Source organism: Ranitomeya imitator, chromosome 10 (assembly GCF_032444005.1).
Source record: "Ranitomeya imitator isolate aRanImi1 chromosome 10, aRanImi1.pri, whole genome shotgun sequence".
NCBI lineage: Eukaryota > Metazoa > Chordata > Amphibia > Anura > Dendrobatidae > Ranitomeya > Ranitomeya imitator.
The window spans coordinates 10,576,925-10,721,103 of record NC_091291.1 but is presented as its reverse complement, the minus strand read 5'-3'; the positions used below and the strand labels follow the sequence as shown (position 1 = coordinate 10,721,103).

The window sequence follows — 144,179 nt, the reverse complement described above, 5'->3', positions numbered from 1 at the left end:
TGACAAACATACATAAGTTGTAACTGTACAGTTCATGTTAACACACTGCTTTTATGCCTTGTGCCACATACAGATGCCAGTGAGCGCCTACGCTTCCCATAGTGGTGGTGGCTGATGAAATTTTATACATTGAAGACATTTTCCGGTGACAAAAACTGTTAGCTGTTGACATCTTAAAAGGATTGTCCACGACTCGGAGAACTCTATCTCAATTACTTTGTTACCCCTTATAAAATAACAACAGTCTATAATCACTTCTGGTTTCTGCAATATACCGGTATATCTATATTTTATATTTGTACCAAAATGTTTCAAGTTCTCCTCTGGTGCAGATCTTACTACTACTACAAAAAAATGTAAAAACGTAAATATGACAATCAGATGGTCTTAACGATAGTGAAAATCACCAAGAATATCAGCCTCGAGTCCATATTCAGAAGCTTCCAATCATTAGGACTTGCAATCGGCATAACGATCTACCTATGAAAAACCAAAGACAACAATAGGGAACATGGAGACACTTCTCTTCACCGACGGAGGACACATAACTAAGAGGACACAAAGCGATTGTTTATTCTTTTCATTGAGAGGAAGCCAAAGTTGAAAAATGTATCTTGAGATTTATTCTGATTTTTAAAATCAGGAAGGATAATTGATAAGGAAAATTTGCTTCTTCCTAGTGTGTTTTCGACATTTCAAGAGAATGAGCTGAATAAATGAAGCCTTTGTTCAGCTTTTCAAACTATGTCACTGTGAAACTTATGCGTGTTAAGCCATTGATCTCAGTTGTCAGTAGACAAACTGCTTTGTGTCATAAATAACATTTTTTCGCATTTCACATTTCAGATATGTATGAGAAACAAAAAATCTGATGTCCCTTACGAAGAATCTAGAAAAATCGGTTGTTTTTTCTTGGATCAACTAGGGTGTCTCACGCAATTTACTGACCTATGGGTTCGATACGTTGACGATGTGTTTGTCTTGTGGAGAAGGTCTCGTGAAGGCTTTCGTGAATTTGTGAATTCATTAAATATAAACACATAAATTCATGAAGAGAAATGAGCCTTTCTTGACCTGATGGTCATAAAATCTGGGGACAGGTCTCTACAAACCACAACATTTCGTAAACCTGTCTCGACAAACGTGCTCCTTAAATGGGAAAATCAACATCCCCCTCACTTAGACAAGGTATCCCAAAGGGGCAATACCTAAGGCTGAGACAAAATTGCTCCTGTAAGAGTGAATACATTGAACAACCTGCGAGACAGGTTCAGTAAGAAGGAGTATCCAGGATATCTTCTGAGAAAGGCTTTTCAGTACTCTCTCGATCAGAAGAGAGAAAACCTTCTAATAACTGGGAGAATTGAAAAGGAAGATGATGAAAACTGTGTGTGGGTAATTAGAATCTTTAACCCCTTCAAGACCCAGCCTATTTTGACCTTAAAGACCTTGCCGTTTTTTGCAATTCTGACCAGTGTCCCTTTATGAGGTAATAACTCAGGAACGCTTCAACGGATCCTAGCGGTTCTGAGATTGTTTTTTCGTGACATATTGGGCTTCATGTTAGTGGTAAATTTAGGTCAATAAATTCTGCATTTATTTGTGATAAACACAGAAATTTGGCGAAAATTTTGAAAATTTCGCAATTTTCACATTTTGAATTTTTATTCTGTTAAACCAGAGAGATATGTGACACAAAATAGTTAATAAATAACATTTCCCACATGTTTACTTTACATCAGCACAATTTTGGAAACAAAATTTTTTTTTGTTAGGAAGTTATAAGGGTTAAAATTCGACCAGCGATTTGTCATTTTTACAACGAAATTTACAAAACCATTTTTTTTAGGGACCACCTCACATTTGAAGTCAGTTTGAGGGGTCTATATGGCTGAAAATACCCAAAAGTGACACCATTCTAAAAACTGCACCCCTCAAGGTACTCAAAACCACATTCAAGAAGTTTATTAACCCTTCAGGTGCTTCACAGCAGCAGAAGCAACATGGAAGGAAAAAATGAACAATTAACTTTTTAGTCACAAAAATTATCTTTTAGCAACAATTTTTTTATTTTCCCAATGGTAAAAGGAGAAACTGAACCACGAAAGTTGTTGTCCAATTTGTCCTGAGTACGCTGATACCTCATATGTGGGGGTAAACCACTGTTTTGGCGCACGGCAGGGCTTGGAAGGGAAGGAGCGCCATTTGACTTTTTGAATCAAAAATTGGCTCCACTCTTTAGCGGACACCATGTCACGTTTGGAGAGCCCCCGTGTGCCTAAAAATTGGAGCTCCCCCACAAGTGACCCCATTTTGGAAACTAGACGCCCCAAGGAACTTATCTAGATGCATAGTGAGCACTTTGAACCCCCAAGTGCTTCACAAATTGATCCGTAAAAATGAAAAAGTACTTTTTTTTCACAAAAAAATTATTTTAGCCTCAATTTTTTCATTTTCACATGGGCAACAGGATAAAATGGATCCTAAAATGTGTTGGGCAATTTCTCCTGAGTACACCAATACCTCACATGTGGAGGTAAACCACTGTTTGGGCACATGGTAAGGCTCGGAAGGGAAGGAGCGCCATTTGACTTTTTGAATGAAAAATTATTTCCATCGTTAGCGGACACCATGTCGCGTTTGGATAGCTCCTGTGTGCCTAAACATTGGCGCTCCCCCACAAGTGACCCCATTTTGGAAACTAGACCCCCCAAGGAACTAATTTAGATGCCTAGTGAGCACTTTAAACCCTCAGGTGCTTCACAAATTGATCTGTAAAAATGAAAAAGTAATTTTTTTTCACAAAAAAATTCTTTTCGCCTCAATTTTTTCATTTTCACATGGGCAGTAGGATAAAATGGATCATAAAATTTGTTGGGCAATTTCTCCCGAGTACGCCGATACCTCATATGTGGGGGTAAACCACTGTTTGGGCACTCGGCAGGGCTCGGAAGAGAAGGCGCGCCATTTGACTTTTTGAATGGAAAATTAGCTCCAATTGTTAGCGGACACCATGTCGCGTTTGGAGAGCCCCTGTGTGCCTAAACATTGGAGCTCCCGCACAAGTGACCCCATTTTGGAAACTAGACCCCCCAAGGAACTTATCTAGATGCATATTGAGCACTTTAAACCCCCAGGTGCTTCACAGAAGTTTATAACGCAGAGCCATGAAAATAAAAAATAATTTTTCTTTCCTCAAAAATGATTTTTTAGCCTGGAATTTCCTATTTTGCCAAGGATAATAGGAGAAATTGGACCCCAAATATTGTTGTCCAGTTTGTCCTGAGTACGCTGATACCCCATATGTGTGGGTAAACCACTGTTTGGGCGCACGGCAGGGCTCGGAAGGGATGGCACGCCATTTGGCTTTTTAAATGGAAAATTAGCTCCAATCATTAGCGGACACCATGTCACGTTTGGAGAGCCCCTGTGTGCCTAAACATTGGAGATCCCCCAGAAATGACCCCATTTTAGAAACTAGACCCCCAAAGGAACTAATCTAGATGTGTGGTGAGGACTTTGAACCCCCAAGTGCTTCACAGAAGTTTATAACGCAGAGCCATGAAAATAAAAAAAAAATTATTTTCTCAAAAATGATCTTTTAGCCTGCAATTTTTTATTTTCCCAAGGGTAACAGGAGAAATTTGACCCCAAAAGTTGTTGTCCAGTTTCTCCTGAGTACGCTGATACCCCATATGTGGGGGTAAATCACTGTTTGGGCACATGCCGGGGCTCGGAAGTGAAGTAGTGACGTTTTGAAATGCAGACTTTGATGGAATGCTCTGTGGGCGTCACGTTGCGTTTGCAGAGCCCCTGATGTGGCTTAACAGTAGAAACCCCCCACAAGTGACCCCATTTTGGAAACTAGACCCCCAAAGGAACTTATCTAGATGTGTGGTGAGCACTTTGAACCCCCAAGTGCTTCATAGAAGTTTATAATGCAGAGCCGTGAAAATAATAAATACGTTTTCTTTCCTCAAAAATAATTATTTAGCCCAGAATTTTTTAATTTTCCCAAGGGTAACAGGAGAAATTTGACCCCAATATTTGTTGTCCAGTTTCTCCTGAGTACGGTGATACCCCATATGTGGGGGTAAACTACTGTTTGGGCACATGCCGGGGCTTGGAATTGAAGTAGTGACGTTTTGAAATGCAGACTTTGATGGAATGCTCTGCGGGCGTCACGTTGCGTTTGCAGAGCCCCTGATGTGCCTAAACAGTAGAAACCCCCCACAAGTGACCCCATTTTGGAAACTAGACCCTGAAAGGAACTTATCTAGATGTGTGGTGAGCACTTTGAACCCCCAAGTGCTTCATAGAAGTTTATAATGCAGAGCCGTGAAAATAATAAATACGTTTTCTTTCCTCAAATATAATTATTTAGCCCAGAATTTTTTATTTTCCCAAGGGTTACAGGAGAAATTGGACCCCAAAAGTTGTTGTCCAGTTTCTCCTGAGTACGCTGATACCCCATATGTGGGGGTAAACCACTGTTTGGGCACACGTCGGGGCTCAGAAGGGAAGTAGTGACTTTTGAAATGCAGACTTTGATGGAATGGTCTGCGGGTGTCACGTTGCGTTTGCAGAGCCCCTGGTGTGCCTAAACAGTAGAAACCCCCCACAAGTGACCCCATTTTAGAAACTAGACCCCCCAAGGAACTTATCTAGATATGTGGTGAGCACTTTGAACCCCCAAGTGCTTCACAGACGTTTACAACGCAGAGCCGTGAAAATAAAAAATCACTTTTCTTTCCTCAAAAATTATGTTTTAGCAAGCATTTTTTTAGATTCACAAGGGTAACAGGAGAAATTGGACCCCAGTAATTGTTGCGCAGTTTGTCCTGAGTATGCTGGTACCCCATATGTGGGGGTAAACCACTGTTTGGGCACACGTCAGGGCTCGGAAGTGAGGGAGCACCATTTGACTTTTTGAATACGAGATTGGCTGGAATCAATGGTGGCGCCATGTTGCGTTTGGAGACCCCTGATGTGCCTAAACAGTGGTAACCCCTCAATTCTAACTCCAACACTAACCCCCCACACCCCTAACCCAAATCCCAACTGTAGCCATAATCCTAATCACAACCCTAACCCCAACACACCCCTAACCACAACACTAACCCCAACACACCCCTAACCCTAACCACAACCCTAATTCCAACCCTAACCCTAAGGCTATGTGCCCACGTTGCGGATTCGTGTGAGATATTTCCGCACCATTTTTGAAAAATCTGCGGGTAAAAGGCACTGTGTTTTACCTGCGGATTTTCCGCGGATTTCCAGTGTTTTTTGTGCGGATTTCACCTGCGGATTCCTATTGAGGAACAGGTGTAAAACGCTGCGGAATCCGCACAAAGAATTGACATGCTGCGGAAAATACAACGCAGCATTCCCGCGCGGTATTTTCCGCACCATGGGCACAGTGGATTTGGTTTTTCATATGTTTACATGGTACTGTAAACCTGATGGAACACTGCTGCGAATCCGCAGCCAAATCCGCACCGTGTGCACATAGCCTAATTCTAAAGGTATGTGCACACGCTGCGGAAAACGCTGCGGATTCGCAGCAGTTTCCCATGAGTGTACAGTTCAATGTAAACCTATGGGAAACAAAAATCGCTGTACACATGCTGCGGAAAAACTGCACGGAAACGCAGCGGTTTACATTCCGCAGCATGTCACTTCTTTGTGCGGATTCCGCAGCGGTTTTACAACTGCTCCAATAGAAAATCGCAATTGTAAAACCGCAGTGAAATGCGCAGAAAAAAACGCGGTAAATCCGCCATAAATCCGCAGCGGTTTAGCACTGCGGATTTATCAAATCCGCAGCGGAAAAATCCGCAGAGGACCAGAATACGTGTGCACATTCCTAACCCTAACCCTAGCCCTAACCCTAGCCCTAACCCTAGCCCTAACCCTAGCCCTAACCCTAACCCTACCCCTAACCCTACCCCTAACCCTAACCCTAACCCTACCCCTAACCCTAACCCTAACCCTATTCTAACATTAGTGGAAAAAAAAAAATTTCTTTATTTTTTTATTGTCCCTACCTATGGGGGTGACAAAGGAGGGGGGGGGGGGGTCATTTATTATTTTTTTTATTTTGATCACTGAGATAGATTATATCTCAGTGATCAAAATGCACTTTGGAACGAATCTGCCGGCCGGCAGATTCGGCGGGCGCACTGCGCATGCGCCCGCCATTTTGGAAGATGGCGGCGCCCGGGAGAAGACGGACGGGACCACGGCTGGATCGGTAAGTATGATAGGGGGAGGGACCACGGGGGGGGGGTACGGAGCACGGGGGGGGAATCGGAGCGCGGGAGGGGTGGAACGGAGCGCGGGGGGCGTGGAACGGAGCACGGGGGGGCTGGAATGGAGCACGGGGGGGTGGAACGGAGCACGGGGGGGTGGATCGGAGTGCAGGGGGGGTGATTGGAGCACGGGGGGGTGATTGGAGCACGGGGGGAGCGGACACGAGCACGGGGGGGAGCGGAGCACAGGGCGGAGGGGAGCCGGAGCAGTGTACCGGCCAGATCGGGGGGGTGGGGGGGCGATCGGAGGGGTGGGGGCACACTAGTATTTCCAGCCATGGCCGATGATATTTCAGCATCGGCCATGGCTGGATTGTAATATTTCACCCGTTATAATGGGTGAAATATTACAAATCGCTCTGATTGGCAGTTTCACTTTCAACAGCCAATCAGAGCGATCGTAGCCACGAGGGGGTGAAGCCACCCCCCCTGGGCTAAACTACCACTCCCCCTGTCCCTGCAGATCGGGTGAAATGGGAGTTAACCCTTTCACCCGATCTGCAGGGACGCGATCTTTCCATGACGCCGCATAGGCATCATGGGTCGGAATGGCACCGACTTTCATGACGCCTACGTGGCGTCATGGGTCGGGAAGGGGTTAATAATGGATTACCCGGGGTTAGGAAAATCCTGGCCAAACACTGGGATATTCTAATAAAGGACAGGGACATTGGGGGCTTGGTGGGACCCACTCCAAAAATCACGTTTTGAAAAACTCAATCGATTAAGGATCAGATCATGCTTAACCACTTTGTAGCACCACCACCAACAGAAGCATGGCTGCCAAATAGGCTGAAAGGTTGCCATAAATGTCGAGGCTGTGTGGCCTGCCTCTTTATAAAAACCAGGAAAATATTCACGTATACAAGGAATACGCCATCAATGATTTAATATATTGCAAAAGTGACGGGGTGATTTATAAGGCCACATGTAGATGTGGTAAAGAATACAAGAATTTAGAAGAAGGGTGGGGGAGAACCTCGGTGATATATCGAATCGTAGAAATACCTCCCTTGCTAGGCATATTAATAATATATACCAAGGAGAAACATCAAACTTTTGGTTTATGGCAATTAATCTGGTACGGCCACCCAAGAGGAGAGGCAACTTCGACAGAATATTACTACAGAGGGAGTCAAAATGGATTTTTTCATCTGCAGACATCAGTCCCTTATGGACTAAACAAGCAACTTAATAATAGTTGTTTTGAATGATACTTTTGAGAGATGACTCAATTGTCAAAGTCTAACAAATACCTACGGACACATAACAGATGGCTATGCAAATAATAAATAGTAATATGAAGCCCCTCCCCCTCATAAGTTGTGATTGATAAGTCTGATAAAACCATAGGTCTGACAACATAATAAAATATACATTTACCCGTGAGAAAAGGACTGTGGATCAATTTGGTTAAAAACCATAGGCGCCAAGTAGTGTTGATAGTTTATGCCAATCAGGATACTATCTGGTTGTGCCCCACTCCTATTTGATCCCATTTTAACATTTGGCAAACAGAGGATGTTTTGTTGAATTGTTTTTCAGCTATAGGCCACCCACTTGGGTGATTGTCCATACTAACCATATACTACGGGTGACTGTCCATAATAACCATATATCTCTGGTGATTGTCCATAGTAATTATAAACTAAAATCAAGTAATTTCAGGAGACATACCTGTGCCGCCTCTCTTCAGTAGTTGTGTTACTACTAAGGAAAGGAAGGAGTTTACGTTACTAAGTACATGTCCACCCCCTGTCCTACCAATTCTCACCTATCACTCACCTGTCAGGGAAACAATGTGCTAGAACAGGCTGATCTGCTGCATTCTTAAATGAACCTTTCACAACACAAAAAAATAGAAATCATGATAAGAATGAACATAGCAACTATTATTGTTAGAGAAAAAAACTATTATAATACTGCCCCTATGTAGAAGTATATAACTACTATAATACTGCCCCTATGTACAAGAATATAACTACTATAATACTGCCCCTATGTACAAGAATATAACTACTATAATACTGCCCCTATATACAAGAATATAACTACTATAATACTGCCCCTATGTGCAAGAATATAACTACTATAATACTGCCCCTATATACAAGAATATAACTACTATAATACTGCCCCTATGTACAAGAATATAACTACTATAATACTGCTCCTATATACAAGAATATAACTACTATAACACTGCTCCTATGTGCAAGAATATAACTACTATAATACTGCTCCTATGTACAAGAATATAACTACTATAATACTGCCCCTATGTGCAAGAATATAACTACTATAATACTGCTCCTATGTACAAGAATATAACTACTATAATACTGCTCCTATGTACAAAAATATAACTACTATAATACTGCTCCTATGTACAAGAATATATCTACTATAATACTGCTCCTATGTACAAGAATATAACTACTATAATACTGCTCCTATGTACAAGAATATAGCTACTATAATACTGCTGCTATGTACAAGAATATAACTACTATAATACTGCTCCTATGTACAAGAATATAACTACTATAATACTGCTCCTATGTACAAGAATATAACTACTATAATACTGCTCCTATGTACAAGAATATAACTACTATAATACTGCTCTTATGTACAAGAATATAACTACTATAATACTGCTCCTATGTACAAGAATATAACTACTATAATACTGCCCCTATGTACAAGAATATAACTACTATAATACTGCTCCTATGTACAAGAATATAACTACTATAATACTGCTTCTATGTACAAGAATATAACTACTATAATACTGCTCCTATGTACAAGAATATAACTACTATAATACTGCCCCTATGTACAAGAATATAACTACTATAATACTGCTCCTATGTACAGGAATATAACTACTATAATACTGCCCCTATGTACAAGAATATAACTGCTATAATACTGCTCCTATGTACAAGAATATAACTACTATAATACTGCTCCTATATACAGGAATATAACTACTATAATACTGCTCCTATGTGCAAGAATATATCTACTATAATACTGCTCCTATGTACAAGAATATAACTACTATAATACTGCTCCTATGTACAAGAATATAACTACTGTAATACTGCTCCTATGTACAAGAATATAACTACTATAATACTGCTCCTATGTACAAGAATATATCTACTATAATACTGCTCCTATGTGCAAGAATATAACTACTATAATATTGCTCCTATGTACAAGAATATAACTACTATAATACTGCTCCTATGTACAAGAATATAACTACTATAATACTGCTCCTATGTACAAGAATATAACTACTATAATACTGCTCCTATGTACAAGAATATAACTACTGTAATACTGCTCCTATGTACAAGAATATAACTACTATAATACTGCTCCTATGTACAAGAATATATCTACTATAATACTGCTCCTATGTACAAGAATATAACTACTATAATACTGCTCCTATGTACAAGAATATAACTACTATAATACCGCTCCTATGTACAAGAATATAACTACTATAATACTGCTCCTATGTACAAGAATATAACTACTATAATACTGCTCCTATGTACAAGAATATAACTACTATAATACCACTCCTATGTACAAGAATATAACTACTATAATACTGCCACCTATGTCCAAGAATATAACTACTATAATACTGCCCCTTTGTACAAGAATATAACTACTATAATACTACCCCTTTATACAAGAATATAGCCAGTTTATATCATCTATGCTAGTAATATCACTCCTACTCCTGTTAATTTGATCATGCCTCTGAGCAATGCAGAGTAGAACACTGGTTCATTGTCTTGACAAGCACAATACTGTTGAGTTTCACCCAAGATTGCACTAGATATCTCTAGTTAGTTCGGTGACATTTTCTGACACCCATCATGTTTATGTTATTTCTTGATCTTAGCCCTTTTACACCATTATTTTCATAATCATTTGCTTGTAGGAGTTTACTTTCAAGTCCTTATTACAAATATATAGTTTCATTTCCTTTTTGATTACTGTGGCCACCTGAAATCTAGCCACATACAAATACTTGAAAAACTAGAAGCCAAAGGCACCATAAATGTTCTGTTAGTCTGTTTGACTATTAGTTACAAATATGCATAACAGAAAAAAAAGTAAAATGACTTACAGGATATAATAATCTGTTAATCAGTCATCTTCACAATTTAGGGTCTTGAGACATCATGGAAACTCCAAACAGATACTGTGCTGAATATAAAAGTGGCAAAAGAAGCCCCTCAAAAGACCACAAAACAATGCAAAAAAAAAGACAAGACACACTGTATAATACAAAGTTGGAAACATAAAAGTCTGAGAATCAGGATTAGTATGACATAATAATAATAATAATAATAATAATATTTCTACAATTGTGAATGCAATATTTATAAATTAAATTAATGAGAATAATATAATACTTACAAAATAAAATGTACACAATTTGTTTATTCTGCAATTTTTTATATAAAACAAAAATAAATTGTTCTTTAAATTGAATCAAGTGAGGAAGAATTATTATATCATGAAATTGTGTCAGCAATACTGATAATAACTAGAACTGTTGAAACCTGAATGGTCAATTTCGGGGTCCATACCAGACACCTAGTGTCCATGCATGGACTCCGAACACAGACTTCCCCTGGAGGTCCATTTTACTGTTTATGTTCAGTAGCCTGAACAAAGCCTGTTGAAAGCTGCAGCACAGTCAATCATCAAGCTTTTCCTATGTGGGAACTTCTGGCCCCATCACAGCAATGTCAAGTATTGTGTAAAAAATAAAAATTAAAAAAAAGACATTGGTTCTCCTTTATTCTTGATAACCAGCGCAGGTAAAGCTGACAGCTGCATACTGCAGCCCTAAGCTGCCTGCTTTATCTTGGCTGGTCATCAAAAATAGAGAGGTATCCACACCATTTTTTCTTAAATTATTTAAACAAATCATTAAAAAACACCATGGGGTCCCCCATTTTTGATTAACAGCCAAGCTCAAGCAGACAACTGAGGGCCTGTATTCTCAGGCTGGTAAGGGGCCATGGATGTTTGGTCTTCACCAGCCTAAAGATAGCTGCCCCAGAATAGGCAAATCCATTAGATGCACCCATTCTGTTGTTTTACCCGACTTCTCCTGCTTGCCTTGCTGAGTTGTCAAATGGGGTAATATTACGGGGTTGATGTCAGCTTTGTAATGCCAGCTGATATCAAGCTCAGGGGTTAGTAATGGAGAGGTGTCTATCAGACGCCCCTAATATTAACACCATGATCAAAATAAATAAAGACACAGATGGTAAAAAGTTATATAATTGAATAAAACACTCACCACCAGAACTTTATTTTGTGTGCGTCTTTATTAATTTATACTTATTGAGTTCCAACAACTGGGCTTGATGTCAGCTGACATCACAAAGCTGACATCAACCCCGAAATGTTACCCCGCTTGCCAACACTCCAAGACAAGTGGGAAGAGCCAGAATTGACGCATCTAATGGATGCACCATTTCTGGGGTGGCAGAGGGCTGATGATATTAGTCTAGGAGGGGGCCAATATCTATGGCCCCTCCCTAGCCTATTAACACCAGCCCCCTAATTCTAATGAAATAATGCTAAGATAATAATAATAATAATATCTACCTGAAAGAAAAAACTTTCAAATGAATGCAGTTTTATAAATGTTATTTTCAAATGTAAAGGAAATAAAATAAAATAAAGGAAAGCAGAAATATAAATTTATTATGCCAAAAACTAAAACACTTATAAATTAGTCTAATTTTAATATGTAATGCTAATATAATAATAATATTAATAATAATAACAGCAATAATAATAAGTATACCTGAAAAAAAAACGTAAAATGAATGCAGTTTTTTTTAAATGTTCGGATTTAAAGGAAATAAAATAAAGGAAAGCAGAAATATAAATGTATTATACCAAAAACTAAAACACTTATAAATTAGTCTAATTTTAATAAATAATGCTAACAATAATAATAATAATAATAACTATACCTGAAAAAAAAACTTTAAAATGAATGCAAATTTAAAATGTTATTTTCGGATTTAAAGGAAATAAAATAAAGGATGGAAAGCAGAAATATAAATTTATTATGCCCAAAACAAAAACACTTATAAATTAGTTTAGCAATAATAAATAATGTGAATATAATATTAATTTTATAATATGAACATATATAAATTGAGAAGTTAATTACCAGTAGCATTTTGATAACAGATCTTTTAAAATTTTAGCAACATTTTTAATGCACAGGTTTTTTTTTTAACTCTTTATTTCTTCCATAAAATATGTTATTGTAGGAGTGACAACTGAAATGACTGAATTATTTTTTAAACAAAACTATGTATGCAAAATATGATAGACATATTATTATTTCATGCTTTTATATTCATGGGTCACAATTTTATTTGGTCATTACTGAACACCAGCCAAAAGAGTGATAACGATGCAACTGATTTATTTTTTTTGAAAAATGATGATCATAATTAAGTTTTACAAATGTGAAAAAAAAGTAATATGATATGTGTATCAAGCAACGAAGGCACAGAAAAAGTACAATAATAATTGTAATATAAAATAAATATAATGCAATAATGAAATGATTGAATATTACTTAATTGCAAAAAAAAAGACGAAGTAAGCAGTAGATTTCTTACCTGTATTGGGTTGTTCAATGTATAGTTGGTCAACTTTAAAAACCCACCGCCCAGGGACTCCAACATTACTTGTAGATGATATATTGACTATAGATGGGGAAAAGGAGTCGGGGATCACGTAGTAAGAAGTGTTATAACCACTGTTTAGTCCGGCCTGTGCAATAGAAAACCAGTTTCCGCTAATTTGATTTTCAATAATTAGGATCAAAGAGCAAAATGTTGTTTTATGAATATGTCATGTGAGTGATACATAATAATATATATTGAAATCCCAACAAGACACTCCATAAGGTCCATATCTTTACGGGAGCACTATACTAGGTTCGGCATGCCATGATACTGACCATCGATAGAGGATATCCACTGATTAGAGGCCATTGCATGTCCTCATAGTTGAAGAGAACGTAGGTGGCCGTTCCATCGGTAACAAGAACGCATTGAAAAGTATTCACCTGAAAAAAAAAGTAAAGAACAATTTTGTATTATTATTATATTCTCATAACAGAATTCATATTTTATTTTATAATATTGGCTTTTCAATGTTTTTTTTTTACTTTATTTAAAACCTCGAAAAATTGAGAAAAATAAATGAGTAAAAAAAATTAAATTCAGATTTACTACCCTGGGACCCCACGGGGCAAATACAAGGTCTAATTTCAGGTGTTCTACATAGATTTACAACACTGGATGTCTTAGACATAAAAACTTGTGAATTTCTTACCAAAGAATACCATATTTTATATGTTATTTAAAATACCCAAGAATCTAGAACATCCCCCGGGCAGACCTGTAGTAGCATCCACTGGATCGATTCTTTCACCTCTCTCAATTTACTTGGAGAAAATCTTAACTGCACTCATCCAAAAAACTCCCTCTTTCCTATTAGATACAGGGGCCTTTCTGAACACTATCGGAAACCTTGGTGTTAGGGGTCGAGTTCCCGCTTCTGCACTGGGGGAATCTCGAGCCACTTCCGCTGCGGTCTCCCATTCTTGTCCAGCCGCAGTGGAGCCTGCTCAGCAAGGACGTCGGTCCCAGCGTCTTGCTCATTCTCACTCTGTTCAGAGAGTTAGTGCTGCTTCTCCAGTCTCTGCCATTAAAGTCAGTACTGGTCAGCAGCGAGCGGACTTCTCTGGGACTAAGTCCTTGTCTGCATGTACTGAGCATGCCCAGCGTAAGGTCTCCCGTTGGAGATCGAGGGTCATGTGCTCAGGCTCTGCAGCACATTCCATTGGTCCTCTTGGCAGGTCCTAGAAGGGCAAAAGTGCTGTGGCCGCTTCCTGTGCTGCTCCTATATAAACTGCGCATGACCGCACGGCCATGCGCTAGTATTGTCTAACAATTGTTGATGTGTGTATGTTGTGAGTGCAAGTCGTCCTTTGAAATCCCTTCCCTATTGAATGTCTGTTCGCGGAAGGTGTATGGCTGCTACCTAGCGCCCGACTTAGCCTACAGCACTAGACACACATCTCAGCGTCCTGTAGCTGTGCCTGCCAGTACGGCGCCGTGCGCCTGCCTTGCGCTTTCCATACCCGAGTCTGGGTGGTTAGTGGCGTCCGTTAGTGCGGCATCGCTCGCACTCTTGTGCACTTATACTTCTTAAAGTTCTCTACACACCCAGTTGCGGTGTTACGCCAGCAAGGGTCTAATCGGGCTCCAATCCCTTCTGGGGTTAAGTCCGCTGACCACTTGCTCGCGCACTAGTGCGGTACTGCGGTCCTGTGGATTAACAGGATCGCTTTCTTCACGCTGGGTGAGGTTTAACCCACGCGTGTATCCTTTAGTGTACCGCCATATTGTCCGTCTTGCTAGCTGCAGGGTCTTTTACCTGCACGGTGGACCTCGGACTGCGAACGCACCTAGTTTCGTACCATCTATACATGGTGCGTTCCGCCAGTCCTTAACATAATACTAGCGCCAAGGTCTGGCTAGTATGGCGGACATTCAGCAATCTTTGCGGTATATCCAGCAGTTGGAGGGTAGGTTGAAGGTTCTCGAGAACTCAACCTCAGCTGTGGATGTTACCGCAGTTGCTGTAAAGGCTGCTGGCGTGGCGGCAGCAACCTTGTCCACTGCCACCCCTGTTCCGACATTATCCCGCCTCCCGTTGCCAGAAAAATTTTCTGGAGATTGCAAAACTTGTAGGGGATTCGTGAGTCAGTGCTCTATCCACCTCGAGCTCCTGGCTGCACGTTTTCCTACAGAGCGGGCTAAGGTGGGATTTATTGTCTCGCTGTTGTCGGACAGGGCGTTGGAGTGGGCTACGCCGCTGTGGGAGCGTGATGATCATGTGGTGCAGAGTGCTCCGTTGTTTCTGGGCACGCTGAAAAAGGTCTTTCTAGGACCTCAACTCACCCATGATACAGCGCTCCAACTACTGGCATTAACTCAGGGTGAGTCCTTGGTCAGCCATTTTTCCGTCCGATTCCGTACGTTAGCTTCCGAGCTGGAGTGGTCGGATAAAGCCCTTATCCCCATATTCTGGAGGGGCCTGGCTGACCATGTTAAGGACGCTCTGGCCACTAGGGAGATTCCTGCCACACTGGAGGAGTTAATATCTATTTCTACTCGTATAGACCTCCGTTTTAACGAGCGGAGGTTGGAACGAACCCAGTGTAGGCAGAGGTTTCGGCTGGCTCCTACCTTCGCCAAACCTTTGAAATCTCCAGTCCAGACATCTGAGTCACATGAGACCTTGGAGGTGACACGAGCGGGATCCAAGTCTCAGTCCGCTCGTGCACATAAGGTTCGTCATGTTCGCCAGCAGTCAGGACGTCTTGCCTCCAAGAGTCCTCAGCGGTCGGGGAAACGTCAGCGTCTAGTGGCAGTTGGAGGAGGTACACTAGACACGGCGACGTTTGCCTCAAAGTTGTCCTTCAAGGGGACAATTACCATAGGCCCATCCACTCTCACGGTCGAGCTATGCTTGGACTCTGGGGCAGAGGGTAACTTTATGTCCTCCGCCTTTGCCCAGCGTCACGCAATACCCTTGGTGATGCTCGCCCAGCCAGTGACCGTTCGAGTGGTAAATGGGTCAACACTACCTTCACAGATTACTCACCAAACCATTCCTTTCACCCTATCTGTGTCTCCATCACATCAGGAGATAATCTCCCTATTAGTCATTCCTGAGGGAATTGATGAGGTCCTGTTGGGGATGCCATGGCTTCGCTACCATTCTCCTCATATTGAGTGGTCCTCTGGGAGAATTTTGGGATGGAGTAAATCCTGTGAGGGTAGATGTCAGAGGGAGTGCGTTCAGGTTGCTTCTACACAGGTACCCGCAGATCTTTCCTCTCTCCCCAAGCACTATTGGTCCCATGCAGACGTGTTCTCCAAAAGAGCTGCGGAGACCCTTCCGCCTCACCGCCCCTATGACTGTCCTATTGACCTCTTGCCTGGTGCTGAGCCTCCCCGGGGTCGAGTCTACCCGTTATCTCTCCCGGAGACGGAGGCAATGTCCCAGTATATTCAGGAGAATCTGGCAAGAGGATTCATTAGGAAGTCAGTGTCACCGGCAGGGGCTGGGTTCTTCTTCGTACAGAAGAAGACTGGAGACTTACGTCCATGCATAGACTACAGGGGTCTTAACGCAATTACCGTTAAGAACAAGTACCCATTACCCCTGATATCTGAGCTCTTTGATAGGCTACGGGGAGCAAAGGTATTTACAAAGTTAGATCTGCGGGGTGCTTACAACCTGATTCGCATCCGTGAGGGGGATGAATGGAAGACGGCTTTTAACACCAGGGATGGGCACTATGAATATCTAGTGATGCCCTTTGGGCTCTGTAATGCCCCAGCCGTTTTCCAAGACTTTGTGAACGACATCTTTCGGGATATGCTCACCACCTCGGTCGTAGTCTATCTGGATGACATTCTCATCTACTCTCCAGATATAGACTCCCATCGGAGAGATGTTCGCAAAGTCTTCGACCTCTTACGGGCAAACTCCCTCTACGCTAAGTTGGAGAAGTGTGTGTTTGAGCAGGAGTCCTTGCCTTTCCTTGGATATATCATTTCTGCCCAGGGTTTGGCTATGGATCCTGCCAAGCTACAGGCTGTAATGGACTGGCAGGAACCCCATTCTCTTAAAGCGGTGCAGCGCTTTATGGGGTTCATTAATTATTATCGCCAGTTCATTCCACACTTCTCAACTTTGGTAGCTCCCTTGGTCGCCCTCACCAAGAAGGGAGCAAATCCCAAGTTGTGGTCAGAGGAGGTCTCCAAGGCCTTTCTCTCGATTAAGTCACACTTCGCTAGCGCTCCCATCCTACATCGCCCCGATGTAGATAAACCATTCATCTTGGAGGTGGATGCCTCATCCGTTGGTGCTGGAGCAGTCCTTTTCCAAAAGGATGCTCAAGGTCGGAAGCATCCTTGCTTCTTCTTCTCCAAGACCTTCACACCAGCGGAGAGGAATTATTCCATCGGGGACAGGGAGTTGCTAGCTATGAAGTTGGCTTTTTCAGAGTGGAGACACCTCTTGGAGGGAGCTCGCTTTCCCTTCCAAGTCTTCACTGACCACAAGAACTTGGTGTATATACAGACGGCCCAGCGGCTGAATTCTCGCCAGGCTAGATGGTCCCTGTTCTTCTCCCGGTTCCATTTTACTCTCCATTTTCTCTCCGGGGAGAAGAACGTTCGTGCCGACGCTCTCTCCCGCTCCGTAGTGTCATCTGAGGAGGAGGAGGAGGAGCCTCGGCTTATTGTCCCTTCTGAGAGCCTGAGAACTGTAGCTCCGGTTTCGCTAGAGTCTGTGCCCCCGGGCAAGACTTTCGTGCCAGCTAACTTGCGACCGGAGGTTCTCTCTTGGGCTCACTCCTCCAGAGTGGGGGGGCATTTTGGGACAAAGAGGACATCAGAGCTTTTGGCGAGAACATACTGGTGGCCGCATATGGCCCGAGATGTCAGGGACTACATTCAGGCGTGCGTTTCTTGCGCCCAGAATCGGTCTCCTCGGCAACGGCCTGCTGGGTTGCTTTACCCTCTACCGGTGGCAGACAGGCCCTGGGAGATGGTCGGAATGGACTTTGTGGTGGGTCTACCCAAGTCGCGTGGCTGCTCCATTATTTGGGTTGTCACTGACCATTTCTCTAAGATGGTGCATTTGGTGCCGCTTCCTCGGTTACCCTCAGCACGGGCCTTGGCGGTGTTGTTCGTTAAACACGTTTTCCGTTTGCATGGTATGCCTGATAAGATTGTCAGCGATCGGGGTCCCCAGTTCGCATCTCGGTTTTGGAGAGAGCTCTGCCGTTTACTCAGCATAGAGTTAAACCTCTCCTCTGCTTACCATCCCGAGACGAATGGGTTGGTGGAGAGAACCAACCAGACTCTGGTGACATATTTGCGACATTTCGTCTCTGCTAGGCAGGATGACTGGGCATCTTTGCTACCTTGGGCGGAATTTGCCCTGAACAACGCCGTAGCCGATTCCACTGGTCAAACTCCTTTTCTCCTTAATTACGGCCAGCATCCGCGTGTCCCTGTGCCCATGCCCGTGTCCTCCACCGATTCTAGGGTGGCAGACTGGGCGGTGGAGGCACGTGACATCTGGGACCGCACACAGGATGCTATCCGGGCCTCCAAGGAGAGAATGAGGGTTTCGGCTGATACACACCGGCGCCCCGCTCCGGTCTTTGCTCCCGGCGACTTAGTGTGGCTCTCCGCCCGTAACATCAGGCTGCGAGTTGAGTCCACTAAGTTTGCTCCTCGCTACATTGGCCCGTTTAAAGTTCTGGAACAGGTCAACCCTGTGGTTTACCGTTTGGCCATTCCTCCACGCCTTGGTATCACCGATACCTTTCACGTTTCCCTCTTAAAGCCCGTTCGCTTGTCTCGGTTTTCTGAGTCTTCTGCTGGGACATCGGGTTCATCCACGGATGAATTTGAGGTGAATGCTATTGTGGGAAGCAAGGTGGTACGTGGCAAAAAATTTTATTTGGTGGATTGGAAGGGTCATGGTCCAGAGGATAGAACCTGGGAGCCTGTGGAGCACATTCGGGCTCCGCAGCTCATTGCTGCCTTTGAACGTAGCGAGGCCCAAGGAGGGGGGGGCCCTAGGAGGGGGGGTAATGTTAGGGGTCGAGTTCCCGCTTCTGCACTGGGGGAATCTCGAGCCACTTCCGCTGCGGTCTCCCATTCTTGTCCAGCCGCAGTGGAGCCTGCTCAGCAAGGACGTCGGTCCCAGCGTCTTGCTCATTCTCACTCTGTTCAGAGAGTTAGTGCTGCTTCTCCAGTCTCTGCCATTAAAGTCAGTACTGGTCAGCAGCGAGCGGACTTCTCTGGGACTAAGTCCTTGTCTGCATGTACTGAGCATGCCCAGCGTAAGGTCTCCCGTTGGAGATCGAGGGTCATGTGCTCAGGCTCTGCAGCACATTCCATTGGTCCTCTTGGCAGGTCCTAGAAGGGCAAAAGTGCTGTGGCCGCTTCCTGTGCTGCTCCTATATAAACTGCGCATGACCGCACGGCCATGCGCTAGTATTGTCTAACAATTGTTGATGTGTGTATGTTGTGAGTGCAAGTCGTCCTTTGAAATCCCTTCCCTATTGAATGTCTGTTCGCGGAAGGTGTATGGCTGCTACCTAGCGCCCGACTTAGCCTACAGCACTAGACACACATCTCAGCGTCCTGTAGCTGTGCCTGCCAGTACGGCGCCGTGCGCCTGCCTTGCGCTTTCCATACCCGAGTCTGGGTGGTTAGTGGTGTCCGTTAGTGCGGCATCGCTCGCACTCTTGTGCACTTATACTTCTTAAAGTTCTCTACACACCCAGTTGCGGTGTTACGCCAGCAAGGGTCTAATCGGGCTCCAATCCCTTCTGGGGTTAAGTCCGCTGACCACTTGCTCGCGCACTAGTGCGGTACTGCGGTCCTGTGGATTAACAGGATCGCTTTCTTCACGCTGGGTGAGGTTTAACCCACGCGTGTATCCTTTAGTGTACCGCCATATTGTCCGTCTTGCTAGCTGCAGGGTCTTTTACCTGCACGGTGGACCTCGGACTGCGAACGCACCTAGTTTCGTACCATCTATACATGGTGCGTTCCGCCAGTCCTTAACACTTGGTGCCAGGGCTGAAAAGCTATTTTGGTATCCTTTGAAGTAAAGGATTTGTATACATCAATTCCACATTTACAAAGTATACAATCGGTACATCGGCTACTCACCACATCAGGGATGGACACAGATAAAGTGAATCTATGCCTGGAAACTTCTCACGTTGGTTCTCACAAAGAACTTCTTCATGTTAAGGATTCATTTTTTTACAGATCCGAGGTACAGCCATGGGCTCCAACTTGACCCCCATATGCTAATTGCTACATGGCAGAATTTGAGGAACTTATCATCTACATCAATCATCTCTTCCAGACCAATACCATAGTTTGGAAGAGATACATTGATGATATCTTTGGCATCTGGTATGACTCGTTGGAATCCCTGGATTTATTCTTTGACTTTTTTTGACTGCTCTTGTCCCGGTCTCAGTTTTACCATGACATGTGACAATCATACAATAAATTTCCTAGATACGCTGGTCATCAAAGATGCACATGGGGCTCTAACTAGCGACTTCTCCATCAAAACCACAGAACACTGGCACCTTCTACAAGTGGCACATCCAGAGATTGCGGAGTTCCAACTACATTTTCTACCTTGCTTTAAAAGAGCACCCAATCTCAGAGATTCATTAGTGAAGTCAGACATAGGCACCTCCCCCGGCATCCACTGAAATAATAGTTTTTACACAACCAGAACACTGGTACCTTCCCATGCTTACAATGCGATCAGTGTAACAATGTTTTAAGGAGGAATATCATTCATCATCCCTATTCAGGAAAATAAAACTACTGCAAAGCCCTTCATGGGGAAAGCAACATAGCTAATCAGAAGAACTATACAAAATTTCTAATTGGAGGTATTTGCTAATATGATTAATATTATGCATACTACATATTGGGATAGGATATTGGAGACAGGAATACACCTTTAATTTAATATGAGTCATTAACTTAATATGGCTGCTGCTCTTGTTTTTATTTTTACAAAAATGGCCACTGCTAACTAATAGAAAAATTTCCGCATATCTGTAACCTCTTAACTCAGTGCCATCTATGAATGGAAACGTACAACATGTAAGGCCAGAAAAACATACAATTGAAGAAGTTAAAAAATATCGAAAAGTCAGTGCAACATACCAACGATCTAATTAAGAAATTGAACTTTTACCTTTTTGTCAATCGCGGCGTAATATGGAACTCTGTCCCATGTGGCCACAAATGCCCAGTTTGCTGTGAAGTTCTTATGGCGGAAGTACATTCTGATATCAGACGTTGCACGGGCCAACAGTTCAGGGTCTGTGCTCATGCGATAATATATATCACCTGCAAATCTGTTGTCCACATCGGCCCAAAATACTGCCAGGAAAGGGTTATTGTAAGTCACCACCGGGAGTTGTTCTGGCACATATTGCCAGATTGGCCAATAGAAGGACAATAAACCATTGTTATTCATCTGTGGGAAAACAGAATCATCATCAATAGCAAAAGTATCATCAACACTGAAAGGGTTCTTTACAGTAAAAGGATTTGAAAAAACATTAATGCTACGTAACCTATAGACATGCGTGGTGCTGTTTTGGAATAAGGCAGCCATGTTTTTTTTAATCTTGCAACATATCATAAAACTATTAAGAGTTGGCTTAACATCCTAGATCCCAGTGCCCCTCATCAATCCAAAGGTCAACGGGTCCAATCAGACTCGAGGGTTTGGTTGTAACCCCTCCTATGGCTATACCCCTGCTTAATTTTTATTTCCTCGAGGGCATAATTCCAAATGTTTCCTTTTCTAACATTTGTAAGAATATAAAGAGAGATATGTCTCAAATACTCACATAGAGGTAATCATACACTTTCCCAAAAAGACAAAGTTTAATAGAAAGGTAAATTTCACCAGTGCCTCCATCATCGACTTTCGGGCTTAGTTGATCGAAGATTGGTCCAAAAGGATAGAGGAGATCTGTGGTGCAAAAAGAAGAGATTTTTGGCATGGTGGAAGGAGGTACGTGCCACTCGTTAGATTGACGAAGAGGTGGGTACCTCTTCATGAATCAGGAGTATCTGACTCTGGCAAGCCCGATCATCAAGACCGGCGTGAACAACTCTGATCTTAATGAATTGGGCTCATTGAGTGTAAAAAAAAATGTATAGGCTCCATGTCTCAGGGTCAACCATATGGATCTGAACTATAGCGGTTCTACTTTGTTCATCAGTCATAAGCAATCAGAGACGTAAGTCGAATCGTTGGCTCAAATTCAACATCTATGAAAAGACTCCTGTCACTATGATGTATGATTTATACTGGTTCTCCTCAAATGGAGTCATGTTGGACTTCTCAAGGTTCTAGAATCTAGGAGAGATTACAAACTTCACAACCTTTTTAGCTATGGCCCAGTGTGCAGCAGTACAGTAAGTTATTACAATTGTTGTATACATTTTGACATCAGTGACACTAAATGTCTTATTAAAATTGGTGAATATTGTCCAGATTGATAGGAAGGGTCATGGTCAAGCACATACCTTATAGTATGACATTTCACATTCAAGAGTTACACAGTATCATTAGTAGTCTGAGTTTTATAGTAAAAAGTAGGGAAATAATTTACTTACTGGTTCCATTGAATAAATGGGGAACGGTGGTGCCAAAAGTGGTTGTAGTAGGTGTTGTAGTAGTGGTCGTCGTAGGCGTTGTTGTAAAAGTTGTAATAGGGATTGTAGTAAAGATTGTATTAAATGGATCCGTGTTGATAGATACTTGATCTGTGAATTCTGGTGAAGGTGTGGTAGATGAATCTGGCGTGATTTCACTAAGTAATAGTTCAGCAGTAGATGATGTAAATGTTTCAGTAGATGTTTGAAGTTGTAAACTATTGGAGGAACTTGGTATAAAGCTTTTAGTTACAGGCCAAGTGCTTTCAAAAGGTGAAGGTCCAATGGAAATAGCACTTGAGATTTCTCTTGGATAAGTTTTAAGATAAGTGGTATCAGATACAGAAGTATCTAAAACAGGAGTGCTTTCTGAAGGTGTAGTGTCAACTGAAAAAGTGTTAGGGAAGTCTGAAGGGGAGCTCATATGTGGTGGAGTAGTGTCTGGATTAATATTCGTGGCCTGCATCACTGAGACATTGTCAACCATGGTGGAAGATGTATCGGCAGTGGTGGCTTCTCCTGAAGGAGTGCTCCCTAATGACAAAGTGCTAAATGTAACAATGCTTGTAGAAGTACCTGGAAAGTCTGTAGATGTAAAGTCCACTTGAGAAGTAAGGTCAGAAGTCTGTGATTCTACTGGAGATGAAACGTCAACAGTTAGAGTACTTGGAAAGTATGTAGACGTAAAGTCTTCTGTAGAAGTAAGGTCGGAAGTCTGTGATTCCACTGCAGATGAAGTGTCAGTTGTGAGACTACCTGGAAAGTCTGTAGATGTAAAGTCTACTGTAGAAATAAGGTTGGAAGTCTGTGATTCTACTGTAGATGAAATATCAATGGGGAGAGTGTTTGAAAAGTCTACTGGAGAAGTAACTTCGGAAGTCTGTAAATCTACTGGAGAGGAAATGTCAACTGTATGAATACCTGAAAAGTCTGTGGTTGTAAATTCAGAAGTCTGTGTTTCCACTGTAGATGAAGTGTCAGCTTTGAGAGTACCTGGAAAGTCTGTGGATGTAAAGACTATTAGAGAAGTAAAGTTAGAAGTCTGTGATTGTATTGGAGAGGAAATGTCAACTGAGAGAGTACTTGGAAGGTCTGCAGATGTAGAGTCAACTGGAGAAGTAAGCTCAGAAGAATGTGATTCAACTGGGGAGGAAATGTCAACTGTGTGAGTAACTGGAAAGTATGAAGATGTAATGTCTACTGTAGAAGTAAGGTCAGAAGTATGTGATTCTATAGGAGAGGAAATGACAACTGTGAGAGTATCTGGAGAGTCTGTAGATTTAAAGTCCAATGGAGAAGTAAGAATAGTAGTCTGTGATTCTGCAGAAGAGGAAATGTCAACTGAGAGAGTACTTGGAATGTCTGTAGATGTAAAGTCTGCTCGAGAAGTAAGGTCACTAGTCTGTGATTCTACTGAAGAGGAAATGTCAACTGAGAGAGTACTTGGAATGTCTGTAGCTGTAAAGTCTGCTGGAGAAGTGAAGTCAGTAGTCTGTGATTCTACTGGAGAGGAAATGTCAACTGAGGGAGTACTTGGAATGTCTGTAGATGTAAAGTCTGCTGGAGAGGTAAGGTCACTAGTCTGTGATTCTACTGAAGAGGAAATGTCAACTGAGAGAGTACTTGGAATGTCTGTAGCTGTAAAGTCTGCTGGAGAAGTGAGGTCAGTAGTCTGTGATTCTACTGGAGAGGAAATGTCAACTGAGGGAGTACTTGGAAGATCTGTAGATGTAAAGTCTGCTGGAGAAGTAAGGTACAATGTCTGTGATTCTACAGAAGAGGAAATGTCAACTGAGAGAGTACTTGGAATGTCTGAAGATGTAAAGTCTGCTGGAGAAGTAAAATCAGTAGTCTGTGATTCTATTGGAGAGGAAATGTCAACTGAGAGAGTACTTCGAATGTCTGAAGATGTAAAGTCTACTAGAGAAGTAAGGTAAGAAGTCTGTGATTCTACTGTAGAGGAAATATCTAGTGTAAGAGTACCTGGGAAGCCTGTAGATGTAAAGTCTACTGTAGAAGTAAGTTCGGAAGTCTGTAATTCTATTGGAGAGGAAATGTCAACCGTAAGAGTACTTGGAAGGTCTGTAGGTGTAAAGTCTTTTGCATAGGTCGTGTGAGAAGACAGTGATTCCATTGTGGTGGTGCCTGAAGTTGAAGAATATTGTGAAGGAGAAATGTGAACTGGCATAGAGCTGAAGTTATCCTGAGGAGAAGTATTTAATGTCAAAAAGCTTGTTGTTTTTGTTTCGGATGGGTGAACTGATGAAGTACTATGTGAAAGCAAATGAAAATCTGTGGTTGTGGTGCCTGTGTCTGGAAAGGTAATTTCTACTGTAGATTCACGACTTGAGGATGTTGAACTATTTTCTGAAACCGATTGATCAACTAGTGGAGTGGTAGAGACATCTGAAGGTGTTATGTTGACTGTTGGGTTACTTTGACTTGGGGAAGAGAAGGCAGAGAGTGGAAACGTATTTTCTGATGAGATAGTAATGCCAGTATTAGTATTATGTTGAGAGCTTTCGGTAATACTTTTTGGGACAGCTGGTGCTGAACTTCGTAGATATTGAGTTTGGCTAACACCAGTGTTGTCAATTTGCGTTGAAACCATATGCGTTGTTGTTTCAGTAAGAGAAGTAGATGGTATAGTCCAGTTAGTAGATGAAGTCCTAGAGGTCAGAGGAGAAGGTGCATTTTGAGATGTTCCACTGGAATCAGGTCTCATAGTTGGACCAAAAGCAACTGTGGCTGAGTTTATTGTCGTAGTTACATATTGGGATGTTCCATCTAGAAAACAAAATCAAACTGTCTTTAATTAATGATTACTATGAACCTAAATCATAAAATGTAACCCTTTCCTAGTCTTTACATTAGTCCATTTGTTGAAGCAATACGTTGGACTGACCTTGTGTGTAGCTTAGTGGTACAATAACATCTTCATCCAGTTTAAAGGCCCAGCGACCGGGAAAGTTGACATTACTGGTGGAGGATATATTAAGAATGGCTGGTGACAAGGAACCGGGGATTGTATAATAACTTGTGCCATTAACGTTGTTTAGTCCAGCCTGAGAAAACATAACTGGGTTTTATTAAATAGGACAGAAGTCAAGAGAAAGAGAGATCCTACTAATAATGTGTGAAAAGAGAGTTTCAATACTTCCTTAGGCAGCTGTATATATATATATATATATATATATATATGTGCTATATATCAAGCTGTCGAAATTGTAATGTGTAACCTATGGATTTTAAGCCTTTTCTCTTCTAGGGAGGTGATGACTAAGGATAAGGAAGGTTTTAGTGTAGGATAGATAAAAATCCAGTATATTGGTACCAGTGCTGGAGTTCCTCCAAGTCCCGTTGCATTATTTCCACCACTCGCTGTCCCGGTTGTCCACTGGATTTCGGCATAGTTAAAAAGACAATAAGTGGACCTTCCATCGGTGATTATCACGGCCTGGAATGTATTCACCTATAATAGAGCAACAGTTAGACATTGAGAACATTGTACGAATTTCCTATACACTAGTTTCATTACTTTCCAAGGAGGGCGAAGCAGCAATGATTAGGGGAATGGGTTTGCTCTTTCATAGCAAAGTTGTTAGCCGATACGCACCACACCGGCATCGTTCCGGCCATGGCGTAAAAATACGATTTGAACCTCGACGATGAAATCGGAGACGATGCAGGAGGTCCATATCTTTTTTTTTTTAACTTTTACAAAGTGGCTTTCCAAGTGGATGACATCCCCTTTAAGGGCGCAGTTATACCAATTATTGGTCATATTTCATCTAGTTTTCAATTTATTTTGTACTTGCTAAACATTTTCAATAAAAGAGTACTGATAGGGGAGGTTTGTATATGCAATTTTTATTTTATATGGGGCGTTACGTAATACAAAAAGGGGTCTTCCAGGTAGCGGATAACTTTTCTGAATGCCGCTATTAATCTCTGACAGCAGCATTTAAATGGTTTGATGTTTTAAGCCCCCATCCACCTCCCATGATACAGAACGTCATATCGATCGTTAACTACGTACTGCAATACTGAAGTATTTAAGTACAAATGATGACAGATTCAAATCTTCCTTGGAGAAAATAAATTTAAAAAAAATAACTCATCCTCCTTGTCTCAATACATACAAACAAAAAATTAAAAAAACAAAAACAAAACAAGCTACCGTAAAACAATACATTAATAGATTTGGTATTACCACATTTACATAAGTCAAATATAACATTATCATGTATGGTAAATGAAAAGAATCAAAACACCAGAATTGCCACTTTGTGGTCACTGCACCTTTAATAAAATGCAAAAAAAAAATCAATCAAAACAACATATGCACTCCAAAATTATATCAATAAAAACTTCAGCTTGCCAAGTGAGAAATATTTATAGCAACAGGAGTAATTAAAGCAACAAGTGAGAAATATTTATACAAACAGCAGTAATAACAGCAACAAGTGAGAAATATTTATAGCAACAGGAGTAATGATAGCAACAAGTGAGAAATATTTATAGCAACAGGAGTAATGATAGCAACAAGTGAGAAATATTTTACTATCTGTCCTTACCAGCACCTTAAAGGGAATCTGTCAGTGAGATCAACCCCCTACAAGCGGTGATCCCTCCCTAAGGTGCCTTGGTCTATATAAATCTGTGCTGTCTTGGGAGAAGGGGAAAAAAATCTTAGTTACTTACTGGTAATGGGATTTTTCAGAGCCCATGACAGCACCCTTGTAGTCCCTTCCCATTTTCATCACTAGTGGTGTGCACATTAAGGGTGTTTAAGAAAGAATGTTTATTGGTGATGGTTATACTAGTAACTGTCTGGAGGTCCTCTCATGTTCTGAAACCCAAACAGATGCAGAGGAGAGGTACTGCCCTTTTATTCAGTAGGTTTCCTGTCCTTGATGAGCAGATATCCTGTCTCAGGTGGTGCTGTCAAAGGTTCTGTAAAATCCCGTTACCGGTAAGTAACTAAGATTTTTCTGACTTGTTGCTATCATTGCTCTTGTTGCTATTATTATTTCTTACTTGTTGCTATCATATTTCTTCTTTTTACTGCAGTATGTGGAGTTGCGGGGGATTCCATAGACAGTCAAAGAAAAGGGAAAAGGGAATGCTTGTCACATAATAGAACGTATCAGTTTTGTCTCAAAAGTTCCATTCAGATTGTAATAACTATTACGACGTTGTCTCTGCTTTACATGACTTGCATGGGTGTTACACATATGTGATACCTTGTTACTTGTTGATCCATAATATGGAACATGATCCCATGTAGCAACAAAGACCCACTGAGCTTGAAAATTCTTATCATGGGTATAATTTCTGACATTCGATGTTGCACAAGCCAGAAGTCCTGTGTCCTCACTGCTCTGCCGATAAAAAATGTTCCCGGTGTACACATTAAACACATCAGCCCAGAATGGAGCTAAAATTGGATTATTTATAGGCAATGGGAGCGCCTGGGGTGTATATGTTGAGATTGAAGTGTTGAATGAAAGTAATCCATTGTTGTTCACCTGTTGACGTAGAAGAAGTAAATGTTACATTATTTCAGCTACAAAATTTGGAGTCTGTGGTTAAAATGACACGCTCCAAAACTCTGACCCCAAGGTGGCAATCCAAAAATTATTATGTACCAATCATACATCAGCCATAAACAGAGGAGAGCACCATTCTCCAAGATAAAGTCGGACTGCACTCAGATGATTCACACACATAGGCTTGTATGGATGCACGTGATCCAAATTCTGGAGCCACTTGTATTTTTCTCATGTCGAATCAGCATTAGAAAAAAAACAATCGCAGGTCTATAACATTGGTGCGAGCGCTATTCGATAAAATATCGGAATGTACTTGGCCGTTTTATATGCTCATGTGAGCGAGACCTTAGAGGAGGATCACATGACCTCAGGTGAGGCCGCTTGAACTTCCCCATAATGCCTTGCAGCCATCATATCACATGGTATAGCATAGCCAATCAGGAGGAGCAGATATTTTTTTATAGTGAATCTGGATAGTGAGAGGACGTCACAGCTCAGAAAACAGAAAATAATCGTTGCTAGAGATGAGTGGATCAGACAAAATTCAAATTTACCGGTTCGTGAGGATTTTTTTGGGAAATTTGATTCGCAGAGAAGTTATTCCCCATGAATTTAATGTTTATTATGCTCTGGGCTATCTCCAGACCCAAAAGCATAATAAACTAGTGTCTCGACTGCTCACTGCCACGCGTCCTGACCTCACGGCATCTTCAGGTCCCCACCGATCACACTGAAATTCCTCTCTCCCTGGGCAGAGACTTCTAGCCTTGATGTGGTCGGGCTTGTTCTGCACAAGTTCACGCAAGGTCATGGCGCATACCGTGGTGCCGTGAAGCCATGGCCATTCACGTGCTTGTGCAAAATCCTCCTGGGGGATTTCAGCGTAATGGAGGCGAGCTGAAGATGTGGCCAGGAACAGATGGATGATGTGGAAGGCCTGGAGAGATAATCGTTTAAGGTTTTTTTTTTTGAACATTTTGTTTTTGGTAAAGAGCCTAAAAGGAGTTCAGTGCAGTCCTAGGAGACCACAGAGTGTCACATACATCTTTTCAGGACCATGGGAGACATTTCAGAATTAAGATTCCTTGTGAATCACATTTTCTTAAAAAATCTGACAGTTTCAAAATATTCGCTCCTTTCTAAGAAATACTATAATACAGTAATATAGTCAGTCTATTTTGGCGGTGAACTTGGCAATTCCTTCATTTCTGTTAGAGGACCTGTTATTGCTCCCTTAATTTTCTTCTGGATCTTGCTCTTGTGCGTTTATTAATTCAGGTATATTCCCATTAGTCTACAAAATAATTATCATTGAGTTTGTTTTTTGATGCAGATACCTTACTCAACGATCATACTGTCTAAAAAAAAAACCTCACCCCTACTTCATCTCGTCTAGAAAACCATTAAAATGAATAAATATAATAAATGTTATTAATAATGATTGATTAATGATGTAGTATATGTACTCACATAAAGAGATGAGTAATTTCTTCCGAACAGTGGAATGGCCATAGTGAGATTTATTAGCGGTGATGACCCATCATCGGATGTAGGACTTAGACCATCTATCGCGAACCCATATGGATAAAGAAGATCTGTAAGAATACATCATAACACGTAACTAGGGATCCTGATGTCGAAAACATCTTCTCTGTTCTTCATGATTGCCTGACCCCAATGAAGGGAACAAGAGGGTGCACAGAACTACTAGATGTGGAATATCAGTCTCAACTATGTTGAGTGCAAAAACCTGTTTAAAAGTAAAAATAAAACAGTGATAATTACATACCGCTGGCCAAAATAGTTGAGCTGGACAATGTTGTTGTACTTGATGATTGTTGAATGTTCATGGTGGTGGTAGACAATGTCCCAGAAGTCAATATCTTACAAAGCAGAAGGATAAGTGCAACAAAAAAGGCCATTATTGTTCAACAAGATTAGGATTACTCTTCAGATGATCATATTCTATCGTCTTCATCTTTGAAAGAAAACAAACAATTACCTTCAAAGTTTCTGAAACCTTCAGAATTTTCCATATTTTTGCATAAATTTGACCTAAAGCTGCATTGAATCTAACATATGTTCTAAAAGTAGATAAAGAACCAAATCACACAAACAAGACAAAAATATTATACTTTGTCCGTTTTAGAAATGAGGAAAGAGGTCCAATATCACTGGCCAAAATATATGAATTTTTATAATTGCCAGATAACTTGAACGTGAAGTTGCAGTCTTTTTTAGTCAACAATTAGGTGTTAAAGGGTGACCTGTTTTATTTATAGAAAAGAGATCTATCAAAGTCTGATTTACACAACACGTTTTTGCGTAAGTTTATCATGGCAGGAAAAAAAGAGACTTCCGAGGATGTTGATGCTCCTGGTTAAAAAGAAAGGTCACTCAGCCTCAAACTAAAGAGTTTGGACTCCACTAATCTACAGTCAAACAGATTATGTGTAAATGGAGGAAATTAACCCCTTCATGACCCAGCCTATTTTGACCTTAAAGACCTTGCCATTTTTTGCAATTCTGACCAGTGTCCCTTTATGAGGTAATAACTCGGGAACGCTTCAACGGATCCTAGCGATTCTGAGATTGTTTTCTCGTGACATATTGGGCTTCATGTTAGTGGTAAATTTAGGTCGATAATTTTTGCGTTTATGTGTGAAAAAATTGGAAATTTGGTGAAAATTTTGAAAATTTCGCAATTTTCAAATTTTGAATTTTTATTCTGTTAAACCAGAGAGATATGTGACACAAAATAGTTAATAAATAACATTTCCCACATGTCTACTTTACATCAGCACAATTTTGGAAACAATTTTTTTTTTTGCTAGGAAGTTATAAGGGTTAAAATTTGACCAGCGATTTCTCATTTTTACAACGAAATTTACAAAACCATTTTTTTTAGGGACCACCTCACATTTGAACTCAGTTTGAGGGGTCTATATGGCTGAAAATACCCAAAAGTGACACCATTCTAAAAACTGCACCCCTCAAGGTACTCAAAACCACATGCAAGAAGTTTATTAACCCTTCAGGTGCTTCACAGCAGCAGAAGCAACATGGAAGGAAAAAATGAACATTTAACTTTTTAGTCACAAAAATGATCTTTCAGCAACAATTTTTTTATTTTCCCAATGGTAAAAGGAGAAACTGAACCACGAAAGTTGTTGTCCAATTTGTCCTGAGTACGCTGATACCTCATATGTGGGGGTAAACCACTGTTTGGGCGCACGGCAGGGCTTGAAAGGGAAGGAGCGCCATTTGACTTTTTGAATGAAAAATTGGCTGCACTCTTTAGCGGACACCATGTCACATTTGGAGAGCCCCCGTGTGCCTAAAAATTTGAGCTCCCCCACAAGTGACCCCATTTTGGAAACTAGACGCCCCAGGGAACTTATCTAGATGCATAGTGAGCCCTTTAAACCCCCAGGTGCTTCACAAATTGATCCATAAAAATGAAAAAGTACTTTTTTTTCACAAAAAAATTATTTTAGCCTCAATTTTTTCATTTTCACATGGGCAACAGGATAAAATGGATCCTAAAATTTGTTGGGCAATTTCTCCTGAGTACACCGATACCTCATATGTGGGGGTAAACCACTGTTTGGGCACATGCTAAGGCTCGGAAGGGAAGGAGCGCCATTTGACTTTTTGAATGAAAAATTATCTCCATCGTTAGCGGACACCATGTCACGTTTGGAGAGCCGCCGTGTGCCTAAACATTGGAGCTCCCCCACAAGTGACCCCATTTTGGAAACTAGACCACCCAAGGAACTTATCTAGATGCATATTGAGCACTTTGAACCCCCAGGTGCTTCACAAATTGATCCATAAAAATGAAAAAGTACTTTTTTTTCACAAAAATTTTATTTTAGCCTCAATTTTTTTCATTTTCACATGGGCATCAGGGTAAAATGGATGCTAAAATTTGTTGGGCAATATCTCCTGAGTACACCGATACCTCACATGTAGGCGTAAACCACTGTTTAGGCGCACGGCAAGGCTCGGAAGGGAAGGAGCGCCATTTGACTTTTTGAATGAAAAAATAGCTCCAATCGTTAGCGGACACCATGTCACGTTTGGAGAGCCGCCGTGTGCCTAAACATTGGAGCTCCCCCACAAGTGACCCCATTTTGGAAACTAGACCACCCAAGGAACTTATCTAGATGCATATTGAGCACTTTGAACCCCCAGGTGCTTCACAAATTGATCCATAAAAATGAAAAAGTACTTTTTTTTCACAAAAATTTTATTTTAGCCTCAATTTTTTTCATTTTCACATGGGCATCAGGGTAAAATGGATGCTAAAATTTGTTGGGCAATATCTCCTGAGTACACCGATACCTCACATGTAGGCGTAAACCACTGTTTAGGCGCACGGCAAGGCTCGGAAGGGAAGGAGCGCCATTTCACTTTTTGAATGAAAAATTAGCTCCAATCGTTAGCGGACACTATGTTGTGTATGGAAGGTATGTAGTGTATGTCAGGTTGGTGTGTGTGTGGTGTAGTATTCACCACACACACACACACACACCTGACGTACACTATACCACACCACACCAAACTGACGTACACTACGCCATACACACCCTGACACTACGTCAGGTTGGGTTGTGTAGTGTTAGGTTGGGGTGTGGTGTAGTGTACGTCAGGTAGGTGTGTGTGGTGTAGTGTACACCACACACACACACACACCAACCTGACGTACACTATACCACACCACACACCAACCTGATGTACACTACGCCACACACACCAATCTGACACACTACGTCAGGTTGGTGTGTGTGGTGTAGTGTATGTCAGGTTGGGGTGTGGTGTAGTGTACGTCAGGTAGGTGTGTGTGGTGTACTGTACACCACACACACACACCAACCTGACGTACACTATACCACACCACACACCAACCTGATGTACACTACGCTACACACACCAATCTGACACACTACGTCAGGTTGGTGTGTGTGGTGTAGTGTATGTCAGGTTGGGGTGTGGTGTAGTGTACGTCAGGTAGGTGTGTGTGGTGTACTGTACACCACACACACACACCAACCTGACGTACACTATACCACACCACACACCAACCTGATGTACACTACGCCACACACACCAATCTGACACACTACGTCAGGTTGGTGTGTGTGGTGTAGTGTATGTCAGGTTGGGGTGTGGTGTAGTGTACGTCAGGTTAGTGTGTGTGTGTGGTGTTGTGTATATCAGCCTGGTGTGGGTGAGTTCTGTAGTGGAATATCAGGATGTGGCTAGTCCACGGACGTGTGATGAATTCTGAAGCATTCATTCAAACACAGTGCAGGTTTGTCGGGACACGTTTCACATTGGAAACGAGTTTCCCTTCTTATCCCCCTTTTATAGCACACCCGGCACCTTTTTTTTGCTCTCCCCTCACAGGGAAAATGTTGCACCGGTACCATACGGGAGACTTGAGTTCCAGCAGTGCTGGGGCCCGCTCCTTCCTCGTCTCCAAACATCAGGGCCTTTATCACCGCCTCCTGGAACTGAAGGAAGGTGTTGTTGGTCTGGCCTGCACATCGTGATAGCACGTATGCGTTATACAGTGCCATTTGTACGATGTGCACAGCCAGTTTTTTATACCACACCTTCGTTTTCCGCATGGCACTATAGGGCTGGAGGACTTGATCAGAAAGATCAACTCCCCCCATGTGTTTGTTGTACCCCAGGGCACAGTCCGGTTTGTGGACCTGTGCTGGGGTACCTCGAACAGTGCTGGCCGTGGTGCCGGGACCATGGATTGTTGTCAAGAAAAAGACGTCCCTTTTGTCTTTGAACTTGACCGCAAGCATGTTGCCACTACATTGGGCCCGGCTCTCACCCTTTGGGAGAACCTGCTCAATTAGTGACAAAGGGAGACCCCTCTTGTTTCTGCGCACAGTACCGCAAGCAACGGTAGCTCTGGCAGAGAGGGACTGAAAGAGTGGGATGCTTGTATAAAAGTTATCAACGTACAGATGGTAACCTTTATCAAGCAGTGGGTGAACCAAATCCCACACTATTTTCCCACTCACCCCCAGAGCAGGTGGACAATCTGGGGGCTGGATACTGCTGTCCTTTCCTTGATAAACTCTAAAGCTGAGAGTGTACCCTGAGGTACTCTCACAGATCTTGTAGAGTTTTATCCCGTACCTCGCCCTTTTGCTTGGCAGGTACTGACGGAACTGAAGCCTCCCTTTGAAGTGGATGAGGGATTCATCCACACAAATTTCCCTTTGGGGAATGTACACTTCAGTAAACTTGTTGCTGAAGTGTTCGATGACCGGCCGAATTTTGAACAATCTATCAAAATTCGGGTCATCGCGAGGAAGGATGTCCGTATTGTCCCTAAAGTGGAGAAATGTATGAATCGCCTCAAAACGTTTGCGATTCATAACCATGCCAAATACTGGAGTTTGATATAAAATATCAGTACTCCAGTATTGGCGAAGTTCTGGTTTCTTCACAATTCCCATGTGAAGGACCAGTCCCCAATATTTCATCATTTCTACGGAGTCAACGGGCTTCCAAGCAGTAAATGATGAAACTGGGTTTTGGGCAAAAAATTGCAGGGCGTACAAATTTGTTTGCTCCACCATGAGACTGACGATTGACTCCGAGAAAAAGACTTTGAAAAAGTCTATCTCCCGGAGGTTGGCAGTCTCAAATTGGATTCCTGATTGGGGAATGAAATCAGGAATCCGTGGAGCAAAGTTTTCAGGGACGGGGGTCCAGACGGGGGCACTAGTGCTAGGTTGGGCGTCACTAGCACTAGGTTGGGGGTCACTTACACTTGGCTCCGACTCTCCTCCCCTGGGCTCCGGCTCCCCTCCCCTGGGCTCCGGACGATTTCTCGGCCTGCGACATCTTGGGGGTGGCGAGTCGGTGTCACTAGGGGAGGAAGAGTGGGAGGAATACAGAAAAGTGGGGTCCTCTCCCTCACTATCAGCTTCGGAGGCAAGAAAGGAATATGCCTCCTCAACTGAGTACAGCCTTTGTGACTGGGATGACTGGGATGAGCGGGACATTGTGTGTGTGGTGCGTGTGCGTGTGTAAAAAAAAATCTAAACTTTATTATAGTGTTGCGTGTGCGTGTGTATGTGCGAGTGTTTGGTGCAACTCTTCTGCAGGAGGAGGCTATCAGGTGCGGGGAGCTGTCAGACGCGTGTGGGGGCTGTCAGGCGCGTGGGGGCTGTCAGGCGCGGGGGGCTGTCAGGCGCGGGGGGCTGTCAGGCGCGGGGGGACAGGAGGGGGCTGAGGAGATGCAGCGTCAGATGGAGATGAAGCTGGCAGCAGCAGGTGATCAGGGGGGCAGGGGGTGATCAGGGGGGCAGGGGGTGATCAGTGGGTGATCAGGGGGGCCAGGGGGTGATTAGCGGTGATCACTGAAGAGGGTGATCACCAGGGCAGGAGGGGCTGACAGACACAGGGGCGGTAGCAGAGAAGAAAACGCAGCAGCAGCAGCAGGTGATAAAGGGGGGCAGAGGGGTGATCAGGTGGACGGGGGGGGCAGGGGGTGATCAGGGGGGGCAGGGGGTGATTAGCGGTGATCACTGAAGAGGGTGATCACCAGGGGAGGGGCTGACAGACGCAAACGCGGTAGGAGAGAAGAAAACACAGCAGCAGCAGCGGGTGATGAAGGGGGGCAGAGGGGTGATCAGGTGGACAGTGGGGGGGCAGGGGGTGATCAGGGGGGGTAGGGGGTGATCAGGGGGGGCAGGGGGTGATTAGCTGAAGATCACTGAAGAGGGTGATCACCAGGGGAGGAGGGGCTGACAGACGCAGGGGGCAGTAGGAGAGAAAACACAGCAGCAGCAGCAGGTGATAAAGGGGGGCAGGGGGTGATAAGGTGGACAGGGGGGGCAGGGGGTGATCGGGGGGTAGGGGGTGATCGGGGGGGGCAGGGGGTGATTAGTGGTGATCACTGAGGAGGGTGATCACCAGGGGAGGAGGGGCTAACAGATGCAGGGGGCGATAGGAGAAAAGAAAGTAGAGCAGCACCAGGTGATAAAGGGGGGCAGGGGGTGATCAGGTGGACGGGGGGGCAGGGGGTGATCGGGGGGTAGGGGGTGATCAGGGGGGGGGGGCAGGGGGTGATTAGTGGTGATCACTGAGGAGGATGATCACCAGGGGAGGAGGGGCTAACAGATGCAGGGGGCGATAGGAGAAAAGAAAATAGAGCAGGAGCTGGTGATAAAGGGGGGCTGGGGGATGATCGGGGGGGGCAGGGGGGAGGGAGTGGAGGTTGGGGGGAGTGGAGGACAGGAGAGGGGAGGTACCTGTCCTCAGCAGCAGCGGTGGTACTGGCGGTAGCAGTGGGGGAGGCGGCGGTGGCAGTGGGGGATACGGCGGCGGCGCTCTGAAGATGTGTGCGGCGGCTGCGGCGGCGATCGCGGAGTCTGGGGGGGCAGGTGAGCAGTCGGGCACCTCGCTCCTCAGCTTCCACGGATGGGATGAAGCTGAGGAGCGAGGCAGACGCTGTTTTTCTCCGCCCCTCCAGCTCTGATTGGAGTGCTAACGTCACATGGACGCTAGCTCCAATCAGAGCTGGAGGGGGTTAAAAAAAGGTCAGCAGCGGTGATCGTAGACCCGGGGGGGCAAAGCCACCCCCCCTGGGGTGAAGTACAGGTCCCCCTGCACCTGCGGGTACGGTGACATTTGAATGACCCCGGTCACCGGACCCGCAGGGAAGCATTCCCGCCATGACGCCACATAGGCGTCATGGGTCGGAATGGCACCGACTTTCATGACGCCTACGTGGCGTCATGGGTCGGGAAGGGGTTAAAGACCATTATTACCTTCCCCAGGAGTGGTTGATTAACACAAATCACTGCGCTACCAAATGCATACTAAAGTCTGCAAAGTCACAAAGGAACCCAAGATAACATCTAAGCAACTAAAGTCCTCTGAGTCCAGTGAGCAATTGTCAAGCACCAGTTATGCTTCTGTGCAATCTCGCGTGTGATCCCCACAAGGATCAAAGAAGTAAAGATTCCAAAAATTCCTAAAATATGGGGATAAAACGTAGCTTTAAAATCATCATTGAAATCACATGGCAAAAATACAAAATCGAGTTTGATGATGCATCGTCTGGTGCGTGAGAATCATTCACTGGACTCACAGGACTTCAGTTGCTTAGACGTTATCTTGGGATCCTTCGGGACCTTGTATTGTATTCATTGGTAGTGGAGTGATTTTTGTTATTTTTTTTTTGTTAAAAAGTGATTTTAAGAGTGGAATAAAAACTACATTTTAACATTTTATCCCTATATAAATTGGTGCCTCGGAACTTTTTTTAAATCTCATCCAAATCCCTCTCTCGAATTAGCTAATGTTCATGTTAGTGAGTCCATCATCAGAAGATCACTGAACAACAATAGCAGGATTGCAAAGAGAAAGAGACTTCTCTCCAAAAGGAACATTTTTGCAAATCCGCAGATTGTTAAAGATCACCTGGACAAACCGGAAGACTACTGGAACTAAGTTTTGTTGATGGATGAGACCAAAATTGAGCTTTTGGGTTGTGATGAGAATTATGTCTGGAGAAATAAAAAGATTCCATTAGGGCATGAAAATCTCGAAGCATCTATGAAACATGGTGGTGGTAGTATCACGGTTTGGGCACGTTTTGCTGTATCTGAATCAGGAAGGCAACCATCATTCATGGAACATTGAATTCTGAATTATACCAGCAAATTCTAACAGAATATATCAAGACGTCTGTCCATGAGCTCATTCGCAAGAGAACAAGGGTCATGCAGCAAGACAAACAACCCAACAAAAACAAGTTCTTCTACCAAAGAATGAGTTTAGTTTTGGAAACACCAAGTCACAGTCTTGACCTTAGTCCTATAAAAATATTGTGAAAAGACCCGAATTGAGAAGTTCATGGGAAAAATCCACCAGCATTACAAAGGTGAAGCTGTTTTGTATGGGAGGAATGAGCTAAAATTTCATTAAGGACGAGTCAACAGTTACGAGTCAACGAGTCACCAAATACTGAACGCAAAGGTTCACATACTCCCAGACATGTGACATTGGATCAGTTTCCACATTTATAAATGACAAAAAAAGTATATTTTTAACTAATTTGTTTGATGTGGTTCTTTCTATAAAAATTAGTATCTTAAGAGAAGACACATTACAAATTGTGCCGAGTGCAGAATGTCTAAAAAGTCCCTAACCCCTCTGTACCCCCATAAATGACTCTACAAACTATACGAATGTAAATCATTATGGGTCAAAGTTGGTTATACGAATATTTTAAGATTTCTAAGAATTTATATAAGAATGTCGCTGCTTAAGAGTAACATACTTTTTTTTTCCTCTGAGGGCAAGAATTGAGGAAATGATATTGCACAATGTAGTCTAATGGTATATCTTGATTTTTGGAATGCAGATATGTATGAAAGGGTTAAAGATAATACTTACTGTATGTGTGTATAATTGCGCTAGGGATGAACCGATAGCAATATCTAGATGATAAGCAGACCTTATCTACGGAACTACAGTTTTTTTGGCCTCTGCAACATTGCAATAAAGTGTAATAACAGGCGATCAAAATAATGTATCTACCCAAAATGGTATCAATAAAAATATCTGCACACTGCATAAACAATAAGCCGTCATCCAGCCCCAGATCTCAAAAAAATATAAACGCTACGTGTCTCAGAAAATATCGACAAACGCAAAAACTTTTTTTCATGCAAATTTCGGACATTTGTTTCACCACTTAAATAAAAGTTAAACTATAGACGTTTGATATCCGCAAACTCGTCCTGACCTGAGTAATCATATTACTAGGACAGTTTTACCATCTAGTGAACATGGTAAATAAAAAAAAATGTGAAATTGCACATTTTTTGCCATTTCAACACACCATATGGTAAAACAATGGTGTCATTCAAAAGTACATCTCATTCCACAAAAATGAGCCCTCATAAAAATAAAAAAGATTTAAGAAAAAATAAAAAAAAAAGTTATGGCTCCTGGTAGAAGGGGAGGATATATACATATAAAAAAGAAAATGACCAATAATTAAAATTATAAGTATTAAATTAATTTACCCCATTCAAGATTCACAGAAAATTAGATTTGGGGAAATATATATTTATTAATTTCTACAGAAATGGTAAAAGCGGAGAGAAAGAATTTTTAATATTTGTAAGAATCATCATCATCAATTTTTTCAGACCTAAAGCAGAAGATTGTATTTGGGTTTTAGTGATAGAAAGTAGCAATATGATAATAGATCATTTCCACTGAATAATTGCTGTCCCCATTGGGGCATATAATCTAATTTCCTTATCAGTCTTTGGAAGAAAGTAGAAGTACTCGGAGGAAGCCAAACTAATAATACTAATAGTAACTAAATCTTACATTTTAAAATAAAGCAAATTAATTATTAAAAAAAATAAAAATAAGAAGAGACAAATTCAGATTCTCAGATAAATCCATAAATTTAAAATAGAACAGACTTAATCCTTACATAATCAGGCGAGTATCGCACTCTCGTCCTCTCACCAATCCTTCCGAAGTGACAGTGCTGGACATAAGTGCAATCTTCTGTCTTAAATTCTCGTTGTCTCCTGCAGGTTTTGAAGGTGTGCACTTACATTGTTTTCTTTACAACTAGAATTTCAAGTATTTTTTAGTCTCATTTTTTTTTTAAACTTTTCAAAGTATTTCATGCTTATTTCATTTGCTCAAGAATAACATTTAAAAAATGTGAAAAAATATGCGAATCCAAAATGTGTCCTTTAGGGTTGAGCGAAACGGGTCGTTCATTTTCAAAAGTCGCCGACTTTTGGCAAAGTCGGGTTTCAAGAAACCCGATCCGACCCCTGTGCGGGGTCGGCCATGCGGTACGCGACTTTCGCGCCAAAGTCGCGTTTCAATGACGCGAAAAGCGCCATTTCTCAGCCAATGAAGGTAAACGCAGAGTGTGGGCAGCGTGATGACATAGGTCCTGGTCCCCACCATCTTAGAGAAGGGCATTGCAGTGATTGGCTTGCTGTCTGCGGCGTCACAGGGGCTATAAAGGGGCGTTCCCGCCGACCGCCATCTTACTGCTGCTGATCTGAGCTTAGGGAGAGGTTGCTGCCGCTTCGTCAGAAGCAGGGATAGCGTTAGGCAGGGTCCATTAACCCCCAAACCGCTTGTGCTGTAGCGATTTCCACTGCCCAACACCACCTTCGGTGTGCAGGGACAGTGGAAGCTACATTTTTTTTTCCCCTCAGCGCTGTAGCTCATTGGGCTGCCCTAGAAGGCTCCCTGATAGCTGCATTGCTGTGTGTACGCCGCTGTGCAAACCAACTGCTTTTTTCAAAGCACAAATCCTCTTGTTCCTTCCTTTCTGCACAGCTATCTTTTTTGTTTGTACACACTTTTTATTTAATTTGTGCATCAGTCCACTCCTTATTGCTGCCTGCCATACCTGGCTGAGATTACTGCAGGGAGATAGTAATTGTAGGACAGTCCCTGTTTTTTTTTTTTTTTTTGTGGGAGATTAAGATTGACATTTCTGCTAGAGTGCCATCCCTGTGTGTGCCATCTCTCACTCAGTGGGCCATAGAAAGCCTATTTATTTTTTTGCTTGATTTGGGTTCTAAAATCTACCAGAAAAAATCACTACATCAATCAGTGGGAGAAAAATATTGGCCTCAGGGCTTGTGTGCCACTCCTGACTCCTGTGTGCATCATCACTCACTCAGTGGGCCATAGAAAGCCCATTTTTTTTTTTTTTTGCTTTATTTGGGTTCTAAATTCTACCTGAAAAAATCAATAAATTAATCAGTGGGAAATTAATATTGGCCTTTGGGCTTGTGTGCCAGTCCTAAGCGTGCCATCTCTCTCTGTCTCTCAGATAGTGGGCCATAGAAAGCCTATTTATTATTTTTTTTATTGGGTTTATAAATTTTCCCTGGAACAAAAAAAAAAAGTGGGAGATAAATATTGGCCTCTGGGCTTGTGTGCCACTCCTGACTCCTGTGTGCGTCATCTCTCACTCAATGGGCCATAGAAAGCCTTTTTTTGTTTTATTTGTTTTCTAAATTCTCCCTGAAAAAATCATTTTATTTTATTTGGTTTCTAAATTCTTCCTGAAAAAATCATTTTATTCTATTTTTTTTTTCCTAAAGTCTCCCTGAAAAAAAAATAAAAAATCAGTGGGAGATTAATATTGCCCTTTCTGCTTGTGTGCCAGTCTTGACTCCTGGGTGTGCCATCTCTCTCTCTCTCTCCAATTGTGGGCCATAGAAAGCCTATTATTTTTCTTAGCTTGATTTGGGTTCCAAAATCTACCTGAAAAAATCACTACATCAATCAGTGGGAGATAAATATTGGCCTCTGGGCTTGTGTGCCACTCCTGACTCCTGTGTGCGTCATCTCTCACTCAGTGGGCCATAGAAAGGCTTTTTTTGTTTTATTTGTTTTCTAAATTCTCCCTGAAAAAATCATTTTATTTTATTTGGTTTCTAAATTCTTCCTGAAAAAATCATTTTATTCTATTTTTTTTTTTCCTAAAGTCTCCCTTAAAAAAAAAAAAAATCAAATCAGTGGGAGATTAATATTTACATTTGTGCTTCAGTGACAGTCCTGCGTGTGTGGCATCTCTCTCATTTGTTGCCACCAACAACAGAGTGTGTAACATTGTGCCTGATTTTCGTTGTGGTCTCACTCACCTGTAAAGGGGTAGCTAAATCATACTGAAGTTATAGCTCACCGTGCAATTTGTGTGACAGCAACAAATACCGTTAGTTTGTTTACGTTTTTAAAACAATGAGGAAGTATGGTGGAAGAGGTCGTGGCCGGGGGCGTTCATTGTCAGCTGGTAATGAGGGTAGTGGTAGTGGTGGAGCATCAGCTGGTCGTGGGAAAAAAAATATTGCACCTAAGTCTGGAGCTGTGGAGCCAGGTTCGTCGTCAGGCTACACAAGGCCTCGAACGCTCCCTTTTCTGGGAGTAGGAAAACCGCTTTTAAAGCCGGAGCAGCAAGAGCAAGTTTTGGCTTATCTTGCTGACTCAGCCTCTAGCTCTTTTGCCTCCTCTCGTGAAACTGGTAAATGTCAAAGCAGCGCGTCGTTAGTGGATGTTCACGGTCAGGGACAAGTCGCTTCCTTGTCCTCTTCAGCAAAAACAACAACAGAGAAGAATGCAGCAGGCGACACAACGGGTTACTCCATGGAGCTCTTTACACATACCGTCCCTGGCTTAGAAAGTGAAGCAGTTAACAGTCCATGCCCATTACAAGTTGAATCTGACATGGAGTGCACTGATGCACAGCCACAGCCAGACTACTATGCTGGTCCTTTGACTCAGACCACAACATTGCCCTCGCAGGGTGCTGATCAAGAATCAGACCCTGATGAGACTATGTTGCCCCATCACGAACGCTATACCACCGACCGACACGGTGACACAGACGAAGTTGCACACGAGCTACAAGAAGAGGTAATAGATGACCCAGTTCTTGACCCCGATTGGCAGCCATTGGGGGAACAGGGTGCAGGCGGCAGCAGTTCTGAAGCGGAGGAGGAGGGGCCGCAGCAGGCATCAACATCGCAACAGGTTCCATCTGCCGGGCCCGTATCTTGCCCAAAACGCGTGGCAAAGCCAAAACCTGTTGGAGGACAGCGTGGCCATCCGGTTAAAGCTCAGTCTGCAATGCCTGAAAAGGTATCCGATGCTAGAAAGAGTGCAGTCTGGCATTTTTTTAAACAACATCCAATTGATCAGCGCAAAGTCATCTGTCAAAAATGTTCAACTACCTTAAGCAGAGGACAGAATCTGAAAAGTCTCAATACAAGTTGCATGCATAGACATTTAACCACCATGCATTTGCAAGCCTGGACTAACTACCAAACGTCCCTTAAGGTTGTAGCACCCTCGGCCAATGAAGCTAGTCATCATCTTCAGCATCTACCCTTCCGGCAGTGTAGGGCCACCATTTTCCGCACCACCTGCAGTATCTGTGCAGGTTTCTTTGCCAGGCCAAAGCAGTCAGGGTCAGGGAATCACCAGTTTCGTAGTAGGAAACACTGCATCTAGGGCACCGGCGGCAACAATACCATCTCCCACCGTCTCTCAGTCTGCCATGTCCACCGGCACCCCCGCTAGTTCCACGATCTCCAGCTCTCCAGTCCAGCTCACCCTACATGAGACTATGGTTAGAAAAAGGAAGTACTTAGCCTCGCATCCGCGTACACAGGGTTTGAACGCACACATAGCTAGACTAATCTCGTTAGAGATGATGCCCTACCGGTTAGTTGAAAGCAAAGCTTTCAAAGCCCTGATGGACTACGCTGTACCACGCTACGAGCTACCCAGTCGACACTTTTTTTCCAGAAAAGCCATCCCAGCCCTCCACCAGCATGTTAAAGAGCGCATCGTCCATGCACTCAGGCAATCTGTGAGCACAAAGGTGCACCTGACAACAGATGCATGGACCAGTAGGCATGGCCAGGGACGTTACGTGTCCATCACGGCACACTGGGTAAATGTGGTGGATGCAGGGTCCACAGGGGACAGCAAGTTTGGGACAGTTCTGCCTAGCCCACGGTCTAGGAAACAATTGGCTGTAGCCGTTCGCACCCCCTCCTCCTCCTCTTCGTCCTCCTGCAGAAGCGAGAGCTCGTCCACAGACCGCAGTCGCACAACCACTCCATCCGCAGCTGCCACTGTTGCACACCAGGTCTCCCATTATGGGGCAGCTACTGGCAGCTACTGGCAAACGTCAGCAGGCTGTATTGGCTATGAAGTGTTTGGGCGACAACAGACACACCGCGGAAGTTCTGTCCGAGTTCTTGCAGAAAGAAACGCAGTCGTGGCTGGGCACTGTAGATCTTGAGGCAGGCAAGGTAGTGAGTGATAACGGAAGGAATTTCATGGCTGCCATCTCCCTTTCCCAACTGAAACACATTCCTTGCCTGGCTCACACCTTAAACCTGGTGGTGCAGTGCTTCCTGAAAAGTTATCCGGGGTTATCCGACCTGCTCCTCAAAGTGCGTGGACTTTGCTCACATATCTGCCGTTCACCCGTACACTCCAGCCGTATGCAGACCTATCAGCGTTCTTTGAACCTTCCCCAGCATCGCCTAATCATAGACGTTGCAACAAGGTGGAACTCAACACTGCACATGCTTCAGAGACTGTGTGAACAGAGGCGGGCTGTTATGTTTTTGTGGGAGGATACACATACACGGGCAGGCAGTAGGATGGCAGACATGGAGTTGTCAGGTGTGCAGTGGTCGAAGATTCAAGACATGTGTCAAGTCCTTCAGTGTTTTGAGGAATGCACACGGCTGGTTAGTGCAGACAACGCCATAATAAGCATGAGCATCCCCCTAATGCGTCTGCTGATGCAAAGTTTGACGCACATAAAGGATCAGGCGTCTGCAGCTGAGGAAGAGGAAAGCCTTGATGACAGTCAGCCATTGTCTGGCCAGGGCAGTGTACAGGACGAGGTAGCGGGCGAAGAGGAGGAGGAGGACGAGGAGGATGATGGGGATGATTATATTTTTAATGAGGAAGCTTTTCCGGGGCCACTGGAAATTGGTGGCGCGGCAAGGCCGGGTTCTGGTTTTTTGAGGGACACAAGTGACGTGGATTTGCCTGAAACTGCCCCTCAACCAAGCACAACCGCAGATTTGAGAACTGGAACTTTGGCCCACATGGCGGATTATGCCTTACGTATCCTCAAAAGGGACACACGCATAACTAAAATGATGAATGATGACTGGTTGGCCTGCCTCCTTGATCCTCGCTATAAAGGCAAATTGCAAAATATAATGCCACATGAGAACTTGGAACTAATATTAGCAACCAAACAATCAACTCTTGTTGACCGTTTGCTTCTGGCATTCCCTGCACACAGCGCCCGTGATCGTTCTCACACGAGCTGCAGGGGCCAGCAGACCAGAGGAGTTAGAGGGGCAGAAATCAGAAGTGGCGTTGGCCAGAGGGGTTTTCTGACCAGGTTGTGGAGTGATTTTGCTATGACCGCAGACAGGACAGGTACTGCAGCATCAATTCAAAGTGACAGGAGACAACATTTGTCCAGTATGGTTACAAACTATTTTTCATCCCTTATCGATGTTCTCCCTCAACCGTCATTCCCATTTGATTACTGGGCATCAAAATTAGACACCTGGCCAGAATTGGCAGAATATGCATTGCAGGAGCTTGCTTGCCTGGCAGCTAGTGTCCTATCAGAAAGAGTATTCAGTGCTGCAGGTTCAATACTAACAGAAAAAAGGACTCGTCTGGCTACCCAAAATGTAGATGATCTAACCTTCATTAAAATGAACCACAACTGGATTTCGAAATCTTTTGCCCCACCTTGCCCGGCTGACACCTAGCTTTCCTATGAAAAGGTCTTGCCTGTGGACTATTCTGAATGCCTTTTCCAATCTCGTAATTTTCTGCACCTGATTGTCCAGCATACGACATGTTTACACCTCACTAAATGGCCAAACTCCCCACACGGGGCCGTGGTATCGACACTTGGCGACAGCACCCGTGAGAGTGCAGTTTGTCTGAAGAGGTGGGTGAGCCCGCTTTTGGTCGACGGCACTGCCACTCGGTCCCTCCTAGTACAATAAAGTGTCTCTGGCGGTGGTGGTGCGCACCCAACGTCAGACACACCGTTGTAATATGAGGGGCCCAGGGCCTGTACCGCCGGCCACAAGACAGTTCCCCCCCCCAGCTCAAACAGTGCTCTACCACTTGCAAAATTATCTCACAGCTCCACCAATGTTTAGTCTATGCGCTGACATCCTTCAATGCCTGCCACTGACAATACCATTGTATTGACATTTTTGTTATGTTAGGCCTTCGATGCCTGTCTGTGGTCACTCCTTCCACTAGGCCTCCACTGACCACACCACTGCTGCCCGTGTACCCCTGGAACCAATTTAAAATTGCCTACAGCCATGTGTTATTATTTTAGGCCTTCGATGCCTGTCTGCGGTCACTCCTTCCACTAGGCCTCCACTGACCACACCACTGCTGCCCGTGTACCCCTGGAACCAATTTAAAATTGCCTACAGCCATGTGTTATTATTTTAGGCCTTCGATGCCTGTCTGCGGTCACTCCTTCCACTAGGCCTCCACTGACCACACCACTGCTGCCCGTGTACCCCTGGAACCAATTTAAAATTGCCTACAGCCATGTGTTATTATTTTAGGCCTTCGATGCCTGTCTGCGGTCACTCCTTCCACTAGGCCTCCACTGACCACACCACTGCTGCCCGTGTACCCCTGGAACCAATTTAAAATTGCCTACAGCCATGTGTTATTATTTTAGGCCTTCGATGCCTGTCTGCGGTCACTCCTTCCACTAGGCCTCCACTGACCACACCACTGCTGCCCGTGTACCCCTGGAACCAATTTAAAATTGCCTACAGCCATGTGTTATTATTTTAGGCCTTCGATGCCTGTCTGCGGTCACTCCTTCCACTAGGCCTCCACTGACCACACCACTGCTGCCCGTGTACCCCTGGAACCAATTTAAAATTGCCTACAGCCATGTGTTATTATTTTAGGCCTTCGATGCCTGTCTGCGGTCACTCCTTCCACTAGGCCTCCACTGACCACACCACTGCTGCCCGTGTACCCCTGGAACCAATTTAAAATTGCCTACAGCCATGTGTTATTATTTTAGGCCTTCGATGCCTGTCTGCGGTCACTCCTTCCACTAGGCCTCCACTGACCACACCACTGCTGCCCGTGTACCCCTGGAACCAATTTAAAATTGCCTACAGCCATGTGTTATTATTTTAGGCCTTCGATGCCTGTCTGCGGTCACTCCTTCCACTAGGCCTCCACTGACCACACCACTGCTGCCCGTGTACCCCTGGAACCAATTTAAAATTGCCTACAGCCATGTGTTATTATTTTAGGCCTTCGATGCCTGTCTGCGGTCACTCCTTCCACTAGGCCTCCACTGACCACACCACTGCTGCCCGTGTACCCCTGGAACCAATTTAAAATTGCCTACAGCCATGTGTTATTATTTTAGGCCTTCGATGCCTGTCTACGGTCACTCCTTCCACTAGGCCTCCACTGACCACACCACTGCTGCCCGTGTACCCCTGGAACCAATTTAAAATTGCCTACAGCCATGTGTTATTATTTTAGTCCTTCGATGCCTGTCTGCGGTCACTCCTTCCACTAGGCCTCCACTGACCACACCACTGCTGCCCGTGTACCCCTGGAACCAATTTAAAATTACCTACAGCCATGTGTTATTATTTTAGGCCTTTGATGCCTGTCTGCGGTCACTCCTTCCACTAGGCCTCCACTGACCACACCACTGCTGCCCGTGTACCCCTGGAACCAATTTAAAATTGCCTACAGCCATGTGTTATTATTTTAGGCCTTCGATGCCTGTCTGCGGTCACTCCTTCCACTAGGCCTCCACTGACCACACCACTGCTGCCCGTGTACCCCTGGAACCAATTTAAAATTGCCTACAGCCATGTGTTATTATTTTAGGCCTTCGATGCCTGTCTGCGGTCACTCCTTCCACTAGGCCTCCACTGACCACACCACTGCTGCCCGTGTACCCCTGGAACCAATTTAAAATTGCCTACAGCCATGTGTTATTATTTTAGGCCTTCGATGCCTGTCTGCGGTCACTCCTTCCACTAGGCCTCCACTGACCACACCACTGCTGCCCGTGTACCCCTGGAACCAATTTAAAATTGCCTACAGCCATGTGTTATTATTTTAGGCCTTCGATGCCTGTCTGTGGTCACTCCTTCCACTAGGCCTCCACTGACCACACCACTGCTGCCCGTGTACCCCTGGAACCAATTTAAAATTGCCTACAGCCATGTGTTATTATTTTAGGCCTTCGATGCCTGTCTGCGGTCACTCCTTCCACTAGTCCTCCACTGACCACACCACTGCTGCCCGTGTACCCCTGGAACCAACATCAGAAAATATAAAAATAAGTATTTTGCTTATAAAAAAGAAAATACTGGAGAGATATCAAATGCAGACATTTTAACATTAAAAACAAACACATACAACAAAAATCTGGTACAGTACTAAAAATGGCCACCAGCTACAATAACTTTCTCCTGCAAGTAGTTAACTGAAAGGTTTTTTCAATTTTAAACACAGATATGGCATCCACCGAGTGTTGTCCTGTCGCGTCTTCTTTATATTATTGCCAAGAAGATGCAAAACAATGAAAATAATAAAATCATTATTTACCAAAAAAATAGAGTAAGTCAAAACCACATTGCAAATAAACATTCATTACAAATAAAGAAGCAGGGCGCGTCCGAGGGTGAGTATATACCTAATAAGAATATAATCATCCTCGGACGCGCCCTGCTTCTTTCCGACAGCCTTCCTTCCTAAGAATCAGCCCTTCCGTGGTGTAGAGAGAGGGTTTGTTACACTCCAAGGTGTTCCCCAGGTTGCCTTTCCTGAGCTTCGATCTTCCGGCTCTCGTTTAGTAGTTATTGGAAACTACGCTGCATTAGGCCTACAAATTGGGTATGGGGTGTAGAGAGATGGTGTGTTCCACTGTAGAGAGATGGTGTGTTCCACTCCAAGGTGTTCCCCAGGTTTCCTCGCCAATGCTTCGATCATCATGCTCTCGTTTAGTAGTTGTTGGAAACTACGCTGCATTAGGCCTACAAATTGGGTATGGGGTGTAGAGAGATGGTGTGTTCCACTCCAAGGTGTTCCCCAGGTTTCCTCTCCATTGCTTCGATCTTCATGCTCTCGTTTAGTAGTTGTTGGAAACTACGCTGCATTAGGCCTACAAATTGGGTATGGGGTGTAGAGAGATGGTGTGTTACACTCCAAGGTGTTCCCCAGGTTTCCTCTCCATTGCTTCGATCTTCCGGCTCTCTTTTAGTAGTTGTTGGAAACTACGCTGCATTAGGCCTACAAATTGGGTATGGGGTGTAGAGAGATGGTGTGTTACACTCCAAGGTGTTCCCCAGGTTTCCTCTCCATTGCTTCGATCTTCCGGCTCTCGTTTAGTAGTTGTTGGAAACTACGCTGCATTAGGCCTACAAATTGGGTATGAGGTGTAGAGAGATGGTGTGTTCCACTGTAGAGAGATGGTGTGTTCCACTCCAAGGTGTTCCCCAGGTTTCCTCGCCAATGCTTCGATCATCATGCTCTCGTTTAGTAGTTGTTGGAAACTACGCTGCATTAGGCCTACAAATTGGGTATGGGGTGTAGAGAGATGGTGTGTTCCACTCCAAGGTGTTCCCCAGGTTTCCTCGCCAATGCTTCGATCATCATGCTCTCGTTTAGTAGTTGTTGGAAACTACGCTGCATTAGACCTACAAATTGGGTATGGGGTGTAGAGAGATGGTGTGTTCCACTCCAAGGTGTTCTCCAGGTTGCCTTTCCTGAACTTCTATCTTCAGGCTCTCATTAAATTGTGGTTAAACGGAACAACTGCATTTGGCGTACTAGTTGGTTTGGGGCCTACTATCGGTGTCTGCCGCTCCTTGCTGTTCTCCTGGTTTCCTGTCCTGAAATTCCGTTTTCAGGCGCTCGTTAAGTAGTTGTTAATGTTAGACTGCATTTGGCCTACTAGTTGGGTTGGGGCCTACTATCGGTGTCTGCCACTCCTTGCTGTTCTCCTCCACTGAACAAAGCTGTGCCGCCTGTTTACTACTGTTGCCAATTTTGAACTGCATTTCGACTACTTACTGATTTGGGCCTACTCTCTGTGTCAGCCTCTCATTCCAGTTGTCCTCCACTGCAATGCCCCCTGATTAGTCCTGTGTTACCAATTTTGAACTGCATTTAGCCCACTTTATTCTTTGGGCCTATATCTGTGTTTCCTCCTCATCCTGCCCATTGCCCAGCCAGTGATAGATGAGTCTGCTGGTACATTGACCCATAACGCAACATTTCCCGTGCACGCTACACTGCAAGATTGTGACCCTGCTGAAAGTCAGGTCCCCCTTCCCGCATACCATACCACCTTACACGGGGACAAACAGGAAGGTGCAGATGAAAGTGCAGGTTCCTTCATCAGGTGGGGGGAGGAATACTAGTTGGCGACGTCACTGGCACAGGGCCTCTCATGGTACGCAAAAGTGTTGCTGCCGGTGGGAGGCGCCCCCGCCGTGCAAACACACCGCTGTACTTTGAGGGGCCCTGTGCCAGTGCCAATGCCAACGAGTGGGCCCCCCCTGCTTGCTCAGGTTCACAGCACTTGCAAAGTTGAAATACTTACCTCTCCCTGCTCCACTGCCGTGACGTGGTCCAGATTTCCTGGGCCCACTAATTACTTGAACCAGCCCTACCCACCACAACTTTAGCCAAATGAACCCCAATTTCAAATGCCTTCCAATTATTATAAGGTAAATTACGCTTGACAAGCTTCATTAAGAAGAATGGATGGTTTTGACATTAAAATGGGCACTCTAGGTGTTTTCCTGGCCCCCACTCACTGCCGACTATGCTGCCCCATTGACTTGCATTGGGTTTCGTGTTTCGGTCGATCCCGACTTTACGTCATAATCGGCCGATTTCACTCGACCCGACTTTTGAGATAGTCGGGTTTCGCGAAACCCGGCTCGACTCTAAAAAGGTCAAGGTCGCTCAACTCTAGTGTCCTTCAAAATGAAAAGCAAAACTTTCTCGATGTGTTTTTTTTCTTATTCGAATATGATGAATCTGCTAGAAAATGAAGAATTAAAATCAAAATTAAACTTTCAAAATTTTCACAGAATGATGTCCCCAGCCAACTTCCCACACTGTATGATGTGCCCACAAAGCCTGCCCCACAGTATGATGACTAGAGATGAGCGAAACCTTTCAAGGTTCGGTTTGATTCGCTGAACGATTAGGCATTTGCCGAACATGTTAGTTTAACAGTTAGACGAAATGTTAGATTCGGAAATGTGGACTCCTGGCTGGAGAAAAACTAGTAGCACTAAATATTTATATCCTTAAATGTGGCCTTGTTTCAAGAACATGCTGTTAGCGCAAACAATCTGTATTTTCAAATGTGGACTCATGCCTGTCCAAAAATATTACCAGCATAAAGTATTTTTTCTGGAGAAATGTGGCCGTGGCCTTACTTCTGAACCACAGTACTACCACAAATAATATATATTTTGAAATGTGGACTCCTGCCTTGGCCAAAATATTCCCAGCCCAACGTACTGCTTTCCCAAAATGTGGCATTGTTTCAGGACAACAGTATTAGCACAAAGAATTTGTATTTTCAAATGTGGCCTTCTGATTTGTCCATGAAACAAAGTTTTATCACAAACGATTTTAGGTAGCAAACGGGGCCTCCGGAGATTGTCAGCTTTTGCACAGTCTACTTCAATGCTGGAAGATCGATTTCTCCCAGGAGAGGATCCTATCTATTTCACTGACAAGTTCACTTAAAGTACCAGCTTTAGCACAGGAGTGACCTCTCTGCCCTGAGGCACTGAGGCAATGGCGCCAGGAAAACAAGATGTCCGCTTTTTATATGGCAAGGGACATGTGACTTTGGCAGCCAATCGCAGAAGACCTTGTGTCATGACGTTGTGGATGGTTTCGGCACCCTGATTGGCTGCCAGAATCAACACACATAAAGTTAAGGGGAAAAAATAGAATGCGCCGCTCCTCTAACCTCTCCACATGCTCCTCTAACCTCTCCCCATGCTCCTCTAACCTCTCCACACCCCCTCAGAAAACACACCGCACCGTTCGTCATGCAGGACCATTATCCTAGCCATGTATTGCAAACTTTCATAAATTTTTCTCTGACGTTCACATCCAGGGAGATTATCTACAGTGCCATGGGTTGTAAACTTCTTGATAATGTTGTGCACCCTGCACAAAGGAACATCAAGATCTCTGGAGATGGACTTCTAGCCTTGAGATTGTTGATATTGTTCAATAATTTAGGTTCTCAAGTCCTCAGACAGTTCTCTTCTTTCTGTTCTCCATGCTTAGTGTGGCACACACAGACACACAATGCGAAGATTGAGATTCTCCTCTTTTGTCTTGTTTCAGGTGTATTTTTCATATTGTTCACACCTGTTACTTGCCACAGGTGATTTTGAAAGAGCATCACATGCTGGACACAAAGTTGTTTACCCACATTTTTGGAAAGGTGCCCACAATTTTGGCCAGCCCATTTTTGGTGTCTTGTGTGAAATTATGCCCAATTTGCCTTTTTTTCTCTATTTTTTTCTGTGGTTCCAATGCAGACATAGGCAATAAATATGTGCATAAGTAATTGCAGTAATGTTCTGGGAGAAATACTTCATTTTCTGGAACAATTTAAAGGTCACCAACACTTTTGGCTATGACTGTATGCTCCCTAATGATTGTTTACTTGCCTTGTAGTCCTTGTTATTATCACTGCACATTACTTTACTGCACCGAAGAAGTCGTGTTACTTGATAACAAATATCCCATAAAGCTTCCTTGTGCAGAATGATTCCGCGAAGTCAATAATGTCCTTTGTACACTTGTATATTGGGTTCGTGGATACCTTGGTAAATTACTTGGGATGTTAGCTCGATAGTTCTACAACAAACTTATGGATGAGTGTTTATTGGAACTGCTCTTCAGACTAAAGTGTCAATATGGTTCACCGGTGACGTCGTTTCGAGGTCATGTCAGTCGCAAATCTTTTTTTTCACCAGTTTTTAACTTCCTTTGCCCCCATTTTTGTGTAGCATCTACCTCTACAAAGGCTTTTACCATGATTCACAAATCTTAGATGTGATGTAATAAGACTTTGCAAATATTAACATTGGTTTGCCGAGTTTGGTGGTTTTCCATTCATTTTTTTTTGTCATTCAATACCCAATGTGCAAGTTATTACTTTCCAATAAAAAAAAGTAAATCTAGGAGTCCTTGTCCTGTGATTAATACACAAGGGTCCTTTGCTGTTGATTGCATTATCCAGACACTGCCTCAGGATGGCAACCGATGATTGACACAATTGAGGAGTCCACAACTTCGGTTGAACATATGGCCGTAATCTCTCTATGGCTCGAAGATTAGTTTCTAAATAAAAAAGAGAAGTGTCATTAGATTACAATATATGAGTAAATGTTAGATGTGTAGTTGGCAGAAGAGTCAGATTCGGGGTTGGATTGGTCTGAAAAAATTACTCTTAAGGCTGGTCACTTCCGCAAGGGACTAGCAGTAGAGCTGATGACATCATGTCTACAAGCCAAGATGTCTGCAGATTCGGCATGTATCAAGCACTTATGCATTAGAATAAGAAAGAGGCGACAGAGCTGTTAGTCCACGGAATGTATGTAATTGGCGTCCCAGTAGGTGGCAATTTCCTCAGATGTAGTCCTTTAAAAAATCCAGCTGTAGGTTCATGTGTGACGTAACGACTACAGTATGTAGCATGCACCAAATAATCCAACGCATGTCATCAGGGAGCAGGAGAACGTTGCGGGCTTCTCAGAAACGCGTTGGTTTATTTGATGCATGTTATGTACGATAATTGTTGTGATATCACACTTACAAATACATTACTTTAGGTGTAGTGTCTATTTATACTTATGTCACATATTCACTATATTTATATAGCTCTACTGGTTATCATGGTGGTCATATGGGTTGTATCCCAGTGCCAGATTTTTTCCTAGAAAACAGGTTCCGGAGCCATGTGCGCACTTTTAAATGTTTTTTTTTTTATTTAGTAAGTGCAATCCACCTTTCTTCCTTATAGAATACGTGACATCTAATATTACAGTTTTACGGGAAGCGTTTGCACAATCACTAGGAAACCACAGCAACGGAACAAAACATATCCCTAGTAGTCCAACAGTCTCATATGTGTGTTAGTGCTATACATGTGTACATTGCATGCCAAATTTTTAATTCAAAATGCAGTTATGGCAGGGAACTCTTTAAGATTGCAGAAATTAAGATATGGTATAGGGTAGATACTTTCGTTTAGCACTACAGTCCCCAAAATAGATTCCAAGGATTATAGAGACTACATTGTCCTCCCATTACACAGTAATATGTAGATAGCCTTCTATTATATGAAGCTCTCTACTTTATCATGAAGTCATTTAGTAAATCTTGTTGCAGTGAAACCCATTGATTGTGAGCAACAGAACCACGGCAAGGTCCTTCCCATGTCTGTTGAAAAATATTGATGGAGCTCCGCTCCATGTCCTTATATAGGACTTCGGTATGGGTTAATAACACAAAACATACCTGGTATCAATGGCTGAGATATTTACTGCATCCTTCCATGCATCTCCAGTAGTGTAAGGTACTGTCGTGGGTACATAGATGACATTTTTTTTCCTCTATATTTTGAATGAATGAGCTCCAAGTATAATAACATGATACATTTCATAAAGTTTTTATCCAACTAAAACAATAAGCCAATAAAGGTAAAAATATATAGAGAATGCAGTAAAAAAACATGTCACAAACCATCTCGACTTATCAGTAAGGTGTAAATTGCAAAAATAATGAAAGCACAGAAGTTTACCAAATGCAAGTGTAAATAACTTTGACATAATCAAAGGTGACATCATCAATACTGAAAACAGTATGAAACGTGAAAGAGAAATATAATCTAAAAAGTTTTTTTGTTTTCCACAAAGTTTACTTCATTGTTTGAACTTCTTCATCTTTTTTCCAATTTATGTTGCTTTAGTCAAAGTGGGATTTTATGTTTGTTTTTTATATTTTAAGGCATTTTTCGTTCCAATCTTGCTGAAGAATGCACTGGAGTACGATGCACCAACTTCATTAAGAAACGTGGGTCTCTTAAAAAATTGCGTGCATCTTTCAGCTTATGTGCCCTACTGTAAAAATATATAATACTCTCTTGTAGCGTAAAAAGTGATTACTTTTGTGGTCGTGTTAGACCATATCCCTCCTAATTAAGATCCACCCACTTTAAACTTAGGCTGAGCTGAACAGGACTGACATAAAATTGTGAAAAAGGGGCAACATTTTTGAGCAACTTGTAGAAACGCAAACATCTTGCAACAATTCACACAGTTTTAAGGCAAATTTCTGGTAAAAACTGTTTGAAATAGGGACATAAATGTTTAGAATTCCCAAGGATTTTTTTTTAAGTTAGGAGAGGCTATTTGAATTGAAAACATCAAAAGTTTATAACTTTATTATTTAGATATTGTTATTTTTGTATTCGCTTTTTAAAGCAATAATATTTAACGTATTAATATAATAATTATAATGATGGAAATAATTTTTAAGATAATTTTTTTGGTTAAGATTTTATACTTAACATTATTTTTTTTAACTTTCTTTTTAATTTTTTGAGTCATCATCATCAATTGAAGCCTGATCTGGTAAGTCTAAAAGAGTTAGCAACACAATTATACCAGGATATAGTTCGAAGAATATTTTATGACTAAGTAAGAAAGTTACACGGGAACTTTTTAAAGTCACTTTCCCTTGCATCTACTTTGTTGTTATTTGCAGCAAATTTAATAAAGCATCAATCTTTGATAACTTTTTTACATCTTTGAAATAACTTCTGTCTAAAACTATCCACGCCTGGAGTAGAATAGTGACCTTATTTTCCGCAACTTTTCCCAAAGTCACAAATCTTAATTTTGGCTTGGCCAATAATAAAAATAGGTAAGCGTGCCGACTTTGAAATTCAGTTTTCCAAAGTAGCGAGAATAGGAAAAAAGGAAAAATTTGAATGTTTTTGGGCAAGAAGTGTGTCCGGTAAAATGAGTGAATCTTTGATGGGAAAAAAACTGAAGAGAAAGCCTTTTAACACATTTCCTCCTATCTGTTTAATATCTGTTTAATATGTTTTTTTTATTATTAGTTTGTTCCTTATTTGTTGTAAAGATCAAAATCTACAACCATGGTTACAGTTAATGCAAAACTTCGGAAATCAAAAGCTATTCATATTCTCTGTAAGTAAAGGAGCTTTATGATTGAGGGGCCCGTGAAGAATGACACTTGAGGACCCGTGTACACCTCTTAATAAATTACTATGACAAAGAAGTTGCCTTCTTACCTTTGTACTCTTACCTATATGTTTCTTTGCAAAATACAGAAATGGAAATCAATGATGAGATGTAAATGGGATTATAAAAGAAATACAAAATCTAAACAAAAATCATTTCTTTTAATACAAGATATCTAGTACATGGATAAAACACCAGCCAACAGTATTGTGTAGAGGATTCCCTTGGACATCAAGATACATAAGAAAGTGGTAAAATGGGAACTTCTCCGATTTTTATACTTACCTATAAATGTATCCGAAAACTGAATGACGCTTGTGTCTATATTGAACGCCCATCGCCCGGTAAGATTTACATTACTAGTTGCATTGACTTGAGTGATGTTGACTGTCAAGGATTTTGGAAGTTGGTAGCCACCAACATCATTGTTTAGACCTGCCTGGGGGGTAAAAGAGGAGAAGCAGAACTTAGAAGGCGTTAAGAGATGGCAAAAATCGAAAAAAAGAAAAAAATTCTATATATATTTTACTAAAGGACCATGCAAAGGAAAAGGAGAAGTGTCCAAAGAATCTACGTCTTGAAGAAGGTGGTGGGAGCCTCAAGATGTTGGCGGTCCAGGACACTTGAACACTAGAATTCATCCCTGATCATGAAAGAATGTTGCTAATTTATGCTTTTATCCAGACATCTCGGGTGAAGCTTCTCTTTCTCCATCAGATGAGAATCTAATACGTGCAGTTTCGGGATGAGCCTTGAACGTGAAGTCTACTTGGTCTACAAGGCTCCACTCAAAAATTGTATAATGTGGGTGATTTAAAGGGAACCTGTCACCTGAATTTGGCGGGCTCTGTTTACGGTCCGATGGGCGGTGTTTTCTCTCCTTTCATGCACCCCTTCCTTTCTTGGCTTGCTGCAATATGGTCTTGAATTTGATTCGGTTTCCTCCGTAGTACACGCGTGCGCAATGCAATCTTACCTTGCGCATGCACAGTATGCTTTGCCCAAATGTCCAAATGCGGGCAAAGCCGAAAACTATGTCCCGGAACACAGCAAAATACTTCTGGGACAAAGTGTGCCGGCGCATGCGCACTAATGCTTTTCGGCTTTGCCCGCAGTTGAGCACAGCATGCTGCGCGTGCGCAAGGCAAGATTGCATTGTGCACGCGTGTACTACGGAGGAAACCGAATCAAATTCAAAACCATATTGTAGCCAGTGGGAAATTAAGGGGTGCATGAAAGGAGAGAAAACACCGCCCATCGGACCATAAACAGAGCCCGCAAAATTCAGGTGACAGAGTCCCTTTAAGGATTTTTGGCTTTTAGTAGCACACAGGGTATAAGCGGGAATTATTTCAACAACTCACTCTCTCATTTACAAGATATCCTAAATTAAAGAGGTCTGTCTTAGTGACATCATGTAGGCTGCCAGGAGTTAACGTTAAACAACCTTTCTTGGTTCCTTTGATCCATACATGTGGACAGGACAAAAGGCTACTAGACCCGGCAAATTCCAAAAATTTACAATTTGTTTTTGCCTAAAACAACTGCACCAGTTTATACATGATACATTTATCATCCAGAGAGGAATCCCATGACCTTGGGCTTGCACATAATTCCTTGCAGCTATCACATCACATGATATAGCACAGCCAATCAGAAGATACTATCATAGCCTGTGTAAAAGCCGAGGCAGGGAATGCAGCTGCCCTTCTATAGTGAATCTGGATAGTGAAAGAACGTCACGGCACTGAAGTGCAAATGTGAAGTTGAAAAGATTTGCTCATCTAAAGTTGACAGGTTACCGTTTTTCATTTCCAGCCACACTCTTTCCCACACCATTATTTATTTATTATGCTTTTCTTATCTACCGCCATCATATTCCACAGCGCTTTACAGACATTTTCATAACAGTCCCGATTAAGGATCACAATCTAGATTCCCTCTCAGTAAGTCTGTGGAGTTTGGGAGAAAATCTGAGAACCTGTAGGAAACTCACGCAAACACAAGGTGTGGAAATATAGCAAATGAGGCATTGAGTAACTTGACTGCTTACAAGAGCTTCTGGTCCTTCCTGTACACCGTTCTTCAAGAATGGCCACTCCATGCTTCCATAATTGTACATCAGAAATGTGAGCTTCTCATCTGAGATCAGCACAGCCTGAAAGGTGTTCGACTGTAAAAAAATAAATATTACACATGGAACAACTATGCAAAAATGAGCAATACTGTATATTCTGCATCATGACAAAGATAAAGAAGCGTGAAATATGTTTCTCTTTTTTAGCAGCCATCATCAAGGGGAGCATAATGCAAACTTTCTTACTTTTAAAGGGAACCTGTCACCCCCCAAATCGAAGATGAGCTAAGCCCACCAGCATCAGGGCTGAGAAGGGTGGGGGTCACAGGTTCCCTTTAAATGTGTTGAATGAACAGTAGAGGGAGCTCCCCCTAGTGGTGACTACAGACAACATCCTATCATGTATCTCTGTATACAGGGAGCTCCCCCTAGTGGTGACTACAGACAACATCCTATCATGTATCTCTGTATACAGGGAGCTCCCCCTAGTGGTGGCTGCAGACAGGATCTTATCATGTATCTCTGTATACAGGGAGCTCCCCCTAGTGGTGACTACAGACAGGATCTTATCATGTATCTCTGTATACAGGGAGCTCCCCCTAGTGGTGGTTGCAGTCAGAATCTTATATTGTATCTCTGTATACAGGGAGCTCCCCCTAGTGGTGGCTGCAGACACAGTATCTTATCATGTATCTCTGTATACAGGGAGCTCCTCCTAGTGGTGGCTGCAGTCAGAATCTTATATTGTATCTCTGTATACAGGGAGCTCCTCCTAGTGGTGGCTGCAGACAGGATCTTATCATGTACCTCTGTATACAGGGAGCTCCCCCTAGTGGTGAGTGCAGACAGAATCTTATCATGTATCTCTGTATACAGGGAGCTCCCCCTAGTGGTGACTGCAGACAGAATCTTATATTGTATCTCTGTATACAGGGAGCTCCTCCTAGTGGTGGCTGCAGTCAGAATCTTATATTGTATCTCTGTATACAGGGAGCTCCTCCTAGTGGTGGCTGCAGACAGGATCTTATCATGTATCTCTGTATACAGGGAGCTCCCCCTAGTGGTGGCTGCAGACAGGATCTTATCATGTACCTCTGTATACAGGGAGCTCCCCCTAGTGGTGAGTGCAGACAGAATCTTATCATGTATCTCTGTATACAGGGAGCTCCCCCTAGTGGTGGCTGCAGTCAGAATCTTATATTGTATCTCTGTATACAGGGAGCTCCTCCTAGTGGTGGCTGCAGACAGGATCTTATCATGTACCTCTGTATACAGGGAGCTCCCCCTAGTGGTGACTGCAGACAGAATCTTATCATGTATCTCTGTATACAGGGAGCTCCCCCTAGTGGTGACTGCAGACAGAATCTTATCATGTATCTCTGTATGCAGGGAGCTCCCCCTAGTGGTGACTGCAGACAGGATCTTATGTATCTGTATACAGGGAGCTCCCCCTAGTGGTGACTGCAGACAGGATCTTATCATGTATCTCTGTATACATGGAGCTCCCCCTAGTGGTGGCTGCAGACAGGATCGTATGTATCTCTGTATACAGGGAGCTTCCCCTAGTGGTGGTTGCAGAGAGGATCTTATCATTTATCTCTGTATACAGGGAGCTCCCCCTAGTGGTGGCTGCAGACAGGACCTTATCATGTATCTCTGTATACAGGGAGCTCCCCTAGTGGTGGCTGCAGACAGGATCTTATCATGTATCTCTATATACAGGGAGCTCCCCCTAGTGGTGGCTGCAGACAGGATCTTATCATGTATCTCTGTATACAGGGAGCTCCCCCTAGTGGTGACTGCAGACAGGATCTTATCATGTATCTCTGTATACAGGGAGCTCCCCCTAGTGGTGGCTGCAGACAGGATCTTATCATGTATCTCTGTATACAGGGAGCTCCCCCTAGTGGTGGCTGCAGACAGGATCTTATCATGTATCTCTGTATACAGGGAGCTCCCCCTAGTGGTGGCTGCAGACAGGATCTTATCATGTATCTCTGTATACAGGGAGCTCCCCCTAGTGGTGGCTGCAGACAGGATCTTATCATGTATCTCTGTATACACGGAGCTCCCCCTAGTGGTGGCTGCAGACAGGATCTTATCATGTATCTCTGTATACAGGGAGCTCCCCCTAGTGGTGACTGCAGACAGGATCTTATCATGTACCTCTGTATACAGGGAGCTCCCCCTAGTGGTGATTGCAGACAGGATCTTATCATGTATCTCTGTATACAGGGAGCTCCCCCTAGTGGTGACTGCAGACAGGATCTTATCATGTATCTCTGTATACAGGGAGCTCCCCCTAGTGGTGATTGCAGACAGGATTTTATCATGTATCTCTGTATACAGGGAGCTCCCCCTAGTGGTGGCTGCAGACAGGATCTTATCATGTATCTCTGTATACAGGGAGCTCCCCCTAGTGGTGGCTGCAGACAGGATCTTATCATGTATCTCTGTATACAGGGAGCTCCCCCTAGTGGTGGCTGCAGACAGGATCTTATCATGTATCTCTGTATACACGGAGCTCCCCCTAATGGTGGCTGCAGACAGGATCTTATCATGTATCTCTGTATACAGGGAGCTCCCCCTAGTGGTGACTGCAGACAAGATCTTATCATGTATCTCTGTATACAGGGAGCTCCCCCTAGTGGTGGCTGCAGACATATTATGATGTTTTTCTCTACATAGGGAGCTCTCTGGAAAAAAAAATGGGCAAAATTTGTTTTAATGAAAATTACTCATACTATAAGATACTTGCAGTTAGAAAAGCTATTGCAAATCAATAATTATTACTTATGTTCTTTCCATCTTAGTTATTTTTTTTAAATGGTTCAAGACAACGTAAATTGTTATACAGCTGAGCCTAACACACCAGAAAATGCTAATTACAGGCCTAATGTTTGAGAACACAGTGTAATAATAATGTGTTTTTTTTTCATTGCAGCCAGAATTTGCGTCGTATTCATCAATCAGGTAAACCCATATTGTGCAAAATCCAGTTTCCAAGCCAAAAACAAACAGCAATTCTACCACTAATTTATATGCTTTTATTTTTATTACTTTCACTTTGCAGCAAACATTGTTATTTTATTTCTGTGTGTCATAAAGTTTATGATACAGGAAAGAAATATATCTTGGTACCGTGTTAGCCAGTGGATAGAAAAATATTTAGAATTGAGAGTCCTCAGTGGTTGATACCTTTTAATGGCTAACTGAAAAGATGGTAACAAATTGCAAGCTTTCGAGACTACACAGGTCTCTCAGTCTTTGCCTCATGAAGAGACCTGTGTAGTCTCGAAAGCTTAAAGTTAATGGAAATTTATTCAATTTTTTTAGGTTTTATCTACTTTTATAAAATAATTAAAAAAAACCTTTTTCTTAAGAAAATAATAAAATTGTGGTTAGGAGCCGAGCATGGTGCTACTTCTTCCGCCTAAAGAAACGCTGGATGATATGTTCTACTCATCTCATAAGACGCTGTTTCGCCACCTAGTGGCAGGAACCATAACTACAATATAGGGTACTTTAATGTTAATTTCAGCATGTTTGGATTACATTGTGGCCTATTATTATACTTTACAATGTCACTATTTACTCTCTTACCTTTACAGATTTGTTTCCATGAAACGGCACGCGGTCCCACGTGGCAACGAGCATCCACTTAGCAGAGAACTTGTAAAGCTTGAAGTGCGTCTTAAGTTCTGCTGTTGCTTGCTGAAGCAGTGATGGATCGGACTCATAAATCTGACGGTAATATATATACCCGGTTTTAGTAATATCCACGTCTGACCAGTAAGGAGCTAAAAATGGCTCCCAAATTGGTATGGGGAGAATCTGAGGCTGGTATTCCATTACCGAGTTACCAAAAGACAGGATTCCATTGTTCTCAAGCTGAGAAGAAGAAAGCAAATGAAAGCAGATAATAATCTAAGACACCCAGATGATAAATATACTTTTATTAAATAATAAGTGCAGCTCTGGAGTATAATACAGGATGTAACTCAGGATCAGTAATGTAATGTATGTACACAGTGACTGCACCAGCAGAATAGTGAGTGCAGCTCTGGAGTATAATACAGGAGGTAACTCAGGATCAGTAATGTAATGTATATACACAGTGACTGCACCAGCAGAATAGTGAGTGCAGCTCTGTGGTATAATACAGGATGTAACTCAGGATCAGTAATGTAATGTATGTATACAGTGACTGCACCAGCAGAATAGTGAGTGCAGCTCTGGGGTATAATACAGGATGTAACTCCGGATCAGTAATGTAATGTATGTACACAGTGACTGCACCAGCAGAATAGTGAGTGCAGCTCTGGGGTATAATACAGGATGTAACTCAGGATCAGTAATGTAATGTATGTATACAGTGACTGCACCAGCAGAATAGTGAGTGCAGCTCTGGGGTATAATACAGGATGTAACTCCGGATCAGTAATGTAATGTATGTACACAGTGACTGCACCAGCAGAATAGTGAGTGCAGCTCTGGGGAATAATACAGGATGTAACTCAGGATCAGTAATGTAATGTATGTACACAGTGACTGCACCAGCAGAATAGTGAGTGCAGCTCTGGAGTATAATACAGGAGGTAACTCAGGATCAGTAATGTAATGTATGTACACAGTGACTGCACCAGCAGAATAGTGAGTGCAGCTCTGGAGTATAATACAGGATGTAACTCAGGATCAGTAATGTAATGTATGTACACAGTGACTGCACCAGCAGAATAGTGAGTGCAGCTCTGGAGTATAATACAGGAGGTAACTCAGGATCAGTAATGTAATGTATGTACACAGTGATTGCACCAGCAGAATAGTGAGTGCAGCTCTGGGGTATAATACAGGATGTAACTCAGGATCAGTAATGTAATGTATGTACACAGTGACTGCACCAGCAGAATAGTGAGTGCAGCTCTGGGGTGAAATACAGGATGTAACTCAGGATCAGTAATGTAATGTATGTACACAGTGACTGCACCAGCAGAATAGTGAGTGCAGCTCTGGAGTATAATACAGGAGGTAACTCAGGATCAGTAATGTAATGTATGTACACAGTGACTGCACCAGCAGAATAGTGAGTGCAGCTTGTTGTGAATTCTGTGGCACAGCTCCCTCCTGTGGTCACAAGTGGTACTTCGGCTGATTCTCTCTGTAAGCTTCCGTTGGTGGAGGGAAGTGGTACTGTGGCTTCTGAGTTTCCTCCCTCAGGTGATGTGGTGAGGTCGTGAGGTGCTGCTCTACTTAACTCCACCTAGTGCTTTGATCCTGGCCTCCAGTCAATGTTCTAGTATTGGACTTGTTTTCCTCCTGGATCGTTCCTGTGGCCTGCTGCTCTGCATAGCTAAGTTTTCCTTTGCTATTTTGTTTGCTTTTCTTCTGTCCAGCTTATCTATTTGTTTGCTGGAAGCTCTGGGACGCAGAGGGTGTACCTCCGTGCCGTTAGTTCGGTACGGAGGGTCTTTTTGCCCCCTTTGCGTGATTTTTAGGGTTTTGTGTTGACCGCAAAGTTACCTTTCCTATCCTCGCTCTGTTCAGAAAGTCGGGCCTCACTTTGCTAAATCTATTTCATCTCTACGTTTGTCTTTTCATCTTACTCACAGTCATTATATGTGGGGGGCTGCCTTTTCCTTTGGGGTATTTCTCTGAGGCAAGGTAGGCTTGTTTTCTATCTTCAGGCTAGCTAGTTTCTCAGGCTGTGCCGAGTTGCATGGGTAGCGTTAGGCGCAATCCACGGCTGCCTCTAGTGTTGTTGGAGAGGATTAGGGATTGCGGTCAACAGAGTTCCCACGTCTCAGAGCTCGTTCTATGTTTTTGGGTTATTGTCAGATCACTGTATGTGCTCTGACTTCTATGTCCATTGTGGTACTGAATTACCAGATCACAACAGTACAGGAAGCCCAAGTACTAATGATTCTCAATAGAGGGAAAAAAGAAGTTCTGAGACCATTTTTTTTTTCTCTGCACTGTGTTTTGCCTTTTTTTTCCCCTAGACATTTGGGTGGTTCAGGACACAGGTGTAGCAATGGACATTAGAAGTCTGTCTTCATGTGTGGATCAGCTCTCGGCAAGAGTACAAAAGATTCAAGACACTATTGATCAGAAATCTATGTTAGAACCAAGAATTCCTATTCCTGATTTGTTTTTTGGTGATAGAACTAAGTTTCTGAGTTTCAAAAATAATTGTAAACTATTTCTGGCCTTGAAACCTCGCTCCTCTGGTGATCCAGTTCAACAGGTTTTGATCATTATTTCTTTTTTACGTGGCGACCCTCAGGACTGGGCATTTTCTCTTACGTCAGGAGATCCTGCATTAAGTAATATGGATGCGTTTTTCCTGGCGCTCGGATTGCTGTACGATGAACCTAATTCAGTGGATCAGGCAGAGAAAAACTTGCTGGCTCTGTGTCAGGGTCAGGATGAGATAGAGGTATATTGTCAGAAATTTAGAAAGTGGTCCGTGCTCACTCAGTGGAATGAAGGTGCGCTCGCAGCTATGTTCAGAAAGGGTCTCTCTGAAGCCCTTATGGATGTCATGGTGGGATTTCCTATGCCTGCTGGTTTGAATGAGTCTATGTCTTTGGCCATTCAGATTGGTCGACGCTTGCGTGAGCGTAAATCTGTGCACCATTTGGCGGTATTACCTGAGCTTAAACCTGAGCCTATGCAGTGCGATAGGACTTTGACCAGAGTTGAACGGCAAGAACACAGACGTCTGAATGGGCTGTGTTTCTACTGTGGTGATTCCACTCATGCTATCTCTGATTGTCCTAAGCGCACTAAGCGGTTCGCTAGGTCTGCCACCATTGGTACAGTACAGTCAAAATTTCTTCTGTCCGTTACCTTGATCTGCTCTTTGTCATCGTATTCTGTCATGGCATTTGTGGATTCAGGCGCTGCCCTGAATTTGATGGACTTGGAATATGCTAAGCGTTGTGGGTTTTTCTTGGAGCCCTTGCAGTGTCCTATTCCATTGAGAGGTATTGATGCTACGCCTTTGGCCAAGAATAAGCCTCAGTACTGGACCCAGCTGACCATGTGCATGGCTCCTGCACATCAGGAGGTTATTCGCTTTCTGGTGTTGCATAATCTGCATGATGTGGTCGTGTTGGGGTTGCCATGGCTACAAGTCCATAATCCAGTATTAGATTGGAAATCCATGTCGGTGTCCAGCTGGGGTTGTCAGGGGGTACATGGTGATGTTCCATTTCTGTCAATTTCGTCATCCACCCCTTCTGAGGTTCCAGAGTTCTTGTCTGATTACCGGGATGTATTTGATGAGCCCAAGTCCGATGCCCTACCTCCGCATAGGGATTGTGATTGTGCTATCAATTTGATTCCTGGTAGTAAGTTCCCAAAAGGCCGATTGTTTAATTTATCTGTGCCTGAGCACGCCGCTATGCGCAGTTATGTGAAGGAGTCCCTGGAGAAGGGGCATATTCGCCCGTCATCATCACCATTAGGAGCAGGGTTCTTTTTTGTAGCCAAGAAGGATGGTTCGCTGAGACCTTGTATAGATTACCGCCTTCTAAATAAGATCACGGTTAAATTTCAGTACCCCTTGCCGTTGTTATCTGATTTGTTTGCTCGGATAAAGGGGGCTAGTTGGTTCACCAAGATAGATCTTCCTGGTGCGTATAATCTTGTGCGAATTAAGTGAGGCGATGAATGGAAAACGGCATTTAATACGCCCGAGGGCCATTTTGAGTATCTAGTTATGCCATTCGGACTTGCCAATGCTCCATCAGTGTTTCAGTCCTTTATGCATGACATTTTCCGTGAGTATCTGGATAAATTCCTGATTGCTTACTTGGATGACATTTTGATCTTCTCAGATGATTGGGAGTCTCATGTGAAGCAGGTCAGAACGGTTTTTCAGGTCCTGCGTGCTAATTCTTTGTTTGTGAAGGGATCAAAGTGTCTCTTTGGTGTGCAGAAGGTTTTATTTTTGGGGTTCATCTTTTCCCCTTCTACTATCGAGATGGATCCTGTTAAGGTCCAAGCCATCCATGATTGGACTCAGCCGACATCTCTGAAAAGTCTGCAAAAGTTCCTGGGCTTTGCTAATTTTTATCGTCGCTTCATCTGCAATTTTTCTAGTATTGCTAAACCATTGACCGATTTGACCAAGAAGGGTGCTGATGTGGTCAATTGGTCTTCTGCTGCGGTGGAAGCTTTTCAAGAGTTGAAGCGTCGTTTTTCTTCTGCCCCTGTGTTGTGTCAACCAGATGTTTCGCTTCCGTTCCAGGTCGAGGTTGATGCTTCTGAGATTGGAGCAGGGGCTGTTTTGTCGCAGAGAGGTTCTGATTGCTCAGTGATGAAACCGTGCGCCTTCTTTTCCAGGAAGTTTTCGCCTGCTGAGCGAAATTATGATGTGGGCAACCGAGAGTTGCTGGCCATGAAGTGGGCATTCGAGGAGTGGCGTCATTGGCTTGAAGGAGCTAAGCATCGCGTGGTGGTCTTGACTGATCATAAGAACTTGACTTATCTCGAGTCCGCCAAGCGGTTGAATCCTAGACAAGCTCGTTGGTCGTTGTTTTTTGCCCGTTTTGACTTTGTGATTTCATACCTTCCGGGCTCTAAAAATGTGAAGGCGGATGCTCTGTCTAGGAGTTTTGTGCCCGACTCTCCGGGTTTATCTGAGCCGGCGGGTATCCTCAAAGAGGGAGTAATTGTGTCTGCCATCTCCCCTGATTTGCGGCGAGTGCTGCAAAAATTTCAGGCTAATAAACCTGATCGTTGTCCAGCGGAGAAACTGTTTGTCCCTGATAGGTGGACGAATAAAGTTATCTCTGAGGTTCATTGTTTGGTCTTGGCTGGTCATCCTGGAATCTTTGGTACCAGAGAGTTAGTGGCTAGATCCTTTTGGTGGCCATCTCTGTCGCGGAATGTGCGTACTTTTGTGCAGTCCTGTGGGATTTGTGCTCGGGCTAAGCCCTGCTGTTCTCGTGCCAGTGGGTTGCTTTTGCCCTTGCCAGTCCCGAAGAGGCCTTGGACACATATCTCTATGGATTTTATTTCAGATCTTCCCGTTTCTCAAAAGATGTCAGTCATTTGGGTGGTCTGTGATCGCTTTTCTAAGGTGGTCCATTTGGTACCCTTGTCTAAATTACCTTCCTCCTCTGATTTGGTGCCATTGTTCTTCCAGCATGTGGTTCATTTACATGGCATTCCGGAGAATATCGTTTCTGACAGAGGTTCCCAGTTTGTTTCGAGGTTTTGGCGAGCCTTTTGTGGTAGGATGGGCATTGACTTGTCTTTTTCCTTGGCTTTCCATCCTCAGACTAATGGCCAGACCGAACGAACCAATCAGACCTTGGAAACATATCTGAGATGTTTTGTTTCTGCTGATCAGGATGATTGGATGTCCTTTTTGCCTTTGGCTGAGTTCGCCCTTAATAATCGGGCTAGCTCGGCTACCTTGGTTTCGCCATTTTTCTGCAACTCTGGGTTCCATCCTCGTTTCTCGTCAGGACAGGTTGAGTCTTCGGACTGTCCTGGTGTGGATACTGTGGTGGACAGGTTGCAGCAGATTTGGACTCAGGTAGTGGAGAATTTGACCTTGTCCCAGGAGACGGCTCAACGTTTTGCTAATCGCAGACGCTGTGTGGGTCCCCGACTTCGTGTTGGGGATCTGGTTTGGTTATCTTCTCGTCATATTCCTATGAAGGTTTCCTCTCCTAAGTTTAAACCTCGTTTCATTGGTCCATATAGGATTTCTGAGGTTCTTAATCCTGTGTCTTTTCGTCTGACCCTTCCAGATTCTTTTTCCATACATAACGTATTCCATAGGTCATTGTTGCGGAGATACTTGGCACCTATGGTTCCTTCTGTTGACCCTCCTGCCCCGGTTTTGGTGGAGGGGGAGTTGGAGTATATTGTGGAGAAGATTTTGGATTCTCGTGTTTCAAGACGGAAACTCCAGTATCTGGTTAAGTGGAATGGTTATGCTCAGGAAGATAATTCCTGGGTCTTTGCCTCTGATGTCCATGCTCCCGATCTTGTTCGTGCCTTTCATGTGGCTCATCCTGGTCGGCCTGGGGGCTCTGGTGAGGGTTCGGTGACCCCTCCTCAAGGGGGGGGTACTGTTGTGAATTCTGTGGCAGAGCTCCCTCCTGTGGTCACAAGTGGTACTTCGGCTGATTCTCTCTGTAAGCTTCCGTTGGTGGAGGGAAGTGGTACTGCGGCTTCTGAGTTTCCTCCCTCAGGTGATGTGGTGAGGTCGTTAGGTGCTGCTCTACTTAACTCCACCTAGTGCTTTGATCCTGGCTTCCTGTCAATGTTCCAGTATTGGACTTGTTTTCCTCCTGGATCGTTCCTGTGGCCTGCTGCTCTGCATAGCTAAGTTTTCCTTTGCTATTTTGTTTGCTTTTCTTCTGTCCAGCTTATCTATTTGTTTGCTGGAAGCTCTGGGACACAGAGGGTGTACCTCCGTGCCGTTAGTTCGGTACGGAGGGTCTTTTTGCCCCCTTTGCATGGTTTTTAGGGTTTTGTGTTGACCGCAAAGTTACCTTTCCTATCCTCGCTCTGTTCAGAAAGTCGGGCCTCACTTTGCTAAATCTATTTCATCTCTACGTTTGTCTTTTCATCTTACTCACAGTCATTATATGTGGGGGGCTGCCTTTTCCTTTGGGGTATTTCTCGGAGGCAAGGTAGGCTTGTTTTCTATCTTCAGGCTAGCTAGTTTCTCAGGCTGTGCCGAGTTGCATGGGCAGAGTTAGGCGCAATCCACGGCTGCCTCTAGTGTTGTTTGATAGGATTAGGGATTGCGGTCAACAGAGTTCCCACGTCTCAGAGCTCGTTCTATGTTTTTGGATTATTGTCAGATCACTGTATGTGCTCTGACCTCTATGTTCACTGTGGTACTGAATTGCCTAATCACAACAGCAGCTCTAGAGTATTATACAGGAGGTAACTCAGGATCAGTAATGTATGTACACAATGACTGCACCAGCAGAATAGTGAGTGCAGCTCTGGAGTATAATATAGGATGTAACTCAGGATCAGTAATGTAATGTATGTACACAGTGACTGCACCAGCAGAATAGTGAGTGCAGCTCTGGGGTATAATACAGGTGGTAACTCAGGATCAGTACAGGATCAGGAAAGTAATGTATGCATTTTATACTACATATATATTTTTATATATTTTAATTATGCTTTCTATGTTTTCCTGCCTGTACAGTAATTGCATCACATTTCTTCAGATTATCTATTTGCAAACTGTTACCAAAATTACTATATGTATAGATCACCCCCCAAAGGGTCGTGGTGTACTCGGTACCAGGTCCTTCGGTTCTCAGGGGGATGTCACGGTGGCTGACCCGGTCCGTGGCCCTGGGACGTCCGTGTAAAAGGGAAAGGTTTTAAAGGGATAAAGTTTATGTTCGTGATGCCACCTGTGGTATTCGGTCAGTGGGGACCGACGCTGCTTTAGGGATCCGCTGGGGTGATGTTATGGCAACCAGATGGTATATCTTCCCACAGGTGAAGTATGTCCCCAGGGCTTCCCGGTGTGTAGATGATGGATGGTGAAAGGCATAATGAAGAACGAGGACACAAGGGTGCAGTCTCTTTACCTTTACTGAAGGCTTCAGCATCCACAGTCCAGGACACCAGATCACAGGGCAGGCAGAGTCCGGCCGGTTTGGAGGCAAGTCCAGATTTCCCTTATCCAGGTGGAAATCAGTAGCCTTTCCTTGGGCTGTGGTGGTGTAGCCCCCTCCCTGCCTATGGCTTCACATAAGGGTCTCACAGATGTTGTGTTCCGTTTTCTCTGTCTCCCATATAGGATAGGACAATACCCGTATGACTGGTGACTTGAGCCTGTTTATAGGGTCTCTTAGATAACCCGGCCCTGTAGGTGTCACCGTGCCTTCAGGGTGTAGGTGCAGACAGGTAACCTGCAATTAGCTGTCCTGCCGGTCTCTGAAATAAGGCTGAGAAGTCCTTACTCCCTCGGTGTTCCGGCTACCGGGATGTTGCGCCTCAGAAGGAGACAGCTTGAGCGGGGCTCGTCCCCTTCTGGTATCCTCTCCTTTGCTTCGACTTCCTTCACGCTCTCTGCAATACAGTTCTGCCTTCAATGTCTCTTTCTGGTAGCTGCAGCTCCGAGGGCATGCACAGCTCCTTTAACCTTCCATCCTCCTCAGAATCTGGTCTGGAATTAACAGAACTCCTGTCTCGAGCTCTGCCAGGAACTGAACTCTGTCTGGAACTGACTAACTTTCCCTACAGACTACCAGTTATATATATATATGTGGGGAGTGACCTAATAAATAGGGTCAGGAGCTCCCCCTGGTGGTCTGGTGGTCTGGAGTGTGAAATGTGTTGCATGTTTGTGATACCTGGATGCAGTTATCTTTCTTTGCCTCCAAACGAAGCATCACTCTTCCCGAGAGGAAAGCAATACCACTGCGACGACCAGGACCCTGGGGCGCCGCATGTACTTAGTTTCATACTGATCTAAAAAGTATCAAATATACTCACATTTACGGAGGTGTACAAATTGCCAAAGACAGGAAGGCTGATTCTAAATTCTATAGGTTCTATGCCATCGTCTGCATCGGCTGAATTTGCAACTAAAGTATCTAGTCCTTGCCCGTATGGATAGAAAATTTCTAAAGATAAAAAGTGGTAAACAAGAAAGTAAAATTAATGTAAATGTACTATTACTGGTAAAAAGGAAAAACACGTAGAAAATACTCAGCGGCTGAGGTCTGATGGTGACTTCAGATGTTACAGTAAAAGGACAAAATGAAGAAGCCAAAATTGATAATGATGAGAAAAGAGATAACGACAAAAGGACGAAAAACACAAAGATGAATAAGAAAAAGAGTATTAAAAATAGGAAAAGTGGGAAGATAAATGAGAAGGTAATAGGAAGAAAAACACAAGATAAAGATGATGAAAACAATTGGAATGAAAAGGAGGAAGAAGACATGGAGGATAATCGAAAGGGAGAGGAGAAATACAACCAAGAATGTAAAAATGGCAAAAGGAAATTAAATGAAAAGACAAAAGAAAATGTCAAAGAACATAGAAAATGAATGAAAAGGAGAAAACGAAGAAAAACAAGACATGTAAAGATGACAAAGATAGATGAAATGAAAAGGAGGAAGAAAAAGATGAAAACAAAAAAGATGAAAGAGAAGGACAGAAGAAAATAAAGACAAAGAAGAATGAGAAGGAAAGGAAGAAGAAAAACACAATGGTGACATTGAACAAGAAAATTAAAATTAAAGAAACGTGACGAAAATAAAGATGAGGACAGATGAAAAGGAGAGGTGGAAAGAAAATACATGAGAAACAATAAGATAAAGGTGAGAGATAGGAAGAGAAGGAATAATAAGATGCTGGAAACAAAAAACATAAATGAGAAAATGAGTAGGAAGAACAATAAAAAGAAGGATGAGAAGGAAAGGTAGAATAAAAACATAAAGGAAAGTAAAGCTGAAATAGAGGAGAAGATGAAGTAGTCAGAGTTGATGCTGGAGAAAAAAGAGATAAAGAGATAAAAATGAACAAAGGAACAAGAAAAAGAGGATTTAGGAAAAGATAGAGTGAGAAGGTGAATGAGGAGATAATAGGAAGAAAAACACAAGGTAAAGATGACAAAGGATAAATGAAATGAGAATGAGGAAGTAAAAGGGAAAGAAAACGTGAAGGATGAACCAAAAGGAGAAGAGAAAAAAACACAGGAAAGTGAAGATGACAAGGGGAAATTAAATGAAAATGCAAAAGGAAATGTCAAAGAAATAGTAAAAACTCAACCAAGTAAAGATGACAAAGGTAAATGAAAAGAAGACGAGGAAGAAAAAGAGAAAGATGAAACATGAATAAGCAGGCGAGAACTAGGAGCAAAACAAAGAAAATAAAGACAAAGAAGAATGAGAAGGAAAGGAAGAAGAAACACATAAACCCAAAGATGACATTGAATGAGAAAATGAAAAGTGAGAAAAACACAAAGAAAACAAAAAAAAGACAAATAAAAATGAAAGGCAGAATAAAAATAATACATAAAGAATATACAGATGAACAATAGTAAAATAAGGAAGAGTAAGATGAAAAAAGCAAAAAGGTTGAATGAGAAAATAAGGAGGAAGAAAAAGACTAAGAAGAATGAGATGGAAAGAAGAGGAAAAACACAAAAAACAAAGACGATGAGGACAAATACAAAGGTTGGAAAAAAAGAGAAACACGTAAAAAGAGAATAAAATGAATGAGAGAAATAGAAGGAAGTGTAAGGTGAATAAAACAAAAAAGATGAATGAGAAATTGAAGAGCAAGAAAATGATAAAGAGGATGATTATGAGGAGTGATGAGGAAAAGAGAAGGAAGGATCAGATGAAGAAAATGAAAAAGAAATGATGAAGGCAAGAAGAGGATAAAGAAGGAGGTGACACAGTTGAAGATGAGCCGCATGCATCCTTCATTGGTCCATTATTATTTGATTGTATGGCCAGCGTGGGAGGTTATAAGGGCTCCAAGAGTGGTTCCAAGCCTGGAAAGTCCGACGGTTCCCAGAAAACATAGCTCTAAAGCTCCACCCTTGCACTTATCATCAGGTGAAAGGCATCTTATTTGGAAAATCTATAGTTTCTAGTGACGACTGAGTTTGCCAAAATTTAAATATGACAGTTTCATCAATTTTTGCCAGGAAATTCGAGTCCTATTGAATGTATTTGATGCAACGTGAATTTACATGAATGTGCTCTGTGGTCTCTCAAGACAGTAAAGCACACTAAACATATGTAAAAAAAAAATCTTGGTCTAGTCACCAGTGTGGTCTACTCTTCACTGGGCCATACTCGGTTTCTTCTCACAGTCAACATCTTCGGAGTCTCCTACACTGACGAGGCTTTGATGTTACGACGTTGTGTTTAGTTAGTGCAGCCGGAAACCCAAAGATGCAGTGAAGATCACACTGGGAACTGGACAGACGAAAACCAGTGAGGACTGGGTCAGTATTAGGTTGTTTATTTTAACCCCTTCTTGGCTCTTTTGTGTTACGTTGGTTGATGCCCTGGGTAGTGCCTTCCACTGATGTCCTCCTTAAAGTATTATTACAATTGGCCCAGGTCATCAGGACTGATACCTCTAAAGCCAGCCCTACTAACTGATGAGCAACTCACCTGTTGAAGACGTTACAGCTGAAATACCTGAAAACGTGAAAAAGCAAATGTTAGGTGCTTATTATGTATTTACAAAATGTATAAAATTGAATTACAAACCCATGTTGGTATCAGTTAAGGATCGGGTCATATGTGAAGATCTACTAAGCTTCACGAGTCCTTGGTTAACAGGTTCTACACTTGTCACACCTTGGGCCAGGTACTTACTGTGACTCCAAGAAGGACCTACAAATTTACCTGGATTCAATTCCAATGTTTTTATTGCTTAGGTTTGGAAATTCTAAAGCTTTTTACCACTCACCAATAAGAACGATCAGTAGTGAAATGGAACATCTCATCTTGAATGGTTTCCAACAACTAGATATCAAGCCCACCAAAGTCATTGCTTCGCCTACTGAACAGAAGAAAAAAAGAATAACTTGCAGATGTCGGTTTAGTTTCTCCTCAACCATGATTAATGATTTGCTTTAAAAGTTTATAGAAACAATAAATATTGTAAATTTGTGATCACAGGCAGCCATATGTAAGAGTAAAGCATAGATAGTGTGTATAGGAATACAGCCGCACATCTCAAGCATTCATCCCTCCTCCCTCTCACAGACATAAGTTCCCTACACAATGTGGATGACGCTGCCGCTCTATATAATACCACAATAGCTGTAGCTTTGGAATCTCTTGCCCCTCTCACACATAGCAAAGCTCGCAAAATCAACAGACAACCCTGGCACACCCGCCTGACCAAAGAACTGAGGCGAGCTTCCAGGGCTGCTGATCGGAGATGGAAAAGATCCCACTCCAACGAGCACTTCATCGCATTCAAACAGTCCCTCACTACTTTCAAGGCCACACTCGCCACAGCTAAACAAACCTACTTCTCATCTCTCATATCCTCCCTGTCTCACAACCCTAAACAGTTATTCAACACCTTCAATTTTATCCTCTGTCCCCCAGCACCTCCTCCCTCCCCACTTATCTCCGCTGAAGACTTTGCCTCATTTTTCAAGCAGAAGATTGATAACATCAGAGACAGTTTTGGTCAACAACCTCCAGAGCCCTTCCTCCCGACTTCCCAGCCCTCCACCTCCAAAACCATCTCCTCCACCATTACAGAAGATCGACTCTCCACTCTACTCTCAAGATCGCATCTCACCACCTGTGCACTTGACCCGATCCCATCCCACCTCATCCCAAACCTCGCCACAGTCTTCATCCCAACCCTAACCCATCTCTTCAACCTATCACTAACAACTGGTGTTTTCCCCTCAAACTTTAAACTTGCCTCAATCATACCTATCCTCAAAAAGCCCTCTCTTGACTCATCCTCTGTATCGAGCTATCAGCCTGTATCACTTCTCCCCTATGCCTCTAAACTACTGGAACAACATGTCCATCTTCAACTGTATTCCCATCTCTTCCTGCTCTTTCTTCAACCGCTTACAATCTGGCTTCCGGTCACACCATTCCACTGAAACTACCCTAAGGTCACCAATGACCTATTAACCGCCAAGAGTAAGCGACACTACTCTGTCCTCCTCCTCCTGGACCTGTCCTCTGCCTTTGACACAGTGGACCATTCCCTATTACTACAGACCCTCTCATTCCTTGGCATCACAGACTTGGCCCTATCCTAGATCTCATCATACCTAACAGACCGGACATTCAGCGTCTCCCACTCACAAACCACCTCCTCACCTCGCCCCCTGTTGTGAATTCCGCTCTTGGGCTCCCTCCGGTGGTTGTAAGTGGCACTTTTGTGAGTTCTGCTCTTGGGCTCCCTCTTGTGGTTTCTAGTGGTATGGCTGCTCCTTGGAGTTAGCTGTCATCAGCTGCCTCCACTTATCGTCTCTTCTGCTCTGCTATTTAGGCCTGGCTCTTTCTTCAGCCAGTGCCACTTGTAAATGGTTCCTGTTTGGATTCACATCTCTTTGGAGTTCCCTGTTATCCTGACCAGTTCAGCAAAGTTAAGTCCTTGCTTGCTCTTTTCTGTCCATAGATTGTGGACTTATCCATTCTGTGCTTTCTATGTTTGTCCAGCTTATCAGTGTGAATTAATTCTGTCTTGCTGGAAGCTCTGGAAGGCAGATTTGCCCTCCACACCTTTAGTCAGGTGTGGAGATTTTTTGTAAACTCTGCGTGGATTTTTGTAGTGTTTTATACTGACCGCACAGTATTCCATCCTGTCCTATCTATTTAGCTAGACTGGCCTCCTGTGCTCATCCTGGTTTCATTCTGTGTATGTCTTTTCCCTCTCCACTCACAGTCATTATTTGTGGGGGGCTAATCTATCCTTTGGGGATTTTCTCTGAGGCAAGATAGCTTTCCTGCTTCTTTCTTTAGGGGTAGTTAGCTCTTAGGCTGTGACAAGATGCCTAGGGAGAGTTAGGAGCATTCCACGGCTACTTCTAGTGTTGTGTTGAGCTTAGGGACTGCGGTCAGTACAGTTACCACTTCCTTCAGAGCTCGTTCCATGTTGCTCCTAAACCACCGTATCATAACAGCCCCCTATCCGTCAGAGTCCTGCAAGGTTCAGTCCTAGGGCCCCTGCTCTTCTCCAATTAAACCTTTGGCCTGGGACAGCTCATAGAATCTCACGGCTTTCAGTATCATCTCTATGCTGATGACACACAGATCTACATCTCTGGACCAGATGTCACGTCCCTACTAACCAGAATCCCTCAATGTCTGTCCGCTATTTCATCCTTCTTCTACGCTAGATTTCTAAAACTTAACATGGACAAAACAGAATTCATCATCTTTCCCCAATCTCACGCGACCCCCCCAACAGACCTATCCATTACAGTACAATGGCTGCCCACTCTCTCCAGTCCCATTGATCTCTCCTTCAAACCACATATCCAAGCCCTTTCCACTTCCTGCCGATTTCAACTAAAAAATATTTAACGAATCCGTACATTCCTCAACCAAAAATCTGCAAAAACCCTAGTCCATGCCCTCATCATCTCCCGCCTTGACTACTGCAACCTCCTGCTCTGTGGCCTCCCCTCTAACACTCTCGCACCCCTCCAATCTATTCTAAACTCTGCTGCCCAACTAATCCACCTGTCCCCTCACTATTCCCCAGCCTCTCCCCTCTGTCAATCCCTGCACTGGCTCCCCATTACCTAGAGACTCCAGTACAAACCCCTAACCATGACATACAAAGCCATCCACAACCTGTCTCCTCCATACATCTGTGACCTCGTCTCCCGGTACTTTCCTGCACGCAACCTCCGATCCTCACAAGATCTCCTTCTCTACTCCCCTCTTATCTCCTCTTCCCACAATCGTATACAAGATTTCTCTCGCGTATCACCCCTACTCTGGAACTCTCTACCACAACATATCAGACTCTCGCCTACCATCGAAACCTTCAAAAAAAACCTGAAGACCCACCTCTTCCGACAAGCCTACAACCTGCAGTAACCACCGATCGACCAAACCGCTGCATGACCAGCTCTATCCTCACCTACTGTATTCTCACCCATCCCTTGTAGATTGTGAGCCCTCGCGGGCAGGGTCCTCTCTCCTCCTGCACCAGTTGTGACTTGTATTGTTTATGATTATTGTACTTGTTTTTATTATGTACACCCCTCCTCACATGTAAAGCGCCATGGAATAAATGGCGCTATAATGATAAATAATAATTCATTCAGGTAAAATGCATGGCTAACTGGTTATTAGGGTTTGCAACTAATGTTTTCTCAGCAATGGAGACAAGAAGTTCCTTTTCAATCTGATTACTAAACTGAGCCATAAATTTACAGTGATTTGTCATGGGCTGTAACCCCCTACTATTGCAAATTTCAAATGACTGCTCCTGAAATCAAGCAAGAGCAGGTCCGATCCTTGGCTGTCAGTCAAAGCCGGGGCCCTGAGGAGAAGACATTTCTGATTCTTTCTTCTCTTTTGCCCTATATATAGCAGGCAGTGAGTGTTTCATAGTTAATAGAAGAATAGCTACTGCCAATGCTTCTATAGGGCCTGACAATCACATCATTACCAGGTACTCGCATATCATAGCATGCCCTAGCAGATCCAGATCATCTCTATCATGTAGGAAACAGTAAAGAGCTATTTTTTTCCGTGTAACTGGGCTCATATAGATGCCCCAGTTACAGTGGAAAAAAAATAACAATTATGGAAAAAATAATATATTTCTAAAAGATCTTTCATGATCTGTGGCAGACAGATTATTATTATATACTGATATGGCGCACGCCAGGAAAATGAGAGCACAGCGCATGCGCCGGTTATATGACTACAGACAGAGGAAGCAGAGCCCGGCGCACTGCGGGAATGATTGACGGCTGGGAGGCGGTTGAGTCCGGGGGAGAAAACATACCCCCCGGACATAATACAGGTATGGCGCAACATTTATAAAACTTAATATTTCAGCGTTAGGAGGGAGCACAAACAGAAGAGCAACCTTCACAGAATGCAGCCTTAGTGCTGCAGAAGGTGGCTCTTTTACTTAAAAACGCCCGGGGGGGTGAGAGGTTCCCTTCCAATGCTGCTGTCAGCATTTGACAGCGGCATTTAACTAGTTAATAGCGGCGGGTGGATCGTGATTCCACCCGCTGCTATTGTGGGCACATGTCAGCTGTACAAAACAGCTGACATGTCGCGGCTTTGATGTGGGCTCACAGCCGTAGCCCGCATCAAAGCGGGGGTTCTGACCTTGGACATACTATCCGAGGTCAGAAAGGGGTTAAGGGCCACTGAACAGGAGCCCTGTGAATCGTCATTAAGGACCCTTCAAATAGCCAGTCATTAAGGCCCCTTCATCCCTGGTTAAAAAGCTTGATTCGTTTTAACTTGCAGTACCATGCCCGACCTCACGGCTTGCTGTTTGCACGTTGTGTAGTATAATAATGAAAAGTGCTCCAACTAGTGGAGAAAATAATTTAGGAATTTTCCATTTTGTGATCCGTAAAGCAAATAACCCTTATTTCTCATTGAGTATACCAAATATCGTTTGTTTTCTTTAAGATTTTACTGTCTGGTTTTGAGAAAGTCTCCGGCAAAAAAAAAATAACTGGTCCCTAAGACAACAGTGGACAAGGAACCAGACATTACTGAAGGTGCTGTCTCCTCTTCATAGATGGGATGATAAGCGCTAATAGTTTACATGCTACACGGATGGAATTTTCCGCCATTGTTGCTAGATTACAACATGTGTTAGATTTTTTCTGCAGGTTTTGACTCATGCTTTAAAAATACTTTGCCATAGGTTAATGAATAATACATGTCCCACTGGTATAGTTAGTGGTGGAAATATGACGCATGGGGCTTCACAAAGTTATGCTGCTTTTTAAAACTCGGGCTTCTACATTTTTTATTGATCATTTGCAGCACAGTAAGATCAATGACCTACATAGGGGCAGACAGTGACTATAAAGGGCTCCTATTCGGCCGAACCGGCAGCAGATGTGTTGTGTCCACCTAAAGACAATATCTAAACCATAAGGGCACTTTCAGAAAACTTTTGACGTTTTTATATTACTCACCTGTCCCTGGTCTTGAGCATATCAAGTTATCATGGTAATCTGATATATATGTCCAATAATTGCTCTTTTTTATGTCTGCTCAGGTGGCAGCAGACCACCTGAGTATTTAGGTAGCTCTGCAACTTGCTTCAAGTAAGTCTCCTCATATTGCCAGCTCTGTTGTTCTGCTGGGTTCTGCTGCATTGCTTCAAGTGAATCCGGTGATATACCCTGCTCCTATGTTCCACTTGGCTCTGCTACATTGTTTCATGGTTCCATCCAACGTATCCAGCTCTGTTGTTCCATGCTGATCCATGGCATCATCCAGCATGATAAATTCTACTGTTCCGCATTGTTCTACGTTGCCATCCAGCATTGTCTGCTGCTCGACATTGCATTGTGGTGCTAGACAGCATATCTAGCCCTACTCTTCCATGCTGTTCCAATTTGCCATATCCGATTCTGCTGTTCTGTGCTGCTCCAAGGCGCCATCCAACATATTCAGCCTTGTTGTTTTATGCTGTTCCAAGGTGCTGTCCAGCATGTCAAGTGAATCATACCCTGCTCTGCTGTTCCAATTGGCTCTGCTATATTTTTCATGGTGCCATCCAACACATCCGGTTCTGCTGTTCTACGGTACCATCTGATAGTTTTGATTTACTTTTCCACTCCACCGCACTACTCCTAAGAGCCTTTCGACTTACTCAACTCTTGCCCATCTCGGAGTCTCCATGGTTTATCTACTGAACCAGAACTGCCAGGGCCGTCATAGAGACCAGTGTGGGTCCAGCTGCGTAGATCCACACCAAGTGATTCAGAACCACTCAACCAACTGCTGTTCTCCTCCAAGACTTACGAAGAGTTCAGCCAAAAATCTATCATTCCATCTTCAGTCTCAGAGATACATTCGGCTGAACACTTCTGTGTCTTAGTCTAGGTGATCGGTGGGGATCTCAGCACCTGGACCCCTCTGATACAAATTTCTTACGTTGACATGTCAAAAGATTTCCTCCATACTTTGCTTACAAGGGCTCCATATACAGTAGATTGTCTTGGATACTTAAGCTAATTGTTTTTTCGTGTTCGTTTGATGATACGCCAACATTCTGTGTCAAATCTGCGTGTCCACATAATTGCCACCTTTGTACTTTATTCTTTAGGTGCTCTAAAACGTTGGTAATATTCCAAAATGTTTCAAATCAGGGGAAAAGACGTTCATCCTATATGGATGACGCCGTGTCCTTTTCTAGTGCTACTGAAATACTAAAGACCTTCGGACTGCTACTCCGCAATGCATCCTGCTTCACAAAACTGTTTTCTAAAGGATATAGTCTGAATACAACAATTGAGCCCGTTACACGCTTATTGTTTCCAGCTACGTCTTTCACCAAAATATGTTTCTAAGGCTACGTTCACATTTTGTGTTGTGCGGGGCTGTGTCGGCGACGCAACGCACAACGCAAACAAGAACGCATGCAAAACGCATAGTTTTGCGACGCATGCGTCCTTTTTTTGCCGGATTTTGGACGCAAAAAAAATGCATCTTGCTGCATCCTCTGTGCCCTAACGTTTGTGGCACAAAAGACGCATGCATCGCAAAACGCATGCAATATAACACTGCCAAAATATGTATATAATACTGCCAAAATGTGCATATAATACTGCCAAAATGCGTATGTAATACTGCTAAAATTCCCATACAATTCTGCCAAAATAGGTATATAAAACTGCCAAAATGTCCATATAATACTGCCAAAATATGAATATAATAGTGCAAAATAGTGCATGTATTGCTGCCAAAATGTGCATATAATACTGCCAAAATGGGTATATAATACTGCCAAAATGTCCATATAATACTGCCAAAATGGGTATATAATACTGCCAAAATGTCCATATAATACTGCCAAAATATGAATGTAATAGTGCAAAATAGTGCATATAATGCTGCCAAGATGTGCATATAATACTGCCAAAATTTGTATATAATACTGCCAAAATGTGCATATACTACCGCCAACATATGTATATAATACTGCCTAAATTTGTATCTAATACTGCCAAAATGTGCATATAATACCGCCAACATTTGTATATAATACTGCCTAAATTTGTATCTAATACTGCCAAACTGTGCATATAATACTTCCAAAATGTGCATATAATACTGTCAAAATGTGTATATAACGCTGCCAAATAATGCCTATATAATACTGCCATGCTCATCCTAATGATTATGCTTTATATTTCCAACAGATTACTGGCACTCAATGCCCCCCAAACTACAAGTCTTTTGACCCATAAGGGAGCCTTGGAAAATGTTCTAGTATGTCATCCTTTAGCCTTACGTATATCAGTAATAATGATAACCCCAATGGACATAGAAACAACAGACTTACTTTCCCCTTTTGTAAGTTCGGCCTTCAGTCAAAGCAGCAACATGTCCAAAAACCTGCACAACACTGCACCGTCTCCTTTTATCTGGTGCCTCCAATAGCCGGAGGGAGTTACAGAATCGGGGAAACTGGAATTTCAGGTGTTATTAGCTGCATCACTGCCAGCTGACATTCTGATCCATATCATATGAAGCCAAAACAAAGGTGAAAAACCAAGAGCGGAAAAATAGAGATAAAAAAGTGAGAAAAATATCATCAGGGAAATTAGAGAAAAATGAGAAATACTTTTTGTAAAATGAGTTTCCCACAGGAATACATTGACGATGCCCCTGGAGTTATGGTAATGCCACAATCTTACTATGAATCGTGGTCAACTCTGTGGCACTGTGTATTTCAGGCTAACACATTGTGCCACACTAATACACTGTAAAAAACAACAAGGACGTGTTCAACTAACAAATAGTGACAAGTAAACCAGAACTTCAAAGTTCGGCGTTAGTACCGGACAGTTAGTGTCCGATGATAAACTCCGAAGATGGACTTCACCAGGAAGACTGTTGCAATGTTCGGAGTTCTGGAGGAAGTTTGGGAGAGGAGAGAAAGAGAGAGAATTTTACAGTTCAAGAGTTTGGATCCTCACTGTTTTACATAGGTTTCGGGGTCTGGTCCAAGTTTGGCGGCATAAATTTCATGTCGGGAGCCAGAAGAGAGAAGAAGAGAAGAAGTAAATCTAAAATGGAGCTTTTTGCTCTTCTCTTGTGCCATTCTGCTGGAAGAAGTAAGGGATCTTAAGATTTCTCCCACATACCTTATATACCTTATATACCTTTTACCACTGCACTGACCAATGAAAGAGGGATTTCGGCTCTTGTTGGCACCACCCATGAGGAGTGATGATTACTTGTGTTGTAGCTCTTCCCTGAAGGAGCTGTAGTAAACACCAGAACGGGTCTCTTAGCTCAGTCAAGATAGTATAGTGACTTAATTGTAAGCTTGGAGCAAGATAAGCTCTTCCTAAGCTACAGCAAAATGAATCCATCGTTCCTTGACCCTCACAGGACCTTCTGCCCTGGAGGTTTCAGGCAGTATAACGGGGGCGTTTATTCTTTTGAAAAGGGTTTACTATACTTTGCATCCTTATGCACTTTTTTTTTAGAAGCACTTGGGTAGAGAAAGTCATGGTCACGTGGTAAAATAGTCACTTTGTTTAATTCTTCAGTTTTATACCCTGAAAGTGTTGTAATGATAAGTCGAAGAAAACATTGATTGTAAATTAGATAGGACTCTACAGTCATTCTCAAACTGATCGCACCACTGTTTCCCCTATACTTGACACACTGAACAACACTATCAGAAAATGTAAAAAAAAACAAAAACAAATATCAGGTAAAGAAAACATCTACGTGGGAAAAGATCACTGAGTTGTAGAATATTTATTGGTCATGAATTATTTGTGCGCTAATGTTCAAACGTGGCAAAAAATGGATTCTGGCACATTTAGGAGGGCTGCATTGCCGGAATGAAGAGCCTTGGGATTCCAAAACAGTTTTTATTAATTTCAATACGTTTCGTTGCCAGACAAGTGCCTTTTTCAAGGTCTAAAAACAATTGACTATAAAAACCAAGAATACTATAGAATAATATTAATTGCCCAAACACATGAAGTAGATGTGAATGAATGTTCATGTTACTTACTTAAGGACTCGTCTTATGGCTGCTACTGATTGGGCGGGCAGTAATATCCCGGGGTTAAAGTCGAATTGAAATCTTTCTAGTGACTATCTGTAGTAAGGAAATCTACCGATGTCTCATACAAGTTGCCATGCTCTGGCCAGTAGTGCGGCAGACAAGCATGGAATAAAGACAAGAAACCAAAGAGTTCCGAAACACATTGGTGAAGCGTTGAACTTCGCCTACGCATTTTGGAACTGTTCAGATTCCTTCGTCGAGGAGTATAGAGACTTTGGAAAGATCCCTTTCTCATCTCAGTCAAGAGACTGGATGAAGATAAGCTCTCACTAAGCTCCTCCGAAAGTTTTGGGCATTGTGGGGTCATTTATGTTTTTGGAAAGAGTTTACTATACTCTGCATCCTTGTGCACTTTTTTGGAAGCACTTGGGTAGAGAAATCAAATACTCAAGGGAATTCTTATGAAATAGCGGAGCTTCTTAGGACACTCATCTTTTAAATCAGCTAAAATATAAAATGAGCATCACGAGTCAAAGAAAGGAAGAGAAGTCCCAAGAAATTCTTTAAATCTAAAAGCAACCCGAAGTCAATGGAGAGTTGATCACCGAGGATCAAGAGAATGCAGCATTACTAAACAGGCTCTTTAAATCTGCATATACTAAAGAAGAGAGAGCGGGGGATGTACTTGATTCCAGTTCAACTAATATGCCAGCAAAGATACTCTTCCGTAGATATGAAAGTTAGATAAAATCAATGTGAACAAAGCCCTTAGCTCAGATGCTTTGCATCCCAGCGTTCTTAAGGAACTTGGCTGAGTTATTGCTGTGCCCCGTACATAGTCTTTAGGGGAACTGGCACAAACCTGATGTGGTGCCAGTTTTTAAAAAGGGCTCTAGGTAATAAGAGATAAGTAAAATTAACAAGCATTGTGGTGGAAATGCTCAAAGGGCTTGTAATGGTTTATATACAGAAGTATATTTTTATAAGGATGGAAGTTGTCAAACCTGATTAGTTTGTTTTTCTATAGAAGGGAGTAGAACCTGGACAAAAGGCAGCTAACGGGTAAATAAAGGTCTTTAGCATTAGAAAGTAAGTGTGATGTAGTGACCCGTGTGGCATCTAGGGGGCGCTGTGTGTGCTCCTCGGGATATGCATGGAGGCGTATCTGTTGTTGTAATGGTGGTGAAACAGTGACTGGCAGAATGGTAAGTGGCCGATATGTGTCGCAGAGGAAGTCTGCGTGGTAAGTCTGATGTAATGTTGTTGTTCTGGGACCTGTAGTCCCACAAGTGTTTGTTATAGTTGTGAAGGGAGACTCACTAGGCTAGTTATGAGAGATGGGCGGGTCAAACTAGCCACACACACACTCCCACCTGTGGGAGTGGTTACAGCTTCATAATGTGATCAGGGTATGGGTCACATGGTCGCTGAGTGTGGACCTGAATGGTCTATGCTGGAAGGTCCTGGAGAGCCTTTGTGTTGGGAGTGTCATCTCCCTGAAGAGCACATGGTGGGGCTTTGTACCTGGTAGCCTGGGATGTTGGACAGATGTCCTGAATAGCACCCCGTCAGGTCACATGCCTGTGTGTTGGAGGGTCCCATGTGGGATGGACATCCTGAATAGCGCACTGAGTAACCTGTGTTGGAAGTCCTGGGAGTAGGCTTCCTGAAGGGCACAACCTGTGTTGGATCTCCTGGGATTAAGAATCCTGAAGAGCACATGCCAGTGTGTTGGACGGTCCCATGTGGGATAGACATCATGAATAGCGCACAGTAAGACTATGGTCCTGGACAGTCTGTGTTGGAAGCTCCTGTGAGTGGAGTCTTCCTGGAGCACCTGAGAGGCTGTGGACCTGGATGGTCTGTGTTGGGGAAGCTACCGTACTTCGGTGGTTCTGGACTGACTGATGTGTGCCGGCCAGGCAAGTTGGTGAACCCCGTAAGGCAGTTTCCCCAGGAGAGAGGACTGACAAGGAGTCAGCAGGTGGAGCAGGAGCTCCCATAAGGTACCATTGACTGTTGGTGCTTGTGATAATCTATGAACTGTGTGGTCTTCCACGGTAACCGTACAAAGTGAGGTTCAGCGTGTTTAGAGACCGCAACCAAATGTCATGTGCGCTATATGATTAGGGACATTTATGAACTGTTCGATACCCATGGTAACTGGACGGAGTGAGAGGTCCAGCATGTTTAATGTTCGTGAGATAAAGCCGAAATATGAAGCGTCTAAGATAAAGCTGCAACTTAATGCCACCAGTTGGTGCCTATTGTGATCCATGAAGTGTAATGAACTGTGCATAACCCGGTTTATGATGCCATAATAAACAGTATAGACTGTGTGAAAACGTGCCTGTGTGCTTGAATCCTGTGCCAAGCGAGTGTCCCCCAAGACATGTGGTAAGCACAATCTTACATAAGGTTGTAATTGAATTGGAAACTGTCTCATAGAGCAACTGCAACCCAAGAGTTGTGGTAAATGACGGCTACTCTCAATGTCCTCCGGTAATAAGTGGTGACCTCGAGGTGTGGCTACTCTCAATGGCCTCCAGTTATAAGTATTTACTCCGAGGTGTGGCTACTCTCACTGGCCTCTGATTATAAGTAGTGACCCCAAGGTGTGGCTACTCTCAATGGCCTCCGGTTATAAGTAGTGACCTCGAGGTGTGGCTACTCTCAATGGTCTCCGGTTATAAGTAGTGACCTCGAGGTGTGGCTACTCTCAATGGCCTCCCATTATAAGTAGTGACCTCGAGGTGTGGTTACTCTCAATGGCCTCCGATTATAAGTAGTGACCTCGAGATGTGGCTTCTCTCAATGGCCTCTGGTTATAAGTAGTGACCTCGAGATGTGGCTACTCTCAATGGCCTCTGGTTATAAGTAGTGACCTCGAGGTGTGGCTACTCTCAATGGTCTCCGATTATAAGTAGTGACCTCGAGATGTGGCTTCTCTCAATGGCCTCCGGTTATAAGTAGTGACCTCGAGATGTGGCTACTCTCAATGGCCTCTGATTATAAGTAGTGACCCCGAGGTGTGGCTACTCTCAATGGCCTCTGATTATAAGTTGTGACCTCGAGGTGTGGCTACTCTCACTGGTCTCCGGTTATAAGTAGTGACCTCGAGGTGTGGCTACTCTCAATGGTCTCCGGTTATAAGTAGTGACCCCGAGGTGTGGCTACTCTCAATGGCCTCCGGTTATAAGTAGTGACCTCGAGGTGTGGCTACTCTCAATGGTCTCCGGTTATAAGTAGTGACCTCGAGGTGTGGCTACTCTCACTGGTCTCCGGTTATAAGTTGTGACCCCGAGGTGTGGCTACTCTCAATGGCCTCTGATTATAAGTTGTGACCTCGAGGTGTGGCTACTCTCAATGGCCTCTGGTTATAAGTAGTTACCCCGAGGTGTGGCTACTCTCACTGGTCTCCGGTTCTAAATAGTGACCTCGAGGTGTGGGTACTCTCACTGGTCTCCGGTTATAAGTTGTGACCTCGAGGTGTGGGTACTCTCACTGGTCTCCGGTTATAAGTAGTGACCTCGAGGTGTGGCTACTCTCACTGGTCTCCGGTTATAAGTAGTGACCTCGAGGTGTGGGTACTCTCAATGGTCTCCGGATATAAGTAGTGACCTCGAGGTGTGGCTACTCTCAATGGTCTTCGGTTATAAGTAGTGACCCCGAGGTGTGGCTACTCTCAATGGTCTCCGGTTATAAGTAGTGCCCTCGAGGTGTGGCTACTCTCAATGGCCTCTGATTATAAGTAGTGACCCCGAGGTGTGGGTACTCTCAATGGTCTCCGGTTATAAGTGGTGACCTCGAGGTGTGGCTACTCTCAATGGCCTCTGATTATAAGTAGTGACCCCGAGGTGTGGCTACTCTCAATGGTCTCCGGTTATAAGTAGTGCCCTCGAGGTGTGGCTACTCTCAATGGCCTCTGATTATAAGTAGTGACCCCGAGGTGTGGGTACTCTCAATGGTCTCCGGTTATAAGTGGTGACCTCGAGGTGTGGCTACTCTCAATGGCCTCTGATTATAAGTAGTGACCCCGAGGTGTGGCTACTCTCAATGGTCTCCAGTTATAAGTAGTGCCCTCGAGGTGTGGCTACTCTCAATGGCCTCTGATTATAAGTAGTGACCCCGAGGTGTGGGTACTCTCAATGGTCTCCGGTTATAAGTAGTGACCTCGAGGTGTGGCTACTCTCAATGGCCTCTGATTATAAGTAGTGACCCCGAGGTGTGGGTACTCTCACTGGTCTCCAGTTATAACTTGTGACCCCGAGGTGTGGCTACTCTCAATGGCCTCCAGTTATAAGTAGTGACCCCAAGGTTTAGTGTTGTGTGTTATTCAACATAGAAAAAGGGAATAATAATGTTTCTATTTTTGCAGATGACACAAACTATGTAATATAGTGCAGTTTCCGGAAGGCTGACTTGGACAAATTGAGTTTTCTGTATCCACTTGGCAGATGAGATTATGGAGAAATGTAACGTTATGCACCTGGGCAGTAATAACCTGAGTGCACCATGTGTTCTTGTGAGATTAAAACTAGAAGAGTCACTTGCCAGAAAGGATCTGGGTTTAATAATCTGGGATTGATGTCAGCCAAGGTGTTAGCAATAGAGAGGAGTCTATCAGTAAGTAAGAAAGACACGCACAGAAAAAAAAGTCCTTTAATTGAACAAAATACTCCAGGACAAATCCTCTCTTTTTCCCATTTATTAACCTAAAAATAAAAATTCAAAGTACCAGAGTCCTCGCCTGGCTGCAGATAATCCATAAGATCCCACAACGAAGCCCGAGTCTGCTACATCCAGTGAATGGAGCTCCGTTGAAAGGACGCAACTCCATGTACTGGAGCTGCAGCAACCGCCTGGTGTTGTGCTGCGCTCTGCCAGTGCCGGCTGCTAGGAACTGAGGTGACGTCAGTAAGGTTAGTTCAGTTCACAGAGCCCAGTTCTCATGAACTGAGATAACCTTATTGTTTTGAATTTCTGCATCTAATGTGATATGCCACTTCTGGTTCGACTGTGGGCTGGTATATTTAGGCTGGGAAGGGCCAATTAACCAAGGATCTTACCAGCCTGATAATATAAGCTCACAGCTGTCTGCTTTAGCCTGACTGGTTATAAAAAATAAGGGGACACCATGTCCCAGTAAGCTTCTCGGAAAAACGCTCCCAGGTGAGTTTTACGCAGCGTGAAAAAGAACAGTAGGCATGACAAATCTATTAATCCCATCTACTTTAATTGATCTGTAAAACACAGCATCCGGAATGCTAGTAATGGTGGAATTGCTGCTTTTTTCACCATTTCACTTCAATTTGAATTTTCTTCCTATATTTAAATAGGTAAATTGTGTAGTTTAAAACCATAACTGTGTGTAATAGAAGTGCAGGTTGTAAAGGTAAAGGAGGTGGCAGGTGAGGGTTGAAGGTGCTGATATGGCACCGTGGTGGCAATGGGATTTTTGTAGGTTGCAGGTTTTCTGAAGAGCGGGCATCTGAGGTTGTTTTGAAGGTAGAACCAAAAAACCCAATCACAAATAATCCAGAATCTCAGAAAAGTATATAAACCAAAACAAAAAACAGAGATCCCTAAAAAATAACTTTTAATAGTATCATTAAAAAGACTATATTTATCCAAGATTTTATAAAACAGTATTAAATGTACCTAGTGGACCCTAGACCAAACTACAATGAGTCCTACCTGGCAGTGGAGGTTGGCACCCTACTTTTCTGCGGTTGGCGCCCCCACTCCTCGATGACTAGCCCTTTAAAGCCCTATTAAAGACCTATAATAAGGAAAAGGCTAAATAGACCTGTTATCAACACCTAGACTAGTACCCTGCCTGCCAGTGGAGGTTGGCACCCTAATTTACTGCGGTAGGCGCCCCCACTCAACGGCGGCTAGCCCTAGGGTCCCTAATAATCCCTAAAAATCGGGATAGACAAAGAGATATTGTCCCACAAACACCACCGATACCCGTAGAAAAAAAGAAAAGAGAAAAAAGCAGAGAAAATAATATAATAAAGCCAAAAAAAATAAATAATCTCAAAAACAACAACAACAAAAAAAAAATATATCACTATATTCAATAGATGTAACATAGAGGGTAAGCCAAAACTGCTATGATGAAAGCAATATATTTCCTCCAAATAAATATCGATATAGGCCAGATACGGGTATACTGGGTGCAATAATGTAATGCAATAATGCAATAAAAGGACGATACAAAAGACAGCCTCTGGGAACACAGTCACCACTTAATAATAGAGTGGCGAAGGCTCATCAGATGATTATTAAGTGGTGACTGTGTTCCCAGAGGCTGTCTTTTGTATCGTCCTTTTGTCCACTCTTTGTCATTGTGGTGGCGCCATATTTATGGACACACACTACTTGTGATTTTATATTGAACATCTGATATATTATGTAGTGTCACAAAAGTGGATTTCATTTAAGTGCTGGGTTGTCTGTGGACATTAATATCATTGCACCCAGTATACCCGTATCTGGCCTATATCGATATTTATTTGGAGGAAATATATTGCTTTCATCATAGCAGTTTTGGCTTACCCTCTATGTTACATCTATTGAATATAGTGATATTTTTTTTTGTTGTTGTTGTTTTTGAGATTATTTATTTTTTTTGGCTTTATTATATTATTTTCTCTGCTTTTTTCTCTTTTCTTTTTTTCTACGGGTATCGGTGGTGTTTGTGGGACAATATCTCTTTGTCTATCCCGATTTTTAGGGATTATTAGGGACCCTAGGGCTAGCCGCCGTTGAGTGGGGGCGCCTACCGCAGTAAATTAGGGTGCCAACCTCCACTGGCAGGCAGGGTACTAGTCTAGGTGTTGATAACAGGTCTATTTAGCCTTTTCCTTATTATAGGTCTTTAATAGGGCTTTAAAGGGCTAGTCGTCGAGGAGTGGGGGCGCCAACCGCAGAAAAGTAGGGTGCCAACCTCCACTGCCAGGTAGGACTCATTGTAGTTTGGTCTAGGGTCCACTAGGTTCATTTAATACTGTTTTATAAAATCTTGGATAAATATAGTCTTTTTAATGATACTATTAAAAGTTATTTTTTAGGGATCTCTGTTTTTTGTTTTGGTTTATATATTGTTTTGAAGGTAGAAAAGAGACTGATTGGCAGGGATAGCAGCTCCAGAATAAAGGGGAAGCACGGGAGAAATCTTGGAAATGGTTGTGGGTAAAGGTACCTTCACACATAACGATATTGTTAACGATATCGTTGCTTTTTGTGACGTAGCAACGATATCGTTAATGAAATCGTTATGTGTGACAGAGACCAACGATCAGGCCCCTGCTGGGAGATCGTTGGTCGCTGAACAAAGTCCAGAACTTTATTTCGTCGCTGGACACCTGCTGACATCGCTGGATCGGCGTGTGTGACACCGATCTAGCGATGTCTTCACTGGTAACCAGGGTAAACATCGGGTAACTAAGCGCAGGGCCGCGCTTAGTAACCCGATGTTTACCCTGGTTACCATGCTAAAAGTAAAAAAAAACAAACACTACATACTTACCTACAGCCGTCTGTTCTCCAGCGCTGTGCTCTGCTCTCCTCCTGTACTGGCTGTGAGCGTCGGTCAGCCGGAAAGCAGAGCGGTGACGTCACCGCTCTGCTTTCCGGCCGCTGTGCTCACAGACAGTACAGGAGGAGAGCAGAGCACAGCGCTGGAGGACAGACGGCTGTAGGTAAGTATGTAGTGTTTTTTTTTTTTTACTTTAAGCATGGTAACCAGGGTAAACATCGGGTTACTAAGCGCAGCCCTGCGCTTAGTTACCCGATGTTTACCCTGGTTACCGACATCGTTGGTCGCTGGAGAGCGGTCTGTGTGACAGCTCTCCAGCGACCAAACAGCGACGCTGCAGCGATCCGGATCGTTGTCGGTATCGCTGCAGCGTCGCTTAATGTGAAGGGGCCTTAAGAGAAAAAAGACAGAATCTCAGACAAGTTAATCCGGTTATATAAGTTAAAGTCCAAATGTGAAAGTTTTGCCTGTAACTGGCTGGTAAAACGGAAACGAAACCTTGTAGCTCACACAAGAGAAAATCATTGTAGAGGGGACTCCGACATCGTTAATTAAAGGTAAGATAATGACAATAGGGGTCAAGGTTAATTGGACAGACGTAGTAATTATAACCTTTGGAAAGTGAGTGCTGCTCTGGTAAAAGAGTATAATTTATTTTATATTTTGATAGACTGGACTTTTATGAACGCAGCAATACCAGATATGGATGTTTTTTTTCTTCTAATTGTTGGCAAAGGGGGTGATTTGAACTTTTGTGTTTTGTGTTTTTTTTCATATTTTTTAAAACTTTTTTTTTACTTTTCACAGTATTTAATAGTCTCCTTAGGAGACTTGAAGCTGTGATCATCTGATCGATTGTACTGTACATAGCAGGGCATCAGAACTGATATATATATATATATATATATGCTGTGTATATATATACAATATATATATATATATATATATATATATATATATATACTGAAAATCTTGATTTCCTATGAATGCCGGCCTCGAGCTGGCATTCACAGGAGAATCATAATGACAGGCTTGGGGGTCTTCACAATCCATTGGCACCCCATGATCCTGTCACAGGCGCAACGATGGAAGCATGGAAGGACAAGAAGAAACGATCTAGCATGGAAGAACGCTCCCCTCTGTTGGCACTTGTGAAATGCTGCTGTCAGACACGACAGACACTGACAGCGAGATTTTTTTTTTATGGAACGGACAATGCTCTAATTCCACCTCCTTCTATCACCTCTGTTACCTTTTATTATTTTTGATGTCCCTCCTGATCTTCAAAGAACGCCTATAACTTTCTACATTGAGCGCCGCTGCCCTTTATCTGGGTGCTAGTACCTAGAGCTGAAGAGGTGAGGAGACGGAAGTAGGGTAAGTATGCAGATGTCTGCTCTGGAGGGTGTGGGATTGATTACAGTGTGTGATCTGATTTGATTTAGGGGGTCATTGTTGTGCAGGCCACTATTTATATGGGGCACTATATAGCACATTTTATTTTGGGCCCTTTCAAGGACACTGCATTATGGCACTTCACCTAGGGGACTATCCATATGGTGCTGTGCTCTGAGGGCATTTTTAGGGGAGAATTATGTGTAAGTTTCAATAATCCAGACCGCAAGCGACCCTGCTGTAAAGTTCAATAGCCAGCTTAGTATTTATGGTTTTGGTGTACTCATATAATAATAAACCATGAATACATATTCATTCATTATTTTCATATATTCATATCATTATTAAAAACTCATTGGTCAGGGTAATTTCTTTCAGAAACTAAACATGTAAGTGTAAAGATTAGAAACCAGATATAGGGTATGTATCTCCCCTTCCCGCTCTTTCACTTATCCTTGATCATCGTCTTTTTTTCCCTATTTTTATTCTTTCTCATTCACTCACATCTCTCTAACAAAGAAAGCTATATACCATATTTTTCGAACTATAAAACGCACTTTTTTCCCCAAAAATTTGTGAGGTAAATGGGAGGGTGCATCTTATAGTTCGAATATAGTTTACCTGGGGGCTGCGGCGGTGGTGGAGTGGGAGTGGTCCCTTCCTCAGGAAGCCAGTGGTGGCAGAAGAGGCGCGATGCTGCGGGCCCGGTGTTGGTCGTGAGAAAGAGTGGAGTTCATTACTTTCTCAGAGGCCATTTTCCCAAAGCCGTGGGCCACCGTAGGTGGCTCCTGCTCAGACTGGGATCTCGACCCACCCGAGATCTCAATCTGCGCAAGCGCCGCCTCTGGTGGCCATTAGCCTGAAGCCCATGGCTCCAGAAAGATGACCGCCAGAGGCGGTGCTTGCGCAGATTCAGATCTTTTCAGGGCTGAGATCCCAGTTTGTGCAGGAGACACTTCTACCTGCCAACGGCTTTGGGAAAATGGCACCCGGAAAAGCAATGCACTCCGCTCTGCCTTACTGCCGACACCAGGCCCGCAGCATCCGCTTTGCCTCACCGCCACCACCGGGCCCGCTGTATCCGCTCTGCCTCACCACCGACATCGGGCCCGCAGCATCTCAACACTGGGCCACCCACTTCTCCTAGGGCCCGCAGCATTGCCCACTTTTGCAGCAACCTAAGGAAGGGACCATGCTTCCTGTGACTCCGCTCTAAATTCGTACTTTAAGACAGACCCCCATCTTCTAAAAAAAATCTTTTTTTCCTATTTTCCTCCCCCAAATTTGGCATGTGTCTTATAGTCCAAAAAATAAGGTACATAGATCAAGTAGAAAATGCTAGACATGACAAAGATGAGAAAATACCGATACATACATGCGTAAGGAGTTATTTACTGTTACCTTTCATTATTATCATTTATCTGTATACTTACGGAGACAGACAAAACAAGTGAGATTGTATCTTGTGAGCCGAACCCTCGTTCCTCCTGTAACTGCGGAATTATAATTATAATTTGTAAAGCGCTGCGGAATATGTTGGCGCTATATAAATAAAAATTATTATTATTATTATTAATTATGTGTTACATTGTATTGTCTTTATTGTCTGTACATGACCCTGATTAATTTGTAACGTTCTGTGGAATATGTTGGCGCTATAGAAATAAAATTATTATTATTTATTTATTTATTTGTTTTTTTAATTCTTTATTTAGAATTTTCAAAATTACAAAGAAAATTTCATAAAAGAACTTACATCTTTAAAAAAAACATCACGATAATGGACCAGCGAGGTAAGGCAAATCCGCCGGTGATTTGAAAGAACAACAGATATAAGTCAGTAAACATGTTCAACTAAATAACACAACTTTCAGATTTCTAATCGCGAAGGGGTCCGAAACCAACCCATTTACTCTGACCTTAGCAGAGTCATAATTGGCATCGATTAAAGGAGAGGGGAAGTCAAACTTCCGTAAGGTGCTTACCATATAATGCCAACTGACTCTATCAAAGGCCTTCTCGGCATCTGTTGATAGAATGGTCAGAGGGGTACCAGAGCGCCTCGCGTAAGAAATGGCTAGAAGAATTTTTGTGGCATTATCTTTACCCTCTCGGCCTTTAACGAAGCCAACTTGATCAGGGTGGATTAAAGAATCCAGAACAGTATTAATTCTGGAAGCAAGGATCTTTGCCCATAATTTTATATCCGTGTTGAGCAACGAAATAGGTCTGTAATTACCACAAAAGCTGCCATCTCTCCCCTCCTTAGGGATAACAGTTATGTGGGCCTCTAGGGTCTGCTTAGATGGGGTGTCTCCTGCCAGGAATGAGTTAAAGAGAGAGACTAGTTGAGGGAGGAGCAAATCCAAGAATTTCTTATAGTAACCCAACAGGGAGTCCACCAGGACCTGGAGTTTTATTATTAGCCATTGATTGTAAGGTGTCTTTAATCTCTTGAGGAGTGATTGTGGAGAGTAGAGCTAAATAATCTTTGGGTTGAACTTTTGGAAGGGAGAGAGTGGTCAAGAAGTTCTGAATCCTTCATAGTTTCTTGGTCCTTCATAGTTTCAGGTGGGTCTGAACGCCTCCGCAATCTCATCAGACCTATCCACCCTCGAATTAGAATTTGTCTGAATATGTTTTATAAATTTACTTCCATTTTGGTTTTTTGAGCCATCGGGAAGTGAGCTTACTGCTCTTGTTCCCGTGGACCTAGCATCTATGTCTACAGCGCAAAAATATTTTTGTGTGAGATGATGGATTTTATTTTTTCAAGATTCTGTGGGGTGTCCAATAAAGATTCATTTAATCTCCAGGAAGTTGCGGGACGGGGTAAGGTATTGATGGTGATATCAATAAAGACTGGGGCACGGTCAGAAATTGTGATCAATCCTATACTGGCAGACTTAATTAAGCGCAAGGATTGGGACTGAATCAGGAGGAGGTCGATTCGGTGATAAGAGTAATGAGGGGGGGGGGGGGAAGAATGTATAATCCTTTGTGGTGGGGTGGAGAATACGCCAGGGATCTATAAGTTGTGAACCAAAAAATGAGAATGACGAATAAAAACTTGACATTGTAAAATAGAACAACCTAATGAAAATTAGGCCCATAGAGATCCATGGACATCAAAAAGAGAAAGAGGACGAGGAAAGCATGTTAGATAATGTGATGTCAAGGAGGGCGTTTCTTCATGGAGGGTGTTTCTTGGGGTCATATTTCTTGACTTTCGGAGAAGTATCCTTCTTCTTTAGGGACCATTCTTGTGGTTTTGTAATCTGAGGAAGTCTCCAGTTGGTGCCGACCGGCATCCAAGAGAGGAGCTCAATTGGTGAAATATCTAGCGACTCCCAAAAATTAGGCACGTCCTCTGGGGTGCGGACCACAATCTGCCGACCTCCTGTGTTAACTGCCAGTCCAAAAGGAAAAAGCCATTTATACGCCAAGTTTTTGGCTTTTAAGGCTGAGAGAAGGGGACGTAGGATTTGTCTCTTCGTTAAAGTGGAGGAAGACAGGTCTTGGAATAGCTGAATTTGGGAGTTGTCATATATAATCTTTTCTTTTTCTCTGGCACTTGCTAGAACAGCTGCCGTATCAACGTAGCTGAGAATGCCGCAAATGACATCTCTGGGCGGTTCTTCAGCCTTTGGCTTAGGTCTCAGTGCTCGGTGAACTCTTTCAATTGTAATTGTGAATGCTCTTTCTTGACCTAAAAGATTGGCAAAAATTTCTCTGGTTACTTTCTCTAAGGCTTCTCGTGTAAAGGACTCCGGGATGCCTCTTATGCAAATGTTTTTCCTCCTGCTCCTATTTTCCTGATCCTCCGCAGCTAGCAGCTCAACGTTGAGATGGTGCTGTTGTTTAAGGACCTGGTCTTGGAGACAGGTTAAAGCATCAACTGTATCTGTAGTAGCCGATTCCAGCACCTCTACCCTTTGCCCCAATCGTTGGAGATCTGAACGCATACCAGACAGTTCCTCCAGAAGAGGTTTCATATTCTAGACCATTAGTTTCTTCATAAAGGCTCTGGATATAGGCGCTGCATCTTCCAGGGCAGAGTCGCTATCAGAGTCAGCTCCACTGAGGTCCGAGTCGTCCATGTTATCAAGTGAGATAGATTTTTTAAGGGCAAAATAGCCAGCGCTGCCGCGTCCTCACAGAGGCACACTAAGCTGGGATCCACCGTCGGGACAGGAGAGCTGCAGAGCGCCGCAGCAGGAAAGGCAGCAGGACCCCACACCGTGCCCATCCGTGAGCTTTCGCCCTCACCCAGGATGTAAATGACCACAGGCCGTGGCAGCGGTGCGTCCCCGTGAGCTCCCTGTCCAGATCTGGTGTAGCGAGGATCAGGTACGGACGAGTAGTGAGTGTAATCGGTGTACAGCGGTGGTACCTCTGTGGCCTTTAGCAGCAGGGGAGGTCCCACCTCACACCGCTGTCCTCTCCTCTCGGCCGGATCACAAGTCCCAGAGAGATAAAACGGGCTCTCACAGTGCAAAGACGTCTCCTTAGTGTGAAGTGTAGTGGGTTCTCCACACAGGGGCTAAAGATTGGCACTTGAGTGGCAATAAAAACTTGGTTAACCCTGCTGTTGTCTTCGGTCAAAAACGACCGACCTTGAACTTCAATATTTTTTAAAATATTCAAGATGCGGCTCTGAAACCCGTGGCCGACCGACCCATCCTCATTTAAGTCAATCAACCACAAGTTTCAGAACCGCATCTTGAACACCCCAAAATATACCAAAGTGCAAAATCGGTCTCCCCAGACCGAAGACAACAGCAGGGTTAAGTTCACTTCAGTGCAGGAACTCCTAGTTAGTGAGTGCGACTGGTCTGAAGTACAGTCAGGCCACCTTTTTTAAATTATTATTTTTCTTAAGTGGGGCTCATAGTGAAAAACTTTTTGGCTCTGTGTTGGGCACAACTTATTTTTCTGTACCATCTCGGAATGGTCAGTTGATACTATATATATTACATTACTTTTTTTCACGGTAGTGACATTTTAAAAGGGACTGGACTTTCAACAATCAAAGTATAAATCAATAGTACAGGTGATTGTAAGAGACTTTGTTAGGTATCTTATCAGATTTTCTGTATTCTTACACAGTCAGACAAGAATCGTTTGGCGCATACGTAAGGAAGACGTATTTGGCTCAGCATCGCGTGCAATTTACCTTTCTCGTCTGTCTTCTAATAGTAAGTTGATTCCAAAAATATTAATATTTTCTTTCCAGCTTCAAATATGTCAAGTCATTACAAAAAACTCAGAAGGTAACACATGTGAATAGTGTGATAGGAGAGGATATTCAACAGCTATGAATAAGCCCTAAATTCTCAACATATTGTCCCCCTCTATAGGACCTTTCTGATTATGAATACTAATTTACTAATGTGGTCTAATAATTAAACAAGTGAAAGTTAGTCCAGGCAGCCTGGCGAGCTCCAAATGTATTACAGTATATGCTAAAGAGTGCAGCAGCACACAAGATATTTAAAATTTATTACATTTTTATTTGTAATACTCCTCCTAACCACACGGTGCGCTGTGAGAGGTAACAGTAGTAAAGTGCCACCTAGTGGTGGAAATGACATTTATTAGTCAACAGCTTTACATAGATATATAAATATATATTTTTTTAAACTTTCTAACCTCATGTATGGAGAAACAAACCCACAAATGAGTAAGCTTCCTACAGTCTTTATAACTTTTATGTACAGGCTTCTCCCATCTTGCATTTTTCATCGGACATAGTCCTGATATTTTACAGAAGCAAACACAGTAACAAGCTGAACAACTGACATGCTGAGGATACTTGGTGCCATAGGACGTGACATTTTGGGAGGACACATCTCCTTCCTTATGTGTAATTCCTGTGATTCAGCTGGAAAGTTTTATAGACACAAGTTAGCATGTATATATCCGATGTTAAATGGTAAACCCAAGCTTGATCCCAAGCCATGGGGGGCCCAAACAGCTGGCAGTTCCCACACTGTCCTCTCTGTGACAACATGGAAAACAGTGGCTCTGACCGGCGGTAACCCTACTGAAGTCACCGCCGTTCACAGCGTTGTGGGTTTCCACGCTGTCACACAGAGGACAGCTTGTAAACCAGCCGCTGTGACCGGCGGTGATAAGGAGAACTATGAAGTCTCGCTTTGAGACGCCTCCCTAACCTAACCTCCCTAACCTAACCTCCCTAACCTAACCTCCCTAACCTCTGGACTCGATGTCAGTGGACATTAAACAGCTGACATCAACCCCAAAATATTACCCCACCTGCCAACGCACCATGGCAAGCGGGAATAGCTGGGCAATGCACAAGAATTGGCATATTTAATGGATGCACCTTTTCTGGGGTGGCATTGGGATGCTACACTTAGACTGGGGAGGCCCAAATACCCATGGACCTTCCCAGCCTCAGAATATCAGTCTTCAGCTGTCTGCTTTACCTTGGCTGGTTATCAAAAATGGGGGCGGAACACACACCTTTTTTTAAATTATTTAAATAATTAACAAAAAAATGACATGGGGCCCCTCTATTTTTGATAACCAGCCAAGATGAAGCAGACAGCTGAGGGCTGTAGCCCGCAGCTGTCTGCTTTACCTGCACTTGTTGTAAAAAATTGAGGGGACCCCAAGTTTTTTTCTAAATTATTTATTTATTTTTGACTTGCTGTGCTGACCAATCTCAGCTATGTCAATAGCTATCATGGCTGTGATGGAGCCAGAAATGCCCACACCGGAAATCTTGGTGATTGAATGTGCTGTAGCCTTTCAACAAGCTTTGTTTGGGCTGCTGAACCTGAACAGTAACATGGACTTCCTTGGGAAGTCCGTGTTTGGAGTCCGTGAACAGACACTAGGTGTCTGGTACGTATCATGAACTTTCACATTTGGGTTTGCCCCTCACTAGTCAGGGCTAAATACTGCACTCTGTTTATGGATAGCTGCAAGAGGAGGGTTGGTTTTGCATTAGTGGCATATAGGCAGTGTTTATTGCGTTGCAGTCTTCCTAGTCTAAAGATTTTGAGCGAGGGATGCCTGCTGACCGTCTAATTTGGAACAAGGGCCAAATTATGACCCTCAAATAATTTGGATCAAGAGCTGCATGATGATCGTGTTGATATGGTGGAAGAGGAGGAAGAAGACAAGAAAAAGACGAAAACAAAAAAAGCATACCTTTTTTGGGTGGGCAGGGGTGCATGGGAATACACCAGAAAAAAAGTACGGTAATACCTAACCCTTGGCCTGGCATCTTGCCCCATGTGTGTGCTCTAATGAATAGTTGTCCGCCTTGTGCCTCTGGCCACTACACTGCCTTTTCCTGCCTGTTGTTGTGCTGCAGATCCCTCCCCCTCTGCGCTGCTGCGCTCGCTCTGCATGCCACCTTCCAAGGTTGGGTCAGTGATTTCATTGTCCACCCTCTTGTCTTCCACTTGGCACTGTGTCTTATCATCATCCTTCTTCTGACTGTGGCTACTCAAATATTTGGGCATCACCACACAAGATTTTCTCATGTCCCTCTTGAAACATGCAGAGCGAGAGGCCAGAATCAATAAATGGAGACATAAGGAGTTCCTCGGAATGTTGGAGTGTGGGATCACTTTTCTCCTGGGAGTCGACATGGTGGGAGGAAAGAGGATCAGCGTGACGATTGTGTTCTAGACTCTTGGCTAGTGAGACTGGACCATGTGGGAGACAAGGTGGTGCAGGGAAAAATACTGAATGCATTATCTGCCATTCAACAGACCACCTGTTCACGCTGTTCTGGTTTCAAGAGTGGTGTCTCGTGTCACCCTGCAAAGTGGGAAAGGAGCAAGGTCTCATGAAGAGCGTGTTTGTTGTGCTACCATAGCAGGCACAGTTTCACCAGTCCCACGGCCTTGGCCTCTGCGTGCACCATCAGCAGCACGTCCACTTCCTCATCCCTTACTGCACATCTTGCACATTTTAAATTAGATATATAATATATATCTGCAATCTTTCCTGTATTAATAGGGAAAATAAAATAAGTATCCGTGAAAAGGAATTTTGAACGAGGGCCGACCTGTATACCCTCTTAAAAGTTGTAGCTAGGGCCGCCTGATAACTGTGTAAGCATTTTGAGCGAGGGTCACCTATTTATCCTCTAAGAATTATGAGCAAAGGCCGAATGATGACCCTTTTAAAATTTATAGTGAGGACCGCATGATGACCATGTAAAAATTGTGAGTTAGGGCCACCTGTTTACCCTCAAAAATTATGAGCGAGGTTAACATGATGACCCTCTTAAAATGATGAGAGAGGACCTGTTATAATGGTGACCCTCTTGATATGGTGGAGGAGGACACGAAAAAGAAGAAATTATGAACCGTATGCCCTCTTGTGAGTGCAAAGGGATGCATGGGAATACATCAGAAAAAAAAGTCTAGGCCAATCTAGGCCTTGTTCATTTTTACAAGAGTCAGCATTTTCAGTTGACAGGTGGATGTGTGTATTAGTTATTATGCCCATGGCAGCACAAAAAACCTGCTCTGAAAAAAAAAATACTAATGGCATGGCAGGAAAGCACTTCTAAAGCGTAGAAGGACAGTTCATGTCACATGTCCAGCTTGGATACTCAATAGTTGTGCACAAAGGAATAATGGAGGACAATGGTGCAGTCTGCTAGGTACTCCTTCACCATCTTCCAAAACTTTCCCTCCTTGTCAGACTTCCCTGCGCATCACGTCCTGTGCACTGTGAGGGTCTAATGAAACTGTTACAGACCTTTGATAGTATTTCCCTGCCTCTGTTGGACCTGGGGTGTGTCTCCCTAGCAGGGCCAGACTGGCCATCTGGCAATTCTAGCAAATGCCAGAAGGACTTGTCTGGTCGTGGGCTACCTTGTCTGCTATGTTGTTAATAGAATCAGTGCTCTCAAGACACCCATACTGTTAAGACTTGTGACGGCGCACAAATTAGCTGACTCCGTCACTTACCCCAGCAGGCCACAGGTACGATTAGAAATATTGGTCTTGTAGCAAATCTTCCTTTCCTCCATCCAGGGTAATATTAGTAATATATCCCATCTGGTTCTTGGGTACGGGGACAACATGGGCCTGTGTGATTTCAAAGGCCAGGGCTGAATTTCATCCCAAGTCCATACTTGCTCCCTAGTCTCTCCTCCTTGGTTGCTCAACGTTGTCAGATAGGAATTTTTGTATCAATTGTTCGACTAGGACCTTCTGGTATTGCACCATCTTACTAGCCCTCTAGAGAGATGGAAAGTTATCCTTGTAGCATGGGTCGAGAAGGGTGAGCAATCAACAATCAGTGTTGGCCAAAATGCGGACAAAATGCGTATAACGCTAAGGTCACAGGAAAGGCAGCGGGACATAAAGTTAGCCATGTGTGCCAGTCTCCCAACAGGCAAGACTTCCCTGTCCCCACCAGGAGGACGACTCTCCATCATCTCCTACTCCCACTACTCTACCTCTTCTGCCCATCCATGCTAAACAGATGGGCTGAAGCTGGTTTAGGTAGTACCCTCTGTAGTGCAAGCAACCATCTTCTGTTCCTCCTCATCCTGCTCATTATCACCCAATCCGCACTGAGAAGATGAGATGAGGCTGGGATAGGTAGTATCTCCCTGGGTACTTTCTTCCTCCATTTCCATTTCCTTCCTCTTTAATTGTTTGAATAGACTCAGAATTGGGATGTTTACACCTGATTATGGCGTCATCGCTGATCACCATCTTGTTTGATTCTTTAAAGTTTCATAGAACCTCACAGATGTCAGACATACATGCACACTCGTCAGTTGTTATGTGAGGAGGCTGACCATAATAATGACTGGCATATTGCAGCTGGTATTCAACCACAGCCTTCTACAGCTCACAAAGCCTTGCTATCATGTGTAATATGGAGTTCCAGTGTGTGGTCACATCGCACACCAGTCGGTGAGCTGGCACTCGCAAGCACTGATGCAGCACTGCCAGATCGGCAGCAACTGTAGTCACCAGGTTGCATCCATTATCACACATGACCATGCCTGGTTGTAGGTTCAGCGGTGACAGCCACAGATACAGTATGTCTGGTCTGTTATACTCTTCCAAAATTCAGCAGCAATGCGTTGTTTGTTACCTTGACAAATTAGTTTCAGCAGAGCCTGTTGCCTCTTCACCGAGGCAGTGCTGCACTTTTTCCAACTTGTGACTGATATGGACGACATGCTCCGAGATGACAATTTGGAGATGGAAGATGAGGAGGAGGAAGTGGGCAGGAACTGGTATAGGAAGTGGAGGAAACCCTGATGGAAGTATGGCCCACAATCCTCGACGTTGGTAGCTTGTATGCCGTCCCCGGGTCCGACTCAGTCACTGACTCTTCAAGGCTTAATCAATTTATTTCCCATGAAATAAAAAGTATCATGAAAAAATAGAATCACTAGTAATGGAAGAAGCATTCCAAAGTTATTAGTGTCACGTGTCAGATGTCACGGGGGTATTGGGTAGACTAAAGCTGATTACCCGGGCCCCTGCGATATCCCTCAGACTGGGGAAAACCCTGTCTGTCCCTCTCCCAGAATTTACACTGATGGTGTGCTTGTCTGGGCCGCCAGGCCTGACCCTGACTCCTGTTTCAGCCCTATGCTGAAACCTCCACCCGCCACCCAGTGATAAGACCACACATCAACCTACACAGAAAGTACAGACAGGGAAAACTAAAAACGCACCACGCCGCAGACACACAGGAAAACACTATAATGTGCACAGGGCAAAAATAAAAACAAATATGACAAAGGATAATACACCACCAGATACGATATTTCAACTCCTAGACCATCACTGGAGACCGAGATCACCAGGCACAAGACACAAGCTATAATCGGCGACGCCCAAAGTCCAGATTGGCTATTTAAAGGCCACGAACACTTGTAAAGGGTGCACTCAAGCTGTGTACACAAATAAATGTTATAGGGTGCAGTGCCTAGTCCAATATTAAATGTATAACCAAAAAAAGAAAACAGAATGGACTATGAAACAGGCCCGCACAACCATAGAAAGTAGAAAAATAACACAATGTTTATTGAACATCACAGCAAAACATATAAAAACATTTAAAATGTACCAATAGTGTACAAAAACACCCCTATCAAATGTGTACAAAAACACTAGATCAAATCTACTAATTGGTTTGGAAGTAAAGTGCCCAGCAGATAACAAGGAAAAACAGCCTATAGTTACAGAGGGGGGGCAATATAATGCCCAGCATACTCATCTGAGGCGGGGAGAAAAAAAGAAAAAAAGACAGGCTGGAACCCAAAAATATATTGACTACACAAAGTCAAATAGAAGCCAGTGCCTAAATGTGAACGGCATAAGGCAGGGTAGGGTAAGGTGTGTGAGCCCCACGCGTATCGCCGCCACAGCAGCTTTGTCAGGGGCGGCGATACGCGTGGGGCTCACACACCCTACCCTGTTTTTCCTTGTTATCTGCTGGGCACTTTACTTCCAAACCAATTAGTAGATTTGATACGGACATCCTTTTTACAAGGTTTTCTTTGCTCTAGCTTTTCCAATAGGGGGCTTATGGTTCTTTGCACCTATGATCTCTTATGCCCTAAGCATATATGGATGTGTTTCCCTTTCAACTAGGGGGTATTATTTCATCTATATCAGGTGACATATATTATGCTGACCCATTGTATTATGTTTCATGTCGACGTCATATTTATTTGTAGGGCATTTGAATAGGGCTGTTTTTGTACACTATTGGTACATTTTAAATGTTTTTATATGTTTTGCTGTGATATTTAAAGGCCACGGGCGTGACCCAGCCTCCAACCAGATTACCAGCCAGATTAACCCTGGGTAACCTGGATAAAATTTAGCCGGCGCCACTGAGCGTATAGTGGACAAATGTGGAATTACCGCTGTCTGTCAGACGCCCTAGTGTGAACAGCGTCCGACATGACATCAGATTTGAAAAATTTCACCTGGATAGGAAGGTCAAAGCTGGTTTTGCCTGTGATCGGGCAAACATGTAGCTACTTAACGGATGCAGGTTGTGCAGTATAATCGCACGTTTATACTAAATGCTAATTGCCAACATGCATTATCAAAGGAGCTAAATAATAATTTGCACTTATATATGATGACTGTAATTCTCAGTTACCCAGAAGCAATTCTTTAATCCTCAGGTTTTCAGCAGTTACCAACTGATCAATGATAGAATTCAGATAAAACATGAACGAAAACAATTAATGGCTGAACGGAGGCAACTGATGGCTGAACACGACCAGCTACAAGCAGAAAGGGGCCAACTGCTGACTCAGCGTAAACTCATGTACGCAGAATACCAGGAGATAACGGCCGCATGGAAGAAAATGGTGACATTGCAAATTAAATTCATGAATGAGTTGAAAGACAAGATGGGAGAAAAGGACTATACTGAAAGTGGCTTTGGTTCCTATTTCGAATACATAGAAATGGCTGTTAAATTTTTTAATTCAGTGTTTCAATTTGCAAAAGCCTTTTCCTAAATTAAAGATCATCTGCATCAACTATTTTAAACCAGTGTATAACGTCATTATTATAACAAACACATATAGACTTATATTGAATTTATGATGTACAATAATGTTTTTTTTTTGCACTCAGAGCTTTTTATATCTTATACAAATTTCCTGTTCTTCAGTATAGGCATAGAAATTTAGATTTGGTTTGTAGCCGCCACTAGGGTAAGATCTCTGTATACATATATACAGTACATGGTAAGATTCTGTTGGCAGCAACCACTGGGGGGAGCTCTCTGTATACAGAGATACATGATAAGATTCTGTCTGCAGTCACCACTAGGGGGAGCTCCCTGTATACAGAGATACATGATAAGATTCTGTCTGCAGTCACCACTAGGGGGAGCTCCCTGTATACAGAGACACATGATAAGATTCTGTCTGCAGTCACCACTAGGGGGAGCTCCCTGTATACAGAGATACATGATAAGATCCTGTCTGCAGCCACCACTAGGGGGAGCTCCCTGTATACAGAGATACATGATAAGATCCTGTCTGCAGTCACCACTAGGGGGAGCTCTCTACATACAGAGATACATAAGATCCTGTCTGCAGCCACCACTAGGGGGAGCTCCCTGTATACAGAGATACATGATAAGATCCTGTCTGCAGCCACCACTAGGGGGAGCTCCCTGTATACAGAGATACATGATAAGATCCTGTCTGCTGTCACCACTAGGGGGAGCTCCCTGTATACAGAGACACATGATAAGATTCTGTCTGCAGTCACCACTAGGGGGAGCTCCCTGTATACAGAGATACATGATAAGATTCTGTCTGCAGTCACCACTAGGGGGAGCTCCCTGTATACAGAGACACATGATAAGATTCTGTCTGCAGTCACCACTAGGGGGAGCTCCCTGTATACAGAGATACATGATAAGATTCTGTCTGCAGTCACCACTAGGGGGAGCTCCCTGTATACAGAGATACATGATAAGATTCTGTCTGCAGTCACCACTAGGGGGAGCTCCCTGTATACAGAGACACATGATAAGATTCTGTCTGCAGTCACCACTAGGGGGAGCTCCCTGTATACAGAGATACATGATAAGATTCTGTCTGCAGTCACCACTAGGGGGAGCTCCCTGTATACAGAGACACATGATAAGATCCTGTCTGCAGTCACCACTAGGGGGAGCTCCCTGTATACAGAGATACATGATAAGATCCTGTCTGCAGTCACCACTAGGGGGAGCTCCATGTATACAGAGATACATGATAAAATTCTGTCTGCAGTCACCATTAGGGGTAGCTCCCTGTATACAGAGATACATGATAAGATCCTTTCTGCAGCCACCACTAGGGGGAGCTCCCTGTATACAGAGAGACATGATAAGATCCTGTCTGCAGCCACCACTAGGGGGAGCTCCCTGTATACAGAGATACATGATAAGATCCTGTCTGCAGCCACCACTAGGGGGAGCTCCCTGTATACAGAGATACATGATAAGATCCTGTCTGCAGTCACCACTAGGGGGAGCTCCCTGTATACAGAGATACATGACAATATCCTGTCTGCAGTCACCACTAGGGGGAGCTCCATGTATACAGAGATACATAATAAAATTATGTCTGCAGTCACCATTAGGGGTAGCTCCCTGTATACAGAGATACATGATAAGATCCTGTCTGCAGCCACCACTAGGGGGAGCTCCCTGTATACAGAGATACATGATAAGATCCTGTCTGCAGTCACCACTAGGGGGAGCTCCATGTATACAGAGATACATAATAAAATTATGTCTGCAGTCACCACTAGGGGGAGCTCCCTGTATACAGAGACACATTATAAGATCCTGTCTGCAGTCACCACTAGGGGGAGCTCCCTGTATACAGAGATACATTATAAGATCCTGTCTGCAGCCACCACTAGAGGGAGCTCCCTGTATACAGAGATACATGATAAGATCCTGTCTGCAGCCACCACTAGGGGGAGCTCCCTGTATACAGAGATACATTAGACGATTACAAATATATAGCTGCTGCGCGTGACCACATTCTTTTTTGAGGGGTGAAAAAATGACCATATTTCATCCATACAGGGTAATTTGCTTAGTGCTACATTATGATGGTATATAAAATGCCAAAAATATGTTCCAAATTGTGTTGGGCATTCAATTAGTCATCTATACAGTAACGTGGTTATTGTTACATCACAGTGGTACATAAATCTAAAAATAAAAAAGTTCAAAAAGTTTTTGCTGGATTCAATTAGTCATCCATACAGGATCATGGTTAGTGTTACATTTCGGTTGAGTGTCATACTATCGAAACGTAACACAAAGCATGTAATACACTATGGATAACAAATTAAATCCAGAAACATTTTTTTAAATGTTTTTTTGGAGTGTTATATACCATCAAAATGTAACACAAAGCACCTAATACTTGATGGATTGCTAATTGAATCCAGAAAGATTTTTCAACACTTTTTTAAAAAATGTTATGTACCATCGAAATGTAAAGGATATGACTTGAGAATATCAAGTGATCGGAAGGTTTTTGTAGCTTCTTAGCGTACGAGACTGGCGACCTGCTGTCTAGAATGTATTTATATAGGTGTGTCTTCATTTATATAAGGATCATTTAGATAAACAGTTTCATCCCGGACTACATTATGCAGCGTGAAAGTTTAACGTCTTCCTGGTGTGTGTATTTGTATTGAAGAAAGTAAAAGAAGCCACTTAGTTTACGTAGTAGAAAAGGCTCTGACATTCGTACTGCAGGTAAGAAACGAGGTGAAATCTATCTATCTGAACTGTTACATTTATTGTATACTTCTAGTTTATTGTTCCTTTTTTTGACAGCGTTGTAAAATTGTTGCAGAAGGGAGTGCCGAAAAAGTGGCAAATTCCATCAATGACTCCAGCAGAGTCTTGTGTACAGTATCCAAGTCCCGAGCCTTACATGTAAGGGGGACAATGATATATAAAAGTACAATGGGGTGATGCGGCCCCTTGTGATCCCACACTTATTTATGCACCAGTAACGGAATTATGAGCTGCCACACATGATGATGCCAATGGACCCTGCCAATATTGATGGGCATATATTGATGGGCATATAGGGTCCTAGTTTCCTCGCCGCCAGCTTGCAGGATGATTGGGAAGCAAACGCAGAGCCCTAGAGCCCAAAGTGATTTGGTAGTACCAGTCACAGAGTACCCCATTAGGTTCTAGCTACTCAAAGTCCAGCAGAATTATCAGTAACACAGTGCCTCCACGTAGTGCCAGAAATACGAAGCTCTCGTTAATAATGCAAGACACATAGTATCTCTAATAATGACAGTAACTCAAAGCCCCTCAGTAGTGGCAGTCTTACAATGATCTCATAGAACCCCCCCGTAGTGCCGTGATACATGCCCCCAATGTGCTGCCAACAAAACCGAGACCATCGATACTTCTTGCAACCAATAGTCCCTCAGTTCTGCCAGTTGCAGTCCCCTCAGGTTATACGAACAACAATCAGCTTAATATTTATTATAATGGGTGGGGGGAGCTGTTTCCAAAACCCTTGGGCATAGTCTTATCTTCTGATGGGGCATGTTCGATTTCTCTGGCCAATGGTCGGCAGTTTGGTGGCTTGCTTACATATTAGTTAATGACTGGCAGTATTGAGCATGAGCTCCACATGCAGAAAACTCCGCTCTTAATGCCTCGACTGGTATCAGTGAGGTTATTAATGGTCGTCTCAGGAATGTTCTACCACTGACTGCACTTGGGCAAATCATCAAGATCCTCTGCTGGCAGCTCCTGTGCAATCACTGACCAATGATGTCTGGATTGTGGTCAATGGATCAATGGGAAGCAAGTCTGGAGATGCTGCAGCCATGGGAGCACATTTAGACCAAGCTGGTGGATCACAGTAGTTTGAGAAACATGCGACCTGATGTTGTTGTGCTGAAAAACAGCTTCTTGGACACTATGGAGAAATGGCCACACCTTTGCTTTGACCACCAAACCAATGAAACACCAAGATGTTAGTGCACTTGGGATGAACAATAGAGGTGTCTGGCTACCGTACATTAGGCCAATCCATCCCATAACCTCAGGAGTAGGACCGGTGCAATGTTCTCTCACGATGGCCTCTTCATGACGTTGCCCATATGGCCTTATCATATCTGAAGAATGGCAGCTAGTGATCCATTCTGTACTGCAAGTGAAATTGGGCATCACGTACAAAGCCTAAGGCATCAAACAGTGTAAACCATCATAAGGTGTTTGCACGACATTGGGCTACGAGCTGGACATCCAGCTACAGATGCTCCATTGTCCTCACACTACTGCTCTAAAAAGCTATCATGGTGTAGAGAATGATGGCAATGGAGGCTGGAATGGAAGTCAACTCTCTTCCTTGATGAGTCTGGCCTTTCTCTTGGATGCAATGAAAGCTGGAGATTAGTCGGAAAGCCAAGTGGGTTATGCAAATGAAGAAATCTTCCTAAGGGAGCATGATAGTGGCCCACTAGGCATTTTTAAACATGACAAAGCCAAACCACATGGTGGTGCTACTGTGAGCAGCTTGTGTGGCCTAAATGTGCTTCCATGTCTTCAGTGTCTCAAGACTTGTCTCCATCAAGGACATCGGACATGTCATTGGTCTGTGCTTTCACAGGAGCTGCCAGCAATGGATCTTGATGATTTGCCTAAGTGCATTCAGCGGCAGAACCTTCTTCAGATGACCATCAATAACCTCAGTGATAGCTGTAAGTGCCAGGATTTCTGCACGTGACTCAGTCTCCAGACTGAATAAATCAAGATGTCTTTAACATTTGTTTTCCTTTCTTTCATCATTTGCAGATCAGTATCATCTCCATAATTCCTCAACCTATGTCATTTCAATGCTGAGTAGTATATATACAGTGTATAAACTTATGTAGCGAGTGAAATAAGTATTACTGGAATATACTGAAATTTACTTGACACTTCGTACAAAAGCCTTTGTTGGTGATGAAGCTTTAAGATGCCTCCTGTATGGAGAAACTAGTCGCAGGCATTGCTGAGGTGTGATTTTGGCTTCATTCATCTTGACGCTTCATCATCACCAACAAAAGCTTTTGTGCACAGTGTTAAATAAATTTCAGTAAACATGTTCAATACTTTTCCCCTGTGTCATTTCTCATTACTTCACATAACTTAGTTTATGGACATCTATGGTTTGATTTTTTTTAACTGTGTGGATTGGATGTGTTGTTACTGACATCTGGTGAGAATTTCATGTTAATAGCACCTTTAGAAATATATATACACAGCAAAACTTATGTGATGCTAGTCACTGCTCACAGACTTACCCTGAGGCAGGACAGTCAAGAGGTCCGGGGTCAGAACCCCAAAAGGGCTCATTATAGTCAAAGGGAAAAGACAAACGTGTAGTCAGGAAACAGTCCGAGGCCGGAGTACCAGGGAGGTAGTAGATCAAGACACAGGGGTAAGTCAAGATCATCAATGGAGATCAGGATCTAACTCAAACATCACTAAAGCAAAGCTACAACTGGCAAACGTCGCAACAGTTGTCAGAGAGCTAAATAGCCCTGTAATTACCCAGAATAGATGAGTGGTGGAACCGAGAAAATTACAAATCCACGCGGCACTGTATGTATCTAGTATATATGTTAATTTTAATTGTTTTCTCTTATTTTCTGCATTTTAGGATTTTCACATTCTTCAATGGAAGTAAGTCATGTGACTATTTTATTTATGGTGTTATAGTACTGACTATGCTAAAACTTATAGCTACACAGTTATATACAAGCAGGGACAGATAACGGACTTTTCAATGTTTTGACACTGCTGGCCATACTCAGATTTTATGTAAATGAACTATAATTAATATATTATCGAAGTGAATGAGATTAATCTGTAGGACCGGACACCGGGTATTGCGTTGTTTCAATATAAACTTTTAAGAAATTTAATGTGAAAGTCCAAAGTGGACAACCCCCATTTACAAAACAACAGTCCTCGACGATCACATCCAATATGGCGGCCATCACATGTGACATTTTTCTAATCGTATTTTCTGTGCGAACAAAATAAAATAGAGAATGAAAATAAAACATTTATATTTCTTTTAGATGCTGATAAGATGGTATCGCGATGTTATGAACTTTTTGGGTAACTACTGGCATCTATTTCTCATTTTTGGATTGGTAAGTTAAGATCTCTATTGGGGGTCACAGTTTCATTTTGTTTATTCTGAGCTCCAAACCCCCAATTTTTACACTGGTGAAGAATGAAATACAATTTTTAAACCGTATATCCATCTAATTAAATATATTGTACCTTTTAGGTTGTGCTCGTTTGGCAACAATGGAAAATACATTCATTGCTGGATGAAGCAGTAACCATGCAGAGAAGTGAGATTCGAAGAAGCCAAGATCCTTTGGAAAAAATAAGTCAACATTTGGATACATTTAAAATGATCAATACGCTTATTAGATGGGTCACTGCGACCATTAAAGCACTATTCTAAAAAAAATAAATACATAAAAACTTGATACACCTGCAATTTATGTTTGGAATTCATTTCTAGAGGGTGGAGTTAGCAGAGTCACCTCGTTTTCCTCATCCGGTGGAATTCTAACCATAGCTTATTGAAGATTCCATGGGAAATAGCAACATGAATGATCTACTGTATCCTACAAAATAATGGAGTAATTAATCCCCAACTTATAATTAAATATCAGTCATGTTCAATAATTAGATAAAAGCATATCAAGTTTATTGGATATAAAAAAAAATAGTGTCAATTGGACATATAAAATTAGTCCATAGTAAATAAGCATTAGATATCAGTAATATACAGTAGATCGCCATTGTTCCAATTCCAATTTTTAAAAAAAATCACAATCATCTATAGTGATGATATCATTATGGCCTAATGCCGCCAGGTGGCATTAAAGTGCGGAAAGAGGAATGAAATAGTATGCTCAAAATCTCTGAGAGGAGAAAAATGTGTGTAGGTTTAGAAAGGTAAGTATGAACAATGGTTAACAGGAGTGAAAGTAATCTCGGCCCCGACGCGCGTTGGCTTAATCGTTGCCTAAGTAGCCTCAAAGTCAGTTGTTCATAGATAAAAAAATGGCACTAAAAAAAAATGAAAAATCGCCATTACATTTCTTGCAGCACCAGTCACGTGGTGTATCTGGCCATGCGTACTTGTAACTTCAGTTATGTGGGACTCACGTTACAAGAATTTCGAATACGTACAAGGAATTTTTCTTATTTTTACTTTCTCCCCTCCCTCCACCTTTTCTGTTTGCTTGTTCCCATTCCTTCACTTCACATTATCCACTTTCACGCTGGCATTTTTCAATTATTTAATACATACACATGATTGCCCTGAGTTTCTCCCTTAAGAAAAATGGCTGCCACCACCTGAGCGTGTGCGATGTAGTCTCACTCCGCCCGTGTCTCAGACGGTATCCACATGGGCGGCAGCCTTGGGTAATATTTTCCCTAACCCATGCTGTCACCGCTATTGGCCAGATGTGACTTGGCCGGCAGCCGGGGCGCCACTGTGCATGCACTGATACTATGGTTGTGAATTCAAATACAGTACATACACGGGTGAACGGGTGTATATATATATAAATATATATATGTACACACATATTATACATGACTCCACATAGGCACCTGAGGAAGCCAACACAAAACGCGCGTCGGGGCTGCAGACTCACATCAGGACAATCCCGCACATAGGTAAGCTATGAAATTACTTTCGCTCCTGTTAACCATTCTTCCATTAGCATGTTCATACTTACCTTTGTAAACATGCTCACATTTGTCTCCGCTCAGAGTTTTTAAACATACTATTTAATTGCTCTTTCTGCGCTTTACCGTCATCTGGTGGCATTATGGCATAATGATATCAGAACTTTAAATGCTTATGATTTTTTTGACATTTGAATTGGAACAACGGTGACATATATTACTGATGGCTCATGCTTGCTTACTATGGACTCATTTGTCCTTTTGTGATTCTGTGTTTTTCTGTCCTCACCCATGACCTACCACTTTAAAATAAGATCTAAAATATTTTTTATACAATAAACAAAAACGATCAAATCAAAAGTCAACATTTAAAAAGTCACTGACAAAGTGAACACAAGAGGCTGAGCATTCAGTGGAAGTTCTTAGGTCTCTTTGAAGTGGTCCCCATGATGGACACTGCATTGATTTATTGATTTATTGTTTTATTGTTCAGTTAAGGTAAACAACAGATGTGTTACTGATTATTTGGTTCCTACAATTCATAATGGTCATGGTGGCAACTGGAAGTTTCTGGAAGAACAAGTAATGGGGGAAAAGCATGAAACATAAAAGATTTGGAGATCAGGTAGAAAGAAAAAGAAAACTGCTTAATTCAGCTTTGCATTTAAAGCATATATACATTTTTAAAGTGTTTGTCTATGTTTTTTTTAAAAATCTTTCACCAATTGATATACACAGTAGATAGCACAGGATCCAACATACGCAATATATGAAGGCACAGCTCACCTCCTCCTCCTGTACAATGACTGATAACACCTCCATATACAGTACATAACACAGGATCCACCATTCACAATAGGTGATGTCACAGCTCACCTCCTCCTCCTGTACAATGACTGATACCACCTCTATATACAGTAGATAACACAGGATCCACCATTCACAATAGGTGATGTCACAGCTCACCTCCTCCTGTACAATGGCTAATAACACCTCTATATACAGTAGATAACACAGGATCCACCATTCATAATAGGTGATGTCACAGCTCACCTCCTCCTTCCTGTCTAATGACTGATAACACCTCTATATACAGTAGATAACACAGGATCCACCATTCACAATAGGTGATGTCACAGATCACCTCCTCCTCCTGTACAATGACTGATAACACCTCTATATACAGTAGATAACACAGGATCCACCATTCACAATAGGTGATGTCACAGCTCACCTCCTCCTCCTCCTGTACAATGACTGAAAACACCTCTATATACAGTAGATAACACAGGATCCACCATTCACAATAGATGTTGTCACAGCTCACCTCCTCCTCCTGTGCAATGACTGATAGCACCTCTATATACAGTAGATAACACAGGATCCACCATTCACAATAGGTGATGTCACAGCTTACTCCCTCCTCCTGTACAATGACTGATAACACCTCTCTATACAGTAGACAACACAGGATCCACCATTTACAATATGTGATGTCACAGCTCACCTCCACCTCATGTACAATGACTGATAACACCTCTATATACAGTAGATAACACAGGATCCACCATTCACAATAGGTGATGTCACAGCTCACCTCCGCCTCCTGTACAATGACTGATAACACCTCTATATACAGTAGATAACACAGGATCCACCAATCACAATATGTGATATCACAGCTCACCTCCTCCTGTGCAATTACTGATAACACCACTATATACAGTAGATAACACAGGATCCACCAATCACAATATGTGATATCACAGCTCACCTCCTCCTCCTGTACAATGACTGATAACACCTCTATATACAGTAGATAACACAGGATCCACCATTCACAATAGATGATGTCACAGCTCACCTCCTCCTCCTGTACAATGGCTGATACCACCTCTATATACAGTAGATAACACAGGATCCACTATTCTCAATAGGAGATGTCACAGCTCACCTCCTCCTCCTGTACAATGACTGATAGCACCTCTATATACAGTAGATAACACAGGATCCACCATTCACAATAGGTGATGTCACAGCTCACCTCCTCCTTCTCCTGTACAATGACTGAGAACACCTCTATATACAGTAGATAACACAGGATCCAACATTCACAATAGGTGATGTCACAGCTCACCTCCCCCTCCTCCTGTACAATGACTGAGAACACCTCTATATACAGTAGAAAACACAGGATCCAACATTCACAATAGGTGATGTCACAGCTCACCTCCTCCTCCTTTACAAAGACTGATAACACCTCTATATACAGTAGATTACACAGGATCCACCAATCACACTAGGTGATGTCACAGCTCACCTCCTCCTTCTCCTGTACAATGACTGAGAACACCTCTATATACAGTAGATAACACAGGATCCAACATTCACAATAGGTGATGTCACAGCTCACCTCCCCCTCCTCCTGTTACAATGACTGATAACACCTCTATATACAGTAGATAACACAGGATCCACCACTCACAATAGCTGATGTCACAGCTCACCTCCTCCTCCTGTACAATGACTGATAACATCTCTATATACAGTAGATAGCACAGGATCAACCTTTCACAATAGGTCAATAGGTGTTATGATACTTTTGGAACATGCTGGAATCCAATGATCGGAGGAGCACGAGCAGGGACCAGCAAGCGATGGTAGAAGTACTGTCTAGGGCATAACAATAGGATTTGTAGAATCCAGTGACTATTGGGTGAGACAGTTGGGGTGAGACAGTTGGAGTGAGATAGTTGGGGTGAGACAGTTGGGGTGAGACAGTTCTGGAGGTGAATATTGGAACTAGACAACAGTGAGACACAATACTCAATCATGGAGGATGTCGGGGCAGGAGAAAAATATTGGAAGAAGTTGATGATATTGGTAGAGAGGTCAATGAGCTGGACAGAGAAGATGGGATCAACCATGATGAATGTCAGCGTCCAGTACTACAATAATAACTACATGGATTTGATTTTTTTTGGCGCAGAACAGTTTGGGATGAAATATAACATAAACATGTGTCACCCCGGATCACACAGATGGCTCGATGGTAGAATGACTCACGGACTTGCTTCTCCAGTTCTTCGTGGTCGGATGCCCTTTCCGTACACTTATTTGTTGTACTCACTGAATTTGCATGTGATCACGTAATTCCAAGTAGAAATAACTGTGACCTACAGTATATAAATCATTCACAATAAGCAATTAGATTTCCAGCTCTGAAAGCCCTGAGGCTCTTCCTCAAAGAAGGATAGTGTGAAGCAAGGCAAAGTCAAGGTTGCACAATCCATTAAAGTCTTGATGTCATCTTTTTTCCTTCAGTAGCGCACTGCTACCCAGCTTCCTGATCTCCAAGGATCCGAGCACTTATGAATGTGGGCAATTTGGATCGGCCAGCATCGTGGTCATACCGCCGCGCTAAATTATTGCTGTCCCTCGCTGCTAGGAGACGATGCTCTTATCTTTCTCACTGCTGAGCTATCACGCACTATCTGTACAGTTTCTTCAGTATTTTATAACTTTCTCTCCACATCTCTATGGGTAAACTTCGACCTGTGACGTTTTCTCACTATCCAGATTCGCCACAAATTGGCTGCTGCACTTCCTGCTTCTGCTTTTATACAGATCATGATAGTCTTTCCTGATTGGCCGTGCTATTCCACGTGATTTGGTAGTCACAAGCTCATCCATGCCTGAGGTCATGTGACCTTTCTCAGGCTGCTACAATTTTTTGGAAATACGTTAAAAGGTGATGGTAACTTATTGTTCTAATTTGCCAACTACGGCAAATTTCTATACATTTTACACACATTTGATTCGCATTGAAAGAATTCCTCATCTTTACGTATAAGCTAAGCTGGAAATCCATAGATGCAGTGAAAAGTATAGTAAAGTTAGAGAGGCAGCAACTGATTATTGGGGATTTGTGACTATCATAGGCTCTCATAAAATGTATCAGAAATCATAGCATACAACAAAGCAGACGAACTGTTCAGGGTCTTTAAAGTTAGCGTTTAATCAGAAAATGACCCATCGAATAACTCAAGTTTATGTTGTATAAAACCTTTTGGCAATGTTTTTTTACCCCACAATTAATCTATAATAACAGCAAAATTGGGTATTATTGAAATTTTCACAATAACCTTTGCACACGCTCATTAGGTGCTTCAATGCAAAGGGGTCTTATTCTGTTCATTGCTGCTAATGTACATGTGTATTTGCTGAAACAGGAGGATGGAGTCTAAAACAGCCCCATCAAACTGTGTGAAAATGGCAAGATTTTACTGTAATATGGAAAAAAAAATTAAACATTTAAATAACATATGTATTTAAAACTATAAGAGAATGAGAAGTCCTCACATTCTGAGCAGCCATGTTGACTCTAGCAGCCATCTATTGCTTAGTAAGAAACAAACTGACTTTTACTTATAAAAAGCTAATAGGATGTTCTTCTGAAAGTCCTACACAGATTGAGGACACAAGATGAAATCATAGCCAATAGCAGGTATAGCTGCCATACACACGGGTTAATTGGATCAGATAAAGGGTAACATATGGTAATAAATAAGTGCATTTGTCATAGTGATATTGGAAAATAGACTTGATGTAATTAATGACAGTAGCTAAAAGGATCATGGAGATTTACGAATTCTAATGGAGTTTGGGGAAAAGAGCCTCAAAGTCATTACATTTAACCATTGCTTTGTCCTTGAATATATGTTTTAATCCGCAGTATGATGTTATCATGTATACGCCCTTTTACCGCAATGTGCTTTCTTTGTCTGTATCATGTATAAAAAGCCCCTGTTAACGTTGTTTGGGGCCATAACATTGCCATTCTGCCACCATGACCAGGCTACCGCCAAACCGTTGCCAGATGTCCCAGCGTTACTTTGTCTTTCTGGGCTCCTGTTCGTGCCTGCATGCTTTGTCTCACTGACTTTCCATGTGTTCACTGTTCTGCTGCGAAATCTCTGAATAAACTTCAGTCTCAGCTTGATAAGAGGATTGTCTACATATTTTTCCCGGCTCTTCCAGCTCTCAGTAAGGACGACTTTCTTACAAAAACAAAAAGCTGACTTAAGCAAAAATACATATTTTATGACACATTCCCTTTAAGACTAAAGTTGGACATCTGTTTTGTAGCTGTAAGAATCTGAGCCCTTTTGTATAAAAGAAGGTATAATTATTAATTATGAGACATCTCATCCTTCCTTGTTGCGTCACGTTTTATTATTGCTTCATTTGAGAACATATTGCACAATGTAGCAATGGACAGATATGTAATGATGCATGCAAATATTACGGATCTGGGTCCTATAAATGGCACAGCGGAGAACTCCGTCCTACAGTCGGTACATAGACGACCTTCCCAGAATCGTTATATTATAACAAGTCACTTGAAGTCTCCAATCTACAGAAGACATGGGCTTCCTGACACTTTCCGTTGTCTTCTTGATGGCTGGTGAGTCTTATTTCACATCTGTACTTTATTATTGTTTAATACTTTTAGACATTTTCGGAACATCTATGATTCTTGATACAATCTATTATTTTCTTTGTTATCACCCAAAAGGCCCCCAAGAATGTTATTCAGGGCCCAGAATGTTTTAGTTCAAAAATATAAATTTTTATTGATCCATAAGAAACAACTTTATAAAAAAACATATAAAATATGACAATTTGTACATGTACCTCCAATCCAAAAGAACAACAATTGACATGTGCTTAATAATAATACCTGACATGCATATTTCTCTTTGGTTGAATACCTTATTTTAAGTCAATTATTATATGACAATGCTATGTAGGCTCTAAGTTACTATTACTGCAAGGTGGCTGCCTTAAAAATCACTAAAGTGCCAATGTGCTTATTTGTATGCCAGAATTTGGCGGCCAAAATCCACTATGGAAGTGCTAATATATATAAAGGTAAAGTAAATCGACTGTTTTTTTGGCTCAACCTCACTGGAAGGTCCCTTAGTGGTCACCTTAATAGTCCTGCACATACTCAGTTAGAATGTTACGATGGTAAGTATAAAATGTAAAAGCATATTCACCTTGCTGAAGCACACGCAATGGAAAACCCCTACGCGCGTTTCGATAGTATCTTCATCCGGGGGCGTGTACAGTGGAGGGTAAGTTGGGTCTATTTACATCCACCTCTAGCCAATCACTGCCTTACTACTAACATCCAATAGCTATTCCCGTACTGAAAATTACTCCCCACTTCCGGTGTATGACCTCCGTATCTGCAGCAGATATTCCTACTTCTAAGTATAATGTTGTGCTGTAACTACCGACAAGCATATGTCTTGTCACCGCACAACACTCTTTGTTGTGACCGAGGTAAAAAACCATGTATATCGCATAGTGATTTGGTCAGACACAAGTGTTGCTTAGCAACATAATATATGTCACTGCGCAACTGCGGAAGTCAGCGGAAAAGGGGAAACTGTACTACGTTCCCACAGTACAGCGCTGATCGACAGCCACTGTGTATACAAAAGGTGCTCTATTAGTCAAAAAACTAATTTGCCTGTTGGAGATGACCTACATCCTGTGCCGCCGAGTAGAATGCCGTATGATAATGATCACGGACTCAAACAGACGTTGCTTAGCAACATACATCACACAACTCCCAGGTCAGGGAAAACAAAGGAAGCTGCACTCTAATAAGCAATAGCGAAGCGTGGCAAATAAGGGGCGATGTATTAATTGTAAGGACATCTTGCCATGCTTCAATACGCATAGCCCACCACTCAATAATGAAAGATTATTTTACACTATATTAAAGCTATATTGCCTAGGTAACAACTTGCCGCTTGTATGCTATCTACGAGTACATTACCCCAGGCATATGCTAATTCCATATACCATATAGAGTTATATTGCTGGAATACAGAAATAATAAACAAAAAATAATAAAAATTGAAAAATACAAAAATAAAAAGAAATATAAGTATTTGACTAAGTGTATACCATAATGGCTATGCTATAACAGAGCTTGTCCCCTAGATAATCGCTATCGGAGCACAAAAAAAGAGATGCATCTGTATATAACTATATGGTCCGTGGCTGTGTGACATATGTGAATAATAGTGGGATTATATGAGTGTGAGGTAACTCTGTGCCATATAATAATTATACAATGTTTATGGCCCGGAACACAGGGTCAATATCACCTTAGGTGACTAGTGAACCTATAAATTGGGCACAGATGGGTTCCATTGGCGCATGCCCTACGGAGTCCGAGGTTGGGGATCCACACACCAGCGGCTATGGCATGACCCATGACCTGACCCAACTCAGTGGGGGAGGACAAGAGCCCGACCCGTGCCACCAGCAGGAAGATCCACCCCCCCCACCACGCAGGGCATGCGCACCACCCCCCGTAACCCCCAAGGAATTATGACGTGAAAAACTAATAATAATGTTAAAATTATGATATGATGTGTGCACTGATATATGTGAGACTATATGTTCAAACTTGCATTTTATGACTCCAATATCATAATCTGGACTTAATGTGAGGTGCAAAAGTATACCATAATATGTTCTAATACAACATAAATTAAAATTGAACATCTATATAAAGACCAAGTGCAGTGAAATATACGGACAATGGACCATGTTAATGATGTTTACTACGTGATTTCATCTGTATTCGTAATTTTCCAAGATGCTTGATAACGGATTCTCTTGATGAAAAAGTCCAAAAGGAGGCTTTCATTCCCCATCCGGAGTTCTAGTAGCCATGGATGAATGCTCTTATTTGCGTGATGTATGCTAGTATGTGGAAATAATAGAACAGTACATTAATATTAAAACAACTAACACACAAAAAAACCCCACCTAACCCATAAAACCGTATCAGAACAAGACGACTGGTTACAAGACTCCAAAACTACAGGAGGTGCCCACTGTCCTTACAGAAACGCCCCAAAACCAAGGCTTTGCTGAGCTATCACGCACTATCTGTACAGTTTCTTCAGTATTTTATAACTTTCTCTCCACATCTCTATGGGTAAACTTCGACCTGTGACGTTTTCTCACTATCCAGATTCGCCACAAATTGGCTGCTGCACTTCCTGCTTCTGCTTTTATACAGATCATGATAGTCTTTCCTGATTGGCCGTGCTATTCCACGTGATTTGGTAGTCACAAGCTCATCCATGCCTGAGGTCATGTGACCTTTCTCAGGCTGCTACAATTTTTTGGAAATACGTTAAAAGGTGATGGTAACTTATTGTTCTAATTTGCCAACTACGGCAAATTTCTATACATTTTACACACATTTGATTCGCATTGAAAGAATTCCTCATCTTTACGTATAAGCTAAGCTGGAAATCCATAGATGCAGTGAAAAGTATAGTAAAGTTAGAGAGGCAGCAACTGATTATTGGGGATTTGTGACTATCATAGGCTCTCATAAAATGTATCAGAAATCATAGCATACAACAAAGCAGACGAACTGTTCAGGGTCTTTAAAGTTAGTGTTTAATCAGAAAATGACCCATCGAATAACTCAAGTTTATGTTGTATAAAACCTTTTGGCAATGTTTTTTTACCCCACAATTAATCTATAATAACAGCAAAATTGGGTATTATTGAAATTTTCACAATAACCTTTGCACACGCTCATTAGGTGCTTCAATGCAAAGGGGTCTTATTCTGTTCATTGCTGCTAATGTACATGTGTATTTGCTGAAACAGGAGGATGGAGTCTAAAACAGCCCCATCAAACTGTGTGAAAATGGCAAGATTTTACTGTAATATGGAAAAAAAAATTAAACATTTAAATAACATATGTATTTAAAACTATAAGAGAATGAGAAGTCCTCACATTCTGAGCAGCCATGTTGACTCTAGCAGCCATCTATTGCTTAGTAAGAAACAAACTGACTTTTACTTATAAAAAGCTAATAGGATGTTCTTCTGAAAGTCCTACACAGATTGAGGACACAAGATGAAATCATAGCCAATAGCAGGTATAGCTGCCATACACACGGGTTAATTGGATCAGATAAAGGGTAACATATGGTAATAAATAAGTGCATTTGTCATAGTGATATTGGAAAATAGACTTGATGTAATTAATGACAGTAGCTAAAAGGATCATGGAGATTTACGAATTCTAATGGAGTTTGGGGAAAAGAGCCTCAAAGTCATTACATTTAACCATTGCTTTGTCCTTGAATATATGTTTTAATCCGCAGTATGATGTTATCATGTATACGCCCTTTTACCGCAATGTGCTTTCTTTGTCTGTATCATGTATAAAAAGCCCCTGTTAACGTTGTTTGGGGCCATAACATTGCCATTCTGCCACCATGACCAGGCTACCGCCAAACCGTTGCCAGATGTCCCAGCGTTACTTTGTCTTTCTGGGCTCCTGTTCGTGCCTGCATGCTTTGTCTCACTGACTTTCCATGTGTTCACTGTTCTGCTGCGAAATCTCTGAATAAACTTCAGTCTCAGCTTGATAAGAGGATTGTCTACATATTTTTCCCGGCTCTTCCAGCTCTCAGTAAGGACGACTTTCTTACAAAAACAAAAAGCTGACTTAAGCAAAAATACATATTTTATGACACATTCCCTTTAAGACTAAAGTTGGACATCTGTTTTGTAGCTGTAAGAATCTGAGCCCTTTTGTATAAAAGAAGGTATAATTATTAATTATGAGACATCTCATCCTTCCTTGTTGCGTCACGTTTTATTATTGCTTCATTTGAGAACATATTGCACAATGTAGCAATGGACAGATATGTAATGATGCATGCAAATATTACGGATCTGGGTCCTATAAATGGCACAGCGGAGAACTCCGTCCTACAGTCGGTACATAGACGACCTTCCCAGAATCGTTATATTATAACAAGTCACTTGAAGTCTCCAATCTACAGAAGACATGGGCTTCCTGACACTTTCCGTTGTCTTCTTGATGGCTGGTGAGTCTTATTTCACATCTGTACTTTATTATTGTTTAATACTTTTAGACATTTTCGGAACATCTATGATTCTTGATACAATCTATTATTTTCTTTGTGTTTGATACATCTCTGATAACAGCATTTCAACATGTTCTATTTTGCAGTACTATATACTTGCTGTTATGTTTTTTTGTGTGTTTTCTTCATGTCCTGATACATTTGATATGAAGGATGAAACCTTCTCTTACCTTTATCTGATCCCTGAATAATAACACAGATAAAAATAATAGTTGCAAAATAATCATCATAATAAAAGCTCTTTAATCTCGTCACAGTGTTACAGTGGCAGACCGACTGTTCCAGTATAAAGAAAATAGGTGAGCAGAACTTACAATTGTTGGCTGTTGAACGACTGCTGATTGACACCTGTTTACACAGACAGACCAGAATTCTTTGTGCACAGAATGATCATTAATAAGATCCTTCCATGCACAGGAACTGTCATTGTTCTCGGCAGCTCCTCTGTAGTTTACACACGACGATTTGCTGCGGATAATAATAATTGTAAAGCTTGATTGACAGCTTGATTGACAGCTTGATTGACACATTCCGTAAATTTACTGATCATGTGAGATGAACTCTAATCACATGGGAGACCCAACAAGCTGTAGTTATTTGTTGGAACTTGGGAAGATCCCAATATTCACCCTGTAGTGTTCGGGCCAAAAATGTCAGACAAAAATTGTAATTGACTAAAGTGGACTTTGTGGTCGGTAACAATTCCTTAACGTGAGATTTTTATCTTCTTCGGTTCTAGTTTGTCCTCTAAACACACATTATGGACTCATTACTGGATGTGATACAACCTGTAACAGCCCTAACTACCCGGGGAAACTCTGTACCTACCATCAATATTATGGCTGTAGATGTGATGATGGCCTTATCCCATCCAATGCAGGCTGCGTCAAGCCCGAAGATTGCGAAGGAAAATGTCCAGCTAACATGCACTATGAGCCCTACGCATCCACCTGCCAACCAAACTGTGAAGAAGGACATAACCCTGACACCTGCAGCAACGTTCCTTCATGTGTCTGTGATGACGGCTATATATTTTCCAATTTTAAGTGTGTGAAGATAGAAGATTGTCCCATTCCCTAAGAATTTGTCACAGCTGCTTTATAGGTCTACAGTGCTGGTCCACGCGGTGGCCATAAACGTTCAGTCCCTTGTTGATTATTGCCATGAAATGTTAGATTCTTTCATTTGTTAGTAGCTTCAGCATGTATCTGTATATTATCACATATGTGAGAATTAAAATTGGTATTTGTAAAAGAGCCATCAAGTAGAATAGACCCTCAAAGACCAAGTAGAATAGACCCTAGAAGACCAAATACAATAGACCCTAGAGGACCAATTAGAATAGACCCTAGAAGACCAATTAGAATAGACCCTAGAAAACCAAATAAAATAGACCCTAGATGACCAAGTAGAATAGACCCTCAAACACCAAGTAAAATAGACCCTAGATGACCAAGTAGAATAGATCATAGAAGATCAAATACAATGGACCCTAGAAGACCAAGTAGAATAGACCCTAAAAGACCAAATAGAATAGACCCTCAAAGACCAAGTAGAACAGACCCTAGACGACCAAGTACAAAGACCCTAGAAGACCAAATAGAATTGACCCTCAAAGACCAAGTAGAATAGACTCTGGAAGACCTTATAGAATAGATCCTAGAAGACCAAGTAGAATAGACCCTAAAAGACCAAATAGAATTGACCCTCAAAGACCAAGTAGAATAGACTCTGGAAGACCTTATAGAATAGATCCTAGAAGACCAAGTAGAATAGACCCTAAAAGACCAAATAGAATTGACCCTCAAAGACCAAGTAGAATAGACTCTGGAAGACCAAGTAGAATAGACCCTAGAAGACAAAGTAGAATAGACCCTCAAACACCAAGTAAAATAGAACCTAGACAACCAAGTAGAATAGATCATAGAAGACCAAATAGAATGGACCCTAGAAGATCAAGTAGAATAGACCCTAAAAAACCTGGTCAAGACAATGGGTAATGACTTTCTATATAAGCCCCTCTTTCTGCCACTCGTCTAGGACAGAGTGAATCAGAAAAGAATATTTGGACAAGTTTGGATGGAGTTGACATGAATATTGCCTACAGAGTCGGTGATCTTTCTGGATGGTCTACTGATACAATATCTTCCCCGTTTCCAGATTAGGCATTTTAGAAGAAGCATAGGATGAAAGCAATTAATCACCTCAACCCTCCTATGTATGTAATCCCGAACCATCCATTAAGCAGCCTTGGGGCAAGGTGCGGGCTGGGGTTCCAGGGTAAATGTTTGCAGTGTTAATGATAAACCTGCACTTGAGGACGTCATAATATCAGTATCTTCTTTATATATCCAACATGAGACATAATAGACAATATAAACTCAAAGATTCCGGTTTATCTTGTTCGTCTTGTGTGATGTTGAATAAATAAAAGAAGATAATGTTTTTACGATGTTTTCGAGTTCTGGTTTATCATCAACTCTGTAACTCTAAGAACGATCCCTGTAATATTCAGTATGTTAAAGATTCTGTCACTTATTTCTGTGATTTCGTCTTATAATCCAGAATTATTCTGGTTCCAATCTATGTAATAACAATAAAAAGTATCTATGAAATGTGGTGAAGATGTGGTTATTATTGGGTTCACGATGAAGGAAATGTCCAGATTCTAGTGGCTCAAATCCCACTGATAGAGAAGACTAATATTGTTCAAGGGGAAGTGAAACGTCTACAATTATCAATCCTCTTGTAGGAACTGTTGGCACAATTTATGGATGAGTAATATATCTATTTATATATCCCTGCATCCATAAATTGTGAGCAACAGAACCACGACAAGACAAGGTCCTTCCTTTTTCCAGGCAAGTCTCAAAAAAAAGTTTTATGTACATGCAGTGCCCCAGAGACCTGGTCGTTGCAGTATTGCACTCTGCCACTAAGGGGAGTGGCGGTACGTCTGATGGCACTAAAGAGTTCTCCTGACCAGGTATCACCAGAACACATTACACTTCACACTCCGGCCACTAGGGGGAGAAAAAGGCTTTATTTATTGGGCCACTCCTCACACTGGTAAAACTAGGGGCTGGGGAGGAAGTTAGTCAGAAGCTGACTGGGTTGGATTCAGGCAACATCCCGTGGCAGGGGGTGTTGCAGGGAGAAGGCACAGGGGGGGTCCCTGTCAGGCGTGGGAACCTGGCAGGTGCCTAGCGAACAGAACAGAACGTAACGGAACCGCACCTGCACACCTGCGGCGGTATCCAGGAGAGAGACATGAAGGGAAGGATATTGTGGAACAGTGTAAACGAGATCAAGCACAAAGGAGAGCCAGTAAGAGTCGTGCCGAGAGAGACAGAGGCAACATCTTACTGAGGCGCGTAGTCGGTGGCCGGAACACCGTAGGAGTAACTGACTTCAGGCCTTACTTCAAACTCCGCCAGACAGTTAATTATAGGTTGGCTGTCTACCTTAGATTTCCTAAGAAGACATAGGGGGCAACATTGGGAGAGGGGCGTCTCTAGGGTCCCGGAAGACCTCCAAGCCTTCCCGTCATACGGGTGCGTCCTAGCCAAAACATACTGGGGGACGAGAAACTAGTAACATCTGGAACTAAAGAGAATGAGAGAGAGAGAGAGCTGTAGAGAACGAACGAACGAGAACAGCAGTTGTGAGGACTATCCCGAATGCTCAGCAGGGTAGGACTACAACACACAGGCGCTATTGGTGGGCAACGATTTCCATCTGCAAAGGAAACTCTGGATGTGCCCATCGGACCGGCCGGTCTCTGATAGCCCTGTTAAACGTACTATGGACTGAGGATCCTGAAGTCTACTCTTCAGTAAAGAGGTAAAGAGACTGCAACCTTGTGTCCTCATTATTGACTGCGCCTTACACCATCACCATCTACCCTACTGGGAAGCCCTGGGAACACACTTCACCTGTGGGAAGGTATAGCATCCATTTGCCATTTCATCACCCCAGCGGACCCCACAGCACCGTCGGTCACCCTGACCGAGTACCACAGGTGGCGTCACGAATCCCTGACAGACTGTTCCACTACTTTCATTGGACGCCCCTTAGCAGGGTCGCGAACCAGGTCTTGCCACCGTGACAGCCCCAGAACCGAACCAGAGAGGCCCGGTACCGAGAACTCGTGGCCCTGTGTCTGGGGGCGATCCATACATCTTTCATAAAGGAATTTTTAAGTCAATATTCCTAGGCTTGGATTGACTTTATAGCAAAACTTTTTTTTTTTAAAGCCTAAAAAGGGGCACTGAAGCATTGACAAATAAAATAATTTTTTTATGAATGAAAATTTGGGTGAACACCATGAAGCATCTAATATTATTTATTGGAAGGGTATCATGTTAGCAAAAGTTTATTCTGACAAAAGCAAAAACAAAAAGAAAAATTTAGATTAAAATATAATAAAGTATTGCAAATTCTTGAATTAAGAAAAAAATATATTTTTTTAAGAATAATCTAAGGAACTCATAATGATGGGAAGTACTTGAGAGTAAAAAATACAAAAATGCAATCAGATACAATAGAAAACACATGACAACATTTAAAGTCAAAATGGAAAAATAAAACTAATGCAGTGGTAAAAAAAAATCATTAAACGAAATAATTTAGTTGATGAAAATTGAATACTTTTAATTTTAATACTTATATACTTTTCATAATAAACACCAGCCAAAAGAAATGTTTTTGTCACCATTGAAATAGAAGAACTTTGATGGAATTTTCACTTTTTTTTGTAGCACAAAAAACATGTCTAGAATCATTAAAAATGTAACTATTCACATGAAAACATTTGTTATTCTGATATATTATGCCCTATAAGGTCAGATACTCATCCTCTTAGCAAGTTTTTTAATAGAATTAATCAAAACATGAATCAATTTGTCTATCTAATCAGTGTTTTTCAGTAGCATCCAGATGCAAAAGTTTGCAAATTTTGGCAAAATCTAAAATTCAGTGGCATGGCATGTCAGAGTGAGATTTATGAGCCATGTAAAATGCTCATCTGCGAAATTAAATATGCAAATTGTCTCTTCAGAGAGGAAGAGGAGTAGAACTCTGGCGCCACCTATTGGAAGCAGCGATCCTACAAGTCAATAACGAATCTCTAATGAGCCTTGTAATATCACTTAGAACCAAAGCCAAACCAAAATTTCAATTTGCAGACACGATGTTTGTAATGACTCTATATAATACACTCCCTGATAGAAATTATGTCACTTATCCATGTTACGTAAATAAAAGCTTATAACCTGATGTTAAATTCATCCATTGGTTGTATAAATTATTCTTTGAAAGCTGAAACCCTTCGAAATGTGGCTTAGGTTGAGAAAATAAATTGGCATCAATGCAGAAATATTGATCATTTAATGGACACAGAATGGTCAGATTTTGGCAAGACAAAAGTTTTGTCGCCTTTTGTTTAGTGCTGGCTTCTGGGCACTGATTCGACCATGGAGGCCATTTCGAGACAGAATCCTGCAAACTGTTCTAGTTGACACTGGGACTTGAGGTGACCAGGCCTGTTGGAGCTCTGCTGCAGTGGAAGAGGGGCTTGCTTTGGATTTTCTAACCAACAAACGTTAATCATGAGCAGTTTTCTTGCGGGGTTTGCTGGACTTGGGCTTGTCAAACACATCTCCAGTCCCTCCAATCCTTTTTTTAATTATTTGTACTTGATGCTGAGACACATTAAAGGTGCCAGCCACCTCTGCAGTGGATCTGGTCTTCAGCCTCTTGATAATCCAGGCTTTGGTCGCAGGGTGGATTTTTGGCATGTTGTCAGAGCTCAAGTTGCAGTTCAAGTAAAGGTCTGGGGTGCTGGGTATCTTTTTATACACACACACACACACACACACATTAACCAATCATTTACTGAGCACAGGTGAAGATGTAAACTAGGATTGGGTGAATTATATGACCAGGCGACAAAACTTTTGTCTTGCCAAACTCTGACGATTCCGTGTCCATTAAATGATCAATATTTCTGCATTGATGACAATTTATTTTCTTAACCTAAACCACATTTCGGAGGGTTTCAGTTTTTAAAAGAATAATTTATACAACCATATAACATGGATAAGTGACATAACTTCTGTCAGGAGAGAAGCACCTGTATATACCGTAGCTGCATGTGTTCAGGGAAGGCAGCGAGGTGCATGCATATGTCAGACATACTATATTGTGACCCCTCCACAATTTTTACCTGACCTCCCATTCTACATCCATAGTCATTAATATTACCGTATATACTCGAGTATAAACCGACCCAAATATAAGCCGAGACCCTTAATTTTGCCACAAAAAACTGGGAAAACTTATTCACTCGAGTATAAGCCTATCATGGGAAATGCAGCAGCTAGTGGTAAATTTCAAAAATAAAAATAGATACCAATAAAAGTAAAATTAATTGAGACATCAGTAGTTTAAGTGTTTTTGAATATCCATATTGAATCAGGAGCCCCATATAATGCTCCATAAAGTTCATGATGGGCCCCATAAGATGCAACATATTAAAATAAGCCCCATATAATGCTGCATAAAGGTTAATGATGGCCCCTTAAGATGCTCCATAGATTATGCCCCATACAATCCTGCATAAAGGTTGATGACCCCATAAAAAGCTCCATTGATCATGTCCCATATGCTGTTGCTACTGCGATGAAGAAAAAAAAATGACATACTCACCTATCGTCGCTTACTCCCCCGGCAGTTGTGATATTCACTTGTCCCCGTTCCATCGCCGTGCGCCGCACCGTCTTCCGGCTCTCTGACTATTCAGGCAGACGGCGTCATGCACTAACTACATCATCGCGCCCTCTGACCTGAACGTCACAGCTAGAGGATGCGGAAAATGGAGCCCGGCGGTGGAACAAGGACAGGTGAATATAGCAATGCTCAACCTCTCCTGTTATACCCACCCACCCGGTGCGGTCCCTGCTTCTCCGTGGTCCCAGGCCGGCAGCTTGTTCCTGTGTTCAGCAGTCACTGGCACCGCTCATTAAAGTAATGAATATGCGGCTCCACCCCTATGGGAGTGGAGTCACATCCATATTCATTACTTTAATGAGCGGTACCATGTGACCGCTGAGTACAGGAAGAGCTGCGGGCGCCGGAGAAGCAGAGACACGCAGAGACACGTCGGGAGCAGGTGAATATGATGTGACAGCTGTCGCTCCCCCTCCCCCACCAACCCCCTGGGACAATGACTCGAGTTTAAGCCAAGAGGGGCACTTTCGGCCTAAAAATATTGTCTTAAAATCTCGGCTCTTAAAATCTCGGCTTATACTCGAGTATATATGGTAAGCATTATTATGGAGTTGAGAAGCATTTCTATTAGATTTTGGAGGTGATTGTGTTAATTTTCACCCTTTTATCCAAGAGAACATTTGCGGGTTCAGACCCAGGTAGGGAGTTCACAGTCTCCATTCTAGTGCATTCAAAGTTAAGCGAAGCGAAGAAGAAGAAAAAACGACCATAAAGTCCAAAGTATCATGGTGAAAAAAATTTAAATTAATTTATTAGATTACAAATAATCAGGTGAAATAGCAGAACAACCACAATGTAGATAACAAAATAAAAGTTACTAAAAACAAGGAGGCGCGCATCCAGAACAAATGGAACTAGATGTTTAAAGTGCCAAATTGTCAAAAACCAATACATATATTGATATAAATAATGCACAAAAAAAGTTGTAAAAAATTGATGTAAAGATTGAGTGAATCAAAAGATTGTGTAAACCGTGAAATGTGTATATGATAAAAAATGTAACAAAAAAGTGCAAGATGTAAATGAATGAATAAATAGATAAAGTGCTAGTGCAGTATAACACCAGTAGCATGCTGCCTTCGTCACCAATCGTGGCAAAGGCTGTGTGCCGAAACACGCATTGGGGAGGACGCCATCTAGGAGACTGAGATCAGCATCACCATTGTAAGTCACACCTCCACTTTTTTACTGACTTCCTTCCCACGGATTTATGGTGACATCTACTGGTGTTCTACTGCACTAGCACTTTATTTATTATGGAGTTATGGGGTCAGCAGAGCGGTTGTGACTTTTCTGCCCTCTGCTCCTCAGCACTTGGCCCCCCGCTCTGTAATGTTATGGGGTCTCCTCTCCACTTCATACCTGAGTTGCTGCGGTTTCTTAACACTTCCACCTTTTTAATAATATCAGTTTTCTGTGGTCTTACATATTTGATATATAGTATCCAGTTATGTTTATGGAGCGTTTACCAAATATATGTAACGTCTTAGTTAAAATCTATTATAATATTGAATATTTAAAAATATATTTATTTTTAATTTCTTATGAACTGGAAAGAAATCTGACCTAGATAACGTGAATCTAATGTTTCTTCTGTGAAAATAAGACCACAGGTAATACTATCACGCATATAAATTTGTATTTACATCCTGTTTTTACCATTTATTAACACCTATGCAGCATTAGCAGAATAGACTTCAAACCCCCGGAACTGAGACCGCAAACATGACACATACGAAAAAGTTCTCAACAGGCATTTTTATTATCATAGTACTGCGCACACAGCATTATACAGACTTTTCAATATATTTTATGTTTCAATTCTCCATCTTTCACAAGTTCTCAGTTTGCTACAGATGAATGAAAACAATTCTAGGTTATATTGGAATATAGCAGGCTGATGATACAACTTTCTCAGCTAAGAAGCGATACAATTGAATAAATTCTAGTCAATACTTTTTTAGCTGAACAGTCTGTAATTCAGACTGATGCATTGTAGCAATCACTGGAACATTAGGATTTTGCCTCCTCCTTATACCTCTTAGTATACGTGCCAATGATCAGGAATTGGTGCAGTTTTGACACTTGATATTTATGTAGCGTCAAAATCACAGTGTCCAGATATTACATCATAGTGGATGGGGAGGATAGAGGTGAATGTAGAAGTTGGGGAGGATAAAGGTGTCTATGAGTTGGGGAGGATAGAGATGTCTGTAGGAGTTGGGGAGGACAGAGGTGTCTGTAGAAGTTGGGGAGGATAGAGGTGTCTGTAGGAGTTGCGGAGGAGAGAGGTGTCTGTAGAAGTTGAGAAGGATATAGGTGTCTATGAGTTGGGGAGGATAGAAGTGTCTGTAGGAGTTGGGGAGGATAGAGGTGTCTGTAGGAGTTGGGGAGGATAGAAGTGTCTGTAGGAGTTGGGGAGGACAGAGGTGTCTGTAGAAGTTGGGGAGGATAGAAGTATCTGTAGGAGTTGGGGACGATAGAGGTGTCTGTAGAAGTTGGGCAGGATAGAGGTGTCTGTAGAAGTTGGGGAGGACGGAGGTGTCTGTAGGAGTTGGAGAGGATAGAGGTGGATAGAAGTTGGGGTGGATAGACGTGTCTGTAGGAGTTGGAGAGGACAGAGGTGTCTGTAGGAATTGGGAGGATGAAGGTGTCTGTAGGAGTTGGGGAGGACAGAGGTGTCTGTAGAAGTTGTGGAGGATAGAGGTGTCTGTAGGAGGGGAGGATAAAGGTGTCTGTAGGAGTTGGAAAGGATAGAGATGTCTGTAGGAGTTGGAGAGGATAGAGATGTCTGTAGGAGTTGGGGAGGAAAGAGGTGTCTGTAGGAGTTGGGGAGGATAGAGGTGTCTATAGGAGTTGGAAAGGATAGAGGTGTCTGTAGAAGTTGGCGTGGATAGACGTGTCTGTAGGAGTTGGGGAGGACAGAGGTGTCTGTAGGAGTTGGGAGGATGAAGGTGTCTGTAGGAGTTGGGGAGGACAGAGGTGTCTGTAGAAGTTGGGGAGGATAGAGGTGTCTGTAGAAGTTGAGGAGGATAGAGGCGTCTGTAGGAGTTGGGAAGTATAGAGGTATCTGTAGGAGTTGGAGAAGACAGAGGTGTCTGTATGAGTTGGAGAGGACAGAGGTGTCTGTAGGAGTTGGGGAGGATAGAGGTGTCTGTAGGAGTTGGGGAGGATATAGTGGTCTGTCAAAGTTGGGGAGGATAGGTGTCTGTGGGAGTTGGGGAGGATAGAGGTGTCTGTAGAAGTTTGGGAGCATAGAGGTATCTGTAGGAGTTGGAGAGGATAGAGGTATCTGTAGGAGTTGGAGAGGATATAGGTGTCTGTAGGAGTTGGGGAGGATTGAGGGGTCTGTCAAAGTTGGGGAGGATAGAGGTGTCTGTAGGAGTTGGAAAGGATAGAGGTGTCTGTAGGAGTTGAGATGGAAAGAGGTGTCTGTAGGAGTTGGGGAGGATAGAGGTGTCTGTAGGAGTTGGGGAGGATATAGGTGTCTGTAGGAGTTGGGGAGGATAGAGGTGTCTGTAGAAGTTGAGGAGGATAGAGGTGTCTGTAGGAGTTGGGGAGTATAGAGGTATCTGTAGGAGTTGGAGAGGACAGAGGTGTCTGTAGGAGTTGGGGAGGATAGAGGTGTCTGTAGGAGTTGGGGAGGATAGAGTTGTCTGTAGGAGTTGGGGAGGATAGAGGTGTCTGTAGGAGTTAGGGAGGACAGAAGCGTGTGTAGAAGTTGGGGAGGATAGAGCTGTCTATAGGAGTTGGAGAGGATAGAGGTGTCTGTAGAAGTTGGGGAGGATAGACGTGTCTGTAGGAGTTGGGGAGGACAGAGGTGTCTGTAGGAGTTGGGAGGATGAAGGTGTCTGTAGGAGTTGGGGAGGACAGAGGTGTCTGTAGAAGTTGGGGAGGATAGAGGTATCTGTAGGAGGGGAGGATAAAGGTGTCTGTAGGAGTTGGGGAGGATGGAGGCACCTGGAAGGGACAAAGGTGTCAGAGGAGCCTGGAGAAGACAGAGGAGCCTGTAGAAGACAGAGGTGTTTTCAGAGAGCGGAAGACTTCGGAGGGGACAGAGGGGTCTAGAGTTCGTCTGACAGCTATCTCATGTGTATGGGCCCCAAACACATGAGATGCAGACACATACAGACAGAGTTGGTCGGACCGTCCTACTGCTCCTGCGGTTGTGTTGCTAAGTTAGCAGAGGAGTCCATCTATAGCTGAGGATATATCCAGTGATCTTCATACAGACGTAAATTATCACAGAGTAGATCAGCTGAGTTTCTGTCCAGCAGGTTGGGGGCTTCAGGTTGTACCCCCGAAACAGACCCTTATATTCAATGATTATAATATTTCCTTGAGGTATTGGAAAAATTGGCATATGGTACAACAACTTGGACTTTTCTATTCTTCTTCCTCTTCACCAAGAAAAATAAAAGAACAATTATAATGATCAGGATTAGGAAAGAGTTTCCCAGAATCAGGATGTAGAGCATGGTGGGCTGTGGAGGGAAATGTAGGTCACCTAAAATAATGCAAACAGTCAGTTATAAGAGGTCCAGCCAGAACGTCCCAGACATCATGTAACAGTCAGGAGGAGTTTTACACATTGACATCTTCTTTTCATCCATTACTCCATCCTGGTGTTCAAGAAAATCCGAGGTGGTGATCAGCTTTGTGCGGACAAGCCAGGTGGGGGGGCAATGTATGTCATTATGTGAACTGCCCCCCACATATGACTGCATGAGGACAATCACACATCATCATCGGCATGGAGCGATAGTAGAAAAGAACATCAGCGCAGGGGAACGGGGATCTGCGGTGACGGTGAAGAGATCAGAGATGATGTGAATAGATGAGTTTTAACACTTATCTATTTTAGCCTTTCCCAGTCCTCAAAAGAATCCAGCAAAATATCTGCTGACTTGCAATCCCACTCCTAATGGATGATGAATCAATTTGAATATATTCGTTTATTTCTCCGAAACATTTCTAATCGTCACCTGATCAATGAGTGAAACAGGCGGCCATGAGAGGTGGTGAGTTCTCATTCAATGGAAGTCTTCAGAGGCTGGACAGACATCTGTCTGAGATGGTTTAATGACTCCTGCATTAAGCAGGGGGTTGGACAAGAGGACCCTGGAGGTCCTTTCCATCTCTGACAATCTTTGATTCTATGATCAGTCAACTTTTAACACCAGATGCTTCTTATCAAAACTGAGTATTATTACCAGACACACCGCTCTTTGCAGACACACTATCACAAGAAGACCCATGCATGCATCTTTTTAATATTTTCCCTTACGCTACCATATATCATCAGGACAGTTATTCACATTGTATGAGCGGATTAAGAATATTTTCAGTCCTATATCTCCTCTGTGGCTGCCAGACAGATTCTCGAGGGGAGATACGTATCATCGAGGTTGGTAGCCTCGGTGATATAAGCCCGGAAAGCAGGCTCCAGCCCTTATATGGCTGCGAGCGCTAATAGGATGTGTCCAGGGATGGGTTTCCGAGCAGTCAAAGAGATGGGTGGGACTGGCTGCTCACTTATCCTGACCCAGGGGTGTTGTGGTACGGCAGTTATATAGGAATTCGGCTGTATCATTAGTGTGGTTTGTGCAAGGTGCAAAGACCTTGCTTCTATGGCTCAGTTTCTGCTGTGTGTAGGTCAGACATTCAACCAGGTGACCCGTGTTGTACATGGACTGTTTATTTTCCACTTTGGTTCTGTTATGCCTGTTGTACCCAGAAGTAAGCTGGATGGTTTATGGACATTTAGTAAACGGCACGCTTGTTTTGAACCTATGAACTGGATCCTTGTGTAAGCACCAGAGATACGATCCCTTACGGTATATACAATATACAGTATATACTAGCATACAGAATAATGTAATATAACTCCTGTCTCGGCATACTTTACCTGCACAGGGGGCCTCCATACTGTGTTCCACCAGACTCTGCCCCTTGTACCTGAGCTTACAGGTGAAGGTCCTGTTCTCTTGGCACCGTTGAGTCCAGTTCATCATCACACTTACGATCCAGTATGAATTGTGTGAAGCCGGGATCACACTGGACCAAACGTTGTCCTCCTGACCCTGAAGATCCCAAACTAGATCCACGTCCTGCGGTGCTTGTACCTCAACTTTACAGACGATGTCACTCTGGTTCATAAATGTCATCAAGTCATCTGTAAATTATTAAATGTAGGAAGAAGTAAATTGCCAGAATAAGAGATAGATAGATGGAAAAAATGACTGCAGTTCATATATGACATAGTAAGAAAAAAAACCTGTGGTCTTCATTCACCCCTGTGTGGGCGATGTTTTGGTTCTTCAAACCGTGTGAACCTTTTTCAAGCCGTGAACATTCACAGGGCATAAACAAGGTATAAAAAATACTTGAAAAAGTATTCATATTCTGAGAACTTTTACACATTTTTTCCACTTTACCCCCAAAACTTAAATGTGAGGCGTAAAAGGAAATGGTACAAGGTTTTCTAAATATTTGAAAGTTGTAAATCTGAAAATTGTGAGGAGCATTTGTGTTCAGCCCCCCGAGTCAATACTTTGTAGGACCACCTTTCACTGTAATTACTGCTTCAGTCTTTTGGGGTGTGTCTCTCCCACCTTTCTCTGCAGTCTTTTAGAGTCTGTCTTCCAGCTTTCTCTGCAGTCTTCTGGGATCTGTCTCTCCAGCTTTGCACACCTAAAGGTGACATTTTGCCCCTTCTTCTTTGCCCCCTCACTCTCGCTCAGAGAGATTGTATTGAGATGTTGGTGATCAGTCATTTTCGCGTCTTGTCGTAGATTCTCTGGGATTTGGGTCTGGACGGTGACTGGGCCGTTCACACACTGGAATATGCTCTGATCTAAACCCTCCATTGTAGCTCTGGCAGGATGTTTGGTGTCCTTGTCCTGCTGGAAGGTGAACTTATGCCCCATTCTCAAGTATTTTGTAGCCTCTATAATGTTTCTTTCACACTGTACTACTGAGGGTTAATGCAGAGTAACGCAAGCTCCACTAGATAGCTACAGAGTGGAGAGTGAGCTGAATATCCCGCAGAGAAGCAGACCCACAGCAGTACAGCGAAGCCACCACTAGGTGGCAGCAGAATAGTCAGAGAGCCGAGTCAATACCAGAGGAAAACGCAGTGCAAAATGGAAAAACTGAGGCACAGAGTCAGAGGAGATCAAGGGTCAGTACCGGTCAGTAGCAGGAATATCAGAGGAGAGAGAGACAAAATCAGGTCTGAGTCAAGCCAAAGTTAGGTACTGGGAAATCCAAACAATCAGGGAAGTCAGGAGGAGCAGAGACAAGTAGATAGATAAAGAAACACGGGTCAGATTAACTGAATGCAGCAGGACAGATCAGGAACTCACCAGAGCCAGCTAGCACGCTGAAGGCAAACAATATAGGTGGCACTGAACACAGGTAGCAGCACAGACATATAGCAGACCGGACACAGGAACGAGGCTGTGAAAGATAACTCCTGACATGACTAGACCGGAAAAGACTAAACAAAACCTGGCCTGGATCATGACAGTTTCCTCCAGGATTGCCCTGTACTTAGCTCCATCTTTCTTCCCATCAACTCTGACCAGCTTCCCTGCCCCTGCTGAAGAAAAGCCTCCCCACAGCATGAAGCTGCTCCCAGCATGTTTGATGGTGGGGATGGTGTTTTCAGGGTGATGTGAAGTTTTAGTTTTTCCACCAGACATTAGTACAGTTTTCATTTTCTTCATATTTTGATATATTGGACTTTTATGTTTTAGTGATGCCAAAAATGTGTATTTTAATTTTCTAAAATTGCCTTATTTTTAACGGGACACAAGGGGGGATGATTTGAACTTTTATATTTTATTTTTTCATATTTTTAAAAACTTTTTTTTTTACTGGATTTAATAGTCCCCTCAGGGGACTTAAAGGTGTGATCATCTGATCTATATATACTGTGAATGTTCATGGTTTGGGAAAGACTCGCAGTTTGACAGCTGGGAGAGCCGAAACATTAAAAAGTTAAGGGCTGTTTATTAGCACATGTGGCAAAGTTTCGGTTCTCTGGAGAAAAGCTCTATTATCGAACCGAAATGTTTCCGCATGGGTTAATATAAGTCCCTTACTTTTTCACATTACTAGGAGTGCTGCTTGTTTTTCTAGATAGATAGTAGCTATTTTGCTCACCATAAACCAGTAGATATGTTCCATTCCCAGTAACAAGCTTATTCTTCTCTCCTATCACCAGGGACGTTTCACATATGTAGGTGTCGGTGTAGGACAGTTGGACATCCTCGATGGTCAGAGATAGGTCTTCTGTAAAGTTCGGATAGATCAGACGAGATTTTCTGCTCCGGTCACTTTCGTTTTTGGTTTTCGGATGCAGCCGTTCTTTGAATTTGTTGTTGTTGGGTAATGGAATTAACCAGTATAAATTCACCCGGACCAGTTTCACGCCATTTACCTGCATGTGGCAACTCAAATTAACAGAGGAACCGAGCATGGCGGCTACGGCCGGAGGTTGTAACAATAAGACGTTGGACTGAACGACACCTGAAGAAGGAACACAATATGGGGTAGAGTCAGTATATAGCGATGGGGCAGAATTTACATCTGGAACTAAATGTGAATTTCTCTGATAAAATATTCTACACTTTTTCTTATTGTTGCACGTTCTACTGATTTATTGATACAGATAAATAAAACAAAGGTTACTCTGTACATACAAACCTTCCTTTATTCACCCATAGTGTACAGTGTTTATGTAACTTGTAATAATACTGAGTCTTCATCAATCGCTCAAAGCTTCAAGAAAGCTCAGTATTGTGCAATGGGTAGATAAATAGATAATCAGAAAAAATATTTTAGATAAATTAATAGATAATAGATAGATAATAGATAATAGATACTAGATAGATAATAGATAAATAGATAATAAATATATGATAGATATATAAATAATAGATTGATAGATAACAGATAGATAATAGATACATAGATAGATAATAGATAGATAGATAGATAGATAGATAATAGATAGATAGATAGATAGATAGATAATAGATAATAGATAGATAATAGATGATCGATAGATAATAGATGATCGATAGATAATAGATAATTCATGATTGGCACTTACTAAGTTTCTGAAGTAGGAAAAGAATAGTGAAATGAGAAAACTTCATTCTCCTTTAAAGGAAAGTGACCTGTAAAACAGAAGATGCCGATATTAGATTTACATTCCTCAATATTCGGGTTTAGCAGTCAGGAATAGGATAATCCTGTATAATATTTATTAATTGTTTACTCATAAATACGATCAGGAAGGTAGAGAGATCAAAGCCAGAATCTGGCATCTTCCCAGCATGGAACTGCTATACTTACACTTTATCACTCATTCTGCCAAATGCTTCCTCTGGTACTTTCTCTGCTGTTTCTGGAGCGGCTATTAGGGGCTTTCCAGGTGCTTTTTTTGATGATGCCTCTAGTGCTGCCTATGGCGATGCTTCTGTCTCTGGAACTGCCTATGGTGCTGGTGCTGGTACTGCTTTTAGAGCTGCAGATGATGTGGTTTCTGGTGCTGCCTCTGATGGAGCCTCTGTTTCTGCCTCTGGGGCCTTGTTTGTTGCTCTTCTGGTACTGCCTCTGATGCTGTTTTTGGTTCTGCCTCTGAAGCTGCAACTGGTGTTGTTTCTGGTACTTACACGGGTCCTAACTCTGATGTTGCCCCTGGTTCTGCCTTTGGAGCTTCCTCTGATGCTTTTCCTGGTTCTGCCTTTGGAGCTGTCTCTGGTGCTTTTTCTGGTTCTGCCTCTGGTTCTGCCTTTGGAGTTGCCTCTGACGCTTTTTCTGGTTCTGCCTCTGGTTCTGCCTTTGGAGCTGCCTCTGGTGCTTTTCCTGGTTCTGCCTCTGGTTCTGCCTTTGGAGCTGCCTCTGCTGCTTTTCCTGGTTCTACCTCTGGTTCTGCCTTTGGAGCTGCCTCTGGTGCTTTTTCTGGTTCTGCCTCTGGTTCTGCCTTTGGAGCTGCCTCTGGTGCTTTTCCTGGTTCTGCCTCTGGTTCTGCCTTTGGAGCTGCCTCTGGTGCTTTTCCTGGTTCTACCTCTGGTTCTGCCTTTGGAGCTGCCTCTGGTGCTTTTTCTGGTTCTGCCTCTGGTTCTGCCTTTGGAGCTGCCTTTTGGTGCTTTTCCTGGTTCTGCCTTTGGGGCTGCCTCTGGTGCTTTTTCTGGTTCTGCCTCTGGTTCTGGCTTTGGAGCTTCCTCTGGTGCTTTTTCTGGTTCTGCCTTTGGAGCTGCCTCTGGTGCTTTCTCTGGTTCTGCCTCTGGTTCTGCCTTTGGAGCTTCCTCTGGTGCTTTTTCTGGTTCTGCCTCTGGTTCTGCCTTTGGAGCTTCCTCTGGTGCTTTTTCTGGTTCTGCCTTTGGAGCTGAATCTGGTGCTTTTTCTGGTTCTGCCTCTGGTTCTGCCTTTGGAGCTGCCTCTGGTGCTTTTTCTGGTTCTGCCTCTGGTTCTGCCTTTGGAGTTGCCTCTGATGCTTTTTCTGGTTCTGCCTCTGGTTCTGCCTTTGGAGCTGCCTCTGGTGCTTTTTCTGGTTCTGCCTCTGGTTCTGCCTTTGGAGCTGCCTCTGGTGCTTTTTCTGGTTCTGCCTCTGGTTCTGCCTTTGGAGCTGCCTCTGGTGCTTTTCCTGGTTCTGCCTCTGGTTCTGCCTTTGGAGCTGCCTCTGGTGCTGTTCCTGGTTCTGCCTCTGGTTCTGCCTCTGGTTCTGCCTTTGGAGCTGCCTCTGGTGCTTTTCCTGGTTCTGCCTTTGGAGCTGCCTCTGGTGCTTTTCCTGGTTCTGCCTTTGGAGCTGCCTCTGGTGCTTTTTCTGGTTCTGCCTCTGGTTCTGCCTTTGGAGCTGCCTCTGGTGCTTTTCCTGGTTCTGCCTCTGGTTCTGCCTTTGGAGCTGCCTCTGGTGCTTTTTCTGGTTCTGCCTCTGATTCTGCCTTTGGAGCTGCCTCTGGTGCTTTTTCTGGTTCTGCCTTTGGAGCTGCCTCTGGTGCTTTTTCTGGTTCTGGCTCTGGTTCTGCCTTTGGAGCTGCCTCTGGTGCTTTTCCTGGTTCTGCCTCTGGTTCTGCCTTTGGAGCTGCCTCTGGTGCTTTTTCTGGTTCTGCCTCTGGTTCTGCCTTTGGAGCTGCCTCTGGTGCTTTTCCTGGTTCTGCCTTTGGAGCTTCCTCTGGTGCTTTTTCTGGTTCTGCCTCTGGTTCTGCCTTTGGAGCTGCCTCTGGTGCTTTTTCTGGTTCTGCCTCTGGTTCTGCCTTTGGAGTTGCCTCTGATGCTTTTTCTGGTTCTGCCTCTGGTTCTGCCTTTGGAGCTGCCTCTGGTGCTTTTTCTGGTTCTGCCTCTGGTTCTGCCTTTGGAGCTGCCTCTGGTGCTTTTTCTGGTTCTGCCTCTGGTTCTGCCTTTGGAGCTGCCTCTGGTGCTTTTCCTGGTTCTGCCTCTGGTTCTGCCTTTGGAGCTGCCTCTGGTGCTGTTCCTGGTTCTGCCTCTGGTTCTGCCTCTGGTTCTGCCTTTGGAGCTGCCTCTGGTGCTTTTCCTGGTTCTGCCTTTGGAGCTGCCTCTGGTGCTTTTCCTGGTTCTGCCTTTGGAGCTGCCTCTGGTGCTTTTTCTGGTTCTGCCTCTGGTTCTGCCTTTGGAGCTGCCTCTGGTGCTTTTCCTGGTTCTGCCTCTGGTTCTGCCTTTGGAGCTGCCTCTGGTGCTTTTTCTGGTTCTGCCTCTGGTTCTGCCTTTGGAGCTGCCTCTGGTGCTTTTTCTGGTTCTGCCTTTGGAGCTGCCTCTGGTGCTTTTTCTGGTTCTGGCTCTGGTTCTGCCTTTGGAGCTGCCTCTGGTGCTTTTCCTGGTTCTGCCTCTGGTTCTGCCTTTGGAGCTGCCTTTGGTGCTTTTTCTGGTTCTGCCTCTGGTTCTGCCTTTGGAGCTGCCTCTGGTGCTTTTCCTGGTTCTGCCTTTGGAGCTGCCTCTGGTGCTTTTTCTAGTTCTGCCTCTGGTTCTGCCTTTGGAGCTGCCTCTGGTGTTTTTCCTGGTTCTGCCTTTGGAGCTGCCTCTGGTGCTTTCTCTGGTTCTGCCTCTGGTTCTGCCTTTGGAGCTTCCTCTGGTGCTTTTTCTGGTTCTGCCTCTGGTTCTGCCTTTGGAGCTTCCTCTGGTGCTTTTTCTGGTTCTGCCTTTGAAGCTTCCTCTGGTGCTTTTTCTGGCTCTGCCTCTGGTTCTGCCTTTGGAGCTTCCTCTGGTGCTTTTTCTGGTTCTGCCTTTGGAGCTTCCTCTGGTGCTTTTTCTGGTTCTGCCTTTGGAGCTGCCTCTGATGCTTTTTCTGGTTCTGCCTCTGGTTCTGCCTTTGGAGCTGCCTCTGGTGCTTTTTCTGGTTCTGCCTCTGGTTCTGGCTTTGGAGCTGCCTCTGGTGCTTTTTCTGGTTCTGCCTTTGGAGCTGCCTCTGGTGCTTTCTCTGGTTCTGCCTCTGGTTCTGCCTTTGGAGCTTCCTCTGGTGCTTTTTCTGGTTCTGCCTCTGGTTCTGCCTTTGGAGCTTCCTCTGGTGCTTTTTCTGGTTCTGCCTTTGGAGCTTCCTCTGGTGCTTTTTCTGGTTCTGCCTCTGGTTCTGCCTTTGGAGCTTCCTCTGGTGCTTTTTCTGGTTCTGCCTCTGGAGCTTCCTCTGGTGCTTTTTCTGGTTCTGCCTTTGGAGCTGCCTCTGATGCTTTTTCTGGTTCTGCCTCTGGTTATGCCTTTGGAGCTGCCTCTGGTGCTTTTTCTGCTTCTGCCTCTGATGTTGCAACTGATGCAGCCTCTGGTGCCTTTCCTGGTACAGCCTCTTGCACTGCTTATGGCTTTGCCTCTGGTTTTGCTTTATTCAGGGCAATCATTTTATTTATTACTCCATGTTAAGGATAACAACCATGGAGGTCACACAGATCTCACCACTGCCACCAATTTGTCAGAGGATACAACTCTGCTGTCTCCAATCTTCAGAAGAATTACGCTATTGAGTGACGAATGATTGACGAGGAAGCTGCTGCTTCCTCTACTAGGCCGGCTATTGGGAAACTCACAGTGAGCGTACGGTATATACACCTCCAATTCCAGCTCATGGTATATATATATATATATATACCCCGGTACAGTCATTGCCAGCTCCACAATAACAAAAGGAACTACTGGCTGCCACAGGACCGATTTTACACTGGTTACAGACAGTGTATGGATTCAGGGGTGCGGTTTTCAGAGCAAGAGGAACACAGCTATTACATTTTATATAGTTAATCCAGAAACGTAGACAATGTTTACAAAACATATACAAAGATGATACAAATGGGAACAAAACAATACAATATGTACAATTGCATAAGATAATAAGGAATAATGAAAGAGAATTACTAAACCTGATGTCAGAGATTAGAGGAGGGAGGTACTCCTTAGGAAAAAGAGACAGAACCCATAGCATGCTGTACATTTCAAGGACTAATAAATGACCAAAGCCAAACTGCCGCTTTTTATTAGCTCAAAGTTATGCCCGCATACCTCCCCTTGATGAGCTTATGTGGGGGCTGCTTGTGGGAAGCGCTAGGTCTGATAGAATTTTATGAGATTCCCAACTTACAGGATATCTTCGCTCTTGGAGATCCTAGTCGAGAGATATTGTCGTCATGTTCATTATCACAAATTTATTTTTTTATAGAGATGAAAGACGACATGTATAGCACAATTCTTTGGACCGTTATTAAGTTGGAGGGACTCTGCCGGCCTTGCGGTGTTGTGAGTGAATGCATTCTGTTTATCCCTTTGCTACGAGGTTGAAAATATGTCTCTTATAAACATTGGTTTGTTGCAAAACCCCAATATTCATCACTGACCACCGCCGTACCCTCTAGCTGCAATTGTCCAGATTCCTTTGATCATAGGAAGCTCATTCCTTGGGAAGTAATCTTCTCCTCCTATAGGCAAACAAATCTCAGTCTCATTGTCTTTTTCCCCAGACAATCTCCCGTTTAATTACCTGGACACTGCAAGGGGCCTCTGTTTCAATGGAGCTGAACGTATCAGCTTTCTAATCGCCCTTGTTTTAATTAACAAAATGTAACAAATTTTTGCTTATGTCGCCATTTTCTGAGCTCCATAATGTTTTGAATTTAATAAAATAAAATGTAATAAAAATAAGAACAAAAGAATATTCCGCTTTGTGTTTGGATCATTAACTTTGAATTTTATGTATCAAACGTGTATTTTTTTAATTTTTAAATTGAGATAAACGGGTCTGATTTGACTTTTTAAGCTTTTTTATGTTTTTCGTATTAAAATTTATTCTCACTTTATCTTTTTTCCTCCTAGGGGACATGAATCTACTACACTTTGTTGTTAAATTTTTCGGGACATAGTAACATTTATATGGCTTCAAAGTATGGCGGGGGGCCAGAGCATCCCATTGGCAGCCAGCGATCACATCATGGACATCTCAGAGGATTAACTATTGCGATTGGAGCTTGATACAACAAGAAGTCACAGTCCGATGCCGACTGTGTGGCACAGCTGGCACCTGCACTGCACGGAGCAGCTCCTAAACTCACTCCATATAGTGAGGCCACACGGCACCGAAGAGTTAATACTGTACAGTGTATATTTCCAATAATTTTTTTTTTCCATTAATATCTTAATGATTGAAGCTGATTTGAAAAAAAAAATTGTATAAAAAGATAAAAAGTTTCTTCTGGGATACAACAGAAATGGAAAAGAGGAAGTTAATCTATTTTAATGATCTTTTACATTTGTTGCTTTGTTTCGGCGCGCTGCGCATTATTATTATAACTTTCCGCGTGATTCTTTGTATCATTCTGTGTCTTGTCTTGGATTGAAGTTTGTTTTCACATAGGTACTGCAAATATTATTGTAAAAAAAGGATAAGTAAATAAAAAAAAAAAGTAATATAAAAAAGTTTTAGCTTTCCAATACATGGCTGATACAAGTTTGCTTCTGTGAGATGCAGAAATGTAGCGGACGGCGCGGCGGAGATGTAGCAAAGCTGAGTCATTTCTGTATCACTATGTAGAAGTGAAACAATTCAGTTCTGCTACATGTGTAACTTTTCTTAGCAATTTACACACACAAAAATGAAGAAAAAAGGAAGCAATAGAATTGTGAGCGGAGGCAACTGTTATCTCTTCAGAGGCGGTCAGCTAGGA

General features: G+C 42.9%; 4 protein-coding genes and 1 long non-coding RNA gene across 7 annotated transcripts in view; 2 read left to right on the top strand and 3 right to left on the bottom strand.

The window, feature by feature from the left end:
• Window positions 1-55,344: 55,344 nt before the first annotated feature.
• On the bottom strand, window positions 55,345-118,342 carry LOC138650839 (sushi, nidogen and EGF-like domain-containing protein 1). Of its 3 annotated transcripts, none has more exons than XM_069740682.1 (7): window positions 81,322-81,386; window positions 73,738-73,830; window positions 73,437-73,463; window positions 70,792-70,922; window positions 61,900-62,187; window positions 58,273-58,392; window positions 55,345-56,658 (listed from the first exon to the last, which is right to left on the bottom strand). In XM_069740682.1, the coding sequence occupies exons 2-7, from the start codon at window positions 73,817-73,819 to the stop codon at window positions 56,395-56,397; spliced, it is 912 nt and encodes a 303-aa protein (XP_069596783.1). In that variant the 5' UTR covers window positions 73,820-73,830; window positions 81,322-81,386; the 3' UTR covers window positions 55,345-56,394. The 3 variants fall into 3 exon arrangements, with proteins under 3 accessions (XP_069596783.1, XP_069596784.1, XP_069596782.1); XM_069740683.1 differs by lacking the exon at window positions 81,322-81,386 and adding an exon at window positions 118,270-118,342 and having other exon boundaries at window positions 55,514-56,658; XM_069740681.1 differs by lacking the exon at window positions 81,322-81,386 and adding an exon at window positions 110,774-110,871 and having other exon boundaries at window positions 55,514-56,658.
• LOC138650840 (uncharacterized) lies at window positions 107,124-110,915 on the top strand. Its single transcript, XR_011315404.1, has 4 exons — window positions 107,124-107,218; window positions 110,142-110,164; window positions 110,566-110,640; window positions 110,781-110,915. It is a non-coding gene; the product is annotated as an uncharacterized lncRNA (long non-coding RNA).
• Window positions 118,343-122,008: 3,666 nt separating the features above from the next.
• On the top strand, window positions 122,009-124,839 carry LOC138651089 (alpha-tectorin-like). The gene is made up of 3 exons (XM_069741073.1): window positions 122,009-122,160; window positions 122,478-122,519; window positions 122,960-124,839. The coding sequence occupies exons 1-3, from the start codon at window positions 122,121-122,123 to the stop codon at window positions 123,298-123,300; spliced, it is 423 nt and encodes a 140-aa protein (XP_069597174.1). The 5' UTR covers window positions 122,009-122,120; the 3' UTR covers window positions 123,301-124,839.
• A 5,910-nt stretch (window positions 124,840-130,749) lies between these two features.
• On the bottom strand, window positions 130,750-138,199 carry LOC138650838 (anti-sigma-I factor RsgI2-like). Its single transcript, XM_069740680.1, has 4 exons — window positions 138,131-138,199; window positions 137,179-137,544; window positions 134,918-135,184; window positions 130,750-133,516 (listed from the first exon to the last, which is right to left on the bottom strand). The coding sequence occupies exon 4, from the start codon at window positions 132,263-132,265 to the stop codon at window positions 131,333-131,335; it is 933 nt and encodes a 310-aa protein (XP_069596781.1). The 5' UTR covers window positions 132,266-133,516; window positions 134,918-135,184; window positions 137,179-137,544; window positions 138,131-138,199; the 3' UTR covers window positions 130,750-131,332.
• A 492-nt stretch (window positions 138,200-138,691) lies between these two features.
• Window positions 138,692-144,179, bottom strand: part of LOC138651613 (axoneme-associated protein mst101(2)-like) — an 8,474-nt gene continuing 2,986 nt past the window's right edge. Inside the window, exons 3-4 of the mRNA XM_069741932.1 lie at window positions 139,151-141,721; window positions 138,692-139,098 (exon numbers count right to left, since the gene is read on the bottom strand). Of these exons, the coding sequence (XP_069598033.1) occupies window positions 138,692-139,098; window positions 139,151-141,721 (2,978 nt within the window). The remainder of the gene's footprint in view (window positions 139,099-139,150; window positions 141,722-144,179) is intronic.

Coding starts and splice junctions, on each gene's coding strand:
- LOC138650838 (XM_069740680.1), bottom strand. CDS start 132,265: ATGCTCCCAAACTTCTACAGACACCTCTATCCTCCCCAACTCCCACAG.
- LOC138650839 (XM_069740681.1), bottom strand. CDS start 110,813: ATGTATTTTCCATTGTTGCCAAACGAGCACAACCTAAAAG. Junction 73,831..110,773: donor AAACGAGCACAACCTAAAAG/GTACAATATATT, acceptor TCTTCTGTTCAG/TAGGCGAAGCAATGACTTTG. Junction 58,393..61,899: donor ATGGAAACAAATCTGTAAAG/GTAAGAGAGTAA, acceptor ATTTTTTTACAG/TCGAACACCTTTCAGGCTGT.
- LOC138651089 (XM_069741073.1), top strand. CDS start 122,121: ATGGGCTTCCTGACACTTTCCGTTGTCTTCTTGATGGCTG. Junction 122,161..122,477: donor CGTTGTCTTCTTGATGGCTG/GTGAGTCTTATT, acceptor ATCTCGTCACAG/TGTTACAGTGGCAGACCGAC. Junction 122,520..122,959: donor TTCCAGTATAAAGAAAATAG/GTGAGCAGAACT, acceptor CTTCGGTTCTAG/TTTGTCCTCTAAACACACAT.